Genomic DNA, 144,179 nt, shown 5'->3' on the forward strand with positions numbered 1-144,179 from the left:
TCGTCTTCTGGGGCTGTACCGCGTAATGAAACTCCAAATGATCAACCTCTGATGCCTCATCCTTCTAAGGTTCTGTCCAGTACTGAGGCTCCGAATGATCCCCCTCCGGTGCCTTCTCTTTCTGGGGCTCTACCGACTGCTGAGACTTCTTTTAAGCAACCTTTGTGAAGGCTCCCTCTTGTTTGTTTATTTTGACTCAAGTATATGTACATATTTGTAACTGATCGGGGATATCAATAAATAAGATTTCCTTCATTTCCGCGTATTGTGTTAAATACACCAAAGCCTTCTTCGCTAAGTTCTTTGAATTTTCTTTTGTTGAAGCTTGTATGTTGAAGCTTTGTGAGTGGAGCATGTAGGTTGAGGTAGTGTCCCCTTAATTTCCCGAGTGAGGAAAACTTCTCGGTTGGAGACTTGGAAAATCCAAGTCACTGAGGGGATCGGCTATATGAATCTTAGAACGCCATTATGTTCTGTCATGTGTCATGTCCTCCGTTAGATCCAAGTACTCTAAGTCTTTTCTTAGGGTCTCTTCCAAAGTTTTCCTAGGTCTTCCTCTACCCCTTCGGCCCTGAACCTCTGTCCCATAGTCACATCTTCTAATCGGAGCGTCAGTAGGCCTTCTTTGCACATGTCCAAACCACCGTAACCGATTTTCTCTCATTTTTCCTTCAATTTTGGCTACTCCTACTTTACCCCGGATATCCTCATTCCTAATCTTATCTTTTCTCGTGTGCCCACACATCCAACGAAGCATCCTCATCTCTGCTACACCCATTTTGTGTACGTGTTGATGCTTCACCGCCCAACATTCTGTGCCATACAGCATCGCCGGCCTTATTACCGTCCTATAAAATTTTCCCTTGAGCTTCAGTGGCATACGACGGTCACACAACACGCCGGATGCACTCTTCCACTTCATCCATCCAGCTTGTATTCTATGGTTGAGATCTCCATCTAATTCTCCGTTCTTTTGCAAGATAGATCATAGGTAACGAAAACGGTCGCTCTTTGGTATTTCTTGATCTCTGATCCTCACCCCTAACTCGTTTTGGCCTCCATTTGCACTGAACTTGCACTCCATATATTCTGTCTTTGATCGGCTTAGGCGAAGACCTTTAGATTCCAACACTTCTCTCCAAGGTTAAGCTTTGCATTTACCCCTTCCTGAGTTTCATCTATCAACACTATATCGTCTGCGAAAAGCATACACCAAGGAATATCATCTTGAATATGTCCTGTTAACTCATCCATTACCAACGCATCCATCACCAACAAGCGATGTTGATTAGCCACGCTCTCTCCTGGTATAACTTTGCAATCCTTACAAGTTATACGATCCCTTTTCCTCATTAGAAGAAAATCTATTTGTGTTTTTGACGACCCACTCTTGTAGGTGATCACATGTTCTTCTCTCTTCTTAAAGAATGTGTTGGCTAAGAAGAGATCATATGCCATTGCAAAATCCAAGATAGCTTCCCCATCCTCGTTTCTCTCCCCAAAACCATGGCCACCATGAAAACCTCCATAGTTGCCTGTCTCCCTGCCCACGTGTCCATTTAAATCTCCTCCTATAAATAACTTCTCCGTCTGAGCAATTCCCTGCACCAAGTCTCCAAGGTCTTCCCAAAATTTCTCCTTCGAACTCGTATCCAACCCTACTTGAGGTGCGTACGCACTAATCACATTGATAAGTTCTTGTCCTATTACAATCTTGATTGCCATGATTCTATCTCCTACCCTCTTGACATTTACAACATCTTGTGTCAAGGTCTTGTCCACGATGATGCCAACATCGTTTCTCGCTCTATTTGTGCCCGAATACCATAGTTTAAACCCTGAGTTTTCTAGATCCTTTGCCTTACGACCAACCCACTTAGTTTCTTGTAGGCACATAATATTTATCCTTCTCCTCACCATAACTTCTACTACTTCCATAGATTTTCCTGTCAAGGTTCCTATATTCCACGTTCCTAATCGCATTTTGCTCTCTTGAACTCTACCCTTCTGTCCTAGCTTCTTCACCCTTCCCCGTCTAATAGGATCAAAGTACTTCTTTTGTGTGTCCCATGTAAAGTTGATAGGAGCATATGCTCCCAAACAACTTTGAGTGGAGTCGTTCGAAAAGAAGTTTCTATAGCCCACTTGCTCATTTAACACTGCATCCGGGTGCCGATGGAGATGCAGCGACCCTTGCTCACTTATCACTGTGCTCGGGCCACACAGCGTGCCACTTACGGGTGATGCCCTAGCTTTAGCGCGATTTCGTTCTGGATTCATTTTCATAAGGATTCGACGTAATCATGGAGTGCCGGCTGTCGACTACCTGACGCCCTCCCCCTCCTCCTTTATCCGGGCTTGGGACCGGCAATGTAAGATAAACTTACACGGCGGAGTTATGTGATAATTAATGAATATATTAACAAATTTTTCACGGAATGATCAAAATGATTTACAGTGGACACTAATGTAGGATAAGATTGGGGTGAATTTTTATGAAGAAAAGCAAAGAAAATGGAGCGCTTTAAAATTGACAAGGAATGACGCAGTAGAGAAAATCTCCACTCAAATACCAAATATGGCGTTAAAATAGGAAGAAGAATATTGTGTTGGGATTTTTTGGTTGCTTGAGAAATGGACTGAAGGAAGACAAAAGGATGCGGTGGGAATTTATTTATTTGGTGTTCGAGCTCCGTTTTGAGCTCTTGATACCTTTTCGAAAAGGGCGTGATGTCCCAGTTCAAATTCACTACTTTGTTGCGATGTATGATGAATTTTAGCCATCAGGGTTGTTTAGAAGTCCAAAACCGCAAAATAAACTTCGTAATAAATTTTGAACTTTTCAATTTTTGTTGGAATTCATGTCGTTAAGTGGAGGAGTTTGATATAAGACAAGAAAGATAAAGAAAATAAAATGTTTCAAATTTTGAAAAAGAAGAATTAAAGTTGGGAAATATTGGATTCAATTGATATGGCGACATAAAAGGCAATAAGAAGTATTTTGGTATTAGAATTAGGTGTACAATATATTGTTTTGAATAGAATCGCGAGCAAAACAAGAGTCATGGTCATCCCATGAGCCCGTTGTGTTTAAGGTCATCCAAGGTCATTTTAGACTCCCAAAACAGCATTTCAAAGTTTGTAATAAAAATTGGACTTTTGGTTTTTCGTTCAATTTATGTCATTTTAATTTTCCTAAGACTTCTGAGCTTCCCCAGGGCGAAGTTAAGTCTATTTAAGCCTTTCGGCTGCTATGTAATGATCATTCAAGAATCAAACAACAAACCTTTGAAATTTTCTCTCTAAACTTGTGGTTCCAACTTTCCGATTTTTGGGTTTACGTTTGAATCCCATTTACTACGCTCGTGCAGTGTCAATTAGTATCAGAGTAGAGACTTGCCATGTCCTAATGGCAATCAATGGTGATCCAAACCTCTGTTCAACATTGATTGTGGGAAGAAAGCTATTTATGTAATACCAAACATCTTCTATGGTGATTGCAGACAGTATTTTGTTGATGGGGAATGCGCTGGAGAATTTGCCTCAAGCCAAACTCGTTAATTTGATGTTGGGAATGCACTGAAATGCAATGAAAGATGATGTGAGGACTTGCGATGATGGAGTTGTACAACTATTTTGCTACATATGGATAAGCAACATGGAATGTGAGATCACATGCTTTTATACTCAGACCAATTTTTGAAAAGTTGATTGGCCAACCCATATTTGGGACCATGATTTTCTGAGCCCATGACACATTCAAGATGGACCGGAATGCCTATAGCATATAAAGCACGATCCGACAGGCTGGCCTATTAGTGATATTACTTTTCTCCCAAGTAAGGAAACCCTAATTTAAGTTAAATTAGGATAGTTGGGGATTACGCAATGTAATCATGATTCTAGAAGGATTTGGTAACTTATCTAAGATTTCCTCCTAGATAGACTCCTGATTTGATGAAGATTACTTTACCTACAAGGACTCTCAAGATCCCTATAAATAATCTAGCCTGGGAATTCATCAGGGAGACATGAATCTCTCTTTTTCTGATCGTCAATGGATTCATCTTCTCGAGCATACATATTCTCTATACGCTTAACAGAGGCTCCCACGCCGCCATCATATGCTATTCGTCATGGATGATTCACATCATTCTTTCTTAGGACTACACCCGCGGTTTGATTCTCCTTCCCGGAGATATGTAGGCAGCCCTATTCAGGTTCAACCACACCTCATCCCCCAATCAATACTATTCTCCCCTTGCTGGAGAGCATGGGCAAGATCGACTTGATTTTGCCTCCGTCCTTGGATGTGTGCAAATTTGGTTCCAACAATTGGTGCTCTCGTTGACAGAGAACTCATATTTCCCCGACCAGCATCCTTTGCCATTAGTAATGACGAAAGCCGAAAGATCCTGGAAAAAAGAACTTTGATTGATGTTCCAAAGACAACCATGAAATCCCAAAAGTCAATACAAAGATTAATCTTCCAGGAAGGAAATTGCCAAAAAGTTACAATGTCCTCCAAATATAATAAAGGAAGGACATCCTACATGACCTGGGCATTTTGATTAATTTTAGAGAGGTGTATTCAATTGGGAATTTGAGAGATTTAAATGGATTTTTATGGAGTTTAATTGATTTGTATAAATTCTATGTAAAATTTGAATTCAATTCCCTTGAAATCTCATGGAAGAGATGTGAAGTTTATGGATGCTTAAAATATATTACGAAACATCTCCAATTCCTTCAAATTCCTCAACTTTTTCAAATTCTTTTTGTTTTTTTCTTGAAACAAATGAGAGAGGATAGAGTGAGCTTAGCCTCACAATATACTAACAATAATGTGGTTCAAATTCGCTTTGGCGATAATCGAACCCAAGTCTTCTCACTTACAAGCGAAGAGGAATACCACTAGACTGTATTATTCAATAGAAAAACTCAAATTATAAAATACACCTAGAATGTTATAAACTTCTTTAAAGTCTTAATTGAATACACCTAGATTTCTAAGGATTTTAATATACTATCTTAAAATCATAATTGAATACACATTGAATTTCATTGAATCAATTAAATTCATGATTGAATACACATAGATTCATTAAATGAATTAAAATCCCTCAAATTTCCATTCGAATACACCCATTTAAATGCCTTGTGCTGTTTTTTTTTTAAGAATTGAACATATTCTTAGGTAAAACCATGATGATTGACTAAATTCACTCTTTCTTATTTCTTTTTCTTTTTTTTCTGCAAGGATAATGGCCAATAGTTTTATGAGTCATTGTAAAACCAGGCCTGCCAGACAGACTTTCATGGTGTGAAAACTACCTCATGGAAATCGAAAGAACTATATCGACTCCAATTCGGGATGACGTCCATGCCAATCATGGAGATAGACAGAAAAAGGAGACATCGAGTCGATCCCCTGCAAAATCAAATTGCTCCGTCTACAGGAGCATCGCCAACCCCTTAATCCGCGACGCCCATTCGTTGGCAACTCGCCATTCAACCTGCAAGCTCAACCCGACTTGGAACAGTAACATTTGACGGATTTAGGTGCACTCCCCGCTCTGCCGAACCCTCGATCAACATCATCATCCTGTTTTGCAAATCGGACTGGAGCAACACTGTGCTCTGTCTCGGTCTAACATAGCAACCCAAATTACTCTGCGAAACCGACTCTATTACAACACACTAAATCTGCACTATCCGTTTCGTAATCCACCTCATCTTCTCAGTCCAATGCAGACTGTACAATCTGCAGTGCTTGGTTGACCCGTGTGCTCTGCTTCAGTGATGTCATTCGCCGAACTCATGGCTTACATCATAAATTGAAACATGCAACTCTCACCATACCCGCAACGAAAATCTAGAGAATGCCGCTCACTCGACCCAATCTGACTATTGTGAGGCAAGTTCGATTTGCAACAACCTTGGCTCTGCGCAGTAATTTTGAACAAGGAACCCTTGCACTAAGTCTAATGCAGTTTGGCTACTCCATTTGTCTTAATCTGGGGTACTCAGCTGCTATGCCATCCAGAAACCAAATTGTTATTTGAATAAAATGGTAAGGAGAGAGAACTCAAAAGAACGACATCTTTCTCCTTGTTCAGATCCCAATTCAATATGTGTGGACCACCACCTCTTTCTCTTAAAATGCTACTTGGATGAGGAAGAAGTCCCAACACAAGACGAAGAAGAAATGCCTCAGCAAGCGGATAGGATAAGGCTTTCCCAATCTTAAACGACCAAGTCACATGTAGACCCGTCAGTTCTGACATGACACAGTGACTTATCGGATCATTATCGGGTAACAACGGGTTCTTAATGGGTATACACGCGGGTAACAAGTGGGTAATCTATTTCGACTCGTTAACAAAAAATTTATTTTGATAATTTTAAAGTTTAATTACTAAAAGATTTATTATAAAATACAATAGCCATATTAATATATACAATATATTCTATATTAAATATATAGTTTTGTATTATTATTCTATATAAGTTTTTAAAAAAAAGTTTTAGTCATTATTTATTTTTATTATGAGAGTTCTTTATTATCATTACTAGGATAAATTTTACTTAACATGTTGTTGTCCAAAATTAAAATAAACTAATATAGTATTTGTATAGGCAAGAACTAAGAAGACATACATACAAGTATGAAAAATGTGAAAGAATATATAAACACTCGTGATTCATCATTATTCCTCTACGAGTAAATAATGGTTACACTTACATTTTCGTTTAGATTTTTAAAATCCTCCAAACCTTCACGAATAATGTTTTTTATTTGAGGGAAAAATTAATAAAATTAATAATAATTATTGTAGAAGTGTAAAAAATGTAAAAAAAATTACAATCACTCATAGTAACAAACTTTACAACTTTCATGAAGAGGCCAGCTTCGAAATCCAACACTATAATTCATAAACCTCCATTTATGCTTTATTCTTCTTACTAAATTTCATTTTTAAAATTTTCTTTTTTGAAAACATGATCATCTAGCAGATGTAAGAAGATGAACGGTTCAGATCTTTGATATCACGTTTTGATATTTACGATTTGTTTGTACCATACTTAGGGCCTCCTTATTTAGACCTCTTATAAAGACTCGGGGACTCAAATGTGATTATGTAATAAATGAAGGGGCAAATATGTAATAAGTGAGGAGCCCTTATTCTATAAAAGGACTCCTCACTCTCCTCATTAAATGGGTGAAATTTAGGCCATGGGAAGAGAGAAAATAGGCTAGAGAGCACACTGCCTTTAGCCTCCTTGTACATTCACCATTCAAAGTGAAACAATATCAACATCAGTGTGGACGTAGCCCAAACATTGGGGTGAACCACGATACATCTTGTGTTATTTACTTTCTTGCAGATTCACGGTCGGATTTACGTTGTTCCAAGACCTTCGGTTTTGTGCATCAACATTTGGCGCCGTCTGTGGGAATCGACACGAAAAGCTATGTCAGTCCTCTCTCAAATTTTCATCTCACCACCGTGAAACCTCACCACAATATCCACTGTGAATCTGCTCACCTAAAAACCACAGATCCAAATTTCTCAATCCCAAATTCCCCAAAACCCATGAATTCTCCAAATTTCCCAATCCACCAACAAACCCAATTGATTGATTCACAAAAAGTTCAAAACTTTCCACTTTCCCACTTCCCCATATTCCTTAATCTGATTTCCCAATAAGTAGCTTTTCCTAATCGGAGATATTTTAGCTCTGGAAATGGCCTGGGATGAGCTGCTGGTCCCGGCGCCAGAGGAGATTACTCAGACGCAGGCTCAAGCCTCTGCCGCCAGCAAGAAAAAAAATTGCAGCTTTGAGAAGCTGGATTTCGTTGGACCATGACGGGCAGGGAAGGGTTTTGGATTTAGACAAGCACGCCATTATCTACCGAGTTCAGATTCACACTCGAGATTTTCGACTTCTTGATCCATTGTTATCATATCCTGGGATATCTGGCTTTGCAATTATGAGCCCTGGGATATTCCTGCGTAGCTGGCTCTGTTATAGCAGCACCACCAGAACGGCTTCAACAATGGCGGTGAGAAAAAGCACGTGCAGACCCTGAAGGAAATCCTAACCCGACGACCCGTGGCGGCGACGATCTGCCTCACAGTCCCGGTGGGAGCCGCCCGACCCGTAGCTCCAGTAGGTTCCGCTCTGGGTCAATACAAGCTCAACCTGATGGCTTTCTGCAAGGACTTCAACGGTCGGACCCAAAAGTACAAACCCGACACGCCCATGGCGGTGATCATCACCGCCTTCAAAGACAACACATTCGAGTTCACGATGAGGTCGCTGTCTGTCACATGGTACCTGAAGAAGGCGGCCGGGATCGAGTCCGGCAGCAGCCGTCCTGGACACGCGGTGACGTCGACGCTGTCGGTGAGACACGTGTACGAGATCGCAAAGGTGAGGGCTGGCGCTAGGGAGTCTGCTTACCAGAGATATGATATCTAGCAGATAGCTAGGTGGATTGAGCAAATTCTTCCGTTTTCATTGCTCTTATTCGTTGTGTTCATTTGTCAGCATTTGCAAGTGGTGCAGTCATGTGCTCACATGTCGAAAAAGCAGAAAGTGAAAAGAAAAAGCAAAAGCAAGTCTGCAAGTGAGTATGTCTGGATGTGGAGAGATAGAGAGAGAGGTGCGGTGGAAAAGAGAAACTAAAAGCAAAAACAAAAGCTCAAATTCCTTTCAATTGTGCAGATGAGCTCTGCTAACCCCTGACGTTTTGAAAGTTGCAGGAAATGAAGTAGAAAACATGGCACACCCATACCACTGTCATTGATGAATATTTTATTAAGTTGTCTTCTGCAAGCTAAAGCAATTATTGTATAGTTATACTGACGTGTTAAAAAGGTAGCATGCCAAAAAAAAAAAAAAAGGGCAAGCCCAATATAATGGGCTGGAATGTTATGTGGAGGGCGAATGCCCATATGCCTACAAGAGCTAGGCCTTATGGCTTCAAACTCCAACCTTCATCCCTCCACTTAAAGTTCACCTTCTATTATCACCAACCAGGTGATCAAAAGTACGTCCAGTACTCCAAAATTATTTGGCAGCCTGTTGCTATTATCACCAACCAAGGTGATAAAAAACACATCCAGTACTCCAAAATTATTCGGCAGCCTGCCGCTAATATCACAAACCAGGTGATGAAAAGTACGCCCAGTACTCCAAAAAATCATACATGAGCATCACTCATGTCAATCATACATAAATATTCATGAGCATCCTTCTTCACAACATTCATGAGCATCACTTATGTCAACATCCATGAGCATCACTCATGTCAATCAACATAAACATTCATGAGCATCACTCATGTCAACATCCATGAGTATCACTCATGTCAATCAACATAAACATTCATGAGCATCACTCATGTCAATCAGCTTCGAAAGCTTCATTTACAGAGCTCTAGCTTCGAAAGCTTCATTTACAGAGTTCTAGCTTCGAAAGCTTCATTTATAGAGCTCCAGCTTCAAAAGCTTCATTTACAAAAGTTCCAGCTTCAAAAGCTTCATTTACAAAGCTCCAACTTCAAAGCTTCACCTACAAAGCTTCAGTGCATGGTATACAAAGACTGCATCCGAACAACCGCCACTTCGGCTCATACATGGATTGAATTTGAAGTCTCTAGCCAACATACCCTATTGACTGAAGACTTGGGGGACTACACTATGTATCATATATTGGGCCTCATGAAAAATACTTGGGGGACTTAGCCCTTTATTTATGTACTAAGAAGCGAACCCTTATTCTATAAAAGGGACTCCCTCACCATCATTAGAGAGCATCGTCGCCTGCTGAGCAACCGCCTCGCCGCGAGCATCAACTTTAACCCATCATTTATGTATTGATGAGCGAACCCTTATTCTATAAAAGAGACTCCATCACCATCATTAGAGAGTATCGCCGCCTGCTGAGCAACCGCCTCGCCACGAGCATCAACTCTAGCCCATCATTTATTTATTGAGGAGCGAGCCCTTATTCTATAAAATGGACTCCCTCACCTTCAACGCCACAAGCCGAGCCAACCAAGGCAACATAAGCCACAAGCCGAGCAGCCTTGCAACATGTGTTACTTATAGTTAAGCATCATTTCAGATTAAGCACCGCCTCATATCGAGTATCAGTTCTAGACGAAATCTAGTTACTTCGGCCCACACATGGACTAAATTTCAATTCTCCAGCCAAAAGACTCTTTTGACTGAAGACTTAGGGGACTACTGTTTGTACCATACTTAGGGCCTCCGTATTTAGACCTTGTATAAATACTCGGGGGACTCAAATGTGATTATGTAATAAATGAAGGGACAAATATGTAATAAGTGAGGAGCCCCTTTCTATAAAAGGACTCCTCACTCTCCTCATTAAAGGGGTGAAGTTTAGGCCATGGGAAGAGAAAAAATAGGCTAGAGAGCACATTGTCTCTAGCCTCCTTGTACATTCACCATTCAGAGTGAAACAATATCAACATCAGTGTGGACGTAGCCCAAACATTGGGGTGAACCACGATACATCTTGTGTTCTTTACTTTCTTGCAGATTCATGTCGGATTTACGTTGTTCCAAGACCTTCGGTTTTGTGCATCAACACGGTTAACTGAAATATGAGTTGATGTCATATAGTTTGTAGAAACTTTATAAACATCAAGCAATATTTTCACTAATCGTAAAACTTTGAATATAATATCAACGATCCAAACCGTTCATCTTCCTGCATCCTCTAATAGATCAAGTTTTCAAAAAACAAAATCTGAAAAAAAACAAAATTTGATGAGAACAATGAAGCGTAAATGTAAACAACAATCAATGGTTAAATTTTGATCTATGATTTATATGATTATAGTGACGAATTTCGAAGTTAAGCTCTTCATGAAAGTTGTAAAGCTTGTCATTACGAGCGTTTAAATATTTTTCTATATTTTTTTACACTTCTACATTAATTAAAAAATTATTAAAGACTTTAGGTAAGTGAAATATACTTAAAAGAAAACTGTGTTTTTATGTTTTGGATGTGACAATATGACATGTATATACTTATTTAGTATTATGTTTTTTATTTGATTATTTATTGGTTTACAATATATTTTCCTTAATGGGTAACGGGTCGAGTCATATTACTTGTTAATATTATCAGGTCAATTTCGGGTCGGGTCATTTTACCTGTTTATTTTAACGAGTATTACACGACACGACAAGTTAAGATATCGGGTATGACATGAAAATGACACGAACACGGAAAACACGACACGAATGCTAGGTCTAGTCACATGTCTTTCTCCTTGGTGGTGGGATCTATTGAGTGATGAATGGGCTTGACATATAACAAGAGCCATATTGTAAAGGCACATGATCTGTGGTGCATAATAATAGGTAATAAGCTTGGGAAAGTGAGCAGCTTCGACTCCGACATCGACACAACCATTTCGACAAGCATAGCAGAGTCTCAAAACAGAAAGAAATTCATTGATAGTAAGCCACTCCTAAAAGAAAGTATAAGTTCAACTTTGAAACTAAGTCTCAAGTTCCATCAAAGTTCCGAACTCAAATATGAACTGTGATAGTTGTACAACGCAGCGCAGTGATCTTGCTACGACATAAAGAATTACAAAAAAGGAAGTCTCATTTCTCTACCATTAATATTACTCAATTTTCAATTACCGTCGCTTAACTTTTTTTGTTTGAGCTAGGAATAATTATATTATTGGTGTATTTTTGTTCACCACTCACCTTGTGATTCCAAGATGTGATATTCCCAAGATTTAGGGAAAAGCATGTCCATAGAAATTCCCCCAGGACGAACTTGGTTCACTAAAGCTTGTAAGTAGGAAGCAAAGACAGGTTTGGCTCTGTGCAGACTAACACCTCATCACAAGTCTGACTTGTATACCTCTCGACTAAAGTCTACATGCAACTTAGTTCGAGTCCATCAACAGTTTAACTGGGGCAAGAGCTCGCAAAGCTTTGGGGCAATGTAATCGTGCTTGAAACCAATTCTACGCACTTGAATGATTTTTAATGGAAAGTTGATTTCCCGGATAAATTTCAATACAAGGCATGTTGGAGACGAAAGCTAAGACAGTGAAGATAGTTGTATCAAAATTTCATAATTTTCTACAAAGCCAATCTTTCAGGTTTTGGAACAAAGACAGCCGGAGCTGCATACCCGTAAGAACTGCGCAGCTATGGGAAAATGAAGATTTCAAAGCCTTCTTGATTTTTTCTAGTAAAATGCCATATATTCCTTAAGAGATAAGAAATAGAGCTACAATTTTCCACTAAGACATAACGGTATCAAATATAGCATGCAAAGCAGCTGAACAGCAGGCCAGCCCAACCAGCACATCGCAGCAACACAGCCAACTTGCCAGGTTAAACTATACATGCTCGGAAAAATCTGAATTTTATACAATACATCGTCGCAAAGATATGGATGTAATCTTTCTGTAGAATTTTGTAAAACTTAATTCTGAGCTACGTGGAAGGCATTATCGCATTTTTACCACCCATAGCATAAGCTGGAATTCTTTGCGGGATTTTCTAAGTTCTTTCTCCAAACTCATATCAAACGAGGTACAACGTGCCGCAACAACGTATGAGTTCAGGATGCACACAATCATCAACGACTAACCTAAAGGTTCTAACCGATACAAGTTCGCTCCAACGAGCTAAAGACAAAAATCACCCGCAAAGCACTGCGTGACAGCTCCACACTTGTCCTCCTCTACTACTAGCTTGTAATGGAAAATGACAATGGAGATACCAGAGTAAGAAGAAAAAAAAATCTCATGAACCTAAACAACCCCTACACCACATGGCAGTTATGGATCTGGATTCCCATACATGAAGAAGTCCGAACAACATATTACTCTGCTTTACTCTAAAACTATTTAGAGTCAAGTAGATCAGAGTAAGAATGCCTTTGTAGTCTGGTCAGGAAATAAACAACTTTCATCTCAAAGCTTCACACATAGAGCAATGATGCCACTATCATTCTGTTGGGAGCCTCATTGATGTTGACACTAAATTTGCGCACTGCCGTGTGTGAAGGAAATGCTCAGACTCGACTACCTATAAAACAATAAACAACCGTGACTAAGCCTAGGACCCGAGGGGTGTGTGTCGGCCAAAGGCTCTCCGACAGCCAAGTTAGTGAACATTTTTAGACTCAGGCAATTTGCAAGAGAATTCAAGTGTTTATGTTACGTTACTAGAGATAAACCCTAGACGGGTGTATTTACATCGTGGGGAAAGAAACCTTTTTAGGGTAGAATCCTTGTTCTAAGCTGGGAGATTTCTAAAAGATATCTAGAAGTGGATATTTCACATTCTTAGAAGGTATGATTACTTATGATGAACGCCAATTCCTAGATTGTAAGAACTCCAAGTCTTAAATGATCCAATGGAGTTGCTAGGACTTCACCTATTGCCCTAGAATAGGGTGGTGATGGCACTACTTCTCCGTCTAGTCCAGCTCCGCCCGGAGCCAATGAGTCCATGACTGGACTTCTGAGGCAACTGCATTCGGATCAGCCTTACTCTGGCCTTGGAAAATCATGGATCAACAATCGCCTCTAACTTTGCATCTAAAAGGCAACTTGTTCCTCTTGAGGATGAATTGTTACCCAAGGTCATGCTTTTCGGAGTAAGCTGGAATACGTACTGTTTGGTCTTTTACTTTTATGTTGATTTGACCCTTGGCGTTAAAATTAAACTACTGAGTCGCTTTGGTTTATGTCACGTAACCCTTAGAATCGTGCAAAATCAACTGTAATGATGACGGATGCCTCCATTTAGTGTGCACGTTTCAAAAAAACCAATCACATGTTTCTTTAAGTGGCTTCGATCTTATACGCGTCAATCCAAAAAATAAAGACTTTTCACATTCAATGGCGATATCCTTTAGTGACTTACTTTAAATAGCTACTTCCCCTTTGAGATTTCTAGTCATTTTCACTTTCACACCATGGAACCTCTGCATTATAACCAAAGTTTTCTTTCCACACTCAGTTTCCTCTCTGATCTTTCGATGTTCGAAATTCATCAACCAAAAACCTACTTTTTTTTTTCTTAAAAATTTCTGCCAAACGAAACTAAGTAATACCCAATTTAGCCATAATTCCATGCTAATATCCTTCGTTTTTTGAGATTTGTTCCATAACATTCATCCCTTCGTAGTATCCTCCATGCAGTCTTTGCATATGGGTGGAATCCCAATAACATGTTGAGATTCTTTAGAGGGTTCTTCATCTCTGCTTTCTTCCTCATCCTCCATTTGTGGACGACGACGGTGAAATATCTCCATCAGAATGCTCGCCCTCAATGTAGTATCTTGCTCGGAATGAAGCAAGATGGGCATATTACGCAATTAGTCCTACCGTAAAAACTCCATTAGCATCATTGATTCTAGCCAAGTAGCTTTCAAAAATTTCTTTTGCCAGGGGTGAAGGCTTGTCACCCCAAAATTGTAGTATCTATTTAAGCCCTTTTACTAGGACTTTGATAATAAACATGTGCTTGTGAGAACTTTTTACTTTTCTTACACCTTCTTATTTAAATTCGATAAAATCTTTCCAAAGTAAACGAATTTTTAGAAATAAAATAAGCAACGGAGCATAATACGAGTAAGCTTGTGGATCTGGGGCAAAACTCAAAAGCTCTTTTGGTAATGTTGATTCGGAAAAACATTACCTTAGAGAAACAACCTGCAAGAAACAAACCAATAATTTTTTTTTACCTTGGCCCAATTCTTGGATCAAGGATTTCAATACTTGCAATGTAGTATTAGGAGGGGATTTCTTTCCCAGACTGGATCACGTGTTAGTATCCAGTGAAGCTTAAACTAAAGTTTTATAGAGACTTGGTTGTTGGCATGTGGGTCGAAAACACTTTTTGAATCCTTTTGTCGGACCCTATGCATCGAACCTAAGCGTTTTTAATTGGACTAACTTGACTAGCTTGGTCAGATCATATCGGAGCTCCATTGGAATAAAATTCCTCTTGAGGATTTCCTTGTCTAAATGCCCCTTTCAGACCTACAAACATACAATGTTGCAGAATATACTTGACTTAGTACGTTGGTCCAGGATAGAAGTAGTCGTACTCAGGGTCAGAGTTCAGAGCCACCTTCGGATGATTTTTGGATTGGCTCATTTCCAATATTCCCTTAAATGGCATATAGCCTAGGTTTGAATGTTATAACCCATAACTTTGCTAGTTGTATAAACTTTCAAGATGCCGAAGGCAGGGCTGGCCCTAAGGGGGTGCCGGGGGTGCGATCGCATAATGCCCCTGATTTTTAGGGGCCCCTGAATTCTACTAACCTTTATAACATATACATATAGATGGAGTATGAACATAGTTCACAATGTTGCTTAGGGGAGTATGAACATAGTATCTACATATACATATAGATAGAGTATAACATATACCCTAGATGAGTGTGTTTATACCGTTGGAGTTTGATTACTTGCGGCGCACGCCTATCCTTATATTGTAGAGACTCCAAAACTTGTAGGATCTAATTGTGTCCATATCCAGATCAGATGGCTTGTCTTGCAGAACAAGCATGGTCATCCAGCGGAGTTGCGATGAGTGAAAGATTTTATAGTGTTTTTTAGGCTTTAAAAAGTTAAGGCTCTCCCCTAAGATTTTGAATGAATTCCCTTAAACTCCAAGGTTCTAAAAAACGCTGGGCGCTAGTCGAGCGGCGGGCTAGCGCCTAGCGCCTAGGCGGCTAGGCGGGGTCTAGGAGGGCGCCTAGGCGGCCTAGGCGGATTTAGGTAAATTTCTTATATATTTTATGAATCAATTAAATTTATTATATCAAATGTAAATAATTATTGACTTATATGTTATTTCTTATAAAAGAAGATACATATGTGAATGTTTTTTGTACATATATGATATACTTGCCTAGGAAAAAATACAAAACATTTTCTAAATAATTTATATAAGATTTATATATGTGTGTGTATATATATATATATATATATATATATATATATATACACACATACACCAAACTTTTAAAAATATAAAAAGCCCAGTGGGTGGTTTTCATTACCAAAACCATCAAACCGTCCACCTCACATCACCTGTCCACCTTGTGGTTTCATAATTAAAACCATGTCAGAGTCCATAGTTCTTATAATTAATTATTAAAACCATGCTTTTGAGCTTGGGTTCCCAGTCAACTTGCACGGTTGCACTTGCACCAATACATATTCAAATGTTTAAGCCTCTTTCTCTCTCTCTCTCTCTCTCTCTCTCCGTCTCTCTCTCTCTCTCTCTCTCTCTCTCTCTTTTCGCACTCTCTCTTTTCTGAGTTTTTCTAGAAATCTCTAGCAAGCAGCCATAGCTTCCGATGCAGGTGCAGGTGCAAGTACAGATGCCAAATACGAGGTGTGAGATGCGATGCAGGTGTTGGAAACTTGGAGTTGCAGATACTACGAGAGTTCGAGGCGAGAGAGTTGCAGTCTTGCAGAGCCTTCGATGGTGGCGAGAGTTGCGGAGCACTTTGTGCGATGGCAAGAATTTCAGACCGCCTAGAGCGCCGCCTAACATCGTCTAGACCACCTAGAGTGCCTAGCGGGTGCCTAGGCGGCCGCCTAAGTCCCCACCGATTTTTTTAACGATTTTCCCCAAATCACAGCGGGCTTCCACCGCCGAACGCCTAGGCGGCCGCCTTGAGCGTTTTTTAGAACACTGAACATGAAGTCTATGAAGCCTTATTAAACTTTATGGATTTATAACTCTTTTAAAGTCCTTAAAAAAATCAATATAATACACCCCTTAAAAGACTAAAGATTAAAAGTTAAAAGAAATTGAAACTAAGAATGAAAAATAGAAAAGCATCTTAAAAAGGAGAAATTGACTAGTTAGTAATTGAAAAAGACCGAATTAAGACAATTAAAATTCTAAATTACATGTGCATATGATTCAAAATTATTGACACGTGGTAAGCAAAATGCCACGTGGGATCCATGCACTAAGGGAGGGATATGTACATTTATTTTTGTTTGACTAAGATGCTTCACTAAAACACCATAAGAAGGTACAATGGACAGCTCAAAATGGTCCATTCGAAACACAAATATAAAAGCTTCATCAAAAGATATTGTTGCATGAAAACTATTACAAACAGTGGCGAAGTCAGGAATTATCAGGAAGAGCGGTGAAATTTAAAAGTGTAAAAAGTCCTAAAAATATTTAGACAACCAATTTCTTTTAGATAGTAGACAATATTAATTCGTTCATATTTTACCAATAAAAACAAGTTACAACTGTTGTCGCATGAGGTTTCATGTCATGAAATCGTGGCATAACAGGCTCATTACCAATAAAAGCAAAAACATCTCTGTCAATGTAAACAACCATGCCGTTACTTAAGCACTGATCTCTCATTTTGTTACGCAGTTGTTTTTCACAATATCCGATGTTTTAAATAAAATTTTTGTTGAAAGCTTTTGATAATATTTCAAAATAATAATAAAAAAGAAGAAAAAAGTAGAAGTGGCTTGCATCTGTATCATTGTTAGCCACAACAAAAATAAAACTTTGTGTTTCAACTTAAATAGCAGTAAACCCAAGAACTGTCACCTTTTTCTTCCTCCAACTCCTTTAAACCACTGTTTTCTGCAACAGTCGTGGCTCGCACTGGAAATGCCGATATTTTGACTTATTTCCTAGATATTAGCCGGTAAAGCGATGTTAAACATGCATTTGCTTATATCGGCGAGGTAGATTCTCGCCTATAGTATAGATTAAAAAATAAATAAAAAAAAGCAGCGTGTAGAGGAGCAACAACATTCTTTGCAGGTTCCATGTAGGTTTAGAGGAATCAAAGGGGCATATTCTCCCTCTTAGGGTCGATTTCCGACGATCGAAGATACGGCCGCACCTTCTTGGGCCTCTGTTCACGAGTGATCAAAAAGCAAAACAAACAAAAAAAATCATAATCATCGAAAGATATAAAAAGTTAAAAATCAAGAAAATTGACAATAAATTTGATAAATATTGACAAACTACATTTCTTAGTTTGCACTATAAGGTATTAAAATTGTATCAATTTAACCTTTTACTGAACTAATTGTTAAACTTTCATTAAATATATCAAATAGTGTGCGTAAAACCTTTATATGGACTATTGTGTAAGTCATATTGGCACTAGATTGACAGACAAGAAAAACTCTAATTTAGAAATGAAAAAAAAAAAATACTACTAGACTGGTTGCAGAATGTCTGGCGTTGTGGGATGGCCTGTGGCTAGCTACGGCTAAAGGCTTGACTCAGATTGTGGTGGAGAGTGATTCAAAACTGGTGATTGAGTCTATCAGTGGAGCTTATAACCCCCCTTGGAGATTGAAGACCATCCTAGAAGATATTCGATGGCTTGCCGAGTCGTTTGAGGAGATTTGGCGGATGCTATTACTAGACGGGGTTATTCGGTCTCTGATTTTCATGTTTGGGATAAAACTCTTCCTTTAGAAACCCATCAAGCCTTCCTCTTTGATTCTATTTCCAGTCGAGGCCCACCCACGTGGGGTTGTCCCCCTTGCGTGTCAACCTCACTGTAGCCCAACGACTACTTTTCTTCATCTAAAGACCAGGTTTAATTGGACCATTGGTTAATCCAACGGTCCACGTTCAAATATTTTTTTTTTGTTTTATATTTATATATTTATTGAATCCAACGGTTTAGATTGAATATAATTAAATCTAACGGTCCAAATTTAAATTCAACGCTAAAATAATTTAAAAAAATTATTTAACTCAAAATTCAACCAAAAACTCTATAAATACCTATGTATTTGTTCAAACATCCACACAAAACTCACTTTTTACCTACAATTCTTCCAATTTTTCTTTCTACCATTTCTTCTCATTTCCAAAATTTTATTTCTACCATTTATTAAATGTCGTTTGTATTAAGTTTATGTGGTTTATCATGATTTTCATGTATTGATTTAGTGATTTTTCAAAATTTATAGGAATTTAAATATTTTTAGGTTAAAATGTTCATAAAATTAATTTAGGATAATCTACATAATTTTTTTTAAAAGTTAATTTAAAAAAAAAACCTTAAATTCATTCTTTAATAATATGGGGCTAAAATTTTAGGCTTGAAAGGTTGGATCAAAAAAACTATTTATAAGCTAAAACCTAAATTTTCTGAGCTGAATATATTTAAGTTTTATATCAAATTGGAGATGGTGTCAGTGAGGTGGGTTTTACTCTATACTCTTGGGTTGGTAAGAATGAATAATAAAAAGCAAAAATAATTAGAAAAGAGGATAATGACTGCGTGGGTTTTACTCTCTCCTGGGGTGGGTTCAGTTTAAATCAGTTCGGTTTTTTGCCAAAACCGAAACCAAACCGAAATTTCGGTTCGGTTCATTTTTTTTCGGTTCAGTTTTTCCGGTTCGGTTTCGGTTTTTTGTTTTTTTTCTTTTTCAAAAAATGAAAAACATTGAAATTTTAAATTTTAACATATCCAACACAATCATAACATAAGCATTCTAACTAGAATCAAAGACAATGAAAATAAACATTTAAAGTTGAATTAAAATCATCAATCAAGTCTTCCAAAGTCCAAACTAACAACCTCACAACACAAAATCGTACAAATGACTTAGAAAAGTTAAATTGTATGATGTTGTTCAAAGATCAGGGTTGTTTGCTTGTAACTGCATGCTGACAACTTGATTAGTAAAAGTAATACGTGGATGGATTTATTTAGTGTGTGTTGAATTGTTTTCCATCACAAATTACCCAAATAATCTAGGGTTGTTTTATGGGAACTTTAACGAAAAGCACCCGGTACTGTTCACTTTAACGAAAAACCACATTTTTACACTAAAAAGTCAATCTTGATACTATTCACTTTACCCTTTATTTTGTCCTTATCATTAAAACTCAAAGTTTTCAAGCCCTTTTCATTAGTTTTCCTTTGTTTTATTGACACCCCACATTTTTATGAAAACACCCCACATCCAAAATATTCCTCTAAAATTCCAACTTTGTCCCTCATTTTTCTAAATACACCCCCACCCTCGTACAAAAGTCAACAGCAAACAACCTCATTTATACGGCCACTACCTCTGAATAACTCCGTCGTTGACATCGCATGACCGACAACTCCCATGCAGTTGGTAACAACCCATCACCTCAACTCATCCAATTGGATAACCCTTCAGCCCCATCACCTCCGTCGCAAAAATCTGTCGTCCAACACTCAAACTCGCCCACCTCGTCTCCAAATTTCTTGTTGCCAAACTTTACCAACCATCCAAAATTCCAAATAGGGTAGAAGAAGTACATGCAATTTCTTGGGATTGTAGAGAGAGAGAGAGAGGATATGGTGCCATGGTGAGAGGTTGGTATTTTGCTCCAGATTTTCTAGGGTGGAATAGTGGAGGACGTCGTTGTTTTTGTAAGATTGTGGAGTGTTTTAATTTAGTTCAAATAGGGGTAAAAGAGAAAATTCATGTGAAAAAATGAAAGTGTGGGGTGTTTTCATAAGATTGTGGGGTGTTAATAAAATTACCCATAATCTACCCGAAATAAATGTTTATGGATTATGTTACATGTTATATGAGAGTAGATTTGGAAAAGAAAGCTGGGGCAGAAGTAGACAGTGTTATGGAGATGGATGTAGGTACTTCAGGAGGAGGAGGTTTGGTTCCAGAACCTTATATGGGGGAGAAATAATAGGTTAGGGTTTAGAGTTTTTATAGGCATTTTTTTAATATTTTGATCTTAAAGTTTGGCAACACATTGGGTTTAGCACATTTTAACTTACAAATTGGGTTTAGAAAATAATACCCAAAACAAATAATTAAATAAAAAAATTAATTTAAGGGAGACTTTGGATGCGGTCCCTAGTTATGAACAGTCTTTGACTGAAACCTTATTGGTTTTCAATTTTTGATCCAAGTCCCTGAGATTAATTGATAATTTATTTCTATGTACGTTACTATATTTTTTAAATTAAAAATTAAAATTTATAGTTGTTTATAGTAATGAGATTTTAAATAAAAAACCATAATTTGTGGGATTAAAAATATTAAAATATAAATATACTATTGTGTGTGTGTGTGTGTGTGTAAACATGGGTACATTCATAAAAATAACCAAAAAATTATTGTATCAAAACATGGGTACATTCTTCAAAATGGGTACATTTAGCAAAAATAAAAATGGGTACAAATAAATAAAAAAATATGGGTACAATACAAATAAAACTTTAAAAAATATGGGCACAAAAAGAAATTAATATATGGGTACAAATTAAAACTGAAAGGAAAATTGGTACAAATTAAAAAAGGGTTGCAAATTAAAAATTGGTACAAACTAAAAATAAAAATATATGATAAAAAAATTTAGCCATAAATATAAATATACTAATTGTAACATTTTTAATATTAAATGAATATATTTAGAAATAAAAAATATTTTATTATTGAAATAATTAATGATATTATTAATACAAAGGACCTTGATCAAAAATTGAAAAGTAATAAGGTTTTAATCAATAGAGTAGTAAAAATAAGGATGAAAACCTAATTACTCCTTAATTTAATTAATTCGGTTCGATTCGATTTTTCAATTCGGTTCGGTTTTTTCGTTCGGTTCGATTTTTTCGTTCGGTTCGGTTTTTTCGATTTCGGTTTGATTTGGTTTTCGGTTTTTTGAGCCCACCCCTACTATCTCCTCCCCCTTCCTCTTCTCTCTCTTACCAAAACACCAAGACAACTCTCTCTCTCTCTCTCTCTCTCTCTCTCTCTCTCTCAAGTTTTTCTTTCATTTCACTCTGCGCTTTCTCATGGTTTCCCAATAAAACCCTAATCTTTCTCCTCACTCACTCTCCAGGTACTCCAATCAAACCCTAATCACTCTCTTAATCACTCGCTTACGGTACGATTTTCGGATAACTAGGTTTGATTGATTTGATTTGGGGTTTGTGGATCTGCGTGTTTGGTTGCAGAGAAAATTTGAAGGAAAACAAAAATTGGGAATTAAGCGTAGGAATATATGTCCTTCAATCAATCAAGGTCAGATAAGAACGAGACGCAGTACCGGAAAACAGGGCGAACCGTAAGCTCTAATCAGCAGCACAGGGGATACTCACCATCTTACCCTAAGGGCACCAGCGCCGGTTGGCCCGGCCCTACTATCTTCTCCAACCGCAGGTGCATATATATATATCTCTTTCTCTCTCTCTCTCTCTCTCTCTCTCTCTCTCTCTCTTACTCTCTCTGTGTATCGTATCTACTGATTGCGTGTGTCTGTGTGTAGAGTTTGTTTCTGATCAGTTTTACTTCACTTTTAAGTTTTAACAATCTATGCAATTATATTGCTTTTGATTGTGATTTCAAATTTGGGTTTTTTTAATACGTTTTTGAATTTTTGAGATTGTTGGAAGTTAGGGTTTGATGATTTTATTTTCAAATATTCAGTTTTAAGAAGAATAATAACAATGCACAAGGAGGACAATCCAGGGCAAGTGCAACCACTGTAAATACTCAGGATTCCGGTATTGCTTTTGCACAACGTGGCGGTGTACAAAACCGAGCCCATGTACAGCCCCAATTGCATGGTACAGATTTCGAAGTTTCTGTTCTCTTTCAGTCTAGAAATTTATATGATAATGTCGTGATTGTTTTAATAGACTTTTACGGGTAGTTGAAGGAGTTTGGGAATCTGAGATAAATGGGGTTCTCTTTTAAAATCTGTGTTGCCCATTTTGTTTGATTCTCATTTCTTGGCAATGTTTTCCTGCGATTGATTTGATGTAGGAGGTTCTGATGCACCTGTTGCACGCACAGCTTCCCGGACAGCTGAAGCATCAGCCTCTCAGAGAAGCTCCCGAACTGTTCCAAAAGCTCCCACTTCTCAATCTGCCTCCGTGATTTCTGACACAAGAACACCCACTACACCAGCGAAGCGTAAGTTCACACTCTGGACCATGGATTTTGTTGTACTCAATGGTGGGGAATGTTGGCGTATTTTCACTGTCTCCATGATCACGTCGAATCCTTATGAAAATGAATCCAGAACGAAATCGCGCTAAAGCTAGGGCGTCACCCGTAAGTGGCGCACTGTGTGGCCCGAGCACAGTGATAAGTGAGCACAGTGATAAGTGAACGAAATCGCACTTGGTGCAAGGAATTGCTCAGACGGAGAAGTTATTTATAGGAGGAGATTTAAATGGACACGTGGGCAGGGAGACAGGCAACTATGGAGGTTTTCATGGTGGCCATGGTTTTGGGGAGAGAAACGAGGATGGGGAAGCTATCTTGGATTTTGCAATGGCATATGATCTCTTCTTAGCCAACACCTTCTTTAAGAAGAGAGAAGAACATGTGATCACCTACAAGAGTGGGTTGTCAAAAACACAAATAGATTTTCTTCTAATGAGGAAAGGGGATCGTATAACTTGTAAGGATTGCAAAGTTATACCAGGAGAGAGCGTGGCTAATCAACATCGCTTGTTGGTGATGGATGTACATATCAAAAGAGTGAGAAAAAAGAACAAGACTTGGAAGTGCCCAAGGACTAGATGGTGGAATCTAAAAGAAGAAAAACAAGCCATTTTCAAAGAGAAAGTAATCACCCAGTGTGTGTGGGATAGAGAGGGGGATGCTAACCAAATGTGGGATTCCATGGCTAATTGTATCCGAAAAGTAGCAAAAGAGGTATTAGGAGAGTCCAAGGGCTTTGCCCCACACCAAAAGGAATCTTGGTGGTGGAATGAGGAGGTACAAACAAAGGTGAAGGCTAAGAAGGAATGTTGTAAAGCCTTATACAAGGATAGGACCGATGAAAATGGTGAAAGGTATAGAAAAGCGAAGCAAGAGGCGAAGAAAGTTGTGAGAGAAGCTAAGTTAGCGGCTTACGACGATATGTATAAGCGACTAGATACCAAAGAAGGAGAGTTGGATATCTATAAACTAGTTAGAGCAAGGGAAAAGAAGACAATGGACCTAAACCAAGTGAGGTGCATCAAGGATGAGGATGGAAAGGTTCTTGCTACAGAGAACGCGGTTAAAGACAGATGGAAAGGTTATTTTCATAATCTTTTCAATGAAGGACATGAAAGGAGTGCTTCTTTAGGGGAGTTGAGTAACTCAGAAGAATGTAGAAACTACTCTTTTTATCGTAGAATCCGGAAGGAAGAAGTGGTCGTAGCTTTGAAGAAGATGAAACATAGAAAAGCAATAGGCCCAGACGATATACCAATCGAAGTGTGGAAAGTTTTGGGAGAGACAAGTATAACATGGCCCACTGACCTTTTCAATAGGATTTTGAAAACGAAGAAGATGCCAAATGAGTGGCGAATGAGCACTTTGGTGCCTATCTACAAGAATAAGGGCGATGTACAAAATTGCATGAACTATAGGGGTATTAAGCTAATGAGTCATACAATGAAGCTTTGGGAGAGAGTCATTGAGCATAGATTGAGGCAAGAGACACGGGTTTCGGACAACCAATTCGGGTTCATGCCAGGGCGCTCAACCATGGAGGCAATCTATCTCTTACGAAGATTGATGGAAAGATATAGAGATGGGAAAAAGGATTTACACATGGTCTTTATAGATTTGGAAAAAGCGTATGATAGGGTCCCAAGAGACATTCTTTGGAGGATTTTAGAGAAGAAAAGAGTACGAGTAGCATATATCCAAGCTATACAGGATATGTATGAAGGAGCAAAGACTGCCGTAAGAACTCATGAAGGACAAACTGAAAACTTTCCCATAACTGTAGGATTACATCAAGGCTCATCCTTAAGTCTTTACCTTTTTACGTTGGTAATGGATGAGTTAACAGGACATATTCAAGATGATATTCCTTGGTGTATGCTTTTCGCAGACGATATAGTGTTGATAGATGAAACTCAGGAAGGGGTAAATGCAAAGCTTAACCTTTGGAGAGAAGTGTTGGAATCTAAAGGTCTTCGCCTAAGCCGATCAAAGACAGAATATATGGAGTGCAAGTTCAGTGCAAATGGAGGCCAAAACGAGTTAGGGGTAAGGATCGGAGATCAAGAAATACCAAAGAGCGACCGTTTTCGTTACCTAGGATCTATCTTGCAAAAGAACGGAGAATTAGATGGAGACCTCAACCATAGAATACAAGCTGGATGGATGAAGTGGAAGAGTGCATCCGGCGTGTTGTGTGACCGCCGTATGCCACTGAAGCTCAAGGGAAAATTTTATAGGACGACAATAAGGACGGCGATGCTGTATGGCACAGAATGTTAGGCGGTGAAGCATCAACACGTACACAAAATGGGTGTAGCAGAGATGAGGATGCTTCGTTGAATGTGTGGGCACACGAGAAAGGATAAGATTAGGAATGAGGATATCCGGGGTAAAGTAAGAGTAGCCGAAATTGAAGGAAAGACGAGAGAAAATCGGTTACGGTGGTTTGGACATGTGCAAAGAAGGCCTACTGACGCTCCGATTAGAAGATGCGACTATAGGACAGAGGTTCAGGGCCGAAGGGGTAGAGGAAGACCTAGGAAAACTTTGGAAGAGACCCTAAGAAAAGACTTAGAGTACTTGGATCTAACGGAGGACATGACACAGGACAGAACACAATAGCGTTCTAAGATTCATATAGCCGATCCCACTCAGTGACTTGGATTTTCCAAGTCTCCAACCGAGAAGTTTTCCTCACTTGGGAAATTAAGGGAACACTACCTCAACCTACATGCTCCACTCACAAAGTTTCAACATACAAGCTTCAACAAAAGAAAATTCAAAGAACTTAGCGAAGAAGGCTTTGGTGTATTTAACACAATACGTTGAAATGAAGGAAAGCTTATTTATTGATATCCCCGATAAGTTACAAATATGTACATATACTTGAGTCAAAATAAACAAAGAAGAGGGAGCCTTCACAAAGGTTGCTTATGAGAAGTCTCAGCAGTCGGTAGAGCCCCAGAAAGAGAAGGCACCGGAGGGGGATCATTCGGAGCCTTAGTACTGGACAAAACCTAGAAGGATGAGGCATCAGAGGTTGATCATTTGGAGCTTCATTACGCGGTACAGCCCCAGAAGACGAAGGCAATAAATGCCTTTGGAACAAACCCACAAATCTCTGATGATCAAGTAAAACCTGACCATCAGATTCCTTTATCTGGTTAAGCTTCCTCTTCATGTTTGTAGCATAGTCATGTGCGAGCCGGTGCAACTGTTTATTCTCATGCTTGAGCCCTCTAATCTCCTGTTTGAGACTCATCACTTCAGCCGCCAATGATTCAACTTGGCGGGTTCGAGCAAATAGGCGTTGGGCCATATTAGACACAGAACCTGCACACTGAACACTGAGAGCCAGAGAATCCTTAACAGCCAACTCATCAGACCGTTTGGAAAGTAGTCTGTTATCTTTGGGAGTGAGAAGGTTCCTGGCCACTACCGCAGCGGTCATATCATTCTTCATCACGGAATCCCCAACGGTAAGAGGACCAGTAGGGGAGACGAAGGATGGGCGCCATATGTTGTCTGGAGAAGGCGGGGCTGCCTCTTCAACAAGGTTCAAGTCAAAACGACGGTCGGAGGGGCCAGACATTTTCAAAGGTGTTGAAGAGAGAAGAGGTCGGACAAATCAAGATCTTAGAAATGCAGGAATGGAGCTTCTACTGGTGGATATTCAAGTGTGCTTTGGAACTTAATGTCAGCCCCTATAAAAATCTGCACTCGACGAAGCTTCAGAAATCGAAGAGGCGCCTACTTAGAAATCGAAGAGGCGTTTGCTTTCTCAAAAGCTGGGCTGCTCAAAGATCACGAAGGCCGATCTCAGAAATCGAAGAGGCTTGCTTTCTCAAAAGCTGGGCTGCTAAGAGACCACGAGGGCCGATCTCAGAAATCGAAGAGGCACCTACTTTTCCAGCCTTGTCAGCACCTATCACACGCACACTCAGCTTTGCGGAAATTATGGGCATTCTGTCGAAGATTTCTGGCGAAGTAGAAAGCACATGAATCGTACTGTTCAATCCCCCACTTCCCACACGCAACAGTAACTCATGGGTACCACAGATAACTTTGCCAAAGTTCTCTGACAAAGTTGAGACACGTGAAGCTTGCAGCTCCCGCTACATCGCTCTGACCAAAAAGGGTAAAAGAATTGCAAAGAAACAACACTAACAAAGTTTAGACACATAAATTTTGAAGGTCTAGCTACCATATTATTACCCACAAGGGTAAAGGAACAATATCACTGCTGGATAATTAGAAAGTCCCGGTGTGTCAACCTCTGTGCTTCGTGGCAAGGTAGACTAGCAAACATGCCCAACCTTTACTCACATTCGAGAAAACACTCCTAACAGGATTGCTTGCTCCAAAATCGAAGAGGCACCGCCCTTCGAATCTCGAGAGCCAGACTCCCAACATGATTACTTTCTCAAAAATCGAAGAGAGGGTAAAGGAACAGTACCATTGCTGGATAATTGGAAAGTCCCTGTGTGTCAACCTTTGTGCTTCGTGGCAAGGTAGACTAGCAAACATGCCCAACCTTTACTCACATTCGAGAAAACACTCCCAACAAGATTGCTTGCTCCAAAATCGAAGAGGCACCACCCTCCGAATCTCGAGAGCCAGACTCCCAACATGATTACTTTCTCAAAAATCGAAGAGAGAGTAAAGGAACAGTACCACTGCTGGATAATTGGAAAGTCCCTGTGTGTCAACCTCTGTGCTTCGTGGCAAGGTAGACTAGCAAACATGCCCAACCTTTACTCACATTCGAGAAAACACTCCCAACAAGATTGCTTGCTCCAAAATCGAAGAGGCACCGTCCTCCGAATCTCGAGAGCCAGACTCCCAACATGATTACTTTCTCAAAAATCGAAGAGACACCGCTCTCCGAATCTTGAGAGCCAGACCCCCAGCAGGATTGCTTTCTCAAAAATCGAAGAGGCATCGTTCTCCGAATCTCGAGAGCCAGATCCCCGACAGGATTGCTTGTTCGAAAACCGAAGAGGCACCACTTTCCCAACTTTAAGAGCTGGATCTCCTTGGATAAAGCTTGTCTGTAATCTTCACACGCAACATTAGCTTTCCAGATACCACAGACCACTTTTTCAAAGTGCTCTGACAGAGTTAAAACATGTGAAGCTGGCAGCTCCCACTACCGTGTTATGACCAAGCAGGGTAAAGGAATAGCATGATTACTTGATGTTAGGGAGACTCCTATATATGTCGACCTCCATCCCTAACGGACAGGCAGACCTGCAAAAATGCTCAACCCTTTCTCTTATCTGAGAGGGCACTCCCAACGAAGCCTTTTGAAATATTCAGCTTTCTTTCCCTTCGATAATACCTCTGTAAACAAGCTATACTAGAGCAAGAATATCTCATATCATCAGGGTTAAAAGCAAGAGTATCTCATATCATGCTTTTTCCCTGTCTTTTCCTTTGGCCTTGTTCTTACCTGCAAGACAAGGAGAAAGAGAGCAATCAGTCAGCATTTGGAATCAAGCTTCAAGCCAGGAACTGACTGCCTGGAACCCCTTACCTGATTACTTACCTGGCATTGCTCTCGAGTACTCATATTCAACATCTTATGCTGCCAGGGAAGATACCGCATATTCCTGAGGAACAGATAGGTCAAGTGAGAAGGATACAAGGAAGCATGTGGAGACAAGCGTAACAGCACAAGTGCCGATACATCCACTACTCTGTCAAAAGCAAAAGTATCCCATATCAGCAGGGTCGAACGTACTCTAGATTTGATGGACTTGTTTTGACCCTCAAATTCTTCAGTCGGCCTTATACTCTGGAGGAAACCAGAAAACCCTCCAGCCCGGTTCAAGAATAAGCCTGTGGAAAGTTACTTCTTCAAAAGCAAAAGTATCCCATATCATCTCTTCTCATTTTTCTTCTCTTTATCCTTCATGTTGCCTGCAAGATAGGGCGAATGTGAACAATCAGCCGGAGCTCTGATTGCTTACCTTGTCTGTCACCTCTTTCAGCAGATCCCCTAGCCCGGCGACTTGGGGGACTCCTACTACATGGTTTGTAAGGCGCTTGACCAAGCCTGAAACTACAAGTAAGCTTCAAGTGAAATTGATACATTACCTTGTGCATCTCCACCAGTTACAGATACCACCCCTGGATGGAGGAAGAGTACTTCCAGAGAAGATGCCACATCTACCTATGAGACAGATAAGGCAAGTCAAGACGATACCACACTCCGGTACTTAGAACTTAGAAGTTTCGTGGTTACGAGATCATTCTCCCACAATATTTCCTAATGTCATTTGTACTAAATCATTCACTTGTACTCACTAAAGGAGAGCTTGAACCTATGTACTTGTGTAAACCCTTCACAATTAATGAGAACTCCTCTATTCCGTGGACGTAGCCAATCTGGGTGAACCACGTACATCTTGTGTTTGCTTTCCTATCTCTATCCATTTATATACTTATCCACACTCCGGAGCAATCTAGCGAAGATCACAAAAAGTGACCGTTTTCGCTACCTAGGATCTATCTTGCAAGAGAACGGAGAATTAGATGGAGATCTCAACCATAGAATACAAGCTGGATGGATGAAGTGTAAGAGTGCATCCGGCGTGTTGTGTGACCGTCGTAGGCCACTGAAGCTCAAGGGAAAATTTTATAGGACGGCAATAAGGCCAGCAATGTTGTATGACACAGAATGTTGGTCGGTGAAGCATCAACATGTACACAAAATGGGTGTAGCGGAGATGAGGATGCTTCGTGGGATGTATGGGCACACGATAAAGGATAAGATTGGGAATGAGGATATCCGAGGTAAAGTAGGAGTAGCCAAAATTGAAGGAAATATGAGAGAAAATCGGTTCCGGTGGTTTGGACATGTGCAAAGAAGGCCTACTGACGCTCTGGTTCGAAAATGTGACTACGGGACAGAGGTTCAGGGCCGAAGGGGTAGAGGAAGACCTAGGAAAACTTTGGAGGAGACCTTAAGAAAAGACTTGAGTACTTGGATCTAACGGAGGACATGACACAAAACCGAGCGCAATGGCGTTCTAGGATTCATATAGCCGACCCCACTTAGTGGGAAAAGGCTTTGTTGTTGTTGTTGTTGTTGTTGTATAGTAATGATGTGGTGTCAATGCTAGATTCTATTGGCAGTGTTATCCCAAATAGGCGATTTAGTAATGTTTTCAACGCGCTGATATATGATTTATGATATATTAGTAAATGCCAATAATCAGGTTTTAACCTTTTCTGTTGGTTTTAGCCCCAGGAGATGCGTCCAAGGGCTTGGCCTTTCAGTTTGGGTCTATAAACCGTGGCTTCATGAATTGGATGCAGGTATTGTTATATGCTAGCAAACTCTTGATTAAAATTTTCTAATTTCCTGTATTTCTAAGCGCCTAACAAATTATAGCATGTTTTTAAAAGCGGGAAGGTTGTGTTCCTTGTAGATTCCTGCTCGAACCAGCTCAGCTCCCCCAAATTTGGATGAGCAGAAACGTGATCAGGTTAGCTTGTTTTTCTTCTCTCTCATCTTCCTGCCTTTGTTTTAATGAATAGTCTGATTGGTTCAACTGCACATGATGTTTTTTGCCAGAAGTGTATGTGTACAGTATTTTGTGTCTTCCTATTATGTCCTTATGTTTACTTATATAATGAAATATTATTCTTTGTATTTGAATTTAAAGGTGACTTAATTTCAATGAGTAATTTGGTATCTTTTTTCAGTTTCTATTGCTGATTATACTTTTCAATTTTGTTTATTAATTTGTGAAATCATTATGTCATGCTTGAACATGCAGGCACGCCATGATTCTTTTAGAGCTGCGCCTTCAGTGCCAGTCCCTACTGTTCCTAAACAGCAGTTACCAAGGAAAGACTCAGCGTCCATTGATCAACCTAATGCTGCTGAGGTTCATATGGTACCCAGGGTTAAAAAGGATGTGCAAGTCTCACATGCACCCCCTCCTAGTCAAACTCAGAAACCTTCTGCTCATCCAATGGCTGGGATGTCCATGCCAATGCCATTTCATCAGCCACAGGTTCCGGTGCAATTCGGTGGCCCCAACCAGCAGATCCAATCTCAGAGTATGAGCGCCAGTTCCATTCAAATGCCAATGCCTATGCAATTACCAATTGGTAGTACTCAAGTACAGCAGCCAGTGTTTGTTCCAGGTCTCCAGCCCCATCCAATGCAGCCCCAGGGAATTATGCATCAGGGCCAGAACATGACTTTTACCCCCCAAATGGGTCCTCAAATACCTCAGATAGGCAACTTGGGGATCAGCATGGCGTCGCAATACCCCCAACAACAGGGTAGGAAGTTTGGCGGCCCTCGTAAAACTCCTGTCAAGATTACACATCCAGATACACATGAAGAGTTGAGGCTTGATAAAAGGACAGATTCTGGTGGAATGGATGCCTCCTTAAGCAGAAGTGATAGTAAGGGTGGCAGTGAAGTTTTTTTTTCAAAATCTAGCAAATTAGAGCAGCATTCTGCTTTTGTTCAAACTACCAAACTTTCAGGTATAACTTCAAGAACTGAAACTGAAGGTACATGTGAGGAGAATATTGGTGGTGGTGGGGGAAATATTGAGAATATTGGTAGGGGTGGGGATTCTCTTACAGTGTCAGACTTCAGGGACAAACCTGAACTGAGTAGAACTAAGAGTACTATTTCAAAGGGGAAGAAGAAAAGAAAAGAAAAGAAATTCTTTCTAAGGCAGATGCTGCTGGCGTGACCTCTGATCTTTATGGGGCATACAAGAACCCTGAAGAAAAGAAGGGTATTGAAAACACTGAAAGTATTATGACCAGTATAATTTCAAGGCAGGTAGCTACTGATGCTCCTCAGCAAGTTGCTGTAGGGAGAGAGAAAGATGCACCGGTTAAAGCTGCGCCAGATGATTGGGAAGACGCTGCTGACATCTATACCCCGAAACTGGAAACCTCAGATACTGGAGAGCAAGTCCGTGGAGTGGATGATTCTGACAAAGATGGACATGAACATGGAGTGAAGAAATATTCCAGAGATTTCCTTTTGAAGTTTTCTAACCAATTTGCTGAGCTTGCAGAAGATTTTGATATTATGTCTCTTATAGCAGAGATCTTGAATGCTAGTGTGAATGCTGCTCCTGCTACTGCTTCAGTTAAAAAAAAGGTTTCAACTGAAACTGAGGGTACATGTGAGGAGAACATTGGTGGTGGTGGGGATGCTCTTACAGTGTCAGACTTCAGGGACAAACCTGAACTGAGTAGAACTAAGAGTACTATTTCAAAGGGGAAGAAGAAAAGAAAAGAAATTCTTAAGAAAAGAAAAGAAATTCTTTCTAAGGCAGATGCTGCTGGCGTGATCTCTGCTCCTGCTACTGCTTATGTTGAAAAACAGGTTTCAAATCTTTTGTCCTCTTCTTCAGTTGCTCCAACTGAGGAGTCTGTACCAGTTGTGACCACCACTGAACCAGAAGAATTATTGACAGGCAAAAAGGAGCTGCAAGACTTGACCGTCGCGGGAGAGGAATGATGGATGATGATAGATGGAATAAGGGAGGTGCTACCAATTTCCGAACTAGCCAAGGACCAAATTTTGGTGTTTTGAGGAATCCGCGTGCACCGACACCAGTTCAGCAGGGAGGGATGCAAAGAAATAATTCTGATGCCAACAGGTGGCAGAGAGATACGAATTTTCAACCTAAGGGCTTGATGGCTTCTCCTCATGCTCCATTACAGGTGATGCACAAAGCTGACAGGAAGTATGAAATGGGTAAAGTGAGTGATGAAGAGTAGGCCAAGCAAAAGCAGTTAAAGGCTATACTGAACAAGTTAACTCCTCAAAATTTTGAAAAACCATTCGAGCAAGTGAAAGCTGTTAATGTAGATAATGCAACGACTCTAACTGGTATCATTTCACAGATGTTTGACAAGGCTCTTATGGAGCCTACTTTCTGTGAGATGATTGCTAACTTCTGTTGTTCTTATGCCTTAGTGTTGCCTGATTTCAGTGAAGAAAATGAAAAGATAACTTTTAAAAGATTGCTTTTGAACAAGTGCCAGGAGGAATTTGAGAGGGGAGGAAGAGAGCAAGAGGAGACCAATAAGGCCGATGAGGAGGGTCGGGTGAAACAGTCTGAAGAAGAAAGAGAGGAGAAAAGAATCAAAGCGCGAAGACGAAGGTTGGGTAATATTAGCTTGATTGGGGAGCTATACAAAAAGAGAATGTTGACCGAGAGAGTAATGCACGAATGCATTAAAAAGTTGTTTGGTCAGCAACAGACTCCAGTTGAGCAAAATATTGAAGCTTTGTGCAAACTAATGAGCACCATTGGGGAGATGATTGATCATCCGAATGCCAAGGAGTACATGGATGCATATTTTGAAAGGATGAAAAGCTTGTCGAATAACATGAAATTATCTTCTAGTGTTAGGTTCATGTTGAATGATGCAATTGATTTGAGAAAGAATAAATGGCAGCAGAGGAGGAAAGTTGAAGGATGAATAAAGATTGAGGAAGTGCACAGAGATGCTGCACAAGAACGACAAGCACAGTCTAGTAGGCTGGTCTGTGGTCCTAGAATCAATCCATCAGCTAGAAGGGGGCCTCCTAGTCCAAGAGGATCGACTATGTTCTCTTCACCTAATGTTCGTAGTTTCGATAGAACTCTTCCAACTTCACCACCCACACTTGCATATGGAGCAGGTTTAACACAAAATGTTCCTTCAGAAAATGTGTTGACTGAAGACCGTCTTAGGGATATGTCTTTGGCAGCAATTAGAGAATTTTACAGGTATATTTTTATTTTTGAGAGAGCAGTCCTTTCTCATTACATTTGTCATGCATGCTTTAGACTGTTCTAATTAATTTTTGTTATCTTTTAGTTCAATGCATCTTTCAGATGTGATCATTCTCTGCGTGCTAAAAAAATCTGCCTATGATTTGCTTAATGTGATTATCCGTTCAATTCTTGAAAGGAAAGTTGGGCATGTGTGTTCTGTGCCTGGGGAATGAATAGGACTTGGGCGCAATGGTTGGTCATCTTCCAGATCCTCTCAAATCACGGATTCTAGAGAAATTTATTTAGAGATTAGTGATGCTCATTGTAATCGTGCTAGAAGAAATTCATTACTGGTATCGTTCAAAAACTCATAATTATATGCCTGCAATGAAGAACTTTTGTACTGTAACTATGATTACAATATCCATAACATCGTGTATGTATTCTATTATATCCCAAAAAAAATGTAACTATGCTGCAATTCATATGTATTTGTAAATTATTAGGACCTCAGAACTTTGCATTTTCTTTTTGTATTTATTCCGAGTGAAGTGTATTTTTTATTTTATCTTCCTCCCATCCCTTCAATGAATATTTTGTTTGTGTTGCGAGAGAAAAGTAACGAGTTAATTGTATAGATCTATCTATGGAATTGATGATTTGATACTCTTACCTTTTTTAACGATATGTACAACGATAAATTTGCACTAAATGAAATGATGAAGGGTAAATTTGTACTCTAAATTAAATTAAATTATAAGATGATTGAAACTCAAGTGACATACGTATTACATGTGTAATTTTGATGATTAAACTTGGGTCAACAATTGCTTGCAAGAGCCTAAAACAAAAACAAATCCAACTGCCGGATGCTTTTTTCTAGTTTATTTTTTTGGTTCCAGTTAATGGACATTAATTAATCAGAGTAAGTACGCAATGATTCTGCTATGGTACAATTTTCGTTAAGTAGAGGGGTTTGTTTGACAAAAATAATCTTTAAAAGGTGGTAACGTGATCGTTTACGTGACAATTTAACAAATATATTGACAAATTTATCATGGAATGATTAAAATGATTTACGGTAGACAATGATGTAGGACAAGATTGTGGTGAATTTTCATGAAGAAAAAGTAAAGAAAATGAGAGCTCTATAAAACTGACAAGGAATGATGCATTAGAGAAAATCTCCACTCAAATACCAAATATGGCGTTAAAATAGGAAGAATATTGTGTTGGGATTTTTTGGTTGCTTGAGAAATGGACTGAAGGAAGACAAAAGGACGTGGCGGGAATTTATATATTTAGCGCTCAAGCTTCGTTTTGAGCCCAAGATACATTTTTGAAAAGAGCGTGACATCCCAGTTCAAACTCACTATTTTGTTGCAATGTTATGATGAATTTTAGTGTTCTAAAAATCGTAGGCGCTGGGCGGTGGCTGACCGAGGGGATTAATGCAAAATCGGGAGCAAAATCGGGATAGGGATTAGGCGGCCCTTGGGCGGCCTAGGTAGGCGACTGAGTGGCCTAGGCGGTCTAGGAATTTCAGTTTTGTTATGTTTTCAAGAATGCAGATCAGCTGCATTTTTTTTTTTTTTTTGCCTTTCTGGGTTTCTTCTGGTTCTCGGTTTGGCAAAGAGGAAAAGAGGAAGACGATGACATTCTCTCTCTTCCTTTCACACCATGTGACCAAGCTACATACTTTTCTTATTTAATTTTTTTTTCTTAGTTTCTCTCCAATCAAATTTGGACAGCTAGCATCAAATTGCTTGCTTTTTGTAAAAAGCCATAGGCTGTCAGTTCTAGCACATTGATTTTTCTCCAGAGGTGGATTGTCTGCCCTCCCATTTCCATACTCTTCTCATCCCTTCCTGTTTGTGTGGTCACGGTTAAGCGATGTCAATATTTTATATTCTTATTACTTTTTGTTTTATTATTTTTATAAAAAAATCAATATAAAATGTTGAAGTGGCTTAACCGTGACTACACAAACAGGAGAGGATTGGAAGAGTATGGAAATGGGAAGGCAGACAATCCACCTCTTTTTTCTCCTAAAAAATGATAGGGTGTCAGGTTGAAGATGTCATTGTCATTAAGTTTTGGTGCAGAGTTCCCATCTTTATGCGTCCTAGTGTGTCCTTTCCACATCCACATATTGAACACCTTTATTTCTCTTTAACTTCAACATAAATTAATATGATCTCTAAAAAATATTATTATGAACCACCCATATTGACATCATAATTTTCTCTTTATTATGAACCATCCAACCCAATACATGGGATTATTACTTTTATTTTAAAAAAATTAGATATGAATTATAATCATTCAAAATGTCTTAAGTTATATGGCATATATGCTTAATGTGTTTTTAAACTTTGAATTTGTTAGATACTTTTTTTTTTTGTATTTTATCATTCTTTTATTATCTTATCCATGAATTTCATATAAGTATAATTTTTTGTAAGTGTTAATATACACTTATTTACAAGATATACAAGAAATTTACTTAAATCCGTCTAGGCCGCCTAGCCCCCGCCTAACCGCCTAGAAGCTAGGCGCCAACCCGCCGCCCGACTAGTGCCTAGCGTTTTTTAGAATCTTGAATTTTAGTCATCCAAGGTTGTTTAGAAGTCCAAAACAGCAAAATAAACTTTGTAATCAATTTTGAACTTTTTAATTTCTGTTGGAATTCATGTCATTTTAATTCCCTAAGACCCTTGAGCTTCCCTAGGGTTGTGTTTATGTCTTTAAGCTATTGGGCTTCCAATGTAATTCATCAATTTCAAAATTAATCAAACACCCTTTTCAGTTTTCTCTCAAAATCTAATGGACTCAAGAATCCTTTGTTTTTCAAGATTTACGTTTGTAATCATTCACGCTCGTGATGCGTCAATTAGTATCAAAGCAGGGATTTATCATGTTCTTTGGCAATCGATTATGGGAGAAGCAAAACCCTAAGCGGCGTTGTTCGTAAGGGAATGGCAATAGATGCGGTGTGCGCAAAAAGAATAGCCCCGAGCCACCCTCATCTAGTTGATGTTGAAGATATTCCTATTTTCTTGGGAAGTGATTGCATTAAAGGTTTTCTCTTGTGGGTTGAGGATGTAGAGAAACTTTTCAAGATACAACCAATTCCAGAAAGGAAGATAGTGAAGATCAATCGTTGCTTCTTGTTTAGATGGTGATGTGCATTTATGGTGGGATCAAATGCAAGAGTCTAGGCGAAAACAAGGTAAAATCCTATCACTTGGCATTGGTTGAAGTGACTAATTGTTAAACAATTTCTTTTTTATTTATTTATTTATACAAATTGTATTTGGCAAGTATGGGTCAAGCAATCATTAGAAAAGAAGCTAAAGTGATGGAGAATGATATTTCATTATGCCAAGAAACGGTGGAGGTCAAGGTGGAAATAATGAATGAGTAATTTTGCTGATTGAGAATCTTGTTGAAGAAGATCTCCTAAAACATGACAACTCACAAGTGCAGACTCAAGAAATTCAAGGTATGGGTGATTATGAATTGCTATGATTTTTGGAGAATCATCAATCTACTAAATAGGGGTTAAATTCCATTGTTGACCAAACAACAAAATTGGGGAAGGAAAATATTTTGATTATCGATGGCATAGTTCAATCTTGTTTATGGAATTAATTTAATGATTATTTCACCTACTTTCACTGAAAGTTGGGCTTCTTGAGTTGAACTTTCAGTGCTTCTCAAGTCGAAGAATTTATTTGCTTAACAAGGTTGCCAACTAGCTATCAAGATCGTTTTAAGAAGAACTCGAGGTTGAGTTCTTTATCAGTGGATGAGTCTGATATAAACAAGATATGAGTCAATTCTGACGAAGAAAGATAAAGAAAATAAAATGTTTCAAATTCTGAAAAAGAATAATTAAAGTTGGGAAATATTGGATTTAATTGATATGGTGACATAAAAGGCAATAAGAAGTATTTTGGTATTGGAATTAGGCGTATGATATATCGTTTTGAATAGAATCGCGAGCAGAACAAGAGTCATGGTCATCCCATGAGCCCATCGTGTTTAAGGTCATCCAAGGTCATTTTAGACTCCCAAACCAGCATTTTAAAGTTTGTAATAAAAATTGGACTTTTGGTTTTTCGTTCAATTTATGTCATTTTAATTTTCCTAAGACTTCTGAGCTTTCCCAAGGCGAAGTTAAGTTTATTTAAGCCTTTCGGCTTCTATGTAATCATCATTGAAGAATTAAACAATAAACCTTTGAAATTTTCTCTCTAAACTTGTGGATTCCAGCTTTCTGATTTTTGGGTTTACCTTTTAATCCCATTTACTACGTTCGTGCAGTGTCAATTGGTATCAGAGTAGAAACTTGCCCTGTTCTAATGGCAATCAATGGTGATACAAACCTTTGTTCAACATTGATTGTGGGGAGGAGGCTATTTATGTAATACCAAAGATCTTCTATGGTGATTGCAGATAGTATTTTGTTGATGGGGAATGCGATGGAGAATTTTCCTTAAGCCAAACTCGTCAACTTGATGTTGGGAATGAATTGAAATGCAATGAAAGATGATGTGAGGACTTGCAATGATGGAGTTGTACAACTATTTTGCTAAATATGGATGAGCAACATGGAATGTGAGTTCACATGCTTTTATACTCAAGACCAATTTTTGAAAAGTTGATTGGCCAACCTATATTTGGGACCATGATTTTCTGAGCCCATGACACATTTAAGATAGACCGGAATGCCTCAGCCCTGTTGACCCTAAAAACTATCAAGCCTATGTGGCACGTAGGCCGAGTAATTAATGAGCTAACTACGTCATTCGGTTGTATGCGGGCGTGCCAATTCGTCGGCCGATGCGTTGGGTGCGCTGCTGACTTCTCGATCTTGCGATTACGGTCGAGGAAGGAACATGTCTCGGCCTTCGGGTTCTAGAGCCTGAAGACAAGGCTGCTAGTTCTGTGAAGTTCAATATCAAAATCGGCTCTTAGGATGCCGAATGTAGTAACCTGGTAACACCTTACTTCATCGAGAAGGCTAATGAGGTGACCTCTGCCAATAAGGATTTGAAAATCCTTCTCAACCGAGACTTGGATAGATAACCAGTCAGCCTCGTCGCAGTGTTGTTTATCCAAACTGAAGGTGTTTCGCAGTCGGCTGATTCTACGGCAACAGTGCTGTTTATCCAAACTGAAGATGTGTTAGCGAAAAAGAAAATAAAAAAAATCTCAAAGTTGTTGAGAGGTTTGAGCAAAGCAATTTGTGTGTTGAGTTGGAGAGGGCTTGAATGATGCACTCATTCCTCTATTTATAGAACTAACTTAGCGCAAAATCCAGTCGTGACCATCAATCACCACAAATAATAATAGTTTTGTAGAGATGATTATCCAATGAGAGCCGTGGCACTCAACGTATTTGGTGCTAACCACGCATTGGCTTACTGCACGGAATTAATCTTTCAAGTTGGACCTCCACCTTGGTTACCAACTGGTGCCACCACATGCTAGGACTATTCTCATAATGCATGATGCTCAATCCCCAGGTTGAATGCTAAGAACCCCAAATTAAATTGAACTATTATGCTTGCTTTGATATAGTTTGCTTCACATTTATCTCGTATAAGAAAAGTGTCAAGATAATTCATTATTAAAAGATAATTATCATGATTAAAAATCATAATATTATCCCCTAACAACAACAAAATTATCTTAACCTTCCTATCCGATGATGTGGAGCTATGCTCACTCAACGGTCTTGATTGCACTGCCGATTGTGTAATTTTGGGTCCAAACAAGCCCATAAAGCACAATCCAACATGCTAGGCTTAAGGCCTATTAGAGATATTACTTTTCTCCCAAGTAGGAAACCCTAATTTAAGTCAAATTAGGATAGTTGGGGATTATGCAATGTAATCATGATTCTAGATGGATTTGGTAACTTATCCAAGATTTCCTCCTAGATAGACTCCCGATTTGATGAAGATTACTTTACCTACAAGGACTCTCAAGATCCCTATAAATACTCAAGCCTGGGTATTCATCAGGGAGACATGAATCTCTCTCTTTCGGACCATTGATGGATTCATCTTCTCTAGCATTCATATTCTCTCTACGCTTAACAGAGGCTTCCACCCCACTACCATAGGCTACTCGTCATGGATGGTTCACACCATTCTTTCTTAGGACTACACCCGCGGTTTGATTCTCCTTCCCGGAGATATCTAGGCAGTAATAATTGGGTTCAACCACACCTCATCCCCCAATCAACACTATTCTCCCCTCGTTGGAGATCATGGGCAAGTCCGACTTGATTTTGCCTCCGTTGTTGAATGTGCACAAATTTGGTTCCAACAATTGATGCTCTCGTTGATAGAGAACTCATATTTCCCCAACCAACGTCCTTTGCCATGAGTAATGACGAAAGCCGAAAGATCCTGGAAAAAAAGAACTTTGACTGATGTTCCAGAGACAACCATGAAATCCCAAAAGTCAATAGGAAGATTAATCTTTCAGGAAGGAAATTGCCAAAAAGTTACAATGTCCTCCAAACATAATAAGGGAAGGACATCCTACATGACATGCACATTTTGATTAATTTTAGAGAGGTGTATTCAATTGGGAATTTGAGAGATTTAAATGGATTTATAAATCCATGAATTTTTATGGAGTTTAATTGATTTGTAGAGATTCCATGTAAAATTTGGATTCAATTCCCTTGAAATCTCGTGGGAGAGAGGTGAGATTTGTAGATGCTTAAAATACATTACGAAATCTCTCCAATTCCTTCTAATTCCTCAACTTTTTCAAAATCTTTTTGTTTTTTGTTTTATGTTTTTTTTTTTTTTTGAAACAAATGAGAGAAGATAGGGTGAGCTTAGCCTTAAAATAGGTTAGCAATAATGCAGTTCAAATTCGCATTGGCGATAATCGAACCTAAGTCTTCTCACTTACAAGCGAAGAGAAATACCACTAGACTGTAATACTCAATGGAAAAATTAAATTCTAAAATACACGTAGAATGTTATAAACTTCTTTAAAGTCCTAATTGAATACACCCAAATTTCTAAGGATTTTAATATATTATCTTAAAATCATAATTGAAGACACGTTGAATTTCATAGAATCACTTAAATTCATGATTGAAACACCTAGATTCATTAAATGAATTAAAATCCCTCAAAATTCCAATCGAATACACTCATTTAAATGCCTTGTGCTATTTTTTATTTTATAAGAATTGAACATAATCTTAGGTAGAACCATGATGATCGACTAAATTCACTCTTTCGTATTTCCCTTTTTTTTTCCTTTTTTTTTTACTGCAAGGAGAATCATCAATAGTTTTGTGAGTCATTGTACAACCAAGCCTGGTAATTGAGAGAACTATATCGACTCCAATTCAGAATGAAGTCCATGCCAGTCACGGAGACGAACAGAAAAAGGAGACATCGAATCAATCCCTACCAAATCAAATTGCTCCGTCTGTAGGAACATCGCCAACCCTATAATCCTCGACGCCCATTCGTAGGCAACTCGCCATTCAACCTGCAAGCTCAACCCAACTTGGAACAGTAACGTTTGACGGATTTAGGTGCACTCCCCACTCTGCCGAACCCTCGATCAACATCATCGACTCTGTTACGACACACTGGATCTGCACTATCCGTTTCGTAATCCACCTCATCTTCTCAGACCAATGCGGATTGTTCAATCTGCAGTGCTTGGTTGACCCGTGTGCTCTGCTTTAGTGACGTCATTCGCAGAACTCATGGCTTACATCATAAACTAGAACATGCCACTCTCACCAGACCCGCAACGGAAATCTAGAAAATGACGCTTGCTCGACCAATCTGACTATTGTGAGGCAAGTTCGATTTGCAACAACCTTGGCTTTGCACAGTAATTTTGAAAATTGTTATTTGAATAAAATGGTAAGGAAAGACAACTCAAAAGAACGACATCTTTCTCCTTGTTCAGATCCCAATTCAATATGTGTGGATCACCACCTCTTTCTCTTAAAATGCTAATTGGATGAGGAAGAAGTCCCAACACAAGAAGAAGAATAAAATCTTTGGCAAACGGATAGGATAGGCTTTCCCAATCTTAAGCGACCAAGTCACATGTCTTTCTCGTTGATTGTGGGATCCATTGAGTGTCGCATGGGCTTGACATACAACAAAAGCCATATTGTGAAGGCACCTGCTCTGTGGTGCACAATAACAAGTAATAAGCTTGGGAAAGTGAGTAGCTTCGACTCCGACAACGACATAACCATTTCGACAAGCATAGCAGAGTCTCAATGTGAAATCCCGTCCCCAGATTTCACTATTTAAATTACGTATTTTTGTATTATTAATTTCAAGATTTAGTTTTAAAGAATTTTATATATAGTTGGCAACCATGCATAAATCTTTTATTTAGAAAAAAAAAATTGAAGCTACCTGATGGCAGCGAAGGAGAAGGGGGGAGGAGAGTTTCAAGAGGGAAGAAAGGAGAGAGGTGGACGAATGGGGAGAGGAGAGAGGAAGGATGGTAACCAATAGAGAGTGAAAGCAAGGAGGAAAGGGAGAAAAGGGAGGAACACAGGATCCCGAAGGATCCGGTTCTAACCCGTCGGCCAACCCGATTTGGTTAGCCAATTTCGACGATTTTCACCCCTTTTTCGGCGAATTAGACCAATCCACCGCTCCAGATCATTATCTTGACCCTTCCTCTACCATTCCCACACAAAATTCGGGGAGATTAGGTTTGAAATTGTGGAGATTTGCACCGGTGGGTGCAACGGGCTTCGGGGCGGCAATCTATCAAATTCAAAGGTAACTCCGTCAGCCAACACCACCAAAATACTCCCCTCAACCTCAAGAACAAAGCCCAAGTAGTGGTGGAGGTGTCAGAGTAAGTATGGAGGTCGAATCGGAGCACACCCAATCCTAGGGTTCCAGCGATTCGTGGGTGATTTCAAGTGTTTCCCGGCTGAATTGGACTCTAGCCCAGGTATGAAATTACTCCCCTAACTGAGATCTAGTTGTTTATAAAATTTGGTAATTTTTGGAATTAGTTGAATTTTCCAGCAAGTCGGGGCGGCCGACCGCCAACCGCGGCGGCGCGTGGATAGTGGGCCGATGATATCTTCTAAGTTCAATTAGATGCCCTGATTTCATAATTGATATCCGTAGGACACGGTTTGATAGTTTGAACTTAGTTTCATTACGATACATCACTAGAACAAAATTTGAATCAATGATCCGACCGTTGAATCATCACCACAATTTGATACATTATAGTAAGTAATATTTGAGGACAATAGGAACTTACGGATTGGGAATCCGACGTATGGATCTTCCCGAATTAGACCTGTAAGTTTGTAAAATAAAATGTCGACCGCCACTTAAATTTGTGATTGGCGGAGATATGACCATCGTATCGTAGTGAGACTTTAGTATATTATTCTAGAAGTATAATTTTGACTTTGGGAAGTTATGGATCGAAAATCTGATGTACGTATCTTCCGGATCGAATTACGTAGGGTTGTGGACCTTATCGTTGACCAAGAATTGACTTTTGGTCAATATGTCTCGAAGCGTTTTCAATACTAAATTTAATACCATGGGATACTAAGTGAAGTCTAATGTGACCACATTGGTTAGAGAGTGACTTGAAAATATGGGATATAGTTATTACCTTGATTTCTTATATTAAGATCATTTGTGAATATGATTTGGGTTATAAATGAAATTTCTAATGAAATGTGAGTATTATATATATATAGATATATATATATATATATATATATGCGCCATAGACCCATGTTTATTGAATGTGAATTCTATTGAAGTGTTATTTTTATTTCTGGCCATCGATTTATTTTCATTAAGTATGATTTGACTTGTGCTTCGGAAATATGGTTTGTATTGTATGATTGGATTGATGTGATGAAATGTGAGGGCTAATAGTGGACCGTTAAACTATTGTCATGAGGTTTGTTACTTAAACACTTGTTTCACATCTTGTTTCCTTATTTCACTTTTTGTGTCATTAAGCCCTTCTAAATTAAGTACTTGGTTCTTGTATTGTTTCTTCAAGCTGTTGTTGTATCCCTTGATTTTCCACTCGATTCACTGATGGTCCGGAATCCCTTCGATTTTACGATTCCGTTGAGTAATGGTCCGGAATTGTACCCTGGCTCGGATTCCGTTGAGTGATGGTTTGGAATCCCTTCTATTCTGCGATTCCGTTGAGTGATGGTCCAGAATCGATCCAGCTTGTATTCCATTGGGTGGTTCTATATGCATGGTACTCCCCGATTCCATTGAGTGATGGTCCGGAATCCCTTCTACTCCGCGATTCCGTTGAGTGATGGTCTGAAATCGTATCCTGAGTTTGATTTCGTTGAGTGGTTCGGAATCCCTCTGGTGACTTGATTCCTAGGATATGATTTCAGCTTCAAAGATGTAGGCTTCAGCCGAACTGTGTCGCCCTAGCCCTGCATGTCAGTGTGTTGTATGGGTTATTATGTGGTGTAATTATTGGATGTTGTTGGATGTAATTGTTATGATTATGATATACCGTTGACCAATATGGCTATAGATTATTATTGCGCCTCGTCGATTGTTCCTTGATATGTTGCACGCTCTGAATTGTGCATTATGTTGAAATATGATAGTTTATGTGATGAATATTCGAGTGTAGTGAAAAGTTGAACTACGAATGGCTTGATCCCTATTGAGGGTACGTAGGCAGTCTAACGAAGAGGTTAGATGCAGCCATAAAGTATACGCAAAATTATTATGCATCTGAATCTTAAATTATATTTTGTGCATATCCAAAAGGTGGGGTATGTTGAGTTACGAGCATTTAGGGACATCACGTGTCGATTTTGGACATATGTCGGGATCAGGGTGTGACACTAAAAATGGAAAGAAATTCATTGGTGGCAAGCCACTCCTAAAAGAAAGTATAAGTTCAACTTTGAAACTAAGTTTCAAGTTCCATCAAAGTTCCAAACTCAAATATGAACCGTGATAGTTATACAACATAGCGCAGTGATCTTGCTACAACACAAAGAATTACAAAAAAAGAAGTCTCATTTCTCTACCATTATTATTACTCAATTTTCAATTACCCTCGCTTAACTTTTTTTGTTTGAGCTAGGACTAATTAGATTATTGGTGTATTTTTGTTCACCATTCACCTTGTGATTCCAAGATGTGATATTCCTAGAATTTAGAGAAAAGCATGTCCATACAAATTCGCACAAAACGAACTTGGTTCACTAAAGCTTGCAAGTAGGAAGCAAAGACAGGTTTGACCCTATGCAAACCAACACCTCATCACAAGTCTGACTTGTAAACCTCTCGACTAAAGTCAACATGTAACTCAGTTTGAGTCCATCAACACTCCAACTGGGGCAAGTGCTCGCAAAGCTCTAGGGTAATGTAATCGTGCCTGAAACCAATTTTGCGCACTTGAATGATTTTTAATGGAAAGTTGATTTCCTAGATGAATTTCAATATAATGCCAATTGGAGACTTGGAGACTAAAGCTAAGACATTGAAGATTGTTGTAATAAAATTTCATAATTTTCTACAAAGCCAATCTTCCAGGTTTTGGAACAAAGATGGTCGAAGCTACATTCCAGTAAGAACTGCACAGCTATGGGAAAACGAAGATTTCAAAGCCTTCCCGATTTTTTCTAGTAACATGCCATATATTCCTTAAAAGATCTTAAATAGAGCTATAATTTTCCACTAAGACATAACGGTATCAAATATGGCATGCAAAACAGCTGAATAGTAGGCTAACCCAACCAGCACATCGTAGCAGCATGGCTAGCTTGCCAGGTTAAACTATACATGCTAAAAAAAACTGAGTTTTATGCAATACATCGTCCCGAAGATATGGATGTAAGCTTTCTATAGAATATTGTAGAAATCAATTTTGAGCTACGTGGAAGTCATTATCACATTTTTACCACCCATAACACAAGTTGGAATTCTTTGCGAGATTTTCTAAGTTATTCCTCCAAACTCATATCAAACGAGGTACAACATGCCGCAATAACGTATGAGTTCTGGATGCACACAGTCATCAACGGCTAACCTAAGGGTTCCAACTAATACAAGTCAGCTCCAATGAGCTAAAAACAAAAATCATCCACAAAGCACTGCTTGATAACTCTACACTTGTCCTCCTATACTACTAGCTCGTAATGGAAAATGACAATGGGCATACTAGAGTAAGAAGAAAAAAATCTCATGAACTTGAACAACCCATACAACACATGGTAGTTATGGACTTGAAATCCTACACATGAAGAAGTTCGAATAGTATATTACTCCGCCTTACTCTAAAACTATTTAGAGTCAAGCGGATCAGAGTAAGAATGCCTTTCTAGTTTGGTCAGGGACTAAACAACTTTCATCTCAAAGCTGCACAAATAGAGCAATGATGCCACTATCATTCTGTTTCAGAGCCACTGATGTTGAAACTAAATTCACGCACTGTTATATGTGGAAGAAGTGCTCAAACTCGACTACTTGTAAAACAATAAACAACTGTGGGCAAGCCTAGGACCCAGGGGGTATGTGTCGACCAAAAGCTCTCCAACGGTCAAGTTAGTAAACAATTTTAGACTCAGGCAGTGGGCAAGAGAATTCAAGTGTTTTGGTTGCGTTACTAGAGATAAACCCTAGACCGGTGTAAATCCTTGTTCTAAGTTGAGAGAATTCTAAAGGATATCTAGAAGTAGATATTGCACCCTTTTAGGATGTATGATTACTTGTGATGCACGCCAATTTCTAAATTGTAAGAACTCTAAGACTTAATGGATCTGATTGTGTCCATATCCGGATCAAATCGAGTGTGTTGCGGAATAAGCATGGCCATCCAGCAGAGTTGCTAGGATTTCACCTATTGCCCCGGAATAAAGTGATGGTGGCACTACTACTACGTCTGATCCAGCTTCGCCCAGAGCCGGTGAGTCCATGACCGGACTTCCAAGGCAACTACATTCAGATCAGCCTTACTCTGGCCCTGGAAAATCATGGACCAACAATTGCCCCCAACTATGCATCTAAGAGGCAACTTGTTCCCTTTGAGGATGGATTGTTACCCAAGGTCATGCCTTTCGGAGTAAGCTTGAATACAAACTGTTTAGTTTTCTACTTTTGTGTTGATCTGACCTTTGGCGTTAAAATGGGGCTATTGATTCACTTTGGTTTCTATCACACAACCCCTAGAATCGTGCAAAATCAACTGTAATGATGACAAATGCCTCCATTTCGTGTACACGTTTCACAAAAACCAATCACATGTTTCTTTAAGTGGTTTCGATCTTATACGCATCAAGTCCCAATACTAAAGACTTTTCACATTCAACGGCGAGATCCTTTAGTGACTTACTTTAAATAGCTGCTTCCCATTTGAGATTTCTAGTCATTTTCACTTTCACACCATGGAACCTCTGCATTCTAACCAAAGTTTTCTTTCCACACTCAGTTTCCTCTCTGATCTTTTGATGTTTGAAATCCTTCAACCAAAAACCTTCTTTTTTTTTTCTCAACAATCTCTGCCAAACGAAGCTAAGTAATACCCAATTTAGCCATAATTTCATGCTAATAGCCTTTGCTTTTTGAGATTTGTTCCATAACATTCACCCCTCGTAGTACCCTTCATGCAGTCCTTGCATATGGGTGGAATCCTAATAACTTGTTGAGATTCATTAGGGGGTTCTTCGTCACTGCTTTCTTCCTCATCCTTCATTTGTGGATGATGACGTGGGGTATCTCTATCAGAATACTCGCCCTTAATATAGTATCTTGCTCGGAATACAACAAGATGGGCATAGTACACAATTGGTCTTACAGTAAAAACTCCATTAGAGTCAAGGATTCTAGCCAAGTAGCCTTCAAAAATTTCTTTTGCCAGGGGTGAAGGCTTGTCACCCCAAAATTGTAGTATCTATTTGAGCCCTTTTACTCGGACTTTGATAATAAACATGTGCTTGTGCTTAGACCCGACAGTTTCTGACACAACACGAAAACGACACGAAAATAACAAGTTTCGGGTCAACACAATAACTAATCAGGTCATTATCGAGTGACCCATTAAGAACCCGTTAATAGCATGTTCTTAACGAGTATACACGCGGGTAACACGTGAGTAACCCGTTTCGACCCGTTAAGAAAAAAAATATTTTGATAATTTTAAATTTTAATTACTAAAAGATTTATTATAAAATACAATAGCCATATTAATATATACAATATATTCTATATTAAATATATAGTTTTGTATTATTATTGTTCTATATAAGTTAAAAAAAAGTTTTAGTCATTATTTATTTTTATTATGAGAGTTCCTTATTATCATTATTAGGATAAATTTTACTTAACATGTTGTTGTCTAAAATTAAAATAAACTAGTATAGTATTTGTGTAGGCAAGAACTAAGAAGACATACATACAAGTATGAAAAATGTGAAAGAATCAGTGAAGAAAATATCGATAATATCGACGAAATATCGCCGATATTATCGTTTTTTTGGGACCCCGATATTTTATTAACTATCCAACTTGTTTTCGGAAAAATATATCGATAATATCGCGATATTTTCGAAACTATCGCGATATTTTGTATTGGCTAAATCGGAGAACAAAGCCGGAGCAAATAGGGTTTCAGTACAAAGCCGAATCCCTAAATCCCCAAATTCTAATTCAAAGCAAATGAACTGAATCCCTAATTCCTAAATCCCTAAAATCGATTTCAGTACAAAAATCAACATGCAGAAAAATCGCAATCTGTACAAAATTGTAATTTACAAGCCGAGAAGAATGCCGGAGCAAATTAACCGAATCCCTAAATCCCCAAATTCGATTTCAAAGCAAATGAACTGAATCCCTAATTCCTAAATCCCTAAAATCGATTTCAGTACAAAAATCAAGCAACATGCAGAAAAATCGCAATCTGTACAAAAATTGTAATTTACAAGCCGAGAAGAACGCCGGAGCAAATTAACCGAATCCCTAAATCCCCAAATTCGAAATCAAAGAAAATGAACTGAATCCCTAATTCCTAAATCCCTAAAATCGATTTCAGTACAAAAATCAAGCAACATGCAGAAAAATTGAAATCTGTACAAAAATTAAAATTAAAAGCCGAGAAGAAGAGAAGTAGGAGCCTGGGAACGTCGTCTTCCTCACGAATCCAAGACGGTTGGGACAACGTCGTGCTCCTCAGTGGTGTCGACGGCTGGGACTACGATGAATTCCGGTCCATCTCCATGGAACAAGGTGGTTTAGAAGGCGGTTATCGAGTGGTGTCGACGGCTGGGTTTAGGGCGGGTGAGATGGGAGGAGCAAAGGGAGACACGGACGAGGAGGATCGAGATTCGAGAGATGAGTCTGTGTGTGTGTGTGGAAGAACTGGAGAAGGGGGAAGGGAGGGAGAAGACTGAGAACGAAGACTCAGAGAGAGAAGAGAGAGAAGAGAGAGATTGAGACGATTCGAGAAAGGAATGAATGATCGAGACTCTCTGAGCTCCGTGTGTGGTGTGCGTGTGTGGTGTGGTGTGGGGGGTCTCGAAGTGTGTGTGTGGTGGAGTGTGAGTTCTTCACTGTTTTTGACTGTCTGTGTGGTGGCGTGTAAGAAAAAAAAAGGATCCAATGATCCAAATAATTCAAAACCAAATAATTCAAAACCTATCTCTAGCTCTCTGATACAATGATCCAAATAACTTTTTGCAATTTCAGAGCATGGACAACAAATAATACTGCTTTCATAATGAAATCGTGTGACAGTCAGTAAGATTCTTTCACATGTAAAACAGTGTCAGTGTGTCAATGTCTGTTATATACTTACATTCTTTCACCTTATCAGAGGTGGAGTATCAGAGGCATTCACAGAATTTTCGTTTCTTCTTCTTCCCATACCATTTTCAAAACCATTCCAGATCCATTCCAAAGCTTGAACACAAAGGGTTCCATATTTAAGGTAAGTTTACAAACTTAAATTTATATTATTGTAATTTATACAACAACAAATAAATTTGTGTGGACTCGTATGTTAATTTTTTTAAGTAATTAATACTTGCATGTTAATTTTTGTAAGTAATTAAGTAATGTTAACAATTACATGTTAATTTTTTTAAGTAATTAAGTAATGTTGTATAATTATTCCCTAGGATAATTTTAATATGTTTAATGTTATTTATTATTTTATTTCCCTTACCATTTTCAAAGTCATTCCAGATCCATTCCAAAGCTTGAACACAAAGGGTTCCATATTTAAGGTAAGTTTACAAACTTAAATTTATATTATTGTAATTTATACAACAACAAATAAATTTGTGTGGACTCGTATGTTAATCTTTTTAAGTAATTAATACTTGCATGTTAATTTTTGTAAGTAATTAAGTAATGTTAACCATTACATGTTAATTTTTTTAAGTAATTAAGTAATGTTGTATAATTATTCCCTAGGATCATTTTAATATGTTTAATATTATTTATTATTTTATTTCCCTTACCATTTTCATTATCAAATTGGATTATTATTCATTAATATTAGGTTTTTTTTATTATCAAATTGGATTATTATTCTTTTATATTAGGATTATGTTTTTATCAAATTGGTGGATTATTCATTAAATTGGATTATTATCAAATTGGATTATTATTCATTAAATTGGATTATTATCAAATTGGATTATTATTCATCACTATGTTTTATATTAGGATTATTTTTTTATCAAATTGGATTATTATTCATTAAATTGGATTATTATCAAATTGGTGGATTATTCATTAAATTGGATTATTATCAAATTGGATTATTATTCATCACCATGTTTTATATTAGGATTATTTTTTTATCAAATTGGTGGATTATTCATTAAATTGGATTATTATCAAATTGGATTATTATTCATCACCATGTTTTATATTAGGATTTTTTTTTATCAAATTGGTGGATTATTCATTAAATTGGATTATTATCAAATTGGATTATTATTCATTATATTGGATTATTATCAAATTGGATTATTATTCATCACCATGTTTTATATTAGGATTTTTTTTTATCAAATTGGTGGATTATTCATTAAATTGGATTATTATCAAATTGGTGGATTATTCATTAAATTGGATTATTATCAAATTGGATTATTATTCATCACTATGTTTTATATTAGGATTTTTGTTTTATCAAATTGGTGGATTATTCATTAAATTGGATTATTATCAAATTGGATTATTATTCATCACCATGTTTTATATTAGGATTTTTTTTTATCAAATTGGTGGATTATTCATTAAATTGGATTATTATCAAATTGGATTATTATTCATTATATTGGATTATTATCAAATTGGATTATTATTCATCACCATGTTTTATATTAGGATTATTTTTTTTATCAAATTGGTGGATTATTCATTAAATTGGATTATTCATTAAATTGGATTATTATCAAATTGGATTATTATTCATTATATTGGATTATTATCAAATTGGATTATTTTTCATCACCATGTTTTATATTAGGATTATTTTTTTATCAAATTGGTGGATTATTCATTAAATTGGATTATTATCAAATTGGTGGATTATTATCAAATTGGATTATTATTCATTAAATTGGATTATTATCAAATTGGATTATTATTCATCACCATGTTTTATATTAGGATTTTGTTTTTATCAAATTGGATTATTATTCATTAAATTGAATTATAATCAAATTGGATTATTATTCATTAATATTAGGTTTTATTATTCCATATTATTTGTATAATTACTTAAATTTTTACAATCATTTTCTTTACTTTGTATTTAATTCTTCTGTAGAATAACTTTATTATTTAGGTTCTCTTATTTTATAAAAAAATAATTGTCTAATTTTCATGAAAAATAAATATAGGTACGTTTAAGATGTCCAGTAAACGTGATCCAGCTTGGGAACATGGAGACCCAATAGACGGAAACAAACATGGCACAATTTGCAAATATTGTGGTCAGGTAATGAAGAGTGGCGGAGTGACACGACTGAAGTATCATCTTAGTGGATTAGATCCATCAAAAAATGTCCAACGATGCGATAATGTCCCCCCAGAAGTGAAGGCATTCATCAGCACATTATTAAAAAAAAAACAGCAGAAGGAAAAGATAACACAGGGAATGGAAAATATTTGAGCTGGGCTACGGGGAGAAGTCTATGGCCAAGCGGTTGACAGTGATGATGATGACGATGAGGACGAATGTGATGATGACATGGGACCTGAAGAACGACGCAGTTTGAAACAAGCATTACGTGCCTCCAAACAGTCAGCATGGGAAAGAGAACACCTTCATAAAATTCCTAATAGGGGACAAGGTTCCGGGACAAGTGGTGGTGCACAAATGAGACGGGGAGGCAGTCTTAGAGAATCACAACCAACACCACCAATAGCCCCAAGTTTATATAAGTCATCCAACGCACGTCAAAAGAGTGTTTGGAGTTATTTCAAGGGAGGTAATGTGAAGGAGGGAATGGGGCGTCTAATTAGCAAGTTCTTTATCTATGAAAATGTCCCTGCTGCGAAGGCATCATCACATCATTTCAAAAATATGGTAGTGGGATGTCAACAGGCCAGTGTTGGAGTACAACCTCCCACTCCCTATGAGATAAGAAACAAATATTTGGATATGGAGTATAAAGACATTGGCGAGTATGTTAACAAGTTGAGGTCAAAGTGGGAAACTAATGGTTGCACAATCATGTGTGACGGATGGACCGGCCCGACCAGATTATCTATCATCAACTTCATGGTATACTCCAAGGGAAAGACAATTTTTTTGAAGTCTGTTGATGCTTCAGACCATATAAAGAATTACAAGTATATTTACAAATTATTGAGGGATGTAATCATGGAGGTGGGAGAGCATAATGTTGTCCAAGTCGTGACCGACAACGGTTCTGCATTTGTCAAAGCTGGAAAAAAATTAATGAAGCATCATAATGTGTTTTGGACATCATGTGCAGCACATTGTATTGATCTCATGTTTGAGGCAACGGGGAAGAGAGAGAATGTTGCTACTGTGGTCAAAAGAGCTAGAACGATCACAAATTATATTTACAATCACGGTTGGTTGTTGGCAAAGATGCGTGAATTTTGCAAAGGAGAAATTATTCGTCCAGCTACCACTCGATTCGCCACCAACTATATTGCATTAAACAGCCTACTCAAGAAGAAAGCAGGGTTGAAGCAACTATTCACTAGTGACGATTGGGCCAACCACAATTTCAGCCGCTCAAATACAGGTCGTATGGTGGAAAGTATAGTACTTGATCATGCTTTTTGGACTCAAACAGAACATGTGTGTCAAGTGTTTGAACCTCTTTACAAAGTTTTACGGATCGTTGACACAGAAGTGTATCCTACTATGGGGGCAGTATATGAGTTGATGCGTGTAGTGAAGGATGAATTGGAAAGAAAACATGGTGCAAGGTGGGTCATAAAAATAATTGAAGACCGATGGTATAAAACATTATACCACGATTTGCATGCAGCAGGTATAAATTATGTCATAATTTGCAATTCATTTCTTTAGTTGCATAAGTATTATTTCTCTTATTAGAGTATGTGTTTCTTTGAACAGCATATTATTTGAATCCCCGATACCAATACAGACTCGGTGTTGGAGATGATGGTAACCTTATACGTGCTGTACATAATGTATACTCTAAATTAGACCCTGTATCACCAGCAGTTGGCCAATTTGGAAATGAGGTACACAATTACTTAAATTATAATAATTACTTTGTTGGATTAAACTAACACAATTTATTGTATTCAGCTAACATGGTTTAAAGATGCAAGAAGAACATTTGGAGAACTAACATCAGTTGCTGCTCGAACAAATATGTCTCCTAGTGAGTATAAACATATTTCACTATAAGTTTATAATAGAATTTGTTGGAGTTATTAGGCTTATCAACATTATTTTTCATTGTAGCTGAATGGTGGATCATGTATGGGACCGATGCACCAACTGTGAGAAAGTTAGCAATTAAAGTATTATCACAAACAGCTTCCTCATCTGCTTGTGAAAGAAATTGGAGCACATTTGCACTCATACACACAAAGCAAAGAAATAAGTTGGCTCATAGTAGCTTGGAAAAATTAGTTTATTGCTACTACAACATGAAGCTTCAAATTCGAGATAAGGAAGTAGAAATCGATCATGTCGACCGTGGTGACCCACTAGATGTGTTTGATATTGTTGGTGAAGATGATGATACGGAGGGTAACCAACTTTTTCAATGGATTAGACCTCTTCATTTAGATGATGATGAAGGCAACCCAGCTCCTAGAGTTGCTGAAGAAGCACGTAATGAAGGGATAAATGTAGAAAGAGTATTAGAGGAGGAGGTGGGATCTAGCAGCTCTGACTCTTTCGAAGAACTTTTGCACCCAAGACCAAGAAACACTGGAATTCCACCTTCTTCCAATCCTACACAACCACAACATCGTGCTGATACTAATGATAGCTCTAGTACAAGATCAGGAGACTCACCTACCACCGGAGGTGGGAATGATGAAGGACATAGTGGAGCTGGAGGTAGTGGTGGTGGATATGGAAACTATTATGGACCACCACCTCCCGGATATATGAGCCCCTTCACTGGTGAGGCAAACTTCACGCATGCAACACAGGATGATGACCATGGCAGTAGGCGGGCAGGACCAGGAATTGGTGCCATAGGGAAGGACTATATTCGCAGAGAAAGAGGCAAGGGGATTTTGTCAAGTCAAGAAGATGACTCGTTATCTAGAACTTCAGACTCTGTTGGATTGGGAAGTAGTAACTATGGTTATACTCATAACCAACCATTTCCCTACCCTTCATATCCCATTCCTGTTGGGATGGAATCGAGCGACTCATGGAAACAATCCCAGCCTCAATCTTCAAATGATTTTTCTTATGGACAACCTCAACCAATCTCGGATCCATATGGGTGGTATATTAACAATTACATGCAAAACTATTTTGGGGATTTATCATTTGATAACTACTCTTCACAATACACTCATTCTACACATAGAGATGATGAAGATAGTGAAAAATTTGAACCTCATAGGAACTCTATGTGGTACTAAAGTGTAAAATATTGTACTAATTCATTATATATAAATGATTATGGTGTGTTTAGACTTCTTTCATTAATTACTACATATTTTCTACACTCACAATATTTGTCAGATCGCTATGTAATCAACTTGATAATGTTAAATCCATCATGCAATGCATTTCCTTCCAATTTTTTGTGATAAATTAATAGATAATTGACTAAATAAACATCCTACAAAGTTTCAATAAAAATTTCCAAGTTTTTCTTACAATTTCCGTGGTTTCCATGTAATTTTTATCGATATCGATATTTTACCGATATTTCCATCGATATTTCCGTGTTTTCGGACTACCGATATTTCCGATATTACCGATATCTTCTTCCTTGGAAAGAATATATAAACATTTGTGATTCATCATTATAACTCCACGAGTAGATAATGGTTACACTTACATTATCAATTAGATTTTTAAAATCCTCCGAACCCTCATGAATAATGTTTTTTATTTGAGGGCAAAATCAATAATAACTATTGTAGAAGTGTAAAAAAATGTAAAAAAAAAATATACAATCACTCATAATGACAAGCTTTACAACTTTCATGAAGGGGTCAGCTTCGAAATCCAACACTATAATCCATAAACCTTAAATTTATATTTAACCATTGATTGTCATTTACGTTTTATTCTTCTTACTGAATTTCATTTTTAACATTTTCTTTTTTGAAAACGTGATCATTTGGCGAATGTAAGAAGATGAATGGTTCAGATCTTTGATATCACGATTTTGATATTTACGATTAACTGAAATATGAGTTGATGTCATATAGTTTGTAGAAACTTTATAAACATCAAGCAATATTTTCACTAACTGTAAAACTCTGAACATAATATCAACAATCCAAACCCTTCATCTTCCTATATCCTCTAATAGATCATGTTTTCAAAAAAGAAAATCCAAAAAAAAAAAAAATTGATGAGAAAAATGAAGCATAAGTGTAAACAACAATCAATGGTTAAATTTTTATCTATGATTTATATGATTATAGTGGCGAATTTCGAAGTTAAGCTCTTCACGAAAGTTGTAAAACTTGTCATTACAAGCGTTTGTATATATATTTCTATATTTTTTTACACTTCTACATTAATTAAAAAACTATTAAATACTTTACTTAAATAACAGCCGTAAGATAAATGAGAGTAAATATGTACCATTGGATTCTATTTCACTTAAATAACAGCCGTAAGATAAATAAGTATGTATATTCTTATTTAGTATTATGTTTTTCATTTGATTATATATTGGTTTAAAATATATTTTCCTTAACGGGTAACGGGTCGGATCATATTATCTGTTAATATTATCAGGTCGGGTCATTTTACCCGTTTATTTTAACGGGTGTTACACTACACAACCTGTTAAGATATCGAGTATGACACGAACACAGAAAATACGACACGAATGCCAGGTCTACTTGTGCGAACTTTTTACTTGTCTTGCATCTTCTTATTTAAATCCGATAAAATCTTTCCAAAGTAAACGAATTTTTAGAAATAAAATAAGCAACGGAGCAAAATACAAGTAAGCTTGTGGATCTGGTCTCAAAAGCCCCATCGATAATGATGATTCGGAGAAACATTACCTTCCAAACTTAGCATCCATAAAGTATTCTCATTGAGATATCCGGAGTACCACCTTACTCCGGTATCAAAGATAAAACATTAAACCCATGAAGAATCTTTCGCTCTATGCTTATCAATACATTTATCAATTTAAGAATTTCAAACCATATTTGAAACAACCTGCAAGAAACAAACCAATAAAAAAAATTTACCTTGGCCCAATTCTTGGTTCAAGGTTTTCAATACTTGCAATGTAGTACTAGGAAGGGATTTCTTTCCTAGAGACTGGATCGCGTGCCAATATCTAGTGAAGCTTAAACAAAAGTTTTATGGAGACTTGGTTATCGACATGTGGGTCGAAAGCACTTTTTGAATCCTTTTGTCAGACCCTATGCATCGAACCTGAGCATTTTCGATTGGACTACCTTGACTGGCTTAGTCAGAGCATATCAGAGCTCCATTGGAATAAAATTCCTCTTAGGGATTTCCTTGTCTGGATGCCCCCTTTAGACTTACTAACATACAATGTTGCAGAATATACTTGACCTAGTACGTTGGTCCAGGATAGAAGTAGTCGTACTCAGGGTCGGAGTTCAAAGCCACCTTCGGATGATTTTTGGATCGGCCCCTTTCAAATATTCCCTTAAATGGCATAGAGCCCAGGTTTGAATGTTATAACCCATAACTTTGCTAGTTGTATAAACTTTCAGGGTGCCGGAGGCAGGACTGGCCCTAAGGGGGTGCCAGGGGTGAGACCGCACAGAGCCCCCGATTTTTTAGAGGCCCCTGAATTTAATAACCTTTATAATGTACACATATAGATAGAGTATGTTGGCAACGTTGCCTTAGAGGAGTTGTCAAGCGCTGATTCTTACATTTAATTGTGCACGGGTTCAACTCCATGTGGAATAATTTTGGGCCTTTTTGATCTACATTATTTTTTTTTTAAATATTTGTTAATTTCTATCATTTTAAAAGATAACTTTTGAAATAAATCTATATTTAGGAATATCATAATTAATTAAAATCCTACAAAGTTTGAAGATATAATCTTTAAAAGGCCCCCTTTCCATCCATGACATCATTTAATTGAATACATATCATTCGTTTACTTTTGGTCACCATTTAAGCATCATCTATTTTCATTCCATTTGAAGATCATTTAGTCATCCATAAAAAATAAAACAATTATAGTACAACTTTGCTCACAACACTAAAGTGTAGGTGAGCAGGTGATACTCGCACCGAATTGATTACCGTTAGATTAATTTGGTTTAATTGATTTAAGATACGAATCTCAAATTTTAACTAATCTAACGACAATTAACCAAGCGAGGGTTAGAATCATCCTCACTTTAGGGCGAGAAAAAAAAATGCAATAAAAAACTAATAGTTCATTATAAGATGCTAGAAATATCATAACTAGTGATTTGTTTAGCTGTTGATAATAAAGAGCATAAGTGGTTCTGATTATGATATATGTACCGTGATATGATAGGTACAAAGCCACCACACATGCTTTTTGTATTTAAAAAGTAAGGAATTTCAAACCCAAAAACATAGGGAATGCATACAGGTACATAGCCACCAAACTATGCTTCTTTTTTATTTATTTTCTTTTGCGTTTTTACCAATTTATACACTAGAAGAAAAAATATATAAATTATAAATGAAGATATAGCAACCAAAATTTAGACCATGTAAGGGCCTCTGTTTGAGTCTCCCATATGGCCTCCAAAATCTTAGGACCGCCCTGGCCAGAGGGTGTACTGAACTTATAGGTTAGGGGCTCATGTGTCCGTACTCGTAGCCTGCCAACCATTGCCGCGCATATTACAGTTTGAGTCTCCCAAGCTGCTAACCGTTTATCATGGGATGGGCTAAGAAAGACTCCTTTAACAGTGCTACTTTGAATTTTAAACTTGCATTCATGCGCGAAGTTTTCAAATTTTATGCTTTGTTCAAAGAGTGTGGGGTATTCCCTACATCACTAAAAAGAGTAAGGAAAGAACATATAAGATAAATAAAGTTTTTATGGCAAAAAAATAGGTTTGATTCACAAGGGGGTGTGATGAATCTGAGAAGGATTGCCTATATATCTCCAGGAAGGAGAATCAAATCGGTGTATTTCTAAGAAAAAGATGATATAATGTAAATGTTGGAACCAAATATGCTCTGTTAGCGGTGGTTGAGCACAAATCCAAGTAATCCTTAACAATCTGCAAAACAGTAAAACAACTGTAAGCAAACCTTAGGCTAGGGGGGAATGTGCTGGCCAAAGGCTATTCGATGGTCAAGGTAGTGAATGATCTTTAAACTCAAGCAATGGGCAAGAGAATTAGAGTGTAAAGATTGCGTTACCATATATGAACCCTAGATGGGTGTATTTATACTGTTGGAGTTTGATTACTTGTGGCGCACGCCTATCCTTAGATTGTATAGATTCCAAGACTTATAGGATTTGATTGTGTCCATATCCAGATCAGATGACTTGTTTTGCGGAACAAGCATGGTCATCCAACGAAGTCGCTAGGAGTGAAAGATTTTATAGTGTTTTTTAGGCTTTACGAAGTGAAGCCTCTCCCCTAAGATTTTGAATGAATTCCCTTAAACTCACATGAAGTCTATGAATCCTTATTAAACTTCATGCATTTATAACTCTTTTAAAGTCCTCAAAAAACTCAATAAAATACACCTCCTAAAGGACACTTAGATAAAGATAAAGATAAAGATTAAAAAGTTAAAAGAAATTGAAACTAAGAAGGAAAAATAGAAAAGCATCTTAAAAAGGAGAAATTGACTAATTAGTCATTGAAAAAAGACCGAATTCAGATGATTAAAATTCTAAAAGAGAATCGGTAAATAAGAAAAAAAAAACTCCTTAGATTACATGTGCATATGATTCAAAATTGGTAAGCAAAATGCCATGTGGGATCCATGCACTAAAGGAGGGATATGTACATTTATTTTTGTTTGACTAAGATGCTTCACTAAAACACCATAAGAAGGTACAATGGACAACTCAAAATGGTCCATTCGAAACACAAACATAAAAGCTTCATCAAAAGATATTGTTGCATCAAAACTATCACAAACAGTGGCAAAGTCAGGAATTGTCTGGAAGAGCGGTGAAATTTAAAAGGGTAAAAGGTCCTAAAAATATTTAGACAACCAATTTCTTTTAGATAGTAGATAATATTAATTCATTCATATTTTATCAATAAAAACAAGTTACAACTGTTGTCGCGTGAGGTTTCATATCATGAAACCGTGGCATAATAGGCTCATTACCAATAAAAGCAAAAACATCTATCTCAATATAAACAACCATGCCTTTACTTAAGCATTGATCTCTCATGTTGTTACGCAGTTGTTTTTCACAATATTTGAGGTTTTTAATAAAATTTTTGTTGAAAACTTTTGATAATAGTTCAAAATAATAATAAAAAAGAAGGAAAAAAAATAGAAGTGGCTTGCATCTGTAACATTGTTAGCCACAACAAAAATAAAACTTTGCGTTTCAACTTAAATAGCTGTAAATCCAAGAACCGTCACCTTTTTCTTCCTTCAAGTTTCAACTCCTTTAAACCATTGCCTTATGCAACAGTCGCGACTTGCACCAGAAATGCCAATATTTGGACTTATTTCCAAGTATTCACTGGCAAAACCGATGCTAAACGGGCATTCACTTATATCGGTGGGATAGATTTTCGCCTATAGTAAAGATAAAAAAAAAAAAAAAGCGCGTAGAGGAGCAACAACATTCTCTGCAGGTTCCGTGCAGTAAAGAGGAATCAAGGGGGCAGATTCTCCCTCTTAGGGTTGATTTCTGACGACCTGAGATGTGGCCACACCTCCTTTGGCCTCTGTTCACCAGTGATCACAAAGCAAAACAAAAAAAAAATCATAATCATAGAAAGATATAAAAAGTTAAAAATCAAGAAAATTGACAATAAATTTGATAAATATTGATGAACTACATTTCTTAGTTTGCACTATAAGGTATTAAAATTGTATCAATTTAGCCTTAACTGAACTAATTGTTAAACTTTCATTAAATATATCAAATAGTGTGCGTAAAGCCTTTATATGGACTAATGTATAAGTCATATTGGCACTAGATTGACAGACAAGAAAAAACTCTGATTTAGAAGTGAAAAAAATATTATTAGACTGGTTGCGGAATGCCTGGCGTTGCAAGATGGCATGTGGTTGGCTAAGGCTAAAGGCTTGACTCGTATTATGGTGGAGGGTGATTTAAAACTGGTGATTGAGTCTATTAGTGGATCCTATAACCCCCCTTGGAGATTGAAGACCATCCTAGAATATATTCGGTGGCTTGCCGGGTCGTTTGAGGAAATTTGCTGAAAGCATGTCCTTAGGAAAGCAAATTTTCTGACGGATACTATTACTATAGTGGGTTATTCGGTCTTTGATTTTCATGTTTGAGATAGAACTCTTCCTTTAGAAGCCCATCAGGCTTTCCTCTTTGATTCTATCCAAACCGGATGCCCCAATGGCTTTTCTCTTTAATGCAGGCATTTTTCTATTAAAAAAACGAAAAAATTAAATAGGCGCAACCAAGCTTTGTAGGTTTTTGTTTTATTTTAGGTTGCTTAGTAAGGTGGGTTATACTCTATACTCTAGGTACAGAGAGAGAAAAGGTGGAAATAATAAATGAATGGAAAGAATGAATAGTAAAAAGCAAAAATAATTAGAAAAGAGGACAATGAACGGTAATTAAAATAAAAATACGAAAGAGAGGGATTAAAAAAAACAAGACCCATTCGATTTTGTGATTTCTGATCTCCTAAAAACCCTACCTTTTGACCACTTGACGGGTCGGTTTGTTACCACAACACACACTCTCTCTCTCCTCCCCCTTCCCCTTCCCCTTCTCTCTCTTACCAAAACACCGGAACACCAAAACAACTCTCCCTCTCTCTCTCTCTCTCTCTCTCTCTCTCTCTCTTCAAGTTTTTCTTTCATTTCACTCTGCGCTTTCTCATGGTTTCCCAATAAAACCCTAATCTTTCTCCTCACTCACTCTCCAGGTACTCCAATCAAACCCTAATCACTTTCTTAATCACTCGCTTACGGTACGATTTTCGGATAACTAGGTTTGATTGATTTGATTTGGGGTTTGTGGATCTGCGTGTTTGGTTGCAGAGAAAAGTTGAAGGAAAAAAAATTGGGAATTAAGCGTAGGAATATATGTCCTTCAATCAATCAAGGTCGGATAAGAACGAGACGCAGTACCGGAAAACAGGGCGAACCGCAAGCTCTAATCAGCAGCACAGGGGATACACACCATCTTACCCTAAGGGCACCGGCGCCGGTGGGCCCGGCCCTTCCATCTCCTCCAACCGCAGGTGCATATATATATATATGTATATCTCTGTGTGTCTATCGTATCTACTTATTGCATATGTGTCTTTGTGTAGAGTTTGTTTCTGATCAGTTTTACTTGACTTTGAAGTTTTAACAATCCATGCAATTATATTGCTTTTGATTGTAATTTCAAATTTGGGGTTTTTTAAATACGTTTTGGAATTTTTGAGATTGTTGGAAGTTAGGGTTTGATGATTTTTATTTCAAATATTCAGTTATAAGAAGAATAATAACAATGCACAAGGAGGACAATCCAGGGCAAGTGTAACCACTGTAAATACTCAGGATTCCGGTATTGCTTTTGCACAACGTGGCGTTGTACAAAACGGAGCCCATGCACAGCCCCAATTGCATGGTACAGATTTCGAAGTTTCTGTTCTCTTTCAGTCTAGAAATTTATATGATAATGTCGTGATTGTTTTAATAGACTTTTATGGGCAGTTGAAGGAGTTTGGGAATCTGAGATAAATGGTTTTTTTTTTTTTTAAATCTGTGTTGCCCATTTTGTTTGATTCTCATTTCTTGGCAATGTTTTCCTTGATTGATCTGATGTAGGAGGTTCTGATGCACCTGTTGCAAGCACAGCTTCCCGTACAGCTGAAGCATCAGCCTCTCAGAGAAGCTCCCGAACTGTTCCAAAACCTCCCACTTCTCAATCTGCCTCCATGACTTCTGACACAAGAACACCCACTACACCAGCGAAGCGTAAGTTCACACTCTGGACCATGGATTTTGTTGTACTCAATGTTGGGGGAATGTTGGCGTATTTTCACTGTCATATAGTAATGTTGTGATGTCAATGCTAGATTCTCTTGGCAGTGTTATCCCAAATAGTTGATTTAGTAATGATTTTAACGTGCTGATATATGATTTATGATATATTAGTAAATGCCAATAATCAGGTTTTAACATTTTCTGTTGGTTTTAGCCCCAGGAGATGCGTCCAAGGGCTTTGCCTTTCAGTTTGGGTCTATAAGCCCTGGCTTCATGAATGGGATGCAGGTATTGTTATATGCTAGCGAACTCTTGATTAAAATTCTCTAATTTCCTGTATTTCCAAGCGCTGAACAAACTATAGCATGTTTTTAAAAGTGGAAAGTTGTGTTCCTTGTAGATTCCTGCTCGAACCAGCTCAGCTCCCCCAAATTTGGATGAGCAGAAACGTGATCAGGTTAGCTTGTTTTTCTTCTCTCTCATCTTCCTGCCTTTTTTTACTGAATAGTCTGATTGGTTCAACTGCACATGATGTTTTTTGGCAGAAGTGTATGTATACAGTAGTTTTTGTCTTCCTATTATGTCCTTCTGTTTACTTGTTTAATGAAATATTATTCTTTGTATTTGAATTTAAAGATGACGTAATTTCAATGAGTAATTTGGTATCATTATGCTTTTCAATTTTGTTTATTAATTTGTGAAATCACTATGTCATGCTTGAACATGCAGGCGCGCCATGATTCTTTTAGAGTTGTGCCTTCAGTGCCAGTCCCTACTGTTCCTAAACAGCAGTTACCAAGGAAAGATTCAGCGTCCATTGATCAACCTAATGCTGCTGAGGTTCATATGGTACCCAAGGTTAAAAAGGATGTGCAAGTCTCACATGCACCCCCTCCTAGTCAAACTCAGAAACCTTCTCCTCATCCAATGGCTGGGATGTCCATGCCAATGCCATTTCATCAGCCACAGGTTCCAGTGCAATTTGGTGGCCCCAACCAGCAGATCCAATCTCAGAGTATGAGTGCCAGTTCAATTCAAATGCCAATGCCTATGCAATTATCAATTGGTAGTACTCAAGTACAGCAGCCAGTGTTTGTTCAAGGTCTCCAGCCCCATCCAATGCAGCCCCAGGGAATTATGCATCAGGGCCAGAACATGACTTTTACCCCCCAAATGGGTCCTCAAATACCTCAGATGGGCAACTTGGGGATCAGCATGGCATCACAATACCCCCAACAACAGGGTAGGAAGTTTGGCGGCCCTCGTAAAACTCCTGTCAAGATTACACATCCAGATACACATGAAGAGTTGAGGCTTGATAAAAGGACAGATTCATATCCAGATAGTGGGCCATCAGCCCCCAGGACTCACCCAAACATTCCTCCTCAATCCCAGCCTATTCCATCATTTGCCCATCCTCATACTACCACCTTTTATGCCAATTCTTACAATCCCAGCTCCCTATATTATCCTGCTCCAAGTTCTCATCCCTTAACTAGTAGTCATATGCCGCCCAATTCACAAGCACCGAGGTTCAGCTATCCAGTCAGCCAGGGTTCCCAACCTGTACCTTTCATTAATCCGTCATCTCATAGTACCCTGCCTGTTAGCAAGTCTGGGTCCCTTATGCACAATGTGGTGGATCCACCTAACCTGGAACATGCACGTGATGTACATAATATAAGTGCCTCTGTTCCATCAGCAACTATTCCTGTTGTAATTAAACCACCTGCTGGAACTGTTGGAGAGAAGGTTGTCGACCCATTGCCAAACAGCTCAACTGTTGTTGAAAAAGGTGAATTATCAAAGCCTGTGAGACAATCTGGAGAAATTATCCAATCTGCAGGTGACCAATCCATCCTCAAATCAGTGCCGGTGATGGAAAAAATATCTGCAAATGCACCTGCCACTGCTTCAGTTGAAAAACAGGTTTCAAATCTTTTGTCCTCTTCTGCAGCTGCCCCAACTGAGGAGTCTGCACCAGTTGTGATCATCACTGAACCCAGAAAAAAAGAAACTCTTAGTCGGTCAAACTCAATTATAGATCAGCAAAAGAATCCAGGGAGGAAGGGAAATGTTCAACCACAGCTTCAGGTACTTATTTTCAGTATTTTTAGATAACCTTCTAGTTTCTTCTCTTTAACAGTAGCATTTAAATTTGTGTCATCATTTTACATCCTTGATGACAGGTTGTTGGGCAGTCTAGCTCTACATCAAGCGTTCTGTCTCAGTCTGCAGAGCATGGTATACCTTCTACTAGTGATGTTTCTGGCACTGTAGAAGCTAATACAACTCTTGCTCCAGTAACTAGTGCATCTGTTTCAAAGTCAGCGAAGGAACCACTGTCAGATTTTAGTGCTCCTACTGCTGATTGTTTGGAATCAAAGACTGAAGTTATTGGGCAAGGCACTATTCCCATCTCTTCTGAAATATCTGCTCCTGGGATGGTTGTTGGTACTTCAGATTCCGTTCATCGTACTCAACTAGACAGTTCTTTACAACCAGATGAACAAGGACAGCGTGACTTGATGGGGGCAGAACAAAGTTTGTCTGGAAATTACAAACAGGATACTGAAGCTCATGGTATTTCTGCAGAATCCATCTCCATAAAACCTCTGGAATCTGCTAAAGTACCTGCAGAGCATTCTGTTGTGAAGGAAACAGCTAAGGGAAGTACTGTTGCAATCTCAGACACTGCACAAGGAGGGCAGGGCCATTATGAGTGTCTCCATGCAGAATCTGGTGGAATGGATGCCTCTTTAAGCAGAAGTGATAGTATGGGTGGTAGTGAAGTTTTTTTTTCAAAATCTAGCAAATTAGAGCAGCATTCTTCTTCTGTTCAAACTACCGAACTTTCGGGTAGAATTTCAAAAACTGAAACTGAAGGTACATGTGAGGAGAATATTGGTGGTGGTGAGGGAAATATTGAGAATATTGGTAGTGGTGGGGATTCTCGTTCAGAGTCAGACTTCAGGGACAAACCTGAACTGAATAGAACTAAGAGTACTATTTCAAAGGGGAAGAAGAAAAGAAAAGAAATTCTTTCTAAGGCAGATGCTGCTGGCGTGACCTCTGATCTTTATGGGGCATACAAGAACCCTGAAGAAAAGAAGGGTATTGAAAACACTGAAAGTATTATGACCAGTATAATTTCAAAGCAGGTAGCTACTGATGCTCCTCAGCAAGATGCTGTAGGGAGAGAGAAAGATGCACCGGTTAAAGCTGAGCCAGAGGATTGGGAAGATGCTGCTGACATCTCTACCCTAAAACTGGAAACCTCAGATACTGGAGAGCTGGTCTGTGGAGTGGATGATTCTGACAAAGATGGACATGAACATGGGGCGAAGAAATATTCCAGAGATTTCCTTATGAAATTTTCTGAGCAATTTACTGAGCTTCCAGAAGGTTTTGAAATTTTGTCTGATATAGCAGAGATCTTGGATGCTAATGTGAATGCTGCTACTTCTATTGATTATGATTCGCTCCCTAGTCCGGGAAGAATTGTTGATAGGCAAGGAGGGGCCCCTAGACTTGACCGTCGTGGGAGTGGAATAATGGATGATGATAGATGGAATAAGGGAGGTGCTGCGAATTTCCGAACTGGCCAAGGACCAAATTTTGGTGTTTTGAGGAATCCACGTGCACCGACATCAGTTCAGCAGCATGTTAGAGGGATCCTGCCTGGGCCTGCTCACTCTGTTGGTCATCAGGGAGGGATGCAAAGAAATAATTCTGATGCTGACAGGTGGCAGAGAGCTACAAATTTTCAACCTAAGGGCTTGATGCCTTCTCCTCATACTCCATTACAGGTGATGCACAAAGCTGACAGGAAGTATGAAGTGGGTAAAGTGAGTGATGAAGAGCAGGCCAAGCAAAGGCAGTTAAAGGCTATACTGAACAAGTTAACTCCTCAAAACTTTGAAAAACTATTCGAGCAAGTGAAAGCTGTTAATATAGATAATGCAACGACTCTAACTGGTGTCATTTCACAGATCTTTGACAAGGCTCTTATGGAGCCTACTTTCTGTGAGATGTATGCTAACTTCTGTTTTTATCTTGCTGGAGAGTTGCCTGATTTCAGCGAGGACAATGAAAAGATAACTTTTAAGAGATTGCTTTTGAACAAGTGCCAGGAGGAATTTGAGAGGGGAGAAAGAGAGCAAGAGGAGGCCAATAAGGCCGATGAGGAGGGTCAGGTGAAACAGTCTGAAGAAGAAAGAGAGGAGAAAAGAATCAAAGCGCGAAGACGAATGTTGGGTAACATTAGATTAATTGGGGAGCTTTACAAAAAGAAAATGTTGACTGAGAGAATTATGCACGAATGCATTAAAAAGTTGTTAGGTCAGCAACAGACTCCAGATGAGGAAGATATTGAAGCTTTGTGCAAACTAATGAGCACAATTGGGGAGATGATTGATCATCCGAAAGCCAAGGAGCACATGGATGCATATTTTGAAAGGATGAAAAGCTTATCGAATAACATGAAATTATCTTCTAGGGTTAGGTTCATGTTGAAGGATGCAATTGATTTGAGAAAGAATAAATGGCAGCAGAGGAGGAAAGTTGAAGGACCAAAAAAGATTGAGGAAGTACACAGAGATGCTGCACAAGAACGACAGGCACAGTCTAGTAGGCTGGCCCGTGGTCCTGGAATCAATCCATCAGCTAGAAGGGGGCCTCCTATGGAATTCAGTCCAAGAGGATCGACTATGTTATCTTCACCTAATGCCCATATGGGTGGTTTCCGTGGGATGCCTGCTCAGGTTCGTGGTTATGGCAGTCAGGATGTCCGTACAGATGAAAGACATTCTTATGAGAGTAGGACCTTGTCAGTTCCCTTGACACACAGACCAATTGGTGATGATTCTATAACTTTGGGTCCCCAGGGTGGTCTTGCCAGAGGAATGTCCATCAGAGGACCACCATCAATGTCAGCTGCTCCTTTGGCTGAGATGCCTCCCAGTGCTGGAGACTCTAGGAGGATGACTGCTGGTTCGAATGGTTTCAGTTCTCTTTCAGAGCGGACAACTTACAACCCAAGGGAGGATCCTGTGCCAAGATATATGCCAGATAGATTTTCAGGTCCAGCTGCTTATGATCAGTCAAGCGTATCAGAGCGTAATTTAAGTTTTGGTGGTAGGGACCTGAGGAGTTCAGACCATAGAACTCTTCCAACTTCACCACCCACACGTGCACATGGAGCAACTTTAACACAAAATGTTCCTTCAGAAAATGTATTGACAGAAGACCGTCTTAGAGATCTGTCTTTGGCAGCAATTAAAGAATTTTACAGGTATATTCTTATTTTTGAGAGAGCAGTCCGTTCTCATTGCTATTTTTTTGGGTTAAGAAACTGTTGTCTCATGCATGCTTTAGACTGTTCTATTTTGTTATGTTATTTTCTTAGTTCAATGCATCTTTCAGATGTGATAGTTCTCTGCTTGCTAAAATAATCTGCCTATGATTTGCTTAATGTGATTGTGTATTCGTTCTGTGTCTGGGGAATGGATAGGACTAAGGAGCAATGGTTGGTCATCTTTCAATTTTTTTGGTCAACTTCAAGTTGCATAAATAGAATCGGGATTGTTTCTCTGGCATTGAATGGACCGCACAGGTGGTACAGAAGACAGAAAGGAAAATAAAAAAAACAATAAAAGTAAAGGAGTTGAGTTAGTTGTTATGGATTTTGTTGTGTGATTACTTGTACGCTATGTTATAGAGTGGTATACACAATTCGTTCGGACTCTCGGAAATGTAGTTGGTAGAATATGGGATCCATAAGCCAAGCTCAAGTGGCATGGGATGAGTGAGGTGTACGTAGAGGTCCTAATTTTAAATATTTGTTTTAGAAAAGAAAATAAAATAATGTAGGCAGTAAGATTGATTTCTATCTACTCTTAACATTCCTCCTGATAACTAACTCATCTTTAATTGTTAGATCTTGGTTGGAAAATTCACTTCTTATGCAGTTGACCAGTTGTTTTAGTTAAACCATATGATTGCAATTGTTCAAATCTTTTATGTTTTTTCACATCTGTTGAAAAATATACTTTAGGGTTTCTTTGCATAAATAATGCAGATATGGAAATAAATAAGTTTGGATCATTTTATGCTGTTGAAGATGAAAATCTTTTTTTATCTTTTGTCACGGATGTCTTAATTTTTTGGAGGGGTATCTACCCTCTTAATTTTTTGCTGAATTTATTGTTGTGCATTCATGGATATTGAGAAACCTTGGGAAGTTATTTTGGCATGGAGAATTGTAGACTTTGTACAACATTTGACCTGCTACTTTGGAAACTTCTAGGTTGACTTGAATGCAGTGAGTGCCATGACAAGCAATGTGATATCTAAATGTGTATGGTTTAATTGTGGCCGGTCATGTTTTTCCCCCCTTTCTTCTTTCTTCTTACCATATTAAAACAACTCATTCTCTTTTATTTCTTTTAAAAATAAAAAATAAAAAGAACTCATTCTTGCCCTGATGCATCCATTTGATGTCAGAATCAGACCTATGTATGGTGGATGATCTTAATCTTTGGCATTTAAAGATTTAGTATATATTGTAGATGTTCAATCGTTGGCTTTCCAAGAACTCATCTTAGATGGTGTTCTACATATATGGTTTTTTATTTTAATTATATACTTGCGGGAAAGCAAGCAGAATTGTTCTAAAAGTATGGATCCATTTTGGAATAGGAGGTCTGCAGTGGTTTATTATTATTCTTATACACCTCATATATGGTTTATGTTGTTGACAGTAATAACTGTAGCATTGTCTTTAGATGGGTGTGATGTATTATAGAACTTCCTAAAACTCTCGTTAAAGATTTTTCATATGCTCTTCCTCAATTTTGTTTTCTTTCATATTTTCAGTGCTCGAGACGAGAAAGAGGTTGCTTTATGCATTAAAGAGCTGAACTCACCAAGCTTCCATCCGTCGATTATCTCTCTTTGGGTCACAGACTCTTTTGAGAGGAAGGACACTGAAAGACATCTCCTGGCAAAGCTTCTGGTCAACCTTACAAAGAACCATGATGGAACTTTGAGTCAGCCTCAGCTCATCAAAGGGTAGGGAAAGTTTACATCTGCATTTGGTTATTGAAATTGACGGTCTTCTCGGTATTGTGCGTTTTTCTATTATTTAATTTCTTTTATCTGCCCAGGTTTGAAGCTGTTCTGTCCTCCTTAGAGGATGCAGTGAATGATGCCCCGAGAGCACCAGAGTTTCTTGGCCTTATCTTTGCCAAAGTCATTTTAGAAAATGTCATTTCCTTGAATCAGATTGGCCAATTAATACAAGAAGGTGGAGAGGAGCCAGGGCATCTTCTGAAAGGCGGGCTTGCAGGCAACGTTCTTGGGAGTGCCTTGGAGATTATCAAATCAGAGAAAGGAGATAGCGGTTTGAATGAGATCCGTATGTCCTCCAACTTGCGGTTAGAGACTTTTCGTCCCCCAGATCCTCTCAAATCAAGGATACTAGAGAAATTTATTTAGAGATTAGCGATGCTCGTTGAAATCGTGCTAGAAGGAATTCATGGTTAGTGCTTTTAGTAGGGTTCTGGACGAATTTGCAAAAATATTTTTTATGGAGGGCCCTGGGAAATTTATGTAATGGGATGGGATAGGGGGGGGGGGGGGTTAATTTCTCCATGTTTTAATGTTATTTCTTAACAATATTTCTGCAGTGACCAAAGGTTCAATTGAGCATCATTTTCTCGTCCTTGTCAATTGTTCTTTCTAGCAATCTTTGTACATCTCAATGCTCCGTTTCTCTTCTTCCGTCGGTTTCTGTAAAGTTTTAGATTGAATGATTTGACTACTTTGGAAGCCTTGTAACCGAAAAAAGTCGATAAAATATGTTCAGATTTCGATTCTGTCCAATAAAGTCGATCGGCTAAGTTGGATTAGAATAGGTTCAGTTTTCGATTCCATACAAAGTGAGAGCGAAAGGCGTTTATGGTTCCTCAATAATGTTCAATTGCCTGAAGATCCTCTGATGTTGTTGCTTTCATTCCGGAACAAAGTATGACGAGAATGCCTCGTACCTTTTGCATATGCAATATCATATGATAGGCAGAACCTGTTTATTGTTCAATTTATTTTCTGTCTCATTACGAAAAGAAAATTGCAGTATTAGTCCTTGTATTTGACCTAATTGGAGCTTTGATCCAGAACAATATTCCTTTATGATGTTATAACTTTTGTTAAAAAGAAAAAAGTTATAAGAAGCATTAAGGGACACAACTTCTAACAACCAACGGTGTAACTTAAAGTACTTGCTCCACATTTTATACAAGTTTCTGGCCAATGCTCATGAATTTTTAAATTAAAGACCAAAACTCCGAGTCAAAATTTTCAAGAACCAATGCTCCATCTCTTATCTCATCCATGCTATAGGAAAGAGTTTAAACTCTTGCGGCCACCATTACTTCTTTCTGGTGTTCCTGCTTGCTCGTTGGGAATGAAATGCTCAATGGCAGACTATTGAGTAGCTTGGTATTGACACATTACGGGTCTTGATAAGAGCAACTCCATCCTTGCTTATTGCTTTGGGGATAGGCAACCAAATCCACTCCCTCCCCCTCCCCAAAACGCTCCAACCCGCTCGGGCATTTGGGCTCAAGGGATGCCCGATGGAGAAGCCAGACAACAATTGCCTAGCCCAGCACCCTGCCTATGTGACGCAAGGCTGACGTTAACCACAATTTAAAATATTCAAACTATTAGAAAATTATAAAATAAAATAAAAACTAATTAAAAATATAAAAAATTATAATTTTTTTTAGGGGAAATTGTAGCAATGGTCCTTCAACTTTATTTTCATGACCATTGGTTCCTCAATTCTTCAAAATGTGTAGCTATGATCATTTTCCTTAACACCGTCAATAAATCCGTTAAATTCAGTCATGTGCGTGGCACATGAGACTGACTGTAAGGGCAATTAAGGAAACATATTATTTCCCAGGTTGAAGTCGATACCATCCCCCAATTGAAACTTCCTCCACGCCCAATTCTCAAATTCCCACCATGTATTGCAGTAATAAGCTTTTAATGAAGGAAAACAATCTCTGAAACTCAGTTTTGAAGCAGTTATGGACGATGTGGTGTGGAAGAGCTTTACTGCACTAGTATAGAGGAGAAGGGAGAAGGCTTTATTGCACTGGTATAAAGGAGAACACATGGAAGAGAAGGCAGTTCACTGAACCCGAGAGCAACGTGAATAATTTGGAAGCCACTGCCAATGAGGAAAAAGGCTTGGAGGAAAAGCATGGATGTGTTACAATAGTACCAAGAAGACAAGATGCGGAGGAACGTAATTCCATGTTGGCAATATCATGACTTCCGACAACTCCATCATCCTCTGCTAAACTAACCCTGAAATCGAACCTTAAAACATCCAAATTTCCGATTGCAAACCCAAGTGCACCGAGTATTATCAGTTTTGGAGGGATTGACGATTGAGCATGTGAAATTCCATTCCCGGATTTCACTATTATAATCTACATATTTGTATTATTGAGATTTTATATTATTTTTGAGAAATTATATTAATTTATTTGGATTTAGATTTTAATTAAATTAGTTACGAAGTTTGAAGTTTGGAAGGTAATTATCAAAAATTCGTTGACCTTTTGAGATCACAAGTAACATTTTCGAATATGTCTCGAAGCCACGAGCGCATAGGCGAAAGCCGTTTGCGAGTCCGAGTTATAACGGTATAGTTACGAACATTTGAAGTTGTGAACTATAAATTGTGGAATTATGTAATTCTCACATGTGGGTTAAAGGTTAAGGGAGTTTAATAAAAGAGGGAGGGACCAATTAGAAAGAAGGGAGTTTTCTGAAGAAAAAAAAAAAGGAGGGGTCTGATTTTTTTGACCCGTTTTGGGGCGTTTTCGACCCATAAAACCACAAACTTGACCCGCTTGTATCTCCTTCATCCGATCTCCGTTTTGGGTGATCTTGGTGTCTATGGAAAGCTCTTGACGAGCCCTACAACTCTGTAGTGTTAGATTTTCCATTTTATTATCCATTTTTCCAGTTCGAGGCAGCAAAGTCCCGTGGGTTTTCCGGCGGTTTTGTCATTTTCTGGCGATTCCGGCAACCATTTCCTTCAAGTGAGGTATGAAACTTCATCTCCTCTTCATAATCTTCAAGTTGGTATGCTTAGTTTGTGCTTTCGTATTCATGTGTGTAGAACCTTAGAAGTCCGGTTTTCACCGGTGATTTTGGTCGGTTTCCGGTTAGAATTTGTCATCGGCCTAGTTGTGAAAAGTGTTTCTCTTGCTGAGCTCTAACTACCACATAAATTTGAGCTTATTTAGTTAATGTTGAAAATTTGGGGTTTCTAAACCCTCCACCTTAACTAACCCGGGTGTGGCGGTGCGTGGGACCGTCCACGAGTGTTGTCTAAGTACCAAATACCTTTTAATGATCCTGTAAACCTATGTCTAACTCGGTTTCCCGAAATTCAATTGTTTGGTGTGGTGATCAAATTGGACCGTCACTTATTTGTGTGATTGATGACAATCCGATCGTTGGTTCGTTGTACAATTTTGTGAACACCTTAGTTGTCAGTTGTTGGACCTTTGAGAACTTACAGATCGAAAATCCGATGTGTGGATCTTCCGGATTGAATAACCTTAGGTTGTTGACCTTAATGGACCTACCTTATCGACTGTTGATGTTCTAGTCAACGTGCTCTACTCTAGGGTGTCGCTTATCTCTAGTTTGTTGTTGATGGAGCTTAGTTGGTTCATCACGATGACGTGTCGTTTCCAGTTGACGTGTCTCGATATATGTATTAGCGGCACCATATTGAGTTATACTTGTTTATTAAATGTACTTTCTATTGAATTGCTATCTTTATTTTTTTTAGCATCGATCTATGTTTATTAATTGTGAATCGACTGTAGCTTGGAAACGTTTATGAAATGTGGTTAGATATGTATGATTAGTATGATGTATATGATTATTTTTATGACGATGTGAACCCAAAATCTTATGAGAAGTTTATGTAGAACTTTTATGCTTGTATGATAAGATAGTGGTCATGAGAAGTTGATAGTGCAAGTGATTACGATGTAAATCATAACGGATGAGATAAGGGTACGTGGGTTGTGTGTTGATCTTACTACTCCATGTAGTAGTTATACATTGATGGTCCTGCTTGGTATATCCGCATTGGGGGGTCACTAGAGGTCATGCTTGGTTAATCCGCATTGGGGGACCTTACTATATATGGATCGCGCTTGGTTAATCAACGTTGGGCGATCCTTATGGCCATGTATGCTTAAGAGCGATCATGCTTGGTAAATCCTCATTGGGTGATCACTTTCTAACAGTTGTAGGAGTGACTCTGCTTGGTTAATTCGCATTGGGGGGGCCACTTCCTATTTGGTTACTTATGTAGGCTTCGGCCGAACCGCGTCCCTCTAACCCTAGTTTTTAATGCACTTATGAACGATGGTTTTTGGGAATTTTGGTTGGTTGAATGGGAAAAGTCGTTGGATGTTGGGTGACTCCTACGGAGTTTTCAATGACTTGATTATGATTCCATAAAGCATGATTCTATACTTGATGTTTATAGATTGTGATCGATGGTATGTTTTTATTGAATATCTCATACTTGAATTATTGTCACTCACCCGAGCTCCGCAGCTTATCTGAGTTCCGTTTGGCCAGTGCACCATTTCCATGATGTAGGCATTGATTTTACCTATAACAGGTCTGAGTAGATTGTGAGAAACCGCTTGATATTTTGGTTCCGTTGAGTGGTCTGGAACCCGATGTTGTTGGATTCCATTGAGTGGTCCGAAATCCTTACTTTCGCTAATTCCCATAAGATTAGTCTAGAACCCTAGATTCGAGTGAATGGGAATTACCCACAATGGATCTTGTGAATACAAATTAGAATTACCATGTTATTATTCATAACCCAAGTAGGGAATTATGTAGAGTTCTTTAATTAAATTCGTGAAATGATATGATATCTCACTAATTGATTAACGTAATTAAATATTAATATTGTGCTTCGTGATTCCTTGATATGTTACAAGCTATAGATTGAGATATAATGTTGGAAACATAGTGATTGGTATGATGTAGTGAAATGTGATTTGACTTGTGTATTGGAAATGGTTGTGACATGTGATTGAAATGCTTATTGAATTGCTTGGGTGATGTGAGGTCTGGTAATAGACCGATAACCCATTGTGATGGGGATTTGTTGCTCGATATTGTTTCGTTTCGTTTAGTCTTCGTGAATTGACTAACTTGAATCATGTCTTGTTCCTTTGAGCCGTAGTTATGCTTCTTGGACTTCTGTTCGGTTCTGTTGAGTGGTCCAGAACTGAGTTCTGCTTGGACCGTTGAATGATGGTCCGGAATCCCTTCTACTCCGCGATTCCGTTGAGTGATGGTCCGGAGTCCCCTTTGGTGCTTTGATTATGTTGGATGGTCCAAAATTCCCTTTCCAGAAATGTAGTTTTCGACCAAACTGTGTCGCTCTAGCCCTTCATTTCGGTCTATGATATGTGATGTTGATTGATGTGATTATGAATGATGTTGGTTGTGATTGTTGCCATTATGATTAGACTTGTTGACCAATGTGGCTAGATAATAACATTGTGCTTCGTTGACCGTTCTTTGAGATGTTGCATACTATGATTTGCGGTGATATGTGAAACATGATGATTTATGTGATGGATGAAGTGGAAATGTTAATCGTCATGTGGGATTGTTATGTTGGATGTCAGTGTATTTGTTATGATTAGACTTGTTGATAAATATGGCTAGAAAATATGTTGTGTTTCGTCATTGTTCTTTGATATATCGCATAATATGCATTGTGGTATATTGTTGGGACAAAACGTTTTATGTGATGGATATTCGATTGTAGTGAAACAATAAACTACAAATGGCTTGATCCCTATTGAGGGTACGTAGGCAGTCTAACGAGGAGGTTAGATGCAGCCATAAAATATACAAAAATTTCTATGAGATTTGGATCTTGAATTATGCTATGTACATATCTCGGAGGCGGGGTAGGTTGAGATACGGGTATTTGGTGACGTCATGTGTCGATCATGGACGTATGTCGGGATCGGGGCGTGACAGAGCACTCAAACAACTCACATAACCCTCCTAGCAAAACCCTATCCAACCCCCTTTGCTACGTTCGATCGACTCCAACCCAAGGGAAATAGTATGTTTCCTTAATTGCCCCTACAGTTAGTCTCATATGCCCCGCATGTGACTGATTTTAATAGAACCATTGACAGTGTTAGTGAAAAAGACCATAGCTACACATTTTGACGAGTTAAGGGACTAATGGTCATGAAAATAAAGTTGAAGTACCATTGCTAAAATTTGCCCCTTTTTTTTTAATAAATACCTAACCATGTCCTTTCACTTTTACACTACATTTCAATATTTCAAATACTTTCTACCAATCTTTTATTATTATCCGAAATTAATAATAAAGTTAGTTAATAATGGTCATAAAAATAAAGTTGAAGGACCATTGCTAAAATTTGCCCCCTTTTTTTTAATAAATACCTAACCATGTCCTTTCACTTTTACACTACATTTCAATATTTCAAATACTTTCTACCAATCTTTTATTATTATCCGAAATTAATAATAAAGTTAGTTATCTTTCATTATTTTATAAAATAAAAATTAATATTATTTTAATACGTATTGTTTAGGTTATTTAGCTTATGAGTGGAGATGCACTTAGACAGTTATAGCGCATTTAAAAAGATTGAGTTGCCTATTTTCCAAAGAGGCCTTGCTACACTAGAAGTGCTCGAAGAGAGCGAGAGGTAATATTGCAGAAGTTCTGATTGCTTGGAAGACGAGGGAAGCATGCTTGGTAACAAGTAGATTCAATGTCTTGCATTATTTGTGTGATATTCCTCTAACAAAAGCAATGTTTTCTCTTGCACGTAGCAGCAAATTAAGTGCTCAATTTCTTTCTTTGACAAAATTTAAACAATAAAAATAAAAAATAGTGCTTAATTTCTTTCATTTTTATTCTTTACAGTTTTGGACTCAGCTAAGAGAACAACAAAACTTTAATAAACAAAAATGCCGAAAACTCCAAGGATCATATAAAGTTCAACCAAGGAGATTTGCCCAACACTACTGCAACAAAGACTTGTAAATTCTGGTAAAATGTTCAACTAAGGAGATTTGCAGTAACACTGCCCAACACATTAACACTAGTGTTCTTTTCTTTTTCTTCAAGAAACCAAATTCTCGTAGAATCGGAGTGTAATTGTTTCTACAATCTAATGCAAAACAAAGTTCTAAAGTGATTAGCCAAAAACACAATACAAGATTTTGCTTACATACTAACCTGTTAAGAAGAGAACGGTAACAAGTAAACGGACACAAATTCACAATTTACAATTGCCATTGTTTCACCACAACAATAAAAAAATGTGTTCATCTATTTATTACTCATCAAAGGATTTGTATCCTCCCTCCAGAATCTAGACCTAAATTACCTTTTCTTTTCGCAATATATATATATGTATATATGTTAATCTGCACGTAGACAGAAAAGAATCATAGGGAGAAAGGTTTAGTATACACATCAAATGGCTCGCAGGCAGTTAGTTGCGGTTCCTGCCACAAAGCAAAGCAAAGCGACGCATCAGGCTGTTAGTATCGTATGACTATAAACCAGCATTTAACTTGAAAACCTAATAAATGTTGCGCGAGACAATACCTGTTTTAGCCCGCCAGTAGCACTGCCTCCTGTCAGAAGCATGCTGACTAGGGATGTCACAGCACCACCGCCGCCGCCGCCACCGCCAAGGAGAGATGTTAATCTGCCGCCGCCACCACCACCACCACCCGTACCCGTACTTCGAATGGTAGAGCGCATAGAATTGAGTATGCTTCCATAGGTACTCGCTTGTCCACGCTCGATTGCTTGGATGAAGCAGAAGGTCATAGCACCTGTTGATGTGATCTTCGATAGAGCCTGTGCCCGTAAAGCATTAGATCAGATAATGTTCTAGTAGGAGTTTAAACTATAGTTTTACCAACTCTATTTTTTCCCCCAAACTTACTGATGTATCAGCAGACGTTTGATCATCATCACAACCACTGAAGGAAATGACTTCTCCACCGCCTGATCCTTTCCACATGCCTGATGGAGGGCGATGATCCTCCCATACATATCGTCCGCCCCTAAATGAAGGAGCGAAATTATCTATCATAAGAAATCCTATTTTAGATGAGGGGTAATCAAGTAGGTAGACACATTGAAAATCAGGGGAAGAACACAATAGAATTCGAGAATGATGACAATACTCATAAACACCATATTTAACTGGACATTATAAGATCATCCATGCATAAGTTCAGATAACGGAACAATCGTGAAAGTTCTGCCTTTAGCATATGGAAACTGGCAAATTCACTGGACTCGAACTATAACAGCGGGAACTTAAAGAAAAGACTTTTTTAAGGATTTGGTTCCCCATTTCTTTTAAATAGTTTGAAGTCTTTGCTCGAAAGGGGCACAAGGCAAATGCCTTAAGTGTCCACCCTCTGAACTGGCCATTTTTCGGCAGGTCTAGCATGATTACTAGATGGAAGTCCATCCCACCAAAAGTATAATGTTCAGAAATGGCAATTGTTGATTTTTCATATGGTTCCAGTTACTAATGAGATGATACACATGCATACCTGACAAATGTTAATCTACATATCAGGATCAAAATTACTGAAAACTAACCTGTCCATTCTGCAAAGGAAGGGCAAATCTAGCACGGTGCCACTATGACAAGCATCAATTATTGCATGAAGCTTAACCCCGGGTGGAAGGGGCCTTACAATTGCTGCATTTATCTCATCATCAACAATCATACCCTGAGTTTCGAAGTCAAGGGGACAAAGGGTTTCATCAAAACCATCAATTTCATCACCATTATAATTCCTCTGCTGTGAACCATGACCAGAGTAATGAAACAGGAGGGAGTCTCCTGGTTGACAGCCTTGTACAAGCCAATGTAATGCCATTCTAATGTTGTATCTGTTCGGAATCTTGGAAGGGTGAGTTTCTTCTTCTGCAGTTCAGAAAATGAGTACAATTTAACACTACGTGTATTATTAAAAACAAGAAATTGAGATACAACTCACGAAAGGGTTCAGAAGGTGAATGACAGCATCTGAAAGAAGGGCAAATGACTCTGTACTTGAATGTTTATAGAACATTGAAAGGACAAAAACTTTGGAAAAGGAAATTGCAATAAAACTAATCCTTCAAAACTATTAGCAGTTCAATCCCAACATAAACATTTGCTTTGTCATTTGGTTAACCTCAGAAAGGGGAGAAGCTTCAATAGATATCAAGGGGGCAAAGGTTATCAAGAAAGAAACCACCAATGATGATCAGGGTAAAGCTACAAGAATGAGTGATTTTTGTGCAACTTAATGACAACAATCCGGAAGTTGCAATATTATCCTGCAAGTTCTGATATAAAATAATCCTGCAAGTGCTAACGCAGTAAATGTTCTCCATGTACATATCTACGGTTCTTGACCGAAGGTTCCTATGGACTGTAAAATTAAAATCTCAGTATGAAAGCCACACAAGCTCCATAAGTCTGATATAGAATAAGCGCATTGAGGATCAAACAATCAAATCAAGCGCAACAATTCGTTGCCCGAGTTCCCTGACAGCATTCCTTACGTTGAGCTAATTGTTGGTAACTGTCTTGTTCAGCTAGTGTAGTTGGGAGATGCACTGTTCAATCCTACATTACCAGATAATTTATTGTTTTCCTGATAAGTAATGTCTTTTATTGTTCGTGGAAGAAAATCAAGAGTCATAGGTGACTACCAATAGGATTTGCCTACTTCTCATTTCCTGAGCTGAGATCGATCATTCAGATAGACGGGGCTAGACGGGGCTAGCTATTGACAATCTTGATAATTAATTACCAAAGATAAAACACACATTGCAAATTCAATACCTAGTAGTTCAAAAAATCTTGGGTCATTTTTCCTTTTATCATCAATGATTAAATCCACTCCCTTAACATCACTCATATCTTCCCTTCTCTCCTATCTAAAACTTTTACTTCATCGTAAGATTCTCAGCTGTTCTTTTCTCATCCGAACCTTCTCACAAAAACTATCCAAATACATAGGAAACAATCCATTTTCCGATTCAAAACCGTCACCAACTAAGAATATTCAGCTGCATTTCTCATCCAAACCTTCTTTTTTTTCTCACAAATCCTACCCCGAAAGTCGCAACCTTTATCGTCCAAAATATCAAATCAAAAGTCTTTCATATCACCAGAAACCAAACCAAATCACATCGCAAACTTTGCGCCCAACAAAAACAGAACATATACATGCACACCAAGAGCAAATATTCAGAAGTACACACAACATGTTATCTTATGCAAAATCAAATTGCATGCATGCATGCATATATGTATACCGGTGAGCATGACAATGCAATCGTCTGGAAACTGGAACTTGTTGATGAGGAGATACCGCATGCACTTGGCATCATTGATGCAACCCTTGAGCTCATGTCTCGAGTACTTATACGAGATCCCGCAGATCACAGCCTTCTTCCGCCCGTGCGTGTTGGGGGGAGGGCCTGGAGGCGCGTGACAGTAGGGGGAGGGAGGTGACGGGGCGTGAGAGTAAGGAGCGGGAGGTGGAGGCGCGTGGGAGGCTGGAGGCTGATGGAGGCCACGTGAGTCCGCAATTATAGTGACACCCTGGCAGATTGCGCAGCGGATGGAATCGGCACCGGGGGGCAGCTGGAGAGGGGTGCGGCAGTGGCAGCAATTCACCAGCATATTATACATGGTGGTGGGTCAAACTGGAATTTGGAGAAAAGGGCAGAGGTAGAATGGGAATAAGTGGGAGCTATGGATTTCTGTGATTGTTGAGAGAGAGAGAGAGAGAGAGAGAGAGAGAGAGAGAGGGAAACTGGGTTTGGATTGGGATTGATGGAGACTGCGAAATTGGATATATGGAGAGAGAGAGATGCGTGTAAGCTCCCTACGCGCGAACTGGAAGAAAAACAAAAGAAGCCTGGAAATACACGTATTGAATTCAAGTAGGGAATTCGTTTTTTTTTTTTTTTTGTTTAATGGTCTTTCTTTAATGATACAAGTAGGGAATTCTTTTTAATAAAATAAATAATTAAAAGACGCAACCGTGTATACAAAATTACAAATTGTAATTTTAATAACAATAAAAATTGTTATAAATAAGCAAAATGAGAAACATTTGCCATAGATTGAATTGTAACGAAATTAATGTATCACTTTGTTTATTCATTTTATACGTGTGTCGGACAAGGAAAATAAACATAGAAGAAGAGAGGTGAGGGAAACTCCTTTTTTTTTTTTTTTTGTTTTTTTTTGTACTACTGGTATGATACTAACCCGACATCTATTTTAATGCATGTAGAAAGCTTACACACTAAAATAGTAAAAATCAAACTTTTACTATTGTATGTTATGTATGTATGTTATGTTATGTTATGTATATATGTATGTATGTATATTATGTTATGTATGTATGTATATGTATGTATGTGAAACCTTATGTTCGAATCTAGAGAATAATAAGTTTGATGTTATTTATTTCTCTTAGGAAAGTGTTATTGGCACTCCAAAAATCTCATTCTACATTCCTCACAAGTGCATTTTGTTTTCCAAATATAGAAAGTTTGGAGTGTAGAATGAGATTTTTGGAATGTTAATAACAATTCTCTTCTCTTAACCCTTATTGTAAATACATCAGAATATAAAATAAAAAAACTAGCGGCCAACTAAGTTCGCATTTTTAAGAGAAACTAATAAAAAAAGGAAATTAATTAAAAGGATTTCAAAATTTTAAAATTTAACCAAAAACATTTAACCAACTTTACTTGATAGTTAAGACAAAAACAACACACGCCACATATTCCACACGCCGCAAGACAGATTTTGTAAAGGGGTGTGTTATCCACACACCTCATTTTACTTCTCACACACCCTTGATAATTTCTGTCTGTTGATCTTCTTCAATTCATCCGATCCGACAGCCGAAAATTAAAAAGGTTTGTGAAAAGTAAAATGAGGTGTGTGGATATCACACCCATTTTGTAAATACTGCCTAGGACTTTACTTTAGGCTTGGCTTGTGGCATTTTTACAACTATTGGGCTTCAAGATGTAGTTGGACTTGTACACGAGGTTTTTGGGCTGTAACAATTGGCATGATATGTGGAATTAGACTTTACATTTGGATTGAAAGTAGAGAAAATATGGTATGAACTTATTTTCATGAAATTTGTTGTTGAAAAGTTGAAATTATTTTCATGAAATTTGCTTTGTGATGGCCAAATGGAAAGCCCTTAATGTTTATACCGAATTTTTTTCATTAAAAAGTTGCAAATTGAGCTTTACAAATTTCATAAATAGGGCAAAATTGACCGGGAAAAATGTGGAGAAGGGTGTTTGTGCTATTTGTGTTTTATGACCGATGTCATGACGATTTTACCTTTCAAATGCGTCATCCTTAATTCACATGACCTAAGTTAAAAAGGAATAGGATTGAAAAGCTTGAAATCTAACAGAAATGATGAAATAGGAGTTTGTAATGCGTTTAGGGACTTATATTTAAAAAATAATAATAATAATAATTTAGGGTATGTTTGGTACTCTACTTGAATTCAACTTTTTAAACTTAAAAAACAATTTTCAAGTTTGTTTTAGGCATTAAAAACTTGTTTGGTATGACTATTTTCAAAAATTGAACTCAAGACTAACTCAAAAATATAGTATATCCTCTAAATACATAAAAAGTGAGTTTTTAGAGTTTTTAAACTTAAACTTATTCTTTTCCTTTCTCTCCCTCCTCCCCTCTCACTCCAAATCTATCTCTCTCTTTTATTCTCTCTCCTTTTTTTTTTACCTTTTTCGTCTCTCCTCCAATCCGCTCTCTTCATTCTCTATGTTATTTCTCTCAATCCTCTTCCTCTCTATCTCGTCCGATCCTCTCTCTTCTTTCTCTTTTCTTCAATCATCTCTTACTTTCTTTCCACCTCTCTCCTGCGACCCCCTCTTTTTAGATCTTTTTGTCTAGTTTAAGTTGTAAGATTTAAAACTTTTAAATGGCAAACCAATCAACTTTTGAATTTTAAAGAAAATTGTTTTCAAGAAATGTTTTAACAAATGATAATTTTTTTCAAATAAGATATCCAACAAGCCCTTAAAGACTTAATTTCACTCGGTAAAAATTTATAAACTAAATCGGCAGTTCAGCATATTTATCTAATGGACTGTAACTGGACCACCAAGGAAAAGGCCCAAGACAAATAAAAAGCCCTAACGCACGCTGGGGGAGGCACCATATATAAAAACCAACCAAAGGAACGAGGGTAGACGTCGGGCTGCTGGAAGTGACAGAGATTTCTAGGGTTTTAGCTCCTCCGTCCCCATTTCCAAAATGGTACGTTTCCTTTACCCTGCAAAAGTTCTGGTGTTACAGAAAATTTATTTCGTAAATATATTGCATAAGTTTGTGCGTCTGCAAATTAGATCTGCAAATTGGTATTCAAATCTCATATTGCTTTACTTATTTTCTTTTTGTTCCATTTTTTTAATTTTTGGGTTCAAATGGGAATTGTAAGACAGGAAGATACAGAGACCCAAAAAGCTATTGAGCTAGATTAATCAATAAAAGTGTGAAATGTCTAAATATTCTGGTGGGTTTTACATGATTTTTTTCCCCCAAAATTTGTTGTAGATATAATCTGTGGCTTATGGAGTGTGAATGTCAAAAGGGTTTTCTTTGTGTTGAACTGCGGGAAATTTAAGGAAATTAATTCTTTTAATTATTTCTGTCGAATGTTATTGCTGATTGTATGTGTTTTAGTTCAAGAGATTTCGTAAGATAGTCGGTCCCCTTGCAGTCGTTGTTTGTTGATTTCTGGGTACACCATTCTAGGTAGAGACTTGGAGTCAAAAGGGTTTCTTTGTGTTGAACTGTGGCAAATTTAAGGAAGTTATTCCTTTACATTTTATTTGTATTGTTATTGCTGATTGTATGTGTTTTAGTTCAAGAGAGTTCGTTAGATGGTTGGTGCCATACTCTTTTGAGCTCCAATTGTTTACCTACCTACAACATTGTAGGTAGATACTTGGAGTTAAAAAGAGTTGTCGTGTTAACCCTTTTATGTGCCTTGTTCTTTGTGTTCTATTATGGTTTCGAAGAAATTCATTACTTGCAGGGCACAACTTTAGTGTTATCGTTGTGTTTTGTAATTTTTTTTTCTTTATCTAAATCATTCTAGTATGAACTTGAATTTGTTCCCTCACTTTTCCACTTTGATTTCCTCGTGTGTATTGCAGACTAAGAGAACCAAGAAGGCGGGTATTGTTGGGAAGTACGGTATGTGCCTTTTGCATTTTTTTTTCTTTGCCCATATATTTTTTTGAATTTGTGGTGAAATGAAGGATTATGGGGAAACGGTTTAATGATTATTTTTTCGATGTTTATAATCATTGTGTAACACAATCACATGGTTCACAAAGAAAATTTTGGATTTTGAATTGGTGGGGTCCTGTTTCTAGAAACTATTTAGTAAACAGGGATGATTTGTTGTTGGCATGATCAAATGGTTACAATATTTTACATGTTTACGTTATAATGGTGAATTACTTATTTTGTATCGGTTCAGGCACCCGATATGGTGCTAGTCTGAGGAAGCAAATCAAGAAGATGGAAGTCTCTCAGCACAGCAAGTACTTCTGTGAGTTCTGTGGGAAGGTACTTACCCTACTATCTAAATTCTGGTTTTCTTATGAAAAGTTAGATTTAGAAATGCAACCCTTGTAATAAAAATGCTTGGTTGCAGTACGCGGTGAAGCGTAAGGCTGTTGGAATTTGGGGTTGCAAAGATTGTGGCAAAGTGAAAGCCGGAGGCGCCTACACACTGAAGTATGGACCTTCTATTGATAGGCTCTGTTTGTCATGTCTTTCTGACTTTCTATACTGAGATTATAATTGTGTTTAATTGTTATCTTTTGCAGTACTGCTAGTGCTGTGACCGTTAGGAGCACCATCCGAAGGCTGAGGGAGCAGACCGAGAGTTAGAGCTTAATTATTCTCTTGTTTTCGTTGAAACCATCTATCCTTTTCTTAAAGTTTGATTTATGTTTTGTTACGTACTTGTATGCGGAGCTTTAGTTTTGACTAAGCGGAGTAATGGTTACTGAGTTAAACGATCTTTGTTTTGGTTAGTTACGTTTTCAGGTGATATTGCATTGGTATGTTTTTATTAGCAAATTCGTAGGTACGATATCCACACCTCGAACCCTGTTCTATGATTTGCTAAGCAAAACTGCCATGGACGTCTTTATGAATTTTCATGGATGGTCTTTGTGCAAGTGATCTCGAAGTGCAATGCCCGCAACAATACCCGTCAATTAAAGAGTATGTCTCGTGTTCGATATAAATTTTGTAAAACCAAAGTAACCAAAATTGAAGGGACTGGATCAGATCCGTTTTGAGTTTACAAAATCCGTACCCGAACCGGCTGGACCCGCCCCGCCCCTTGGGTCTCTTTCTATATCTATAGGTTTATTAGTTTCCTTGGTTTTTAGTCTTTTGACCCTTCATCAGTTTAAACAAGTTACTTTTTCGCACGACTGATTCCCTCGAAACAAAGCAAATTCTCGCACGCACGTATCCTCTTTTCATTCAACAATATTAGAGGAGAATGCGGGCTAAGTCATACAATGTGTTAGTCATGATTAAGTATCAAACTCTCGATAAGAGTTAAACTTCGAATCTCACAATCTCACTTATAAGTGAAGAATATTTTTAAACCGTACCACTAGTGGTAATCCATTCTTACGTAAAAGCAAATTTACGCTTCCAACTCTAAATTGCCCAATACGGCCGAACATTGCTTGGCCGGGCACGTTATGAATATGAATCTTTCCTTCGTACATGCAAATGCAAAAGTAACTCGTTCAAATCACAAAATGAAAAGTTTATACACAAATGTCAAATTGAGAAGCCGCCGCATAATTTGACCATATTGAATCGAGATATATAAGATTAAAAGACTCGCTTTGTGCTCATGTTCATGGACAAAAAAAATTAAAATGCGTAGGTACAATGGTTATTGGTTACTGAAGATTTAATCTCCTTGTTAAAATACTAAAAAGTAAACATACAACACTGGCTGCGTCGAGGTTTTACCTGGACACAACTTATATATTACATCTACCTCATCTATACACAACACGCGCTAAGATTGCAGAGCGAAAAATTAGTAAAGTACTCGGATGCCGACCAGCATTCCCCCCCTTCTTTCTCCCTATATGCACACACAACCTAACAAACAATATAGATGTAAACTCTGATACTCCCCATAAATGAGTTTAAAGAAGGACCATCATCTCAACACAAGATGCCGAAGAGTACACGAACCTAAAACTTGAAGCTGCCGGAGAAGGGAAACCATAAAACTTCCTCTTGTTCTCACACCTCGCAAACTTGCATGGATAAATAAGTCCTCATTGGGATTTTCATACAATTTGAATTGGCATGTGGTCACTGCTACTGTTATGCTGCATTTGTTTCTGGACAGCTTTCACTGCTGCCACTCTAGCTGCATTTGCTGCCCTATTAGCTGCTGTTACGGCCCTGTTCACTCTTTCATCCACCTTGGCTACATCATAGGCCTTCTCGGACACTATTCTTGCTTCCTGATTGTAAGTATAACACAGAATAATAAAACAGATTAACAACAAATACCATTGGCTATTCAGTGTTATAATAGTTGTCAACCCAATTTCTTGCTTCCCTAAGAACGTGATTACTGGAAAAAATCAAGGATTATTTGAAGTTGCAGAGTATGAGTGCTACATGTGTTTCTTTCATTGCCAAAAAGTATGAAACATAATCATGCAAAAATTCATTAAATATTACAGTTTACAATTGTGAGCTAGAATGAATTCTAAGTCACGCCAATTGTAATTTTTTCTAGGATCCTGGCTTCAGCAATCTTCTTTAACTTGACACAAAGTGATATGGTGAGCACCAAAAACTATAAACATCTTGACCAACCATACCGTTCAATGGCCAAACCAACTAAGGGCACAAAATTGTTAAACATCCGCTACAAATGCATGCCACAGAAAAAAGCAGAGGGTAAACACAAATATTTTATGTAAATAGTATGTACCTGAACCGCATTAAGTACTTTGGAATGATTAACAGCAACGGGAGATACAGGAAAATTTGCATTCTGTGTGCTTGGAACATCAAGGACTCCATTTTGCCAGTGACCAGCTTGAGTTTCCCCATTTCTAAACGTGTACATACCAAGCCCTTGCCTTCTACCCTCATGCCAAGCTCCCTCATACCTATGCCCATTTGCAAATCGATAGACCCCAAACCCATGCATTTTATCCGCAAAATATTCTCCAGCATATGTGTCACCATTTCTGAATTTTTTTAATAGAAAAAAAAAGCAGAAATTCTGTCAAAAATAAATTCTGCGCATTTACAAATAGGTTTCTATTTAGCCACAACAGAGATAGCCCTACATATATAAGGTCGAAACCAAACACAAAAATAATTGCCCATTAATAAAACATGTCTGCATCTCAATATATGATGAAAGGTGAACTAAAATGATCTCAGTATATAAGTTTTCATTATCAACATATATCACTGTTCTCCTTAAAACACATGGTCAGAAATAAGCAAGGAACAGTTTAGCGTCCCATGCTAAATAAAGGTTATAATATTGTTCACAAATCTTATCTTGGGATGAGTTGCGTAATTCAAGCACTAGACAGTAAGTTTTTCCACCACTTATGCCGTTCATTTCTGTAAGTATTAAGCGAACAACCCTAGTACTACCTAGAAATCATCTCCACTTTCATGATCTTTTGGAGTAATATGTTGCACTCCCTCGAGCATCACCCACATCCGTTTATTTAAATCTATTCGCATCCTTTCTTATTCTTTTTTCCCCAACAGTAACAATCCTAACACCCAATGCCTAAAGTACTTGCTGCCCAGAATATCCAGCAACAATCATCTCACTTGCCTACGTACAACAGAGATGAAAGCCCATTATTATTTTAGTCCTACTACAAACTTTAACCAAAAGAACTGAATCCCGTTGATGATGTTTATGAATCCAGAATTTTCCCTAAAGTAAAACCAAAGGGAAGTAGTAAAATGCAAAAATCTACCTACATCAAGTGGCACAATCCATAATTAACAGTTTTACAATCTTATCACAAACAAGGAGCAGACCAACCAAAAAACTTCAGAGACAATGCGGAAACAACATCAATAAGACAATATCGGTATCGCAATAACAAAATACATAAGCAACAAAATAATAGAGCAAAAATCCCGAAAATCAGTGGCAAAGTTACCTGAAATGGTAGTGACCAAGGCCGTGCTTGACACCCCACTTGAATTCCCCAACATATCTACTCCCATCCTCACAGGTATGAATTCCACACCCATGACTCTGCCCATTAGACCATTCCCCTGCATAAACATCCCCAGTGTAAAACCTATACACCCCGAAACCATGCCTCAGGCCCTGCCTATACTGACCGCGATACCGGCTTCCTCTCGCCCACGTCTCGACGCCATAACCATCATACTTACCATCAACCCAATCCCCCTCGTACCTCCCACTCATGTAATAGTAATACACCCCACTTCCTGAACATTTCCCCTTGTGAAATTCACCCTCATACACGTCTCCATTGCTGTAAACCTGAACCCAACACCCCGAATTCCCTCTCTTTTCGGCTTTGGGCCGCGACCCGATTGACCAAAACACCGGGAGCGGCGGCCTAGAGGAGGTCTTGAGCTTGATTGGGAAAGACCTGGCGAGGAACAGCCGTATGGACGGGAGGCGGGGGAGGGCGAGATTGAGGGAGAAGAGCAATGCGGCGGAGAAAGCGAAGGCAGAGAGGAAGTCGAGGAAGAAAGAGTGGCTAGGGTGAGAGACCAGGAAGTAAAAGAAGGGCAAAGAGAGCAGTAGGAGGAGGCGGCGAAGGCGGTTAACGCGACGGAGGAGGCGAAAGAAGGTGGATTTGGCAGCGATGGAAGGGGAAAAGAGAGGTGGTTTTTGCGGCGGAGGTGGGAATTTGTGGAGGGTCGGGGATTTGGAGAGGGAGGAGGGGGCTTGGGTCAAAAGGGGTCGCTTGTAAGGTGTGGTTTGAGGGATTGGGGGGTCATGGTGGGGAAAATGTTGAGATGGGTAGCGAGGGAATTGGGAGATGTGATTGAATTGGTGGGAAATCGAGGAGAAGGAAGAATAAGGCGGCGATGGCGGTGGTGCGGCGGCGGCGGCGGCGGCAGTGGCTGAGATTGGGTTGTAATCGGAAGAGACGCCAATGCTTTCTGTTCCGATCTGAGCTTCTGATTTCTTCTGATGCATTACATATGGAAAAACACAATACAGTGAAGAAAAACACCAACAATTAAATCCAACAAGAACAGAAAGAAGAAGAAGAAGAAGAAGAAGAAGAAGAAGAAGGGCTTTTTTGTGTGTTGGATTTGGTTGTGGGGTTGGGAGAATGTTTCTCTTAATTTTTGTTAGGGTTGAGATTATTGGGAGAGAGAAGAGATGTTGGGAAGAGCGGGGCGTGCGCAGAATTAATGGCAAAAGAGTGGAGTGTTTATACAATCGTCAATTTCCAATTTTGAAGTATCAGATAGAAAGTCAGGAAGGAGAGAGAGAGGAGTGAGAGAGAGAGAGAGGGGTCCATCGGCTATATCTGACAACTCGAAGCGACAAATAAGACGGCGAGGGTAAAATAATTATTTGCCTGAAACAGTAAATACGCGTATTATGCAATTAAATATGTTCTTTAAATTGTAAATGGTCTTTTGCTACTTTAAGAGTAACCAAAGTTTATAGAAAACATGTGCCGCCTTCTCCTCCTCAGACTAATTCAAAAACAGTTTATACAAAAGCATGTGATTTTCTATATAGAAGAGGAGTTCTTGCATTCGTTTATTTTCAACCATAGTTAGACAAAATGCCTAATTAGATTATTAGTTCTCGGAATGATAGAGTAGTTGGAAGATAGTTCATATGGTAAAAAAAAAATTAAGATTTAAGCCTCTATGGTGATGTCTGTTAGAATTTAGGTCTAAAATCAACTCTGCACTAATTATTAGCACGTAAGGTTACATATGAGGCTAACTTTATCTTTTTAAATCTTACTTATGAGCCTTTATGTACTAATAATTAACGGGAAGTTGACGAAATTTTCACTTTTTAATCTTAAATCCTAGCATTTTTACCGCATGGGCTATCTTTCAACTACTCTATACGAAAATAGTCATTCCCTTTACATTTTAGCGAAAATCATTGGTGACAAAGGATGATGTCTACTAAATAAACATGGTCTTATCTAATAAATTGCCAAACCTCACTCTTGAATGTCATAAATAGAGAAAGATGTGGGTGGTAAGTTACAAGACCGAGGGGTAGTACCAGCTAGGAGACAAAGTCTTTTATTTTCTTTAGGAGAGGAGACAAAGTCTTTGCCATTATTATTTCTTCCTTATTACAAGTTATATTTTTTTATACTAATCGACATTAGAGCAACTCCACCCATGGAGCCCTCTCCCTGACAATCCATTATTGAATCCACCCATTGAACAGTAACTGCCTTTAATGAATAGTAACTGCCATTAATAAACAGTAATTGTCATTTGCATCTCCACCCTTGGAGCCCTCCCCCTGGCAATAGGCAATAAAATATTAGTTTTTTTTGTTTGTTTAAATAATACAAAATAAAATTATTTGTAATTTCGGATAAGATTTTTTAAATCGTTCTCGTTGCGCCACGTGTCATTGTATCTAAAAATAATATCTTTAATTCTTTTGCCAAGAAAGTAATGATGAAAACAAAAAATGGTTTTTTTTTCTTCCTGTAATACAACACCTATCAGAAAAAGTGAAAATAATGCATATAGATAAAAAAAAATTAAAAAGGCCGGACCCAGCTTGACACAAAAAATGGTTTTTTTTTTCTCCCTTGCGTCAGCATGACGCCTCCCCCCTCGGGCAGCAGGCCTGTCAATTTTCCATAGGCCTACAACTCGGGCTCCCACCCTCACTCGGGCCCTTCAACGCTGGACCTCCTCCCACTGGCCCTCGGGCCCTTTCCTGGAGCCTGTCCCCCGAGCAAACTCCATGGGTGGAGTTGCTCTTACGAAAAGGGAAGAGAGTTTGTACCGGGAGCGCATTTAAGAAAGCGGTCTTCTTGAAGGAAATAGGACGATTAGTCTTGGGTGATGTCCCTTGGGAGCGTCGTCCATCCCTAAAAGGGAAAAATTACAACCAGAATACAGAATAGGCTTCCAGTATAAGAAATGCATCTCTTTGCTTAGGTTGGAGAAGATTGTCATAACCACCATGGCAAGTATCTAAATTCTCGTCTTCGAATGCTTTATTTTTGAACCATTCGAAGGGTGTAACACGCCAATGTGAAATCAATTCCGATGGTATCCATGCTTTTTTTTTTTTTTTTTAATATTTGGGGAAAAGAGGTCTTAACAAAAGCTTGATCAACCACCCGTGTACCGAATCAATCTGAGACTGATAATATTCATTTCTGAAAGAGCTACGAACTCTTGTGATCGCTTAGGGTTTTCCTAATTGAAGAATGAACTGGTTTAGGGTTGTGTTTCCGATTCTTGGCCCATCCATAATTTGACATGAGATGACAAAAGGAAATCTCAAGATGATTGAAGTTGCTTTTTGCTCAACAAAAGGGCTTAGCTTTGTTCCAAAACAGTTCGTCATCAATGACGTGTCATATCAGTCGAAAGTGAAAAAGCCATTAGCCAAAAGGTACTCATTTACCTTGTACTAGAGTATAGTAGGAGGTTTTAAATTTGAAAATCATGAATAACCAATTTTATATTAATTTATTCTACTATTAGTGTAAATATATCGTTGTATCAAACAATGTTTCATTTGTTCTTTCTTCTATTTTTCATAAAAGAAATAGATTATTGATATTGTTTAAATTCACATAAGTTTTATGGTACCCTTTAATTTGAATGTTGATAGACTATCGCTTGGATAAAAATAAAATAAAAACCTTCACAGAAGGGTAACACATAGAATGAAATGTCCCCATGCTTAAAAAAAATGCGCTCCACAATTTTCTCCCAACATACTTTAGGCTATGTTTGGGTTAGGGATTTCAATGTCTCAAGAGATTTCCAAATCCAAAAGGAATTAATATCGAATTACTATGAAATGGATCACAAAATATTAGATAAGAAAATTAGAAATGCTTGTCACATTTCCTTTGAAATGGTCATGAAAGGATTTTTAATATCTCATATCTAACAAATACTTCAAATTAAAAACTCTTCAGACATGAAAATCCTCCCCCTAAACATAGCAATGATCTTGTGATTCGATTTTGTTTGACCAAACATATCCATCCTAACTTGTTCATCAAGAAAATAATGCTTCAATGATTTTGAAATTCATGAACCTTATAGCATACATATATTTAAGTAGATGGTACCATTATTTTGAAGTCTTGACCAGACAAATCTATCATTTGCTCCATCAAACCCGGCTCTTCCCTTCAACCACTTAATCACGAGAGATCTTTCACTGTGACAGAAACACGGGATAGTACATCACGTGTCACTATATAAATAGTAGGATATGTATGTTAAAAAGTTAATAACTTAAAAAAAAAAATTTCTCACCACTTATATAAAAACACGTAGTGTACTATCCATGAACCGATCACAATAAAAAACTTCCCCTTAGTCACAACTTAAAAATGTGCATATGTTTTATGTTTCTGGATAAACCAACCAATTGTGTGTGTGTGTGCGTTTTTTTTTTTCAAATTTGGAGAATTTGGAGAACCAAGGTCGAAATTAATGAGTTGAACTTGTCCAATCAATGGAATTGGTCTCAGACAAGAAAACCATTACAATTAACTGCAATTACAATAATCTCTTAGAGCAACAATAACTATTTCCTCTGTTTGGAGTGCAAGTGCTGACTGCGGACATACTTTGTATTTTCTAATTGGTAGTATAATGCAATCATCGTTTGTATGTGGAATTAATTATGAATTACGATTGTTAAATTCGAACGATTATAACTTTAAATTTTTTTGTAATACTGATGTTGAATGTTAACGTTATAATGTAACACTGTTATACGTTATTGTAATATAACATTGTGTGATTTTGTGATGCATTCTAGTTAATAACCTATTCTATATTGTAACAAGACTTCCATGGTGTGATCATAAACATTGGTTTTGTAATCCAATTTGTTGATGCACAAAATCAGTGAGGACTTTGGTACAACAGAAAGTGTTAAGTTTGTGACCTTCGCTAGATTGCTTCTGTCACTAGTGTGGATAAGTATGTAAATGGATAGAGACGGGGAAGCAAACATAAGATGTATGTGGTTCACCCAGATTGGCTACGTCCACGGAGTAGAGGAGTTCTCATTAATTATGAAGGGCTTACACAAGTACATAGGTTCAAGCTCTTATTTAGTGAGTACTAGTGAATGATTTAGTACAAATGACATTAGGAAATCTTGTGAGAGAATGATCTCCTTTTATAGAAGAGAGTTTCTAGCTTTGTTCTGACATTGATACGAGTCGCATTGTAATTGGCTTCTGATATTGACACGTGTCATGCTATGATTGGCTTCTGATGTCAACACGTGTCGCGCTGTGATTGGCCTCCCGGTTGGAGGGGAACTCTTCTGGGTCTTTGACGGTATAACATTGATCGGTGCTTGGTAGTTTTGGGATTAGTCAAGTATGGTACAAACAGTGCTCCCCTAAGTTCCCGAGTGAGGGAAGCTCCTCGATTGGGTACTTACAAGATCCAAGCCGCTGAGTAATCACGAAACTTCTAAGTATCGAAGTATGGTATCGTTTTCACTTGCCTTATTTGTCTCATAGGTATATGTGGCATCTTTTCTGAAGTACTCTTCCTTCATCTAGGGGTGGTATCTTTAATCGGTGGAGATGCACAAGGTAATGTATCAATTTCACTTGAAGCTTACTTGTAGTTTAGGCTTGGTCAAGCGCGATACAAACCATGTAGTAAGAGTCCCCAAGTCACTGAGCTAGGAGATCTGCCGAAAGAGGTGACATACAAGGTAAGCAATCAGTCCCAGATCAGAAGTTTGATTTCGAGTTCCGGCTGATTATTCTCATTCTCCCTATCTTGTAGGCAGCATGAAGGATAAAGAAAAGAAAAAGAAGAAGAGATGATATGAGATATTTTTGCTTTTGAAGAAGTAACTTTCCACAGGCTTATTCTTGAACTGGGCTGGAGGGTTTTCTGGTTTCCTCCAAAGTAAAAGGTCGACTCTAGAATTTGAGGGTCAAAACAAATCCATCAAATCTAGAGTACGTTTGACCCTGATGATATGGGATACCTTTGCTGTTGACAAAGTAGTGGATGTGGCATGGCGAGGCTTTGCTCTTTGGTGACGGTGTTAGCGAAAGGTTGTTGAAGCTTCTCGAGCTATTCGGATAAGGCAACGATGTCGAGCTTGGATTTGACTTAGACTCATCCGTCTGGATTATGCGGTTTTGCAGGAGGGTGTCGTGCTATAGTGATCTGTTCCAGCTCATCGTTGAACCTTCTGCTTCAATCTTTTATATCGCAGAAATGGTGCTCAACCTTTGTATTTGAACGATCCTTCAGAGTACTACTTCTCAGCGACTCATCCATGCTTGGCAGCTTCAGTGTAAAGAGCTAATATTGTATCAACCATTCTGAGGTATTTGCCGAAAGAATTCCTGACCTTGACAACAGTTGAAGATGAGTACTCGAGAGTAATGCTAGGTGAGCAACCAGACAAAGGTTCCGGGCAATCAATTCCAGATCGGAAGTTTGATTTCAAGTTCTGACTAATTCATTTCTTTCTCCTTGTCTTGCAGGTAAGAGCAATGGTAAAGGAAAAGACAGGGAAAAAGCATGATATGGGATACTCTTGCTTTTAACTCTGATGATATGAGATACTCTTGCTCTGGTGTGGCTTGTTTGCAGAGGTATTATCTGGGGGAAAAGAAGCTGAGTATTTCGAGAGACTCTGCTAAGAGTGCCCTCTCGGATGTGAAGAAAAGTTGAGCATTTTTTTTATTTGCAAGTCTGCCTGGCTGTGGATGATAGAGGTCGACATATATAAGAATTGTGCCAACAACGAGTAGTAACGCTATTCCTTTACCCTTCTCGGTCATAGCAATGTAGTGGGAGCTGCAAGATTCACGTGTTTTAACTTTGTCAGAGCACTTTGAAAAAGTGGTCTATGGTATCTGGAAAGCTGATGTTGCGTGTGAAGATTACAGACAAATTTTATCCACGGAAATCTGGCTCTCGAAGTTCGGAGAACGGTGCCTCTTCGGTTTTCAAACAAGCAATCATGTTGGGGATCTAGCTCTCAAGATTTGGAGAGTGTTGCCTCTTCGATTTTTGAACAAGCAATCCTATTGAGGATCTGGCTCTCGAGATTTAAAGAGCGGTGCCTCTTCGATTTTTGAGAAAGCAATCCTGTTGTGAGTCTGGCTCTCGAGATTCGGAGAGCGGTGCCTCTTTGATTTTTGAGAAAGCAATCCTGGTGGGAGTCTGGCTCTCGAGATTCGGATAGCGGTGCCACTTTAATTTTTAAGCAAGTAATCCTGTAGGAATTTTTCTCAATGTGAGTAAAGGTTGGGCACTTTTGTCAGCCTGCCTTGCTACGGAGCATGAAGGTTGACACACATAGGGACTTTCCAATTATCAGGCAGTGGTGCTGTTCCTTTACCCTTGTGGGTAATGGTAGGGTAGCTGGACCTTCAAAATTTATGTGTCTAAACTTTGTCAGAGATCTTTGGCAAAGTTATCTTTGGTACCCGAGGAGCTGATGTTGCGTGTGGGGACATTTTACTCAGGAAAATCTGCTTCTCGAAATCCGAAGAGTGGTGCCTCTTCGATTTTTGAACAAACGGCCCTGCTGCCCTTTCTTTTATAGGGGCACCAATTGTGTGCAAGAAGTACGTTCAGAGAGTTATTGCTTGTAGGAATTTTCCCCTTATTTTCGTACTTCATAGATTTATTGGATCTCATTTCTCCTTCATCATTTCTGAAAATGTCTGGCCCATCTGACCATTGTTTTGACTTAAACTTTAGTGAAGAGGCAGCCATGCCTCCTCAAGACAACATATGGGCTCATCCTTCTTATCCCCTACTGGTCATCGTACCGTTGGGGACTCTGTGATGAAGAATGATATGACCACTGCGGTAGTCGCCAGGAACCTTCTCACTCCCAAAGATAACAGACTACTTTCCAAACGGTCTGATAAGTTGGCTGTTAAGGATTCTCTGGCTTTCAGTGTTCAGTGTGCAGGTTCTGTGTCTAATATAGCCCAACGCCTATTTGCTCGAATCCGCCAAGTTAAATCATTGGCTGCTGAAGTGATAAGTCTCAAATAAGATATTAGAGGGCTCAAGCATGAGAATAAACAGTTGCACAGGCTCGCACATGACTATGCTACAAATATGAAGATGAAGTTTGACCAGCTGCAGGAATCTAATGGTCAGATTTTACTTGATCATCAGAGGTTTGTAGGTTTGTTTCAAAGGTATTTATTGTCTTCGTCTTCTAGGGCTATACCGCGTAATGAAGCTCTAAATGATCAACCTCTGATGCCTCATCCTTTTAGGGTTCTGCCCAGTACTAAGGCTCTGAATGATCACCCTCCAGTGCCTTCTCTTTCTGGGGCTCTGCTAACTGCTGAGACTTCTCCTGAGCAACCTTTGTGAAGGCTCCCTCTTGTTTGTTTATTTTGATTCATGTATATGTACATATTTGTAACTTATCGCGGATATCAATAAATAAGCTTTGCTTCATTTCAACGTATTGTGTTAAATACACCAAAGCCTTCTTCACTAAGTTCTTTGGTCTTCTTCACTAAGTTCTTTGAATTTTTTTCTTTTTGTTGAAGCTTATATGTTGAAGCTTTATGAGTGAAGCATGTAGGTTGAGGTAGTGCTCCCTTAATTTCCTAAGTGAGGAAAACTTTTCGGTTGGAGACTTGAAAGATCCAAGTCATTGAGTAGTCGTGAACCTTCCAAGTACCGAGGTGTAGTAGCATATGGTAGGAGTCCCCCAAGTCTCCGGTCGAGGGAATTGACGAATGAGGTGTCTTGCTAGTAGCCAAGTTTCAAAAGTAACAAAACTTCACCGTTTTCCTTTCTAAGTGGTAGCCCAAAACTCCTCCTTTATATATATTTGTTATGAAAGTTGTTAGGCCCAAAGAAGAGGAGACCTAGGACTTTTTTTTTCTTTTTTTTTCTAATTTCCGAATTTTCAAATTTTCAAATTTCGAAAAAAAAAAAATATATATATATATATATATTAAGTTTTATAGGTTAAGCTTTGGTGTTGAAGCTTTGTAGGTGAAGCTTTGTTAGGTACCATGAATTGATTTTACTTCACACTATCTTGATCAAGAGTGTGTGAAGCTTTTGTGTTGAAGCTTTGTAGGTTAAGCTTTTGTTTTGAAGCTTTTGTAGGTGAAGTTTTTGGGTTGAAGCTTTGTTGGGTACCATGAATTGATTTTGCTTCGCACTATCTTGATCAAGAGTGTGTGAAGCTTTTGTAGGTGAAGCTTTTGTGTTGAAGTTTTGTAGATGAAGCTTTGGTGTTGAGGCTTTTTTGTTGAAGCTTTGTAGGTGAAGCTTTGGTGTTGAAGCTTTGTAGGTGAAGATTTTGTAGGTGAAGCTTTTGTGCTGAAGCTTTGTAAGTGAAGCTTCAGTGTTGAAGCTTTGTATGTGAAGCTTTTGTGTTGAAGCTTTGGAGTTGAAGCTTTTGTAGGTGAAGCTTTGGAGTTGAAGCTTTATACGTGAAGCTTTGGAGTTTGGGCTTTGTAGGTGAAGCTTTTATGTTGAAGCTTTGTAGGTGAATTTTTAGAGGTGAAGCTTTGGAGTTGAAGTTTTTGTTGGCACCATAAATTAGTTTTGCTTCACACTGTTTTGATCAAGAGTGTGTGAAGCTTTTGAGAATTGTAGTTGCCCTCCATTGATGAAGCTTTTGTTGACACCATAAATTGGTTTTGCTTCACACTGTCTTGATCAAGAGTGTGTGAAGCTTTTGAGAATTGTGGTTGAACTCTTTTGATAAAGCTTTTGTTGGCACCATAAATTGGTTTTGCTTCACACAGTCTTGATCAAAAGTGTGTGAAGCTTTTGAGATTTGTTGCCCTTCATTGATGAAGCTTTTGTTGGCACCATAAATTGGTTTTGCTTCACATTGTCTTAATCAAGAGTGTGTGAAGCTTTTGGGAATTGTAGTTGCCCTTCATTGATAAAGCTCTTGTTGACACTATAAATTGTTTTTGTTTCACACTGTCTTGATTAAGAGGTGTGAAGCTTTTAAAAATTGTGGTTGAACTCCTTTGAAGAAGCTCTTGTCGGCACCATAAATTGGTTTTGCTTCACACTGTCTTGATCAAGTGCGTGTGAAGCTTTTGAAAATTGTGGTTGCCCTCCATTAATGAAGCTTTTGTTAGCATCATAACTTGGTTTTGCTTCACATTGTCTTGATCAAGAGTGTGTGAGCTTTTGAGAATTGTAGTTGCCCTCAATTTGTTGAAACTTTGTAGGTGAAGCTTTGAGGTTGAAGTTTTGTTGGTTACCATGAATTGATTTTGCTTCACACTGTCTTGATAAAAAATGTGTGAAGCTTTTGAGAATTGTGGTTGCCCTCCATTGATGAAGCTATTGTTGACACCATAAATTGGTTTTGCTTCACACTGTCTTGATCAAGAGTGTGTGAAGCTTTTGAGAATTGTGGTTGAACTCCTTTGATAAAGCTCTTGTTGGCACCATAAATTGGTTTTGCTTCATGCTGTCTTGATCAAGAGTGTGTGAAACTTTTGAGAATTGTGGTTGCCCTCTATTGATGAAGCTCTTGTTGACACCATAAATTGGTTTTACTTCACACTGTCTTGATCAAGAGTGTGTGAAGCTTTTGAGAATTGTGGTTGAACTCCTTTGATGAAGCTCTTGTTGGCACCATAAATTAGTTTTGCTTCACACTGTCTTGATCAAGAGTGTGTGAAGCTTTTGAGAATTGTGGTTGCCCTCCATTGATGAAGTTCTTGTTGGCACCATAAATTGGTTTTGCTTCACACTGTCTTGATCAAGAGTGTGTGAAGCTTTTGAGAATTGTAGTTGCCTTCCATTTGTTGAAGCTTTTGTGTTGAAGCTTTGTAGGTGAAGCTTTGAGGTTGAAGCTTTGTTGGTTACCATGAATTGATTTTGCTTCACACTGTCTTGAACAAGAATGTGTGTGAAGCTTTTGAGAATTGTGGTTGCCTTCCATTGATGAAGCTCTTGTTGACACCATAAATTGGTTTTGCTTCACACTGTCTTGATCAAGAGTGTGTGAAGCTTTTGAGAATTGTGGTTGAACTCCTTTGATGAAACTTGTTGATGCACAAAATCAGCGAGGACTTTGGTACAACAGAAAGTGTCAAGTTTTTGACCTTCGCTTGGTTGCTTCGATCACTAGTGAAGATAAGTACGTAAATAAATAGGGACAGGGAAGCAAACACAAGATGTACGTGGTTCACCCAGATCGGCTAAGTCCATGGAGTAGAGGAGTTCTCATTAATTGTGAAGGGTTTACACAAATACATAGGTTCAAGCTCTCATTTTGTGAGTTCTAGTGAATAGTTTAGTACAAAATGACATTAGAGATTATTGTGGGAGAATGATCCCTATTTATAGAAGAGAGTTTCTAGTTTTGTTCTAACATTGACACGTGTCGTGTTGTGATTGGCTTCTGATGTTGACACGTGTCGAGCTGTGATTGGCTTCTGATGTCGACACGTGTCGCATTGTGATTGGCCTCCTGGTTGAAGGGAAGCTCTTCTGGGTCCTTGACGGTATAACGTTGACCGGTGCTCAGTAGTTTCGGGATTGGTCAAGTATGGTACAAACAGTGCTCCCCTAAGTTCCCGAGTGAGGGAAGCTCCTCGGTTGTGGACTTGCAAGATCCAAGCCATTGAGTAATCACGAAACTTCTAAGTACTGAAGTGTGGTATCATTTTCACGTGCCTTATCTGTCTCATATGTAGACGTGGCATCTTCTCTGGAAGTACTTTTCCTCCATCCATGGGTGGTATCTTTAACCGATGAAGATGCACAAGGTAATGTATCAATTTCACTTGAAGCTTACTTGTAGTTTCGGGCTTGGTCAAGTGCGATACAAACCCTATAGTAGGAGTCCCCCAAGTCGCCGAGCTAGGAGATCTGCCGAAAGAAGTGACAGACAAGGTAAGCAGTCAAACTTCCAAGCAAGCAACCCAGGATCGGAGGTTCGACTTCGGCTTCCGGTTGATTGTTCTCCTTCTCCTTGTCTCTCATTCAGCTGCCAGGATAAGGAGAAGCAAATGGAGAAGAGATGATATGAGATACTTTTGCTTTTGAAGAAGTAACTTTCCACAAGCTTATTCTTGAACTGTGCTGGAGGGTTTTCTGGTTCCCTTCAGAGTATAAGGCCGACTCAAGAATTTGAGGGTCAAAACAAGTCCATCAAATCTAGAGTACGTTCGACCTTGATGATATGGGATACTTTTGCTGTTGACGGAATAATGAATGTGGTATGGAAAGGTGTCGTGCTGTAGTGATCTGTTTCAGCTCACCATTGAACCTTCTGCTTTAATCTTTTGCATGGCAGAAGTGGTGTGCAACCTTTGCATTTAAATGGTCCTTCAGAACATTCCTTCATAGTGACTCATCCACGCTTGGCAGCTTCAGTGTAAAGAGCCAATATATGATCAACTGTCATGAGGTATGTGCCGGTGGAATTCATGACCTTGACAACAGTTGAGGATGAGTTCTCGAGAGCAATGCTAAGTAAGCAACCAGGCAAAGGTCTCAGGCAGTCAGTTCCAGATTGGAGGTTTGATTTCAGGTTCCGACTGACTGCTCTCTTTCTCTTTGTCCTGCAGGTGTGGACAAGGACGAAGACAAGGACAGGGAGAAAGCATGATATGGGATACTCTTGCTTTTGACCCTGATGATATGAGATACTCTTGTTCTTGGTGTGGCTTATTTGCTGAGGTATTATCGGGGGGAAATAAAGCTGAGTATTTCGAGAGGTTATGTTGAGGATGCATTCTCGAATGCGAGAAAGGGTTGAGCATTTTTGTAGGTTTGCCTGTCCGTTGAGGAGGGAGGTCGATGTATATAGGGATTTCCCAATAACAAGTAGTAATGCTATTCCTTTACCCTTCTTGGTCACAGCAATGTAGTGGGAGCTGCCAGCTTCACGTGTTTTAACTTTGTCAGAGCACTTTGAAAAAGTGGTATGTGGTATCTGGAAAGCTGATGTTGCGTGTGAAGATTACAGACAAGCTTTATCTAAGGAAATCTGGCTCTCGAAGTTCTGAGAGCTGTGCCTCTTCGGTTTTCAAACAAGCAATCCCGTCGGGGATCTGGCTCTTGAGATTCGGAAAGCGGTGCCGCTTCGGTTTTTTAGAAATTAATTATGTTGGGAGTCTTTTCTCGAATGTGAGTAAAGGTTGGACGTTCTTGCCAGCCTGTCTTGCCACAGAACACGGAGGTCGACACCCATAGGGACTTTCCAGTTGTTAAGCAGTGGTGATGTTCCTTTACCCTTGTGGGTAATAGTAGGGTAGCTGGAACTTCGAAATTCTCGCGCCTAAACTTTGTCAGAGATCTTTGGCAAAGTTATATGTGGTACCCGAGGAGTTGATGGTGCGTGTGGAGAGTGGTGTTGAACAGCAAGATTCACGTACTTTCTACTTCACCAGAAATCTTCGACAGATTGCCCGTAATTTCCGTAAAGCTGAGTGTGCATGTGACAGGTGCTGACGAGGCTGAAAAAGCAGGTGCTTCTTCGATTTCTGAGATCGGCCCTCGTGGTCTCTGAGTAGCCCAGCTTTTGAGAAAGCAAACGCCTCTTCGATTTCTGAAGCTCCGTCGAGTGCAGATTTTTATAGAGGCTGGCATTAAGTTCCACAGCACACTTGAATCTTCACCAGTAGAAGCTCCCTTCTTGCACTTCTAAGATCTTGATTTGTCTGACCTCTTCCCTCTTCAACACCTTTGAAAATGTCTGGCCCCTCCGACCGTCGTTTTGACTTGAACCTTGGAGAAGAGACAGCCACGCTTTCTCCAGACAACATATGGCGCCTATCCTTTATATCCCCTACTGGTCCTCTTACCGTTGGGGATTCTATGATGAAGAATGATATGACCGCTGCGGTGGTGGCTAGGAACCTTCTCACTCCCAAAGATAACAGACTACTTTCCAAACGGTCTGATAAGTTGGCTGTTAAGGATTCTCTGGCTTTCAGTGTTCAGTGTGCAGGTTCTGTGTCTAATATAGCCCAACGCCTATTTGCTCGAATCCGCCAAGTTAAATCATTGGCTGCTGAAGTGATAAGTCTCAAATAAGATATTAGAGGGCTCAAGCATGAGAATAAACAGTTGCACAGGCTCGCACATGACTATGCTACAAATATGAAGATGAAGTTTGACCAGCTGCAGGAATCTAATGGTCAGATTTTACTTGATCATCAGAGGTTTGTGGGTTTGTTCCAAAGGTATTTATTGCCGTCGTCTTTTGGGGCTGTACCGCGTAATGAAGCTCCAAATGATCAACTTCCGATGCCTCCTCCTTCTGGGGTTCTGTCCAGTACTGAGGCTCCGGATAACCACCCTCCGGTACTTTCTCTTTCTGGGGCTCTACCGACTGCTGAGACTTCCCCTGAGCAGCCTTTGTGAAGGCTCCCTCTTGTTTGTTTATTTTGATTCATGTATATGTACATATTTGTAACTTATCGGAAATATCAATAAACAAGATTTGCTTCATTTCAACGTATTGTGTTAAATACACCAAAGCCTTCTTCACTAAGTTCTTTGAATTTTTCCTTTTGTTGAAGCTTGTATGTTGAAACTTTGTGAGTGAAGCATGTAGGTTGAGGTAGTGCTCCCTTAATTTTCCGAGTGAGGAAAACTTCTCGTTTGGTGACTTGAAAAATCCAAGTCACTAAGTGGTCGTGAGACTTCCGAGTATCAAGATGCAGTAGCATATGTTAGGAGTCCCCCAAGTCTCTGGTCGAGGGAGTTGACGAATGAGGCATTTCCTTTCTAAGTGGTAGCCCAAAACTCCTTCTTCATATATATTTGTTATGAAAGTTGTTAGGCCCAAAGAAGAGGAGGCCTAGGCAATTTTTTTTTTTTTTTTTTGAATTTTCAAATTTCCGGATTTTTGAATTTTCGAATTTCCGAAAAAATAAAAATTAAAAATAATATATATATATATTTTTTAAAGCTTTGTAGGTGAAGCTTTGGTGTTGAAGGGTTGAAGCTTTATAGGTGAAGCTTTGGTGTTGAAGGGTTGAAGCTTTATAGGTGAAGCTTTGGGGTTGAAGCTTGATAGGTGAAGCTTTGGTGTTGAAGCTTTATATGTGAAGCTTTGGTGTTGAAGCTTTATAGGTGAAGCTTTGGTGTTGAAGGGTTGAAGCTTTATAGGTGAAGCTTTGGTGTTGAAGGGTTGAAGCTTTATAGGTGAAGCTTTGGGGTTGAAGCTTTATAGGTGAAGCTTTTGTTGGCACCATAAATTAATTTTGCTTCACACTATCTTGATGAAGATAGTGCAAAGCTTTTGAGATTGATATTTGTCCTCCATTGATGAAGCTTTTGTTGGCACCATAAATTGATCTTGCTTCACACTATCTTGATGACGATAGTGCGAAGCTTTTGAGATTGATATTTGTCCTCCATTGATGAAGCTTTTGTTGGCACCATAAATTGATTTTGATTCACACTATCTTGATGAAGATAGTGCAAAGCTTTTGAGATTGATTTTTGTCCTCCATTGATGAAGCTTTTGTTGGCACCATAAATTGATTTTGCTTCACACTATCTTGATGAAGATAGTGAGACGCTTTTAAGGATTGCAGTTGTGTTCCATTGATGAAGCTGTTTGTACCATACTTGACCAATCCCGAAACTACCGAGCACCAGCCAACGCTATACTGTCAAGGACCCAGAAGAGTTCCCCTCCGACCAGGAGGCCAATCACTACTCGACACGTGTCAAGATTAGAAGCCAATCAGAGCGCAGCACGTGTCAACATCAAGAACCAATCATAACATGACACATGTCAATGTGACAAAGCTACAAGTTTTTCTATAAATAGGGGTCATTCCCCCACAATATTGCCTAATGCCATTTGTGTTAAATCATTCACAAGAACTCACTAAATTGAGAGCTTGATCCTTTGTACTTGTGTAAGCCCTTCACTACTAATAAGAACTCCTCTACTCCGTGGACGTAGCCAATCTGGGTGAACCACGTACATCCTGTGTTTGCTTCTCTGTCTCTATTCATTTACGTACTTATCCTTACTAGTGACCGAAGCAACCAAGCGAAGGTCATAAAACCTGACACTTTCTGTTGTACCAAAGTCCTCGCTGATTTTGTGCATCAACATTTGGCGCCGTCTGTGGGAAACGACACTTATTCCTACTCTCTTCAGCTGTGTCAAGCTGGTTTCTATCATTCGTACACTTTCTTTTGATCAGGCATCCCTCTCCAACATGGGAAGCGAAGGAAGCCACAGCACACAGAATGACACCCCCCTTGCACATAGTGCGAAACAACGAAAGAAGGAAGGAAAACGAGTTCTTCTTCAAGCTAAAGTCGATGAGTTGGAAGCTCAGAACAACAAGATAGCAATGAGGAATGAGGTCCTCCAGGAGCAATATGAGAAGCTCTTCGAGACACTCCACAAAGCTAGGCAAGCTCAGACACGCGAGCTTGTTGCCCCCGTGGGAGAGCTTGTTGCCCCCGTGGAAGTCAACCATCAACTGGGTGCCCTCCAACATGGAGGGTCACATGCATTCGACATAGATATCCCTGATAGGGAACAGATTACCCCTCGACTTGATAATCAACATGAGGCTTCTCTTAACCCAGTTGCTTCGACCCGAACCATGAGAAGTGGAGGGAGACACCTCTTTGCTGAAGGGGCAGAAGGATCGAAAGCCGTCTTTCGCGATTGTCGGGATTTCCTGAAGCAACGTCGAGAGAATTCCATCCATATAAGCTCAAAGATCAATGACCCAAGGATTTCTGAGAGACTCGGTCCCCTGCCACGGCCCAAGCCGGCCACCAATTTGGGGAAGGGGCAACAAGTCCTAGAGAGACATGAGGGTACAGGGGACTCAGAGGTGTTCCGACAGACATACCCTGGAAGCCAGTACAGCGAGTCCAGGGAAAAATCACATGCCCTTGATCAAACCTTCCTAATTCCAATAGGAGATGGAGATTTACGAAAGAAAGCTCCAGTGACACATAACTCCGCTCAGGACCCCCTTGTCCTACAACTTCTTGAGGAAGTAAACAAGTTGAAGGCTGAACGTCAGGCTGAAATACCTGACTGGAACCAACCCAGGCCTGGCCCTCTTACAAGGAGGATCCTCAACACCCCCCTTCAAGCAAAGACAAAGCAAAAGCTTGGCTTGCAACTTTATACTGGAAAAGAGGACCCGATTGAGCACCTTAACCTCTTTGAGTCCACCATGGCATACCGGATGCACACCGACGAAGAGCGATGTCTTCTCTTCCCCTCCACCCTCTCTAGTGGAGCTCTAAATTGGTATTGTCGTCTTACACCTGAGACGGTAGACTCATTTGAGGAATTGAGGAAACTATTTGTTTCCCAACACATTTTCCAAACCGATCGCTTGCACTCTGCAGATGACTTGTACACTATCCGCCAGAAGCCAGACGAGTCATTACGTATGTATGCTGGCCGCTTCAGCCATGAATACTCCCGATGTGCCGAGGCAGACGACAAGACTGCCCTCAAAGCCTTCACGGCAGGCCTACGTGATTGTTTCTTTAAATACATGATCAATGCCAATACTTGGAAGACTTACTCTGAGGTGATGGCGCAGGCTTATAACCATGCCTCCGCCGAGGCAAAGACATATCAGGAGAAGCCCCCTACAACCATCATTTATCAACAAGTGGGAGGTGGAAGCCAGACTCACCTAAATGAGAAGACCTCGACTTTCCAAACAGCAGTGGCACCTCCCCATGCCTTGCATAATGCTTCACCTTATCAACAGACATATCAATTTCAAGGCAAGAGGAAGGATTTCCATCCTCACCACTCTCCTTTCAGTAAAAAGAGTAAGGGACACTATCCCGATAACCAAGGGTATCGCCACAATAACGCTCGCCCCCAGGCAGTCAATGCAGTGGGTCAAACCCGCGTCAAGATACCCCCTACCCCAAGGTATGAGACATACACGCCCTTGAATGCCACATGCGCGACCATTTACCCCAGTATAGCTCACCTGATACCAAAGCCAAAGCCGAGGCACCCAGATTACACGCCCCCGAATAACGCGGGCATGTTTTGTTGCTACCATGAGCATAACGGCCATGATAGCGAGAAATGTATCATCCTCCGTGATCGTATTGAAGCTTTGGCACGAGAAGGAAAAATTGATCAATTCCTCCTTCACCCTCAAAGGGATAACCGTAACCAACGCCAGGTGAATGTCATATATTCCATAAGCGGCGGCACACCCATATCTGAATCTTCCAATAGGGCCATGAAAAACAGTGAACGAATTCTGAGGCCTGGTCACCAAGTGTTTCACGTGGAAGACATCAGGGGAGGGAAGTATCAAAAGCCTAACTGGGATCCGATATGTTTCTACCCTGAGGAAGAAAGAGGCATCATCTACCCTCATAACGACCCATTGATCGTGGAGGCTCACATAGCCAACTTTGATGTTCGACGAATCCTCGTAGACACAGGGGCTTCGGTCAATATCATGTTTGCCGAAGCTTTCAGGGCACTCAGTGTAGCTGAACACTTGCTCGATCGCTCGATTTCTCCTCTGATAAGCTTCTCCGGTGATATCGTGCAACCCTTAGGGAGCATACATTTACCCTTTACTATTGGTACAGGCCCTTACACGGCTACCATTACCACTAACTTCCTAGTGGTTGACTGCCCAACGGCATACAATGTCATATTTGGGCGCACAGGCATCAATGATATCAAGGCTATGGTATCCACGCATATGCTGTTGATGAAATTTCCAACCCCCCATGGCAACGGCTACATCAGAGGAGATCAGCTTAGTGCACGATCATGTTACAACACTTCAGTTAAGCAACAACACTTGCCCGGACCCAAGGAAACCCTGTCTGTACATGACCAAGTCACAAAGACCAGCCTAGATGAAGCGAACTTGGATCTTCCTGATAGCAACAATCAACCCGATGATCCTCGAGATGACTCTTTCACCCAGCAAGCCCAACCTGCTGAAGAGTTGGAGAAGGTACCTATCTCAAGAGATTATCCAGATCGCATGGTGAAGATTGGCACCACATTGTCACCACCCCTTCGGTTAGCATTGATATCTTTTTTGAAAGAGAACACTGAAGTCTTCGCCTGGTCATACGAGGACATGCCAGGCATCTCTCCCGATGTCATCTGTCATCGTTTGAGTATTGACCCCAAGATCAAGCCGGTGAGACAGAAGCGAAGATCTTATGACGCTGAACGATACGAGGCAATGAAAGCAGAAGTTGAAAAACTCAAAGGCATAGGCTTTGTCCGCGAAGTCAATTACCCGACATGGGTAGCAAATGTGGTCCTTGTTAAGAAAAATCCGACCAAAGAAAGTCTTTTGCTTCAAAAGGTCTTGTGGAGAATGTGTGTTGACTACACCGACCTAAACAAAGGGTGTCCGAAAGATAGCTTCCCTCTTCCTCTTATTGACAGACTTATAGACTCTACGGCCGGGTGTGAACTCCTGAGCTTCATGGATGCTTACTCAGGATACAACCAAATCCTCATGAACCCTTCGGATCAAGAACACACAGCCTTCACTACCGACAGAGGACTATACTGCTATAAAGTCATGCCTTTCGGCCTAAAGAATGCAGGAGCGACTTATCAGAGACTAGTCAACTCAATGTTCGCCGAGCAGATTGGGAAGAGCATGGAAGTTTACGTTGATGATATGTTAGTCAAGAGCAAACATGCTGACCAACACATCACCAACCTATCTGAAACTTTCACTATTTTGAAGAGGTATCGAATGAGGTTAAACCCCAACAAATGTGCCTTCGGCGTAGGCTCTGGCAAATTCTTAGGTTTCATGATTAGCCAACGAGGCATTGAAGCTAATCCCGAGAAGATCAAAGCAATCCTCGACATGAAGGAACTGGTAACTTCAAAGGACATCCAGAGCCTTACTGGCAAGGTGGCAGCCTTAACCAGGTTCATTTCTAAGGCCACAGACAAATGTGCTCCCTTTTTTAAAGCACTTAAGGGAAGTAGGAAGTACATTACATGGACTGATGAATGTGCCGAGGCATTCAAAAACCTCAAGGAGTACATGAGTAAAGCCCCTCTACTCTCCAAGCCCGAGGTAGGAGACATTCTCATTATCTACCTATCGGTATCAGCTTCAGCCGTAAGTTCCGTTCTCATTCGAAAGGATGGGAATATTGAGCGACATGTCTACTACGCTAGCAAAGCCTTACAAGATGCGGAGACACGGTACTCTAACATTGAGAAATTGGCTCTGGCATTGGTCATGTCTGCTCGAAAACTCCGCCCTTACTTCCAAGCGCACTCCATCATCGTGCTTACCAATTATCCTCTTCGACAGATACTCCAAAGTCCTGACACTTCAGGGCGAATGATCAAATGGGCAATAGCGTTGGGTGAGTTTGACATCTCCTACCAACCAAAGCCAGCTGAGAAGGGCCAAGCAGTGGCAGACTTCATTGCCGACTTCACATATCCGGTTGACATTGCTTCTACACCTGAAGCAGTGGCTTCATTACCCCCGGAAGCTCAGAAGATAGAACCAACAACCCCAGCATGGAGTCTGTATGTTGATGGCTCATCCAACCAACAGGGCTGTGGAGCGGGACTAGTCTTGACTACACCCGACAAAGTAGCAATGGAGTATGCTCTTCGTTTCAAATTCAAGGCATCAAATAATGAGGCCGAGTATGAAGCCCTTCTAGCAGGATTACGTTTGGCCAAACACCTCGGGGTTAAACAAATTGATATTTTCAGTGACTCCCAATTGGTGGTCAACCAGGTTACCAACAACTTTGATGCTAAGGACAGCTCCATGGCAGCATATCTTGCGCAAACACAACTTTTGCTCAAGCACTTCCACTACCAGATCACCCAAGTTCCTCGAGCGGCAAACAGTCATGCAGACGCCCTGGCTCGCCTCGCCTCGGCTGTGGAAGACAAGATTGGAAGAAAAATTCATGTCGAACTGTTGGCAACACCAAGCACCATGGCCGCAGAAGTATGCAACTTACAACAGGGGGATAGTTGGATCACCCCGATCTATAATTTCCTTGCTCATGGCACCCTCCCAAATGATAAAGTCCAGGCTAAGCAAATTCGATACAAGTCTACCCGCTACCTGATCATCAATGATCAACTCTATAAGCGAGGTTTTAGCCTGCCATACTTAAGGTGTCTTACGCCTGCCGAGGCGGAAATCGTCCTTCGGGAAATACATGAGGGAGTCTGTGGAGATCATGCTGGATCTCGGTCCCTAGCACACAAGACTTTTCGCCAAGGATATTACTGGCCAACACTCCACCAGGATGCCATCAAAGTATCCCGCTCATGTGACAAATGTCAACGATATGCGGCTATTCCTCATTCCCCTCCAGAGCCTCTTACTCCTATGATCAGCCCTTGGCCCTTCGCCCAGTGGGGACTTGATTTGATCGGCCCAATGCCGGCAGGGAAGGGCAAAGTCTGTTACGCAGTCGTTGCAGTGGACTACTTCACAAAGTGGGCCGAAGTAGAACCCTTGGCAACCATTACTGAGGCAAAGATAGAAGACTTCGTGTGGAAGAACATCCTTTGTAGATTCGGCATTCCCAATGCGATAGTCACTGACAATGGGCGACAGTTCGACAACAAGAAGTTCAGGTTGTTCTGCTCTAAGTTCAACATCAACTTATGCTTTGCCTCTCCAGCTCATCCCCAGTCTAATGGACAAGTTGAGGCCATCAACAAAATAATCAAGCGCACTTTGAAAACCAGCTTGGACAAAGCTAAAGGCTGTTGGCCAGAATTTGTACCCCAAGTTCTTTGGTCATATCGCACTTCATATCGGACTTCAACAGGAGAAACTCCATTCTCACTTGCCTTTGGCACAGAGGCGGTTGTCCCTGTTGAGCTCGAGCAAGCAACATTCCGAGTCCAGAACTACATTCAAAGTGAAAATGACAAACAACTCACCCTCAACTTGGATTTAGTCGAGGAACACAGAAACCAAGCTCACTTGAGGAATGTCGCCTACAAGCAGCGCATCTCCAACTATTATGACTCTAGGGTCAAGCCTCGTTCTTTCAAAATAGGAGACTGGGTCTTAAAGAAAAGATTACTCTGCGACAGAGTCCCGAGTGAAGGCACACTTAGTCCAAACTGGGATGGACCGTATGAAGTCATTGGCATCAGTCGCCCTGGCTCTTACACACTTAGAAGCTCCGATGGCAAGACCCTTGGCCATCCATGGAACGCTGATCACTTGAAGTACTACTACAAATAGACTCACGATGTACAAGTGTTGAGCTATAGCCGTTTGGCATCCTATGTAATGAAGGCCATTTGGCAATGAATTCAATAAAGAGGTAATTTAGCCAACTCAGCCCTCACTCTTTTACATTCATAGCAAGCGATGCCGGAACCCTTCTCAATCAGAAAGCAATCCGTCTTCCACAGTCACTACAAAACAAGCAAATGAAGACCGTGTCAAGCGCCAAAAAAAAAAAAAAAAAAAAAAAAAAAAACAGCTTCATCCAAAAAGCTTCACCCGAAAAGCTTCACCTCCAAAGCTTCACCTAAAAAGCTTCACCCGAAAAGCTTCACCTCCAAAGCTTCACCCACAAAGCTTCACCTAAAAAGCTTCACCCACAAAGCTTCACCTAAAAAGCTTCACCCGAAAAGCTTCACTTAAAAAAGCTTCACCTACAAAGCTTCACCTAAAAAATCTTCACCTAGAAAGCTCCCTCTACATACTTTCACCATCAAAGCTTCACCCAAAAAGCTTCACCCAAAAAGCTTCACCTAAAAAGCTTCACCCAAAAAGCTTCACCTAAAAAGCTTCACCCAAAAAAGCTTCACCATCAAAGCTTCACCTAAAAAAGCTTCACCTAAAAAGCTTCACCCAAAAAGCTTCACCCAAAAAGCTTCACCTAAAAAAGCTTCACCCAAAAAGCTTCACCCGAAAAGCTTCACCCGAAAAGCTTCACCTAAAAAGCTTCACCCAAAAAGCTTCACCCGAAAAGCTTCACCTAAAAAGCTTCACCCACAAAGCTTCACCTAAAAAGCTTCACCCAACAAGCTTCACCCGAAAAGCTTCACCTCCAAAGCTTCACCCACAAAGGTTCAACACCAAAGCTTCACCTACAAAGCTTCAACACAAAACCTTGCTCCAAATAAACAAATTTTGTTCACAAAACCCAAGATGCCCTTGAACTTGTACAAAAACACTTGGGTAAACATAAACATTTTTTGTTTTACACCCACAAGGGCCCAAAATTTTCCTTCTTATTTATTCACTTATATATGTTCCCAAACATATTATAATAGATCCAACAACAAGCCAAAGTCCCAAATTTCATAATGGACAAAAGTACAAGCAATTCATCAATAATGAAGGTGCTACAAAAATTGGAATCTGCCCCAAAATAGAAATCCAACCCAAGAGACTTTTTCTCTCTCTCCCTCTTCCGCCTCCTTTCATCTATCAAATTTCTGCAACCTCTGCTCTTCTCCAATGGAGCTGAATTTTGGACACCCTATAGTTCTTGAGCATATGAACAACTTTCAAGAAGGAACCATTTCTGTTTGAGCGACGGAAATTAAAGTGTTGAAGCTCCAAACATGATAGTCGGCTTCTTGCAGATTTCGAAGCTGTTGTGATGTTTCGAAGATCTGGAAATATTTAACCGTTAGTTCATCCTGAATTTTTGATATGTTATGAAAGAGTCGATGAGGAACAACTTCAATGAAGAAAGCATACCGATCTGAACAAGAGAAAATGGAGTTTCGAAGCTCACAACAAATCTGACGGGTTGACAGACAAATAATAACCAGTCATTCATCATACCTGAATTTCTTGCGTTATACAGCTCCGAGGGATCTCAAATTTGGATATGTTGTAGTTCACAAGCTGAGGAACAACTTCAATGAAGAAAGCATACCGATCTGAACAAGAGAAAATGGAGTTTCGAAGCTCACAACAAATCTGACGGGTTGACAGAAAAATAATAACCAGTCATTCATCATACCTGAGTTTCTTGAGTTATACAGCTCCGAGGGATCTCAAATTTGGATATGTTGTAGTTCACAAGCTGAGGAACAACTTCAATGAAGAAAGCATGCTGATCTGAGCAAGAGAAAATAGAGTTTCAAAGCTCACAACAAATCTGACGGGTTGACAGACAAATGATAAACAGTCACTCATCATACCTGGATTTCTGGAGTTGTACTGCTCCGATGGCTCTCCAATTTGGATATGTTGTAGTTAAGGAATTAAAGAACAACTTTCATGAAGACAACTTTGTGATTCGACCTACAGATGATGGTGTTATGTTGAAAAACAATTCCGGTTGTTAGGGGAAATGAAAAACAATTCCACCAAAGAAACATCATTATGATGTTTCATCATTATGGTGTTTTCATCATTATGATGCTTTCATCATTGTGATGCTTCCATCATTGTGATGCTTCCATTATGATGTTAATGCACCAACGGTTACACCTTCTGCAATTCCACTTATTCGGGCCTAGCAACCTTCATCAACAAAATCTATGAAGAAAAAGTCCGGGGCTACCACTTAGAAAACAAAAGAATGAAGTTTTGGTACTTACGACATGGACTATTAGCAAGACACCTCATTCGTCAACTCCCTCGACTAGAGACTTGGGGGACTCCCACCATATGCTACTACGCCTTGGTACTCAAAAGTTCGTGACTACTCAGTGACTTGGATTTTTCAAGTCTCCAACCGAGAAGTTTTCCTCACTCGGGAAATTAAGGGAACACTACCTCAAACTACATGCTTCACTCACAAAGCTTCAACAATACAGGTTTCAACAAAAGCAAAAATTCAAAGAACTTTATGAAGAAGGCTTTGGTGTATTTAACACAATATGTTGAAATGAAGCAAAGCTTATTTATTAATATTTTCGATAAGCCACAAATATGTACATATACATGAGTCAAAATAAACAAACAAAAGGGAGCCTTCACAAAGGTTGCTTAGGGGAAGTCTCAGCAGTCGGTAGAGCCCCAGAAAGAGAAAGCACCGGAGGGTGGTTATCCGGAGCCTCAGTACTTGACAAAACCCCAGAAGGATGAGGCATTGGAGGTTCATCATTTGAAGCTTCATTACCAGGTACAACCCTAGAGGACGAAGGCAATAAATGCCTTTGGAACAAACCCACAAACCGCTGATGATCAAGTAAAACCTTACCATCAGATTCCTTCATCTGGTCAAGCTTCCTCTTCATGTTTGTAGCATAGTCATGGGCGAGCCGGTGCAACTGCTTATTCTCATGCTTGAGCCCTCTAATCTCCTGTTTGAGACTCATCACTTCAGCAGCCAATGATTCAACTTGGCGGGTTCTAGCAAATAGGCGTTGGGCCATATTAGACACAGAACCTGCACACTGAACACTAAGAGCCAGAGAGTCCTTAACAGCCAACTCATCAGACCGTTTGGAAAGTAGTCTATTATCTTTGGGAGTGAGAAGGTTCCTGGCCACCACTGCAGCGGTCATATCATTCTTTATCACAGAATCCCCAACGGTAAGAGGACCAGTAGGGGATATGAAGGATGGGCGCCATATGTTGTCTGGAGAAGGCGTGGCTATCTCTTCTCCAAGGTTCAAGTCAAAACGACGGTCGGAGGGTCCAGACATTTTCAAATGTGTTGAAGAAGGAAGAGGTCAGACAAATCAAGATCTTAGAAGTGCAAGAAATGAGCTTCTACTGGTAGAGATTCAAGTGTGATGTGGAACTTAATGCCAGCCTCTATAAAAATCTGCACTCGACGGAGCTTCAGAAATCGAAGAGGCGTTTGCTTTCTCAAAAGCTGGGCTGCTCAGAGACCACGAGGGCCGATCTCAGAAATCGAAGAGGCGTTTGCTTTCTCAAAAGCTGGGCTGCTCAGAGACCACGAGGGCCGATCTCAGAAATCGAAGAGGCGAATGCTTTCTCAAAAGCTGGGCTGCTCAGAGACCACGAGGGCCGATCTCAGAAATCGAAGAAGCACCTGCTTTTGCAGCCTCGTCAGCACCTGTCACATGCACAATCAGCTTTGCGGAAATTACGGGCAATCTGTCGAAGATTTCTGGTGAAGTAGAAAGCACGTGAATCTTACTGTTCAATCACCGCTCTCCATATGCACCATCAACTCCTCGGGTACCACATATAACTTTGTCAAAGATCTCTGACAAAGTTTAGGCACGAGAATTTCGAAGTTCCAGCTACCCTACTATTACCCATAAGGGTAAAGGAACAGCACCACTGCTTGACAACTGGAAAGTCCCTATGTGTGTCGACCTCCGGGTTTTGCGGCAAGACAAGTTGGCAAGAACGTCCAACCTTTACTCACATTCGAGAAAAGACTCCCAACATAATTACTTTCTAAAAAACCGGAGTAGCACCGCTTTCCGAATCTCGAGAGTCAGATCCTCGACGGGATTGCTTGTTCGAAAACCGAAGAGGCACAACTCTCAGAACTTCGAGAGCCATATTTCCTTAGATAAAGCTTGTCTGTAATCTTCACACGTAACATCAGCTTTCCAGATACCACATACCACTTTTTCAAAGTGCTCTGACAAAATTAAAACACGTGAAGCTGGCAGCTCCCACTACATTGCTGTGACCAAGAAGGGTAAAGGAATAGCATTACTACTTGTTATTGGGAAATCCCTATATACATTGACCTCCCTCCTCAACGGAAAGGCAAACCTGCAAAAATGCTCAACCCTTTCTCGCGTTCGAAAAGGCACCCTCAACATAACCTCTCGAAATACTCAGCTTTATTTCCCCCCGATAATACCTCAGCAAATAAGCCACACCAAGAACAAGAGTATCTCATATCATCAGGGTCGAAAGCAAGAGTATCCCATATCATGCTTTCTCCCTGTCTTTGTCTTTGTCCTTGTCCACACCTGCAGGACAAGGAGAAAGAGAGCAGTCAGTCGGAACCTGAAATCAAACCTCCAATTTGGAACTGACTGCCTGGAGCCTTTGCCTGGTTGCTTACTTAGCATTGCTCTCGAGTACTCATCCTCAACTGCTGTCAAGGTCACGAATTCCACCGGCAAATACCTCATGACAGTTGATCAGATATTAGCTCTTTACACTGAAGCTGCCAAGCGTGGATGAGTCACTATGAAGGAATGTTTTGAAGGACCATTTAAATGCAAAGGTTGTACACCACTTCTGCCATGCAAAAGATTGAAGCAGAAGGTTCAACGGTGAGCTGAAACAGATCACTACAGCACGACACCTTTCCATACCACATTCATTATTCCGTCAACAACAAAAGTATCCCATATCATCAAGGTCGAACGTACTCTAGATTTGATGGACTTGTTTTGACCCTCAAATTTTTGAGTCGGCCTTATACTCTGAAGGGCACCAGAAAACCCTCCAGCACAGTTCAAGAATAAGCATGTGGAAAGTTACTTCTTCAAAAGCAAAAGTATCTCATATCATCTCTTATCCATTTGCTTCTCCTTATCCTGGCAGTTGAATGAGAGACAAGGAGAAGGAGAACAATCAACCGGAAGCCGAAGTCAAACCTCTGATCCTGGGTTGCTTACTTGGAAGTTTGACTGCTTACCTTGTCTGTCACCTCTTTCGGCAGATCTCCTAGCTCGGCGACTTGGGGGACTCCTACTATAGGGTTTGTATCACACTTGACTAAGCCCGAAACTACAACTAAGCTTCAAGTGAAATTGATACATTACCTTGTGCGTCAACATCAGCTAAGTACACCATTCCCGGATGGAGGAAAGGTACTTCCAGAGAAGGGCAGATGAAGATCAGACCACACTTCGGTACTTAGAAGTTTCGTGATTACTCAAGGGATTGGATCTTGCAAGTCCCCAACCGAGGAGTTTCCCTCACTCGGGAACTTAGGGGAGCACTGTTTGTACCATACTTGACCAATCCCGAAACTACCGAGCACCAGCCAACGCTATACTGTCAAGGACCCAGAAGAGTTCCCCTCCGACCAGGAGGCCAATCACTACTCGACACGTGTCAAGATTAGAAGCCAATCAGAGCGCAGCACGTGTCAACATCAAGAACCAATCATAACATGACACATGTCAATGTGACAAAGCTACAAGTTTTTCTATAAATAGGGGTCATTCCCCCACAATATTGCCTAATGCCATTTGTGTTAAATCATTCACAAGAACTCACTAAATTGAGAGCTTGATCCTTTGTACTTGTGTAAGCCCTTCACTACTAATAAGAACTCCTCTACTCCGTGGACGTAGCCAATCTGGGTGAACCACGTACATCCTGTGTTTGCTTCTCTGTCTCTATTCATTTACGTACTTATCCTTACTAGTGACCGAAGCAACCAAGCGAAGGTCATAAAACCTGACACTTTCTGTTGTACCAAAGTCCTCGCTGATTTTGTGCATCAACAGAAGCTTTGTTGAATTTCCCAATTTCCAATTTCCTCTTTTTTTTTATTTTTTATTTTTTTTATTTTGGGAAAACTAGAAATTTGAAAATGTGGGAGAAACAACGTATACAAATTTTGCTTCTATACTGTTAAGCGAGAGATTATGATGCAAGCCACATCTTGTAGGAGTCGAAGGTTTGGATGAACCATATAAATTGAATTTGCTTCGAACAGTCTTGATCAAGAGCGTGTGAAGCTTTCTATGAGTTGTAGTGTTTGCATTGTTACAGAGGAGAAATGTCTGAAGCAGATGCAAGAGGGCTGAAGAGCTTGATCTTCGTATACCATGCACTGAAGCCATTGTTGGCTTGCAATAAGACTTTGTTGGTGACTATAGCTCTTGTTAGGCATAAGTGCTCCCCTAGTTGAGTTGTAAAGCTTGATGGTTTTTTATTATTTGTGAATGCTAGGAGTTCACATGTACAAGTTGTACCACTCGTCTTCTGGTTAGTGGAATGAATGGTGGGTTGCTTTCATCACTTGGTTGGTGGTACGAATGTGAATTCCTTAATCACCTTTCATCACATTTCATCACCTGGTTGGTGACATGATGGAGAGTACGCGTTGTACATTTCATCACCTGGTTGGTGGCATGAAGGAAAGTACGCGTTGTACATTTCATCACCTAGTTGGTGGCATGAAGATGAGTTCCTTCTTCACCTGATTGGTGATAAGGGTGGCAAGTTTCCAAATAATATTAGAGTACGGGTTGTACATTTCATCACCTAGTTGGTGGTACGAAGGTGAGTTCCTTCATCACCTAGTTGGTAAGAATAAGGGCAAGGTGTCGAGGCACATTGTGGCAAATGTCGAATGACACAAAGTGTGTTGAACCCTTTCGAAGCACAGTTGGCTTATGTATGGATGTGTTAGAATGTAGGATGTTTATGCATGAATGTGTTGGAATGTATGATGTTTATGTATGAATGTATTGGAATGTATGATGTTTATGTATGAATATGTTGGAATGTATGATGTTTATGTATGAATGTGTTGGAATGTATGATGTAGATCCTTTGTATAGTCTTGTTGACACATACTTAGATTTTGTTTTGTATTGGAAACATTTGCGTTGAAGCTTCAACACTTGAGTGTTTCATTGCTCAGAATGTAAAAGAGTTTAGGGCCGAGTTGGCTAAATCACCTCTTTATTGAATTCATACCAAATGGTCTTTGTTACATAGGATGCCGAACAACTGTAGCTTAACACTTGTACAATGTGAGTATATTTATAATAGTACTTCAAGTGGTCAGCATTCCATGGATGGCCAAGGGTCTTGCCGTCAGAGTTTCTGAGCTTGTAGGAGCCAGGGCGGCTAATGTCGACGACCTCGAACGGTCCGTCCCAGTTAGGACTGAGTGTTCCTTCACTTGGGTCCCTATCACAGAGTAATCTTTTCTTCAGTACCCAGTCTCCCACTTTGAAAGAGCGAGGTTTGACCCTTGAGTCGTAGTAGTTGGAAATGCGCTGCTTGTAGGCGACATTCCTCAGGTGAGCCTGATTTCTGTGTTCCTCGACTAGATCCAGGTTGAGGGTGAGTTGTTTGTCGTTCTCACTCTGCATGTAATTCTGGATTCGGTATGTTGCTTGCTCAAGCTCAACCGGGACAACTGCTTCTGTACCAAAAGCAAGTGAGAATGAAGTTTCTCCTATGGAAGTCCGATATGAAGTGCGGTATGACCAAAGAACTTGGGGTACGAATTCTGGCCAACAACCTTTAGCTTTGTCCAAGCTAGTTTTCAGAGTGCGCTTGATTATTTTGTTAACGGCATCGACTTGTCCATTAGACTGGGGATGGGCTGGAGAGGCAAAACATAAGTTGATGTTGAACTTAGAGCAGAACATCTTGAACTTCTTGTTGTCAAATTGCCGCCCATTGTCCATGACTATCGCATTGGGAATGCCGAATCTACAGAGGATGTTCTTCCATACGAAGTCTTCTATTTTTCCCTCAGTAATGGTTGCCAAGGGTTCTACTTTAGCCCACTTTGTGAAGTAGTCAACTGCAACGATTGCATAGCAGACCTTGCCCTTCCCTGCAGGCATTGGGCCGATCAAATCAAGTCCCAATTGGGCGAAGGGCCAAGGGCTGATCATAGGAGTGAGCGGCTCGGAAGGGGAGTGAGGGATAGTTACGTAGCGTTGACACTTATCACATGAGCGAGATATTCTGATGGCATCTTGGTGGAGTGTTGGCCAATAGTATCCTTGGCGAAAAGTCTTGTGTGCTAGGGATCGAGACCCAGCATGATCTCCGCAGACTTCTTCATGTATTTCCCGAAAGACAATTTCCGCCTCCGCAGGTGTAAGGCATCTTAGGTAGGGCAGGGTAAAACCGCGCTTGTAGAGTTGGTCATTAATGATCAGGTAGCGAGTAGACTTGTATCGAATCTGCTTAGCTTGGACTTTGTCATTTGGGAGGGTGCCATGGACAAGGAATTTATAAATTGGGGTGATCCAACTATCTCCTTGTTGTAAATTGCACACTTCCGCGACCATGGTGCTTGGTGCTGCCAACAATTCGACATGAATTTTTCTCCCAATCTTGTCTTCCACTGCCGAGGTGAGGCGGGCCAAAGCGTCTGCATGACTGTTTGCCGCTCGAGGAACTTGGGTGATCTGGTAGTGGAAGTGCTTGAGCAAAAGTCATGTTTGCGCAAGATATGCTGCCATGGAGCTATCCTTAGCATCAAAGTTGTTCGTGACTTGGTTGACCACTAATTGGGAGTCACTGAAGATATCAATTTGTTTAACTCCAAGATGCTTGGCCAAACGTAAGCCTGCTAGAAGGGCTTCGTATTCAATCTCGTTGTTCGATGCCTTGAATTTGAAACGAAGAACGTATTCTATCGCCACTTTGTCAGGGGTAGTGAGGACTAATCCTGCTCCGCAGCCCTGTTGGTTGGATGAGCCATCAACATACAGACTCCATGCTGGGGTTGTTGAGTTTATCTTCTGAGCTTCCGATGGTAATGAAGCTATTACTTCAGGTGTAGAAGCAATGTCAACAAGATATGTGAAGTCGGCGATGAAATCTAGTACTGCTTGACCCTTTTCGGCTGGTTTTGGTTGGTAGGAGATGTCAAACTCACCCAATGCTATCGCCCATTTGATCATTCGCCCAGACGTGTCAGGACTCTGGAGTATCTGTCGAAGAGGGTGATTGGTAAGCACGATGATGGCGTGTGCTTGGAAATAAGGGAAAAGTTTTCGAGCAGACATGACCAATGCTAGAGCTAATTTCTCAATGTTGGAGTATCGTGTCTCCGCATCTTGTAGGGCCTTGCTAGCATAGTAGACGGGTCGTTCGACACCATTGTCATTTCGAATAAGAACAGAACTGACTGCTGAAGCCGAAACCGATAGATAGATAATGAGAGTGTCACCAACTTCTGGTTTGGAGAGCAGAGGGGCTTTACTCATGTACTCTTTGAGGTTCCTGAATGCCTTGGCATATTCCTCCGTCCATGTAATGTACTTCTTATTTCCCTTGAGTGATTTGAAGAAAGGAGCACATCTGTCTGTGGCCTTAGAGATGAATCTGGTTAAGGCTGCCACCTTGCCAGTAAGGCTTTGGATGTCTTTTGAAGTTACTGGCTCTTTCATGTCGAGGATTGCTTTGATCTTTTCGGGGTTAGCTTCAATGCCTCGTTGGCTAATCATGAAGCCTAAGAATTTGCCAGAGCCCACGCCGAAGGCACATTTGTTGGGGTTCAACCTCATTCGATACCTCTTTAGAATGGTGAAAGTTTCAGATAGGTTGGTGATGTGTTGGTCAGCATGTTTGCTCTTGACTAACATATCATCAACGTAAACTTCCATGCTCTTCCCAATCTGTTCGGCGAACATTGAATTGACCAGTCTCTGATAAGTTGCTCCTGCATTCTTTAGACCGAAGGGCATGACTTTGTAGCAATATAGTCCCCTGTCAATAGTGAAGGCTGTGTGTTCTTGGTCTGAGGGGTTCATAAGGATTTGGTTGTATCTTGAATAAGCGTCCATGAAGCTTAAGAGCTCACACCCTGCCGTAGAGTCTATAAGTCTATCAATGAGAGGAAGGGGGAAACTATCCTTCGGGCATCCTTTGTTTAGGTCGGTATAGTCGACACACATTCTCCACAAGACCTTTTGAAGCAGGAGACTTTCCTTGGTCGGATTTTTCTTAACAAGGACAACATTTGCTACCCATGTTGGGTAATTGACTTCACGGACGAAGCCTATGTCCTTGAGTTTTTCAACTTCTGCTTTCATCGCCTCATATCGTTCAACATCATAAGATCTTCGCTTCTGTTTTACTGGTTTGGTCTTGGGATTAATACTCAAGTGGTGACAGATGATATCGGGAGAGATGCCCGGCATATCTTTATATGACCAAGCGAAGACCTCGGCGTTCTCTTGCAAAAAGGAGATCAGCGACAACCGAAGGGGTGGTGACAAAGTGGTGCCAATCTTCACCATGCGATCTGGATGGTCTTTGGAGATAGAGACATTCTCTAACTCTTCAGCGAGTTGTGCTTGCTGGGTGAATGAGTCATCTCGAGGGTCGTCGGGTTGACTGTTTCCATCATGAAGATCCGAGTTGGCTTCATTTGAACTGGTCTTTACTACCTGGTTATGTATAGAGAGGGTCTCCTTGGGGACAGACAGGTGTTGTTGCTTAACTGAAGTGTTGTAACATGATCGAGCACTAAGTTGATCTCCCCTGATGTATCCATTGCCGAAAGGGGTTGGAAACTTCATCAACAACATATGTGTGGATACCATGGCCTTGAGATCATTGATGCCTGTGCGCCCAAAGATGACATTGTATGCCGTCGGGCAATTGACCACTAGGAAGTTAGTGGTAATAGTAGCTGTGTAGGGGCCTGTACCAATGGTGAAGGGTAAGTGTATACTCCCTAAAGGTTTCACGATATCGCCAGATAAGCTTATCAGAGGAGAAATCGAGCTATCGAGCAAGTGTTCAGCTACATTAAGTGCCTTGAAAGCTTCAGCAAACATGATATTGACTGAAGCACTTGTGTCTATCAGGATTCGTTTCACATCAAAATTTGCTATGTGAGCCTCCACGATCAACGGATCGTTGTGAGGGTAGATGATACCTCTTTCTTTCTCAGGGTAGAAACATATTGGATCCCAGTTAGGTTTTTGATACTTGCCTCCCCTGATGTCTTCCACGTGAAACACTTGATGGCCATGTCTCAAAGTTCGTTCACTGTTTTTCATGGCCCTATTGGAAGATTCAGACATGGGTGTGCCGCCGCTTATGGAGTATATCACATTCACCTGGCGTTGGTTACGGTTATCCCTTGGAGGGTGAAGGAGGAACTGATCAATTTTTCCTTCACGTGCCAAAGCTTCGATATGATCACAGAGGATGATGCATTTCTCACCGTCATGGCCATTATACTCGTGGTAACAGCAAAACACGCTCGTGTTCTTCGTGGACTTGTAATCTGGCTGCCTTGGCTTTGGCTTTAGTATCAGGTAAGCTATACTAGGGTTGATGGTCGCGCATGTAGCGTTCAAAGGTGTGTATGTCTCATACCTCGGGGTAGGGCTTGTCTTGACACGCGATTGGCCCAATGCGTTGACTGCCTGAGGATGGGTGTTATTGTGACGATATACTGAGTTATCGCAATAGTGCCCCTTATTCTTTTAATTAAAATGAGATTGGTGAGGATGGAAATCTTTCATTTTGCCTTGGGATTGATATGTCTGCTGACTTGGCGAAGCATTAAATGAGGCCGGGGAGTGTGCTGCTACCGTTTGGAAGGTTGAGGTCTTTTCATTCGGTTGGATCTGGCCTCCACTCCCTACTTGCTGATAAGGGGTGACTGTAGGGGGTTTCCCTTGATATGTCCTTGCCTCGGCAGAGGCATGGTTGTAAGCTTGTGCCATCACCTCAGAGTAAGTCTTCCAAGTGTTGGCATTGATCATGTACTTGAAGAAACAGTCACGTAAGCCTGCCGTGAAGGCCTTGAGGGCGATCTTGTCATCTGCCTCAGCGCAGCGGGAATACTCATGGCTGAAGCGGCCAGCATACTTTCGTAATGACTTGTCCGGCTTTTGGCGAATAGTGTACAAGTCATCTGCGGAATGCAAGCGATCGGTCTGGAAGATGTGTTGAGAGACAAACAACTTCCTTAACTCTTCAAATGAGTCTACTGTCTCGGGTGGAAGACGGCAATACCAGTTTAAAGCTCCGCCAGAGAGGGTGGAGGGAAAGAGAAGACACCGTTCTTCATCGGTGTGTCTCCGGTATACCATGGTGGACTCAAAGAGGTTAAGGTGTTCAATCGGGTCTTCCCTTCCAGTATAGAGTTGTAAGTCAAGCTTCTGCTTTGTCTTCGCTTGGAGGGGGTGTTGAGGATCCTTCTTGTGAGGGGGCCAGGCCTGGGTTGGTTCCAGTCAGGTATCTCGGCTTGACGTTCAGCCTTCAACTTGTTTACTTCCTCCAGGAGCTGTAGGACGAGGGGGTCCTGAGTGGAGTCGTGCATCACTGAAGTTTTCTTTCGTAAGTCCCCATCGCCTCTTGAAAGTAGGAAAGTTTGATCAAGATAGCATGATTTTTCCTTGGACTCGTCACACTGACTCCTAGAGTGAGTATGTCGGAACATTTCCGAGTCCCCTGTACCTTCATGTTCTTCTGGGACTTGTTGCCCATTCCCTAGATTAACTGCTGGCCTGGGTCGTGGGAAAGGACCGAGTCTTTCAGAAACTCTTGGGTCATTGATCTTCGAGCTTATGTGGATGGGATTCTCCCGACGTTGCTTTAGGAAGTCTCGACAATCGCGATAGACGGCTTTTGATCCTTCCACTCCTTCTGTGAGGAGGTGCTTTCCTCTACTCCTTCTGCTTCAGGTTGAAGCAGCTGGGTTGAGAGAAGTCTCATGTTGATTATCACATTGATGTGTAGCTCGATCCCTATCAGGGATGTCCGTGTTGGATATTGGTGACCCTTCGTGTTAGGGGGCATTCAGATGATTGTTGACCTCAGCAGGGGCGACGAGCTTGTGTGCTTGAGCATGCCTAGCCTCGTGAAACATCTCGAAAAGTTTTTCATACTGTTCCTGGAGGACCTCGTTCCTTATCACTATCTTGTTGTTCTGAGCTTCTAACTCATCGACTTTAGCTTGAAGAGTAACTCTATTTCCTTCCTGCTTTCGTTGCTTCATACAAGGTCCAATGGGGGTGTCATTCTGTGTGCTATGGCTTCTTTCGCTCCCCATGTTGGAGAGACATGTTTGGCCAAAAGAAAGTGTACGAGTGGTGGAAACCAGCTTAACAAAGCTGAAGAGAGTGGGAGTAAATGTCTTTCCCACAGACGGCGCCAAATGTTGATGCACAAAATCAGCGAGGACTTTGGTACAACAGAAAGTGTCAAGTTTGTGACCTTCGCTTGGTTGCTTCGATCACTAGTGAAGATAAGTACGTAAATGAATAGGGACAGGGAAGCAAACACAAGATGTACGTGGTTCACCTAGATCGGCTACGTCCACGGAGTAGAGGATTTCTCATTAATTGTGAAGGGTTTACACAAATACATAGGTTCAAGCTCTCATTTTGTGAGTTCTAGTGAATAGTTTAGTACAAAATGACATTAGAGATTATTGTGGGAGAATGATCCCTATTTATAGAAGAGAGTTTCTAGTTTTGTTCTAACATTGACACGTGTCGTGTTGTGATTGGCTTCTGATGTTGACACGTGTCGAGTTGTGATTGGCTTCTGATGTCGACACGTGTCGCATTGTGATTGGCCTCCTGGTTGAAGGGAAGCTCTTCTGGGTCCTTGAAGGTATAACGTTGACCGGTGCTCAGTAGTTTCGGGATTGGTCAAGTATGGTACAAACAAAACTCTTGTTGGCACCATAAATTGGTATTGGGTTTGCTTCACACTGTCTTGATCAAGAGTGTGTGAAACTTTTGAGAATTGTGGTTGCCCTCCATTGATGAAGCTCTTGTTGACACCATAAATTGGTTTTGCTGCACACTGTCTTGATCAAGAGTGATGAAGCTCTTGTTGACACCATAAATTGGTTTTGCTTCACAATGTCTTGATCAAGAGTGTGTGAAGCTTTTAAGAATTGTGGTTGAACTCCTTTGATGAAGCTCTTGTTGACACCATAAATTGGTTTTGCTTCACACTGTCTTGATCAAGAGTGTGTGAAACTTTTGAGAATTGTGGTTGCCCTCCATTGATGAAGCTCTTGTTGGCACCATAAATTGGTTTTGCTTTACATTGTCTTGATCAAGAGTGTGTGAAGCTTTGTAGGTGAAGTTTTGAGGTTGAAGCTTTATTGGGTACCATGAATGGATTTTGCTTCACACTATCTTGATCTAGAGTGTGTGAAGCTTTTGAAAATTGTAGTTGCCCTCCATTTGTTAAAGTTGTTGAATTTCCCAATTTCCTCTTCTTTTTTTTTTTTTTTTTTTTTTTGGGAAAACTAGAAATTTGTTGAATTTCCCCTTTTTGTTTTTTGGGAAAACTAGAAATTTGAAAATGTGGGAGAGACAACATATACAAATTTTGCTTCCACACTATTGAGCAAGAGATTGTGATACAAGCTACACCATGTAGTAGTCGAAGGTTTGGATTGACCATATAAATTGAATTTGCTTCGAACAGTCTTGATGAAGAGTGTGTGAAGCTTTCTACAAGTTGTAGTGTTTGCATTGTTACAGAGGAGAAATGTCTGAAGCAGATGTAAGAGGGCTGAAGAACTTGATCTTCGTATACCATGCACTGAAGCCGTTGTTGGCTTGTAATAAGACTTTGTTGGTGACTATAACTCTTGTTAGGCATAAGTGCTCCCCTAGTTGAGTTGTAAAGCTTATGGGTTTTTGATTATTTGTGAATGCTAGGAGTTCACATGTACAAGTTGTACCACTCGTCTTCTGGTTAGTGGAATGAATGGTGAGTTGCTTTCATCACTTGGTTGGTGGTACGAAGGTGAGTTCCTTCATCACATTTCATCACCTGGTTGGTGGCACGAATATGAGTTCCTTCTTCACCTGGTTGGTGGCATAAGTGGCAAATTGCCAAATGATATTAGAGTACGGGTTGTACAATTCATCACCTGGTTGGTGGCATGATTGGCAAGTTGCCAAATGATATTAGAATACGGGTTGTACATTTCATCACCTGGTTGGTGGTATGAAGATGAGTTCCTTCTTCACATTTCAACACCTGGTTGGTGAGAATAAGGGCAAGGTGTCGAGGCATATTGTAGCAAGTGTCGAATGACACAAAGTATGTTGAACCCTTTCGAAGCACAGTTGGCTTATGTATGGATGTGTTGGAATGTATGATGTTTATGTATGAATGTGTTGGAATGTATGATGTTTATGTTGATTGACATGAGTGATGCTTATGAATATTTTGCTATGCATGAAAGGATCCATGCTTTCGATATGTGAACCATGTTGGTTGTAACACTTAGTATCACATACTTTGTGTCAAAGTACGCATGTTGAAGCTCTGCGTTGGAGTATAGGGGTAGGTCAGCGTAGACCAAGTGTTCCAGTGCTAGGAATGCAAACGACTCAGAAGAAGTTGGCTGAATTCCCTCTTTTTTAAATATTTTTCGAATGGCTTGTGTGACAAAAGATCTTAAGCGGTTGAGAGTCAAAACATTTGTGATATGTATTCCTTCTTATACTAGCATTTCCTTCAGTACCTAGTCCTCCACTTTGAAAGAGTGAGGCTTAGCCCCATAGTCATAATAGTTGACGGTACGATCATCCCTGGTTGTCTTGATACGAACTTTTATCCCTCTAGTTGTAATGGGCTTGCTAAAAGTAAAAATCATTCCTCTTACCAAGAGATAAATACGTTTGATGACTTAGCGAGTAGCTAAATGAGGCAGGAGATGATGCAATGGGTGTTTGAATGGCCAAGATCTTATCACTTGGTAGAACTTGACTTCCACTTCCCACTTGTTGATAGGAGTTAACCATATGAGGGTTCCCTTGGTATGTCCTTGCTTCGGCGGAGGTGTGGTTGTAAGCATGTGCCATCACCTCAAAGTAAGTTTTCCAAGTGTTGGCATTGATCATGTACTTGAAGAAACAATCACGTAGGCCAGCCGTAAAGGCTTTGAGGGCGGTCTTGTCATCTGCCTCAGCGCAGCGAGAATACTTATGGCTGAAGAGACCGGCATACTCTCGTAGTGATTCGTCCGGTTTCTGGTGAATAGTGTACAAGTCATCTGTAGAATGTAAGCGATCGGTCTGGAAGATGTGTTGAGAGACAAACAGTTTCCTTAGTTCCTCAAATAAGTCTACTGTCTTAGGTGGAAGACGACAATACAAGTTTAGAGCTCCGCCAGAAAGGGTGGAAGGTAAGGGAAGACATCGCTCTTCGTCGATGTGCATCCGATATACCATAGTGGACTCAAAAAGGTTCAAGTGTTCAATCAGGTCCTCATTTCGAGTATAGAGTTGTAAACCAAGCTTTTGTTTTGTCTTCGCTTGAAGGGGGTGTCGAGGATCATCCTTGTGAGAGAGTCATGCCTGGGTTGGTTTCAGTCAAGTATTTCAGCCTAACGTTCGGCCTTCAACTTGTTTACTTCCTCAAGGAGCTGTAAGACAAGGGGGTCCTGAGTGGAGTCATGTACCACTGGAATTTTCTTCCGTAAGTCTCCATCATCTCTCGAAAGTAGGAAAGTTTGAGAAAGAGCGTGTGATTTTTCCTTGGACTCTCCATACTGACTTCTAGGGCTAATCTGTCGGAATACCTCCTAGTCCGCTGTACCTTCATGTTCCTCTGGGACCTGTCGTTTCTTCCTTAGATGGGCAGCTGGCCTAGGTCGTGGGAGGGGACTGAGTCTTTCAGAAACCCTTGGGTCATTAATCTTCGAGCTTATGTGGAGGGGATTATGTCGACGTTGCTTTAGGAAGTCTCGGCAGTCACGATAAACGGCTTTCGATTCTTCCAACCCTTCTGCAATGAGGTGCCTTCCTCCATTTCTCCTGCTTCAGGTCGAATCAGCTAGGTTGAGAGAAGTCTCATGTTGATCAATGTTTTGATGATTAGCTCGCTCCTCATCAAGGATACCAATGTCGAAGGAAGGTGATCCTCCGTGTTGAGGGGCACCCAGATGATGGTTGATGTCCACAGGGGCAACAAGCTCGCGTGTTTGAGTATGCCTAGTTTCGTGGAACGTCTCAAAGAGCTTCTCATATTATTCTTGGAGGATCTCATTCTTTATTGCTATCTTGTTGTTCTGAGCCTCCAGCTCATCAACTTTAGCTTGAAGAGCGAGCTTTTTTCCTTCCTTCTTTCATTGCTTCGCACTAGGTGCAAGATGGGTGTCATTCTGTGTGCCGTGGCTTCCTTCGTTCCCTATGTTGGAAAGGGATGTATGGTCAAAAGATAGTGTACGAATGGTGGAAACCAGCTTAACAAAGCTGAAGAGAGTAGGAATAAGTGTCATTCCCATAGACGGCGCCAAATGTTGATGCACAAAATCAGTGAGGACTTTGGTACAATAGAAAGTGTCAAGTTTGTGACCTTCGCTAGATTGCTCTGGTCACTAGTGTGGATAAGTATGTAAATGGATAGAGACAGGGAAGCAAACACAAGATGTAAGTGGTTCACCCAGATTGGTTACGTTCATGGAGTAAAGGAGTTCTCATTAATTGTGAAGGGCTTACACAAGTACATAGGTTCAAGCTCTCCTTTAGTGAGTACTAGTGAATGATTTAGTACAAATGATATTAGGAAATATTGTGGAAGAATGATCTCCTTTTGTAGAAGAGAGTTTCTAACTTTGTTATACATTGACACGTGTCGTATTGTGATTGGCTTCTGATGTTAACACCTGTCGCGCTATGATTGGCTTTTAATGTCGACACGTATGGCGCTGTAATTGGCCTCCTGGTTAGGGGGAAACTCGTCTTGTCCTTAACGGTATAACGTTGACCGGTGCTTGGTAGTTTTAGGACTGGTCAAGTATGGTACAAACACAATCGTGTTTAAGTATAATAACCTACATTAAGAGTGTAATAAGATGTCCACAACGTAACTACCAACTTTGTAATAGTAATAATTGTTTGTGTTAATCAATGTAACCTTACCATGATCGTATACACTGTAAAAGAAGGATATTATACTTGGCATGAATGCATCACACTACCAATAAATAGTATGCTTAAAATTCAAAAGGATGAGCACACAATTCTAACCAACTTAACAAAATCCAAAGTTACTATGTTTGAAATGTGTCGATGCACAAAATCAGTGAGGACTTTGGTACAACAGAAAGTGTTAAGTTTGTGACATTCGCTAGATTGCTCCGGTCACTAGTGTGGATAAGTATGTAAATGGATAAAGACAGAGAAGCAAACACAAGATGTACGTGGTTCACCCAGATTGGTTACGTCCACGGATTAGAGGAGATCTCATTAATTGTGAAGGGTTTACACAAGTACATAGGTTCAAGCTCTTCTTCAGTGAGTACTAGTGAATGATTTAGTACAAATGACATTAGAAAATATTATGGGAGAATGATCTCCTTTTATAGAAGAGAGTTTTTAGCTTTGTTCTAACATTTGTGATTGGCTTCTAATGTTGACACGTGTCGCGTTATGATTTACTTCTGATGTTGACAAGTGTCGTGCTGTGATTGGCCTCCTGGTTGGAGGGAAACTCTTCTGGGTCCTTGACGGTATAACGTTGACCGATGCTCGGTAGTTTCGGGATTAGTCAAGTATGGTACAAACAGTGCTCCCCTAAGTTCCCGAGTGAGGGAAGCTCTTCGGTTGGGGACTTGCAAGATCCAAGCCGCTGAGTAATCAAGAAACTTCTAAGTACCGAAGTGTGGCATCGTTTTCACTCACCTTTTTTGTCTCAAAGGTAGATGTGGCATCTTTTCTCAAAGTACTTTTCCTCTATCCAGGGGTGGTATCTTTAATCGGTGGAAATGAACAAGGTAATGTATCAATTTCACTTGAAGCTTACTTGTAGTTTCAGGCTTGGTCAAGCGCGATACAAACAATGTAAAAGGAGTCCCCCAAGTCGTCGAGCTAGGAGATTTGCCAAAAGAGGTGACAGACAAGGTAAGCAATCAGAGTTCCAAACAATCAGTCCCAGATTAGAAGTTTGATTTCGAGTTCCAGCTGATTGTTCTCATTCTCCCTATCTTGCAGGCATCAAGAAGGATAAAGAGAAGAAAAAAAAGAAGAGATGATATGAGATACTTTTGCTTTTGAAAAAGTAACTTTCCACACGCTTATTCTTGAACTTGGCAGGAGGGTTTTCTGGTTTCCTCTAGAGTATAAGGCCGACTCAAGAATTTGAGGGTCAAAACAAGTCCATCAAATCTAGAGAACATTCGACCTTGATGTATGGGATACTTTTGCTGTTGACAAAGTAATGGATGTGGCATGGTGAGGCTTTGCTCTTTGGCGACGGCATTAGCGAAAGGTTATTGAAGCTTTTCGAGCTGTTCAGATAGGGCAATGATGTCAAGCTTGGATTTGACTTAGACTCCTCTGTCTGGATTATGCGGTTTTGCAGGGAGGGTGTCGTGCTATAGTGATCTGTTCCAGCTCATCGTTGAACCTTCTGCTTCAATCTTTTGTATTGCAGAAGTGGTGCGCAACCTTTGCATTTGACTGGTCATTCAGAGCACTACTTCTCAGCGACTCATCCATGCTTGGCAGCTTCAGTGTAAAGAGCCAATATTGTATCAACTATTCTGAGGTATTTGCCGAAAGAATTCGCGACCTTGACAATAGTTGAGGATGAGTACTCGAGAGCAATGTTAGGCAAACAACCATGCAAAGATTCCGGGCAATCAGTTTCAGATCGGAAGTTTGATTTCAGGTTTCGACTGGTTGCATTCCTTCTCCTTATCCTGCAGGTAAAAGCAAGGGCAAAGGAAAAGACAGGGAAAAAGCATGATATAGGATACTCTTGCTTTTAACCCTGATGATATGAGATACTCTGCTCTGGTGTGGCTTGTTTGCAGAGGTATTATCAGGGAAAAAGAAGCTGAGTATTTTGAGAGACTCTGCTGAGAGTGCCCTCTCGGATGTGAAGAAAAGTTGAGCATTTTTTTATTTACAGGTCTGCCTGGCTATGGAGGATGAAGGTCAACATATATAGGAATTGTCCCAACAGCGAATAGTAACGATGTTCCTTTACCCTTCTCGGTCATAGCAATGTAATGGGAGCTGCAAGATTCACGTGTTTTAACTTTGTCAGAGCACTTTGAAAAAGTGGTCTGTGGTATCTGGAAAGTTGATGTTGCGTGTGAAGATTGCAGACAAGCTTTATCCAAGGAAATTTGGCTCTCGAAGTTCGGAGAGCGGTGCCTCTTCAATTTTTGGTTTTCTAACAAGAAATTCTATCAGGGATTTGGCTCTCGAGATTCAAAGAACAGTGCCTCTTCAATTTTTGAGAAAGCAATCATGTTGGGAGTCTAGCTTTCGAGATTCGGAGAGCGGTGCCTCTTCGATTTTTGAGAAAGCAATCCTTTTAGGAGTCTGGCTCTCGAGATTCAGAGAACGGTGCCTCTTCGATTTTTGAGCAAGTAATCCTATTAGGAGTAAGGCTCTTGAGGTTTGGAGAATGGTGAGCAAGTAATCCTGTTAAGAGTATGGCTCTCGAGTTTCGGATAACGGTGCCTCTTTGATTTTTAAGAAAGCAATCCTAGTGGAAGTTTGGCTCTCGAGATTTGGAGAGCGGTGCCTCTTCGATTTTTTAGAAAGCAATACTGTTGGGAGTGTTTTCTCGATGTGAGTAAAGCTTGGGCATTTTTTCCAGTCTGCCTTGCCACGGAGCACGGAGGTTGACACACATAGGGACTTTCCAGTTATCAAACAGTGGTGTTGTTCCTTTACCCTTATGGGTAATGGTAGGGTAGCTGGACCTTCAAAATTTATGTGTCCAAACTTTGTCAGAGATCTTTCGCAAAGTTATCTGTGGTACCTGAAGAGCTGATGTTGCATATGGAGATTGTCGACATATTTTACTCAGGAAAATCCGCTTCTCGAAATGCAGAAAGTGGTGCCTCTTCTATTTTTTAACAAACGGCCTTCCTGCCCTTTCTTTTATAGGGGCACTAATTGTGTGCAAGAAGTACATTCAGAGAGTTATTGCTTGTAGGAATTTTCCCCTTATTTTTGTACTTCAGAGATTTATTGGACCTCATTTCTCATTCATCATTTTTGAAAATGTCTGGCATATCCGACCATCATTTTGACTTCAACTTTGGTGAAGAGATAGCTATGTCTCCTCAAGACAACATATGGCGCCCATCATTCTTATCCCCTATTGGTTGTCTTATCGTTGGGGACTCTGTGATGAAGAATGATATGACCGCTGCGGTGGTGGCCAGGAACCTTCTCACTCCTAAAGATAACAAACTACTTTCCAAATGGTCTGATGAGTTGGCTGTTAAGGATTCTCTAGCTCTCAGTGTTCAGTGTGCAGGTTATGTGTCTAATATGGCCCAACGCCTATTTGCTCGAACCCGTCAAGTTGAATCATTGGCAGCTCAAGTGATAAGTCTCAAACAGGAGATCAGAGGGCTCAAGCATGAGAATAAACAGTTGCATAGGCTCACACACGACTATGCTACAAACATAAAGAGGAAGCTTGACTAGCTACAGGAATCTGATGGTCATATTTTACTTGATCATCAGAGGTTTATGGGTTTGTTCCAAAGGCATTTATTGTCTTCATCTTTTGGGGCTGTATCGCGTTATGAAGCTCCAAATGATCAACCTTGGATGTCTCTTCCTTTTGGGGTTCTGCCCAATACTGAGGCTCCAAATGATCACCCTCCGGTGCCTCCTCTTCCTGGGGCTCTGCCGACTACTGAGACTTCTCCTGAGCAACCTTTGTGAAGACTCCCTCTGATTTGTTTATTTTGATTCATGTATATGTACATATTTGTAACTTATCGGAGATATCAATAAATAAGTTTTACTTCATTTCAACGTATTGTGTTAACTACACTAAGGCCTCCTTCACTAAGTTCTTTGAATTTTTTTCTTTTATTGAAGCTTGTATGTTGAAACTTTGTGAGTGAAGCATGTAGGTTGAGGTAATGCTCCCTTAATTTCCCAAGTGAGGAAAACTTCTTGGTTGGAGACTTGAAAAATCCAAGTCACTAAGTGGTAGTGAGACTTCCGAGTATCAAGGTTAAGTAGCATATGGTAGAAGTCCTCTAAGTCTCCGGTCAAAGGAGTTGACGAATGAGGTGTCTTACTAGTAGCCAAGTTTCCAAAATAACAAAACTTCACCATTTTCCTTTCTAAATGGTAACTCAAAACTCCTCTTTCATGTACATTTGTTATGAAAGTTGTTAGGCCCAAAGAATGGGAGGCATAGGCTCTCCTCTTTTTTTTTCTTTTTTTTTCGAATTTTTGATTTTTTTTTTTTTGAAATTTTTTATTTTTTTTGAATTTTTTAATTTTTGAATTTTTTTTTTAATTTTCGAATTTTTTTTTTATAATTTTCGAAAAAAAAAAAAAATATATATATATATATATATATATTGTTTTTTTTTTAAGCTTTGGTGTTGAAGCTTTGTTGGGTACCATGAATTGATTTTTCTTCACACTATGTTGATCAAGAGTGTGTGAAGTTTTTGACATTTGTAGTTAAAGCTTTGTAGGTGAAGCTTTTGTGTGTTGAAGCTTTGTAGGTGAAGCTTTTATGTTGAAGCATTGTAGGTGAAGCTTTGGAGTTGAAACTTTTGTAGGTGAAGCTTTTGTGTTGAAGCTTTGTAGGTGAAGCTTTTGTGTTGAAGCTTTGTAGGTGAAGCTTTGTAGTTGAAGCTTTTGGAGTTGAAGCTTTTGGAGTTGAAGCTTTGTAGGTGAAGCTTTTGTGTTGAAGCTTCGTAGGTGAAGCTTTTGTGTTGAAGCTTTGTAGGTGAAGCTTTGGAGTTGAAGCTTTTGTAGGTGAAGCTTTGAAGTTGAAGATTTGTATGTGAAGCTTTTATGTTGAAGCTTTGTAGGTGCAGCTTTTGTGTTGAAGCTTTGTAGGTGTAGCTTTGGAGTTAAAGCTGTTGTAGGTAAAGATTTGGAGTTGAAACTTTTGTAGGTGAAGCATTGGAGTTGAAGCTTTGTAGGTGAAGCTTTTGTGTGGAAGTCTTATAGGTGAAGCTTTTGTGTTGAAGCTTTGTAGGTGAAGCTTTGAAGTTGAAGCTTTTGTAGGTGAAGTTTTGGAGTTGAAGCTTTGTTGACACCATAAATTGGTTTTGCTTCACACTGTTTTGATCAAGAGTGTGTGAAGCTTTTGAGAATTGTAGTTGCCCTCCATTGATGAAGCTTTTGTTGGCACCATAAATTGGTTTTGCTTCACACTGTCTTGATCAAGAGTGTGTGAAGCTTTTGAGAATTGTGGTTGAACTCCTTTGATGAAGCTTTTGTTGGCATCATAAATTGGTTTTGCTTCACACTGTCTTGATCAAGAGTGTGTGAAGCTTTTGAGAATTATGGATGAACTCTTTTGATGAAGCTCCTGTTGGCACCATAAATTGGTTTTGCTTCACACTGTCTTGATTAAGAGTGTGTGAAGTTTTTTAGAATTGTAGTTGCCATCCATTGATGAAACTATTGTTGGGACCATAAATTGTTTTTGCTTCACACTGTCTTGATCCAGAATGTGTGAAGCTTTTGAGAATTATAGTTGCCCTCCATTGATGAAGCTCTTGTTGGCACATAAATTGGTTTTGCTTCACACTGTCTTGATCAAGAGTGTGTGAAGCTTTTGAGAATTGTGGTTACCTTCCATTGATGAAGCTCTTATTGGCACCATAAATTGGTTTTGTTTCACACTATCTTGATCAAGAGTGTGTGAAGCTTTTAAGAATTTGTAGTTGTCTTCCATTGATGAAGCTTTGTTGAATTTCCCAATTTCCCTTTTTTGATTTTTTTTTTTTTTTTTGAAAAACTGGAAATTTGAAAATGTAAGAGAGACAACATATACAAGCCACACCTTATAGTAGTTGAAGGTTTGGATGAACCATGTAAATTGAATTTGCTTCGAATAGTCTTAATGAAGAGTGTGTGAATCTTTCTACGAGTTGTAGTGTTTGCATTGTTACAGAGGAGAAATGTCTGAAGCATATGCAAGAGGGCTGAATAGCTTGACCTTCGTATACCATGCACTGAAGTTGTTGTTGGCTTGCAATAAGACTTTGTTAGTGACTATAACTTTTGTTAGGCATAAGTGCTCCCCTAGTTGAGTTGTAAAGCTTGAGGGTTTTTTATTATTTGTGAATGCTAGGAGTTCATATGTACAAGTTGTACCACTCGTCTTCTAGTTGGTGGAATGAATGGTGAGTTACTTTCATCACCTGGTTAGTGGTACGAAGGTGAGTTCCTTTATCACATTTCATCACCTGGTTGGTGGCACGAAGATCAATTCCTGCTTCACCTAGTTGGTGATAAGAGTGGCAAGTTACCAAATAATATTAGAGTACGGGTTGTACATTTCATCACCTGGTTGGTGACACAAAGGTGAGTTCCTTCTTCACCTGGTTGGTGATAAGAGTGGCAAGTTGCCAAATAATATTAGAGTCCGGGTTGTATATTTCATCACCTGGTTGGTGGCACAAAGGTAAGTTCCTTCGTCACCTAGTTGGTAAGAATAAGGGCAAGGTGTCGAGGCACATTGTAATAAGTGTTGAATGACATAAAGTATGTTGAACCCTTTCGAAGCACAATTGGCTTATGTATGAATGTGTTGGAATGTATGATTGAACGAATATACTGTGAAGTTTTTCGTTTATTTGTATAGTCTTGTTGACATATATTTAGACTTTGTTTCATGTTGGAAGAATTCATGTTGAAGCTTTGAACCCGAGTGTTTCATTGCTAGGAATATAAGAGGATTAGGACCGAGTTGTCTAAATCACCTCTTTATTGAATTCATGCAAAATGGTCTTCGTTACATAGGATGCCGAACGGCTGAAGTTTAACACTTGTACAATGTGAGTTTACTTGTAATAGTACTTCAAGTGATCAGCGTTCCATGGATGGCTAAAGGTCTTGCCATTAGAGCTTCTAAGCTTGTAGGAGCCAGGGTGACTGATGCGCTTTGGCTTCGGTATCAGGTGTGCTATGTTGGGGGTAAATGGTCACGCATGTGGCGTTCAAAGATGTGTATGCCTTATACCTCGGGGTAGGGCCTGTCCTGACACATGCTTGACCCACTATGTTGACTGCCTAGGGTCGGGGATTATCGTGGCAATACCCTTGGTTATCGCGGTAATGTCCCTTACTCCTTTTAGTAAAATGAGACTGCTGATGATGTAAATCTTTCCTTTTGCCCTGAGATTGATATGTCTGTTGACTTGGCAAAGTATTAAGTATGGCAGGGGGAGGCACCGCTGCCGTTTGGAAGGTTGAGGTCTTCTCATTGGGGTGGGTCTGGCTTCCACTCCCCATTTGCTGATAGGGGATGGTTGTTTGGAGTTTCTCTTGATGTGTCCTTGCTTCAGCGGAGACATGGCTATAAGCTTGCGCTATCACCTCAGAGTAAGTCCTCTAAGTGTTATCATTGATCATGTAATTAAAGAAACAGTCACGTAGGCCTGCCGTGAAGGCTTTGAGGGCAGTCTTATCGTCTACCTCGACACAACGAGAATACTCATGGTTGAAGCGGCCAGCATACATACGTAATGACTCATCTGGCTTCTGGTGAATAGTGTACAAGTCATCCGCAGAGTGTAAGCGATCGGTCTGGAAAATGTGTTGAGAAATAAACAGTTTCCTCAATTTCTCAAATGAGTCTATCGTCTCAAGTGAAAGACAACAATACCAGTTTAGAGCTCCGCCAGAAATGGTGGAGGGGAAGAGAAGATATCACTCTTCGTCGGTGTGCATCTGGTATGCCATGGTGAACTCAAAGAGGTTAAGGTGTTCAATCGAGTCCTCCTTTCCAATATAGAGTTACAAGCCAAGCTTCTGCTTTGTCTTTGCTTGTAGGGGGTGTCGAGGATCTTCCTTGTAAGAGGGTCAGGCCTAGGTTGGTTCCAATCAGGTATCTCAACTTGTCTTTCGGCCTTCAACTTGTTTACTTCCTTAAGGAGTTGTAGGACAAAAGGGTCCTGAGTAGAGTCATGTACCACTGGAGCTTTCTTTCGTAAATATCCATCTCCTCTTGGAAGTAGGAAGGTTTGATCAAGAGCATGTGATTTTTCCCTGGATTCGCCGTACTGACTTCCAAGGTATGTCTATCAAAACATCTATGAGTCCCATGTACCTTCATGTTCCTCTAGGATTTGTCGGTCCTTCCCTAGATTGTCAGCTGGCCTGGGTCGTGAGAGGGGACCGAGTCTTTCAGAAACCCTTAGGTCATTGATCTTCGAGCATATGTGGAGGGGATTCTCTCGACGTTACTTTAGGAAGTCTCGGCAATCACGATAAACGGCTTTCGATCCTTCCAACCCTTCTGCAAGGAGGTGTCTTCCTTCACTTCTCCTGCTTCTGGTCGAAGCAGCTGGGTTAAGAGAAATCTCATGTTGATCAATGTTTTGATGATTAGCTCGCTCCTCATCAGGGATACCCATGTCGAAGGAAGGTGACCCTCCGTGTTGGGGGGGCACCCAGATGATGGTTGATGTCCACAGGGGTAACGAGCTTGCGTGTTTGAGTACGTCTAATTTCATGGAGCGTCTCAAAGAGCTTCTCATACTGCTCTTGGAGGACCTCATTCTTCATTGCTATCTTGTTGTTCTGAGCTTCTAGCTCATCGACTTTAGCTTAAAAAGTAGCCATATTTCCTTCCTTCTTTCGTTGCTTCGCACTAGGTGCAAGATGGGTGTCATTCTGTGTGATGTGGCTACCTTCGCTCCCCATGTTGGAGAGGGATGTCTGGTCAAAAGAGAGTGTACGAATGGGGGAAACCAGCTTGACAAAGCTTAAGAGAGTGGGAATAAGTGTCGCTCCTACAGATGGCGCCAAATGTTGATGCACAAAATCAGTGGGGACTTTGGTACAACAGAAAATATTAAGTTTGTGACCTTCGCTAGATTGCTCCGGTCACTAGTGTGGATAAGTATGTAAATGGATAGAGAGAGGGAAGCAAACACAAGATGTACGTGGTTCACCCAGATTGGCTACGTCCACGGAGTAGAGGAGTTCTCATTAATTGTGAAGGGTTTACACAAGTACATAGGTTCAAGCTCTCATTTAGTGAGTACTCGTAAATGATTTAGTACAAATAACATTAGGAAATATTGTGGGAGAATGATCTCCTTTTATAGAAGAGAGTTTCTAGCTTTGTTCTTACATTGACACGTGTCGTGTTGTGATTGGCTTCTGATGTTGACACGTGTTGTACTGTGATTGGCCTCCTGGTTGGAGGAAAACTCTTCTGGGTCCTTGACGGTATAACGTTGACCGATGCTCGGTAGTTTCAGGATTGGTTAAGTCTGGTACAAACAAAATGCAAAATTTTTGAAATTCCATTTAATTAGAATATCAAGTAATAAAAATGTTGGTGGTTAACTACAATTGAGGTTTTTTTTTTGTGAACTTTAACGAAAAGCTTCCGATACTGTTCACTTTAACGAAAAACTACATTTTAACACTAAAAAGTCAATATTGGTACTATTCACTTTACCCTTTATTTTGTCCTTAACGTTAAAACTCAAAGTTTTCAAGCCCTTTTCATTAGTTTTCCTTTTTTTTTTCTTCTCTCAAAAATTTACAATCGAGGTATAGCGTTCGAAGAGTAAAAATGTTGGTGGTCAATTGCAATCATACCTTATATTCTTCTCACTTTGAGGAAGATTTTTAACGATCACGAGTTGTATATCTACTTGTGTGTATTTCTCTCAACATTCGGCTATAACTACCACCCATTTCTCCCGCTATATAATAATAAAATTTTACAGTAAATAATTACATTTATTTTATTTAAGGATTAAGAACCAAAACTATAAAACAGAGCCCATTTGGTGGGATGAATGAGATTTAGCCTTAAGAATATGATTAGATTGGCGTGGACTTGTAAGACAGGACTTGTAATCCATGTATAAAGATAGATTAGATAACCTACTTTATTTGAATTCATATAACACATCATGCCCAGTCATATCCATCTCACATTTGACATAACGAACACCGGATTGAACTCACGTCTATTTTAATTGATCACAACCTATCTCATTTAACCCACCAAACGGAGCCTTAGAGCCTCCCAATCTGCTATGTTCCAAAAAAGAACAAAAAGTGAGAACCAAAGTTGCGTAATTTGTATTTAGTCACACATTTTTGGCCACCGAGTTAGATTGTTCCAAAGGTTGCAAAACCATAGACAAAATAATAATGTCCACCAATTTGTATGAATTTCATTAGACAGTGAAACAACTTCACTTTCAAACTAACTAGTATATGTCCACATACAAAGTGCGTGAAATTTTTTACTTTTGTTTTTAAAATTAAAGTAGAGAGGAAGAGAAAAGAGAACTTGGGAGTGAAGAGAGAGATGTTTCTTTTTCTTTTTACTTTTTACTTTTTTATTTTTTAAATTAGATATGATAAAAGGCTTATTATATTAATACCCCACAAATTGTTGAATAAACTCCACATACTAATACACCCCCGCATTTACTTTTTCAATTAAAAATTATCTTTATACACCTCACATACCTCTCCATAATACCCTCACACCCCACATTCTCAAAACACGCATTATATTTCTATATAAACCCCAATTTCTTCAAATTTTATAATACTCATTTTTAATTTTGATGGATTGAATCTAGATACCCTGCTGTTCCCAGGCTAATTACTTATGTGATTGACTTGTTTTTTGTTTCCAGCTTGAGAGCATATTATCATTAACCGATTTGGACGCTAACACTTATCTTAAATTTTTTTATCTTTGTGCAAATTGGAAAATCTTATGTCACTTCCAAACTCAAGAATTATCCAAACTCAAGATCTTATGTAACTTTTCTACAACAAAAGAAATAAAAAATAAAATAGAATTATCGAAAGTTTCAAGTTGTTGGCATTGCAATTCACAGAGCTAGTTCAAAGGCATAAGTTCTGAAGTTTTTCGACATAGTAAATGCCGGGATGTGATAAAATGTGTGGTTGGAGAGAAAATAATTTCTTGCAGTCACAGTGATCAATAGCATTGGCATATCCATAGACATTTTGTTAGGGTTTTCTCAATCAATGTACTTGTAGTTTCATTAGTTAGGATTTTGTTCAACAATGGAGGGTGGAAGGGTTTTGATAATTGAAGAAGATAAATAATACATTAAAAGTGATGTGGGGTGTATTTGGAATATTTTTTTTTTAAACTTAATAAAGTCGAAATTGTCATTGCATAGTAGAATAAATAAGTAATTTAATATTGAATTTTTTGTAGGGTGCATTCAACAATATGCGGGGTGCTAATAAAAAAAACCATGATAAAATCACCTGTGAGGATTAAACAAAAAACAACTAAATTTTATTTTGTAAAATTACGTTACTAACTTTAACATTTTTGTTGTGATAGAAAACAAAAATATCTTCTCTTTTTTTTATTGACAAAAAGAGTTCCATCAATACATACTTCAGATAAGTTTAGACATACCAGTTCCAATCATGTCTTTAGATGATCCAAAGGAAAGTTCGCATCCCTTTCGGACAACGACCAATTTGTTTCTGTAGTTCGAGTGTTTTTTTAGCTTTACTTTTCAGGTCGGACATCTGCAGCGAAAGTTTTGTTTACATCACGGAGAAACTGAAAATTTTCGTCCACCAGTGACAAATTCTCAATCTCTTTGATTAAAACAAAACACGACTACAGGGACCTGGTCGAAAACCTAATTGTAAAAACAACAAAACTACAGAAGCCAAATCCATCACTATCCTTGTAAAAACATCCAAACTACAGGGACCAAACACCACCTTGCATGAACACAATGAAAAACTCATGTTCTAAGTGCGATTTAACTTCAAATACTACCGTTCTTGGCATTAAATCCATCAAGCAAATAATAGTAGCACATTAAATATATAAACAGGAATGTTGTGTCAAAGGGGCATAAGATAGTTGTGTCAAAGGGGCATAAGATCGGAGCATGATTAATCATAGTAAATGGAATGACAAACACGAACCGCTAATGCAAAGCACATCAATCTCAATAAACAAAATGAAATAACTTACAAGCGCTCCATTATCTCATGATTAAAAATCAAAGAAAGGTTTGCTATTTTGCTCTGCAAATAGGCCAACTTGCACTTTAAGCATTTCCAATGGTAGATCACTTGTAGTAGTTTCTGAGCTACTGCATCTTACCTCACTTGTCGCAGCCAGTCCCTTTACCAACGGAGGCATGAAGCAAGATAAGAACCAAGGCTGGTTAATAGTAAACCTCATCACAGGTTTTTCCGCTTGCACTGTGGTTACGGCTTGTGGAGCTTGAAACCAAAAACTCTTGGAACATAACTCTGTGTCGCCTTTTGTGGCTTAAGGTGTCCATAAGTCATCAAGAATAGGTGAGGAAATGTGGTTCCAAAATACGCTCCATCAATATCTTCAAAGTGTAAAGGAAATTGAGATATAAAATCAGAAAGTCAAACAAAACTAGAATATGGTAAAATACTAACAAGAGAGAGAGAGAGAGAGAGAGAGATTGAAAAGGAACAAATGAAGTGGTTTCATAAGCAGAGTTATGCAAATCTGATATTTGTTTATAATATTAATATCAGTCCCAGGAAGGACATTACACCCTACTAACGATTTATTAAAGCTCATTTATAACCACCAGCAAACATTCAAGTGCCCGCAAATTCAGTTGTTACACTTCCCACTCAATGATCAAATAAAATGCATGCCCAAATTTCATACTCCTGATATTGACACTTGGAAATGAAAGACATTGTTGACCAATTAAAGTAGTTTTTTTTTTCAAGCAGTTGCACTCAGCCTTGTGCCAACGACAAGAACAGAATGAAACTGCTAAAATGTAGAAGACCCCAAGCATAATATTAGACTGTCCAATGATATTTCCAAGAGAACAACATTGAACTTAACTACAACTTCTACAAAAGACCAAAATGGGTAGATTTCTTTCGTCAAAATTTGTAAGAAGACTCATCTAGCAGTTGAAAAGCCAAAACTGAAAAGAGAGAACTATGAAAAAAACTTCGGTGCGGATGCAAAATTTAGGCATTAAAGGATACTGCCTTGGTACTTCGATCGAGGGTAATATATATCTTCGCACTTGGGGCAGTATATTTTTACAGTGCTTGAACGAGGAATGTCCGATTGACCAACTGGAAGGCAAGGTTGTCCACAGCAGTACACTCTTGGGCATCTTCCAAAGTCATAGTTCTTGTACTTCTCCAACTGTAGAACTTTTAAGATCAATATTCTAACAAAAAAAAAAGAAGATACAATAAGAAGCCAAAATGCAAACGTACAATGGTCAAAATCTTACCATTGCAGACATTCCTTTGCTAGTCAGTATGTATCGAACATGAATAAGACCGTATAGCATCTCAGCTGCTGATTCAACCAACTCATTCTGCTCTTCAGTGAACATATCACCTGGACATAGTCCCCATTTATTAAGTGCCTCAATCTCAATGACAAAAAGGAAAAACAAGCACAACCAGAGCAGATACAGAGAGAGACAGCAATTCAGACAGACGGATAGAGAGGATATTAGAGCATTAGCTCCTGGGTATACTTTATTTCATCGTACCTTACAACCCACTATCCAAGTTTCAACCCCAATATCATCCTTTTTATATGTTATTTGGAGTTCTACCGCAGTTTCATCTAGGAATTGCATGCCTTCACTTTTGATCTCCAAGTCCCACGTTGATATTTCAAAATTAAGTATTCATATTTCATACCCATAAAAAAAAAATTTAGACCAAAAAACCATACCAAAACCTAATTACGAATCTTTATTCCTCACTATAATGCTAAATGCAAAACCAACTCAAGAAAACAACAATATTAATGGGCTGCTGGTGTCCACTGAAGACAGGGTCGAATGTTGTCACCCAATATCCAGCAAGATGTCCACCACCAGTAACCATACTACACATGTCAAGGCATCTTGATTCAGATCTCATAGGGCCACCATTACCAATTGAAAACTCAATAGGGTGTCACCAATCTTCTTTTTCGCCAACTACTTCATAAGTTTCATATCAATCTGTAATCCACTAGACTACTTTACTTATATTAACTAGAACTGTACCAATTTATTTTCATGGAATATATTTTCAAGAAACTTTCCAACCAACTAAACTGCACATGCAAACCCCCTACATTATATAACATATTACCTGGCTTGTCTCGAAATCAGTTTATATAATTCAAGCAGACAATTGATTAATTTCCATAAAACACTAATAGCCTTTCACTCCAAGGAGATTTATTAAAAGAGAGTGGCCTAAATTTAACAATCAAATAGTATGCAATTGTCATTACTTTTACTTTAAAAGATGTAAACAAGATGGTTTTAAAGGGAAAAAAAATTATGCACATGCATTCACACACAACAAGCCCCATTAGCATAGACAAATTCTTACCATGAGAAGACTCAACATCCAAAATCAGATCAAGTGCATAATCATAATATGGAACTTGACTGCTCAATCCACAGAGATTAAAATCATCTTGGATGTATTCATCATCAACTTCACAAAAAAATTCATTCCCTCGCAAATTGCAGAACCATGAAATCCAAGAAGTGTCATCTCCATCAGAACCACTGACATCTGATTCTTCACTGTCTGTTTCAGATTCCTCTGCAATTAAAGCAAACTAACTATGTAAGAATGACATGGCAATTTCCAATGCAAATGTCTACCAAGTAGATTTTTAGTCCTCTTCTACGGATTTCATGCATATTCATTAGTCAAACACTAAAAAGATGTAAAGTTACACAAGTGTGAGACTAGAATTTGGAAAAGAAATAAAATTGAAAACTTTTAAGACTTGGAACACCTAAGAATCTTTCCATTTCAAGTAATCATTCTACTCCGAACAAGCAATAAATGAGTGAACTTTCAACTTAGTAATATCCTAGTTTTTGCAAAAAAATAACTAAAAGTAGCATATTACATAATCAGGGCCCCTTTGCCAAACATAAACTCAGCATACAATAACATTAGACCCACATTCCATATATTCTCGGTGACTAATCCGTAATCATAAACATAAAGGACGTTGAATTACAAAATTAGCATGCGAAAACGAGAAAACCATTTATACATGGAACAAACCCAGATCATATAAGAAAGTTTGTAGTAATGATCTTAGTCCTAAAACACATTACTAGCTATCAACTCCCAATAAAAATACGAAAACAAAAACCATTAAACCAAAATCCAACAAATTTAAACCAAATAAACCGAAAACAACTAGAGAGCAAAAACAATACCGACCATCAGAGCATTTGTTCTTGGCGAGCGAGGCGGCCGTGGCTGCCACCGCACGGTGATCAAGCTGAGATTTACCAGCGGAAGTGGAGGGCACAGAGAGCCTCTCTTTGTCTTTACTGTTAGCCAAAGCTCTCGATGTGGATGGGGTGGACTTCTCTAGGTGCTTGTCCAGCGCATCGTTGATGCGCTTGCGGTCTAGCGACCCACCAACAATCTCTGTTTTCGACGACCCGCCACCGCCTCCACCGCCACGTTCCCTATACATGGTCTAATTTCGAACCCCTTTGGGTGAATTTTGGCTCTTGGATTTGAAG

General features: G+C 39.5%; 7 protein-coding genes and 1 long non-coding RNA gene across 10 annotated transcripts in view; 4 read left to right on the top strand and 4 right to left on the bottom strand.

Annotated features, from left to right (window-relative positions):
- Positions 1 to 21,943: 21,943 nt before the first annotated feature.
- Positions 21,944 to 70,330, top strand: LOC126627810 (eukaryotic translation initiation factor 4G-like). 3 transcript variants are annotated; one of them, XM_050297364.1, is made up of 10 exons: positions 21,944 to 22,090; positions 61,737 to 61,874; positions 62,109 to 62,248; positions 62,449 to 62,598; positions 62,822 to 62,895; positions 63,008 to 63,064; positions 63,337 to 64,701; positions 64,797 to 67,900; positions 69,484 to 69,678; positions 69,774 to 70,330. In XM_050297364.1, the coding sequence occupies exons 1-10, from the start codon at positions 22,071 to 22,073 to the stop codon at positions 70,102 to 70,104; spliced, it is 5,574 nt and encodes a 1,857-aa protein (XP_050153321.1). In that variant the 5' UTR covers positions 21,944 to 22,070; the 3' UTR covers positions 70,105 to 70,330. The 3 variants fall into 3 exon arrangements, with proteins under 3 accessions (XP_050153321.1, XP_050153319.1, XP_050153320.1); XM_050297362.1 differs by lacking the exon at positions 21,944 to 22,090 and adding an exon at positions 61,353 to 61,556 and having other exon boundaries at positions 61,672 to 61,874; XM_050297363.1 differs by lacking the exon at positions 21,944 to 22,090 and having other exon boundaries at positions 61,652 to 61,874.
- Positions 22,071 to 31,233, top strand: LOC126627833 (eukaryotic translation initiation factor 4G-like). Its single transcript, XM_050297398.1, has 6 exons — positions 22,071 to 22,228; positions 22,496 to 22,635; positions 22,835 to 22,984; positions 30,270 to 30,343; positions 30,434 to 30,513; positions 30,808 to 31,233. Exons 1-6 carry the CDS (start codon positions 22,071 to 22,073, stop codon positions 31,097 to 31,099), a joined length of 894 nt encoding a protein of 297 aa, XP_050153355.1. The 3' UTR covers positions 31,100 to 31,233.
- On the top strand, positions 32,366 to 33,617 carry LOC126627860 (eukaryotic translation initiation factor 4G). The gene has a single exon (XM_050297445.1). It carries the CDS (start codon positions 32,918 to 32,920, stop codon positions 33,497 to 33,499), a length of 582 nt encoding a protein of 193 aa, XP_050153402.1. The 5' UTR covers positions 32,366 to 32,917; the 3' UTR covers positions 33,500 to 33,617.
- A 6,581-nt stretch (positions 70,331 to 76,911) lies between the features above and the next one.
- Positions 76,912 to 80,658, bottom strand: LOC126627827 (metacaspase-1-like). The gene is made up of 5 exons (XM_050297392.1): positions 80,084 to 80,658; positions 78,368 to 78,698; positions 77,697 to 77,817; positions 77,351 to 77,608; positions 76,912 to 77,247 (listed from the first exon to the last, which is right to left on the bottom strand). The coding sequence occupies exons 1-5, from the start codon at positions 80,460 to 80,462 to the stop codon at positions 77,188 to 77,190; spliced, it is 1,149 nt and encodes a 382-aa protein (XP_050153349.1). The 5' UTR covers positions 80,463 to 80,658; the 3' UTR covers positions 76,912 to 77,187.
- A 2,304-nt stretch (positions 80,659 to 82,962) lies between these two features.
- LOC126627859 (60S ribosomal protein L37a) lies at positions 82,963 to 84,892 on the top strand. Its single transcript, XM_050297444.1, has 5 exons — positions 82,963 to 83,099; positions 84,002 to 84,041; positions 84,331 to 84,419; positions 84,508 to 84,590; positions 84,683 to 84,892. The coding sequence occupies exons 1-5, from the start codon at positions 83,097 to 83,099 to the stop codon at positions 84,744 to 84,746; spliced, it is 279 nt and encodes a 92-aa protein (XP_050153401.1). The 5' UTR covers positions 82,963 to 83,096; the 3' UTR covers positions 84,747 to 84,892.
- An 887-nt stretch (positions 84,893 to 85,779) lies between these two features.
- Positions 85,780 to 89,408, bottom strand: LOC126627820 (uncharacterized). The gene is made up of 3 exons (XM_050297378.1): positions 88,058 to 89,408; positions 86,848 to 87,109; positions 85,780 to 86,368 (listed from the first exon to the last, which is right to left on the bottom strand). Exons 1-3 carry the CDS (start codon positions 89,077 to 89,079, stop codon positions 86,189 to 86,191), a joined length of 1,464 nt encoding a protein of 487 aa, XP_050153335.1. The 5' UTR covers positions 89,080 to 89,408; the 3' UTR covers positions 85,780 to 86,188.
- A 21,951-nt stretch (positions 89,409 to 111,359) lies between these two features.
- Positions 111,360 to 112,156, bottom strand: LOC126627869 (uncharacterized). The gene is made up of 3 exons (XR_007625154.1): positions 112,062 to 112,156; positions 111,881 to 111,978; positions 111,360 to 111,705 (listed from the first exon to the last, which is right to left on the bottom strand). It is a non-coding gene; the product is annotated as an uncharacterized LOC126627869 (long non-coding RNA).
- Positions 112,157 to 140,407: 28,251 nt separating this feature from the next.
- The window catches only part of LOC126627834 (putative casein kinase II subunit beta-4), a 4,043-nt gene continuing 271 nt past the window's right edge, over positions 140,408 to 144,179 (bottom strand). Inside the window, exons 1-5 of the mRNA XM_050297399.1 lie at positions 143,869 to 144,179; positions 143,011 to 143,229; positions 141,903 to 142,012; positions 141,646 to 141,811; positions 140,408 to 140,996 (exon numbers count right to left, since the gene is read on the bottom strand). The exon at positions 143,869 to 144,179 is cut by the window's right edge and continues 271 nt beyond it. Of these exons, the coding sequence (XP_050153356.1) occupies positions 140,866 to 140,996; positions 141,646 to 141,811; positions 141,903 to 142,012; positions 143,011 to 143,229; positions 143,869 to 144,130 (888 nt within the window). The 5' untranslated portion in view covers positions 144,131 to 144,179 and the 3' untranslated portion in view covers positions 140,408 to 140,865. The remainder of the gene's footprint in view (positions 140,997 to 141,645; positions 141,812 to 141,902; positions 142,013 to 143,010; positions 143,230 to 143,868) is intronic.

This window comes from Malus sylvestris, chromosome 7, assembly GCF_916048215.2.
Source record: "Malus sylvestris chromosome 7, drMalSylv7.2, whole genome shotgun sequence".
NCBI lineage: Eukaryota > Viridiplantae > Streptophyta > Magnoliopsida > Rosales > Rosaceae > Malus > Malus sylvestris.

Bases quoted from the DNA above. Each gene is read 5' to 3' on its own strand.
- LOC126627827 (XM_050297392.1), bottom strand. From the start codon at position 80,462: ATGTATAATATGCTGGTGAATTGCTGCCACTGCCGCACCCCTCTCCAG. The intron at 77,818-78,367 runs GTTAGTTTTCAG...TCCTTCATTTAG, and splicing joins TTCCTTTGCAGAATGGACAG to GGGCGGACGATATGTATGGG. The intron at 77,248-77,350 runs GTATTGTCTCGC...GCTTTGTGGCAG, and splicing joins CTACTGGCGGGCTAAAACAG to GAACCGCAACTAACTGCCTG.
- LOC126627860 (XM_050297445.1), top strand. From the start codon at position 32,918: ATGTTTGACAAGGCTCTTATGGAGCCTACTTTCTGTGAGATGATTGCT.
- LOC126627859 (XM_050297444.1), top strand. The intron at 84,042-84,330 runs GTATGTGCCTTT...GTATCGGTTCAG, and splicing joins GGGTATTGTTGGGAAGTACG to GCACCCGATATGGTGCTAGT. The intron at 84,420-84,507 runs GTACTTACCCTA...GCTTGGTTGCAG, and splicing joins TCTGTGAGTTCTGTGGGAAG to TACGCGGTGAAGCGTAAGGC.
- LOC126627810 (XM_050297364.1), top strand. From the start codon at position 22,071: ATGTCCTTCAATCAATCAAG. The intron at 22,091-61,736 runs GTCAGATAAGAA...CAATCAATCAAG, and splicing joins ATGTCCTTCAATCAATCAAG to GTCGGATAAGAACGAGACGC. The intron at 64,702-64,796 runs GTACTTATTTTC...CCTTGATGACAG, and splicing joins ATGTTCAACCACAGCTTCAG to GTTGTTGGGCAGTCTAGCTC.
- LOC126627820 (XM_050297378.1), bottom strand. From the start codon at position 89,079: ATGCATCAGAAGAAATCAGAAGCTCAGATCGGAACAGAAAGCATTGGC. The intron at 87,110-88,057 runs GTAACTTTGCCA...AAAAAAATTCAG, and splicing joins CTTGGTCACTACCATTTCAG to AAATGGTGACACATATGCTG. The intron at 86,369-86,847 runs GTACATACTATT...ACTTACAATCAG, and splicing joins AAGTACTTAATGCGGTTCAG to GAAGCAAGAATAGTGTCCGA.
- LOC126627833 (XM_050297398.1), top strand. From the start codon at position 22,071: ATGTCCTTCAATCAATCAAGGTCAGATAAGAACGAGACGCAGTACCGG. The intron at 22,229-22,495 runs GTGCATATATAT...TCAAATATTCAG, and splicing joins ACTATCTTCTCCAACCGCAG to TTTTAAGAAGAATAATAACA. The intron at 22,636-22,834 runs GTACAGATTTCG...GATTTGATGTAG, and splicing joins TGTACAGCCCCAATTGCATG to GAGGTTCTGATGCACCTGTT.